We start from the raw sequence: 143,773 nt of genomic DNA, 5'->3' as shown, positions 1-143,773 counted from the left end.
CGCTTCAGCTGTAAATTTATTTATTTTCACATGACCAGTTTCGGACTGTTATAAGCCCATCCTCAGGTGTCGTAGCTGTGCTGTGGTCCCAGAGCGCCGCGTGTACCAGGCGCGGTGCGCTGCCTATGAGAGCAGAACAGGGAGTAGCGGATGCGAACGAGGAGGCAAATTGGTAAACCAGAGTGGTAAATGATGTGTCGGCAGCTGGGCCAACACCTTGTAGATCGAAGTGGCTTAATGCACGCTAAACTAACGCAGACGGGCTTGAAGTACTGGAACAGGATAAGTAATTAATGCTATGAAGAAAAGTACGTAGCTGGTATCATACTTAACTTTAATGTTTTCTGGTACATCTCATGGTGATACAATTGAATCTCTCTCCAGATATGGATTAACTGCGCCTTGCTAGGTCGTAGCTATGGACTAAGCTGAAGGCTATTCTATCTGTCTCTCGGCAATTGAGAGGAAGGCTTCGTACGTCTAGTCGCTAGCTAGGTCGTCCATACAACTGGGGCGAGTTCTCGTCAGTCTTTCGAGACCTGCCTTGTGGTGGCGCTAGGTTTGTGATCACACAGTGGCGACACGCGGGTCCGACATGTACTACAGGACCGCGGCCGATTTAAGCTACCACCTAGCAAGTGTGGTGTCTGGCTGTGACACCACATTCCTCCCCCGCAAATCGGCGAACGGTCGTGAGATAAGGCTTCCGCCCGCCGTGGGGAGGACCCCATGTTGACGTATGCGATGAGGTGGGGAGCCTAACAACAGGCGAGGCTGTGCCACCCGCACCCGGCCATTCGGTCCGAGGGGAGCTAGGAAACGCCTGAAAACCTAGTCCAGGGTGCACGTCAACATGCGGTGTATGCGCCCATAAAGAGACGGGAGGGGCCGAAGGCTCGACCTCCATGTGGTCGGAGCACCCGACCGGTGAACAACATCTGGTCCGGAGCTGGCAAGAGTTCCATGGCGGAGGACAGCTGGTCACGGGAAGCGATCGGCGGCGCGTGACCCAGGGAGGCGCGTGGCGGCTGCAGCGACGCGTCCACTGCGGGCGGCGCCGGAGGCGGCTGCGGCGGCTGCGGCGGCGGCGGCGCGACGCCATGAGGCAAAATGGAAGGCAGCGTCGGTAACACCTGGGGATGAGGCGAGCCAGTAGATGGGTCCCCAGGGCGCTGACCGGACGGCTCCGTCGCTGAAAGCAGACGGGGAGCGGCAGGACCCAGGCGACGACAGAGGCGCAGCTGATTGAGATGCCGACGCACCTCACCAGAGGCCCCCAAAACCAAATACATCGCGCGGCCGAGGCAGCGAAGAATGCGCCCTGCGAGCCAACGCCGTGAACCGCGATAGTTGCGATAGAAGACAACGTCGCCAGGAGCAAAAGCAGGAGTCTGCCGCTGCACAGGAACCTGATGCGGCGGATGCAGCAAAGACAGCAAGGTTCGATGAGAACGACCATGGAGCAACTCAGCCGGCGAGCGACCATCGCGGGGCTGAGAGTGATAAGAAGACAAAAAGAGCAACAATGCGTCCTCCCGAGAATGCGACTCTTTCAACTTAAACATCTGTGACGTGAGAGTCCGGACCAATCGTTCAGCGGCACCGTTTGACTGAGGCGAAAACGGCGCGGATGTCAGATGTTGAATACCATTGGCCTTGCAGAATGACTGAAATTCTGCAGACATGAATTGTGGGCCATTGTCGGAAACAATAGTCTGTGGAAGACCTTCAATGCAAAAGATAGCAGACAAGGCGTGGATTGTGGCAGAAGACGTCGTGGAAGACATCCGGACAACAAAAGGAAAGTTACTGAAAGAATCCACCACAACCAACCATCTAGCATTCCAGAACGGACCAGCAAACTCGATGTGTAAGCGTTGCCAAGGGGAAGTGGCTTTCGGCCATGCAAAGAATTTCCGCGGCGGTGCGGATTGTTGTTCGGCACACGCCACGCAAGAGGAGCACATTTTCGTAATCGCAGCATCGATTCCGAACCAAGTACAGTGCTGACGAGCAAGTTGTTTCGTACGCACTATACCCCAATGTCCTTGGTGAAGACGCCTTAAGACAGAGGACTGTAACGAACGTGGGACCACGACCCTAGACTGATCATTATCAGAACGCAACAACAAAACACCACGTCGTACAAAAAGTCTCTCCTTGTGAGCAAAAAACGGCGAACCAAAGGATCCGCGATCCGTGACTTTGACAAGGGCCATTGCGTAGCAACAAAACGCAAAACGGGAGCAAGGACAGGGTCAGCAGCTGTGGCTGTAGCGACACGACGAAAATCAATCGGAAACGATGCGACCACGTCATCGGTTTCCGCATCAATGAACATGCAAGCAAGTTCGGAAGAATCGAATGCTTTATCCTCGGCAACAGGCAAACGGGACAACGCATCAGCGTTTCCGTGCTTAGCAGTGGACCGATACAAGATATCGTAGCGGTACTGCGAGAGGAAAAGAGACCAGCGAACGAATTTCTGCGCCGTACGCGGAGGTACAGGCTTGTTCGGATGAAAAAGCGATGTCAAAGGTTTTTGGTCCGTGATGATGGTAAAGTGATGACCATACAAGAAATCGTGAAACTTCGTAACACCAAACACAAGAGCCAAAGCTTCTTTCTCTATTTGGGAATAATTTCTTTGCGCAGATGAGAGCAATTTTGACGCAAAGGCAATAGGGCGATCATGCGATCCATCGTTGTGCGCAAGCACAGCACCGATCCCGAAATCCGATGCATCTACCATCAACAAAAGGGGTTTTCGGGGATCGAATGGCGTAAGGCAAGTATTTGAAAGTAACGCCGATTTCAACTGGCGAAAGGCGCGTTCGCATTCCGTCGTCCAGACGAACGGAACACCTTTACGGCGTAAGCGAAGAAGCGGAGCTGAAATGGAAGAAGCGCGCGGCACAAACCTGTTTGTAAATATTGCGAAAACAATGCAGGTGCGGATGCACACCCGAACGGCAGTCTTTTGAAGCGGAACAATCCAAGATGAGTGTTAACCACCAATACGCGCTGGGATTCTTCGTCCACAGGTATTTGCAAGTACGCATCGGCTAGGTCAAACTGTGAAAAATATTTTCCCGGGCACAGTTTGTCAAAAAGATCTTCCGGGCGGGGCAAAGGAAAAGTAGCAGTCACTAGTTGTTGATTCACAGTTGCTTTGAAGTCCACACAAAGTCTCAATTTTCCGGAAGGTTTTGGCAAAATTACTAAGGGTGAGGCCCAGAGAGAAGCCTGCACACGTTCAATTACACCTTGAGATTCTAAATCGTGTAATGTTCTGGCGACCTCATCACGCAATGCGTGGGGAAATTGCGCGCTCTGAAAAATTTCGGTTGCGCGTTTTCTTTCAGTTCCAAATGCGCGTCATAGTTCTTAGCGCAACCAAGGCCCGGTGCAAAAATGTCTGCAAATTCTTCACAAAGACTAGAAACACTGGCGGAAGGCACAGTCTGATTCACTGATAGGACCTGATTTACTATAGACATTTTAAACAATTGAAACAAATCTAAACCAAACAAGTTCACTGCCGTAGAAGAACGAAGAACGTAAAATGACACAAGTTTTGTTTGTCCCTTGTATGTTGCAAGAAGGCTGCACTGTCCTAACACAGGTATATGCTGTCCTGAGTAACTATGTAACTTAACATTTGCGGCACGCAACGGCGGAGCGCCCAGTTGTTTGTACGTGGCGTGATTGAGCAATGAAACTGCAGCTCCGGTATCGAGCTGGCATGGGATCACTTTGCCTTCAAAGTCCAAGTCTACAAAAAGTTTATTGTCCTGCTGACGACAAGAGCGACTGTCACGTGCAATTTGAACTGAGACAGGTACAGAAGCACTTGCGACGTTACGGGATTTCCGGCGACGTCGACGCACACTGTTTGTGGGACGAACACAGTCACTGTTAGCTAAAGTGTCACTGGACGGGTTGGAATGAACGACATGAATGTCCATGGGCGAAGGTCCACGAGCCTGATTGTCCTTGGTTCGATTCCTGCGCGAAGCAAAGGGCCTGGAAGTATTGTGATTGTCTGATCTAAGCTTTTTCTGGCAAACACTTTGAACATGTCCTTTCTTTTGACAGTAGAAGCAAATAGCTTGGCGTGACGGGCAATTTTCACGCGAATGTCTAGTTGCACACCGCGGGCAAGATTTCACTGCAGTTGCTTGCTTACGCAGCGCACGTGTTTGCGAACTAGGCTGCCGCTGCGCTGACGGGCGCGAGGGCCGCTTAGCGTCCCGTGCAGCGGGCCCGGCGGGCCGTTTAATATGACACACTGCTGGCGAAGTTTCAAATGATTCCTGAGCAAAGTCAAGTGTGTCTTGCCTATCCAATATGTCTATCACTTGTTGAAGGGAGGGATTAACTAGTTTCAAAATCTGTTCCCGTATGCGAACATCAGAAACGTTCTGTGCTATTGCATCACGCACCATAGTATCTGAATAAGGAAGTCCACATTCGCATTCAAACGCACACTCCCTAGTAAGTCCTTGCAATGTTGCAACCCACTCCCGATTAGTCTGACCGGCCGTACGTTTTGTACGAAAGAACGTATACCTTTTTGCAACGACATTTACTGTTTCCTTGAAATAGGCATCTAAAGCAGACAAAATTTCTTCGTAGGACAGAGTCGCTACGTCGCGTCAGGGAAACAATTTCACTATCACACGGTAGGTAGACACACCGACACAAGAAAGCAAAAACGGCTGCCGCTCTTTATCTTGAATTCTGTAGGCTGCTAGATGAAAGTTGAACTGGCGAGACCACTCTTGCCAGGTCTCGTAAGTTGAATCAAAGGGTCTGAAGGGAGGTGCAACAGCATGTTGTGGCTGCGGTAGCGATGAAGCGGCGGCTGCCGCATCGTGTTGCAGCGCACTTTCACCCTGAACGAGCTGTCCAAGGGCTTCCAATAACGCCTGCGTCTGCTGATTCTGCAAGCGAAAAAATTCGGACAGTACATCTGGAGATTGTGGCGAAGCCATGACACAAGCAAATCAGTTCAAAGCAGAAAGAACACTTTTATCTCGTCGCCATGTGATGTGTCGGCTGCTGGGCCAACACCTTGTATATCGAAGTGGCTTAATGCACGCTAAACTAACGCAGACGGGCTTGAAGTACTGGAACAGGATAAGTAATTAATGCTATGAAGAAAAGTACGTAGCTGGTATCATACTTAACTTTAATGTTTTCTGGTACATCTCATGGTGATACAATTGAATCTCTCTCCAGATATGGATTAACTGCGCCTTGCTAGGTCGTAGCTATGGACTAAGCTGAAGGCTATTCTATCTGTCTCTCGGCAATTGAGAGGAAGGCTTCGTACGTCTAGTCGCTAGCTAGGTCGTCCGTACAACTGGGGCGAGTTCTCGTCAGTCTCTCGAGACCTGCCTTGTGGTGGCGCTAGGTTTGCGATCACACAGTGGCGACACGTGGGTCCGACATGTACTACAGGACTGCGGCCGATTTAAGCTACCACCTAGCAAGTGTGGTGTCTGGCTGTGACACCACAGTAAAAGTCCTGCCATCTATTGACGGAGAGAAGAACGCGGGGCCACTAGCCCGGACGTTCACAATTTGAATTTAGTGGTTTACATTTAAAATGAAGAAAAAACAAAAAAAATTAAATAAAAAGACACGAAACAAGTTAAAAGTGCATTATGCGTAGTAAAGGAGCATTTTGAACAGGTCGGTACTGAACTGTAGTAAAACTGAGTGGTAGGTGCGGTATAAAATCATTATATAAACCGTAAAGCGTAATGAAACTATCCTTTTACATGGGTGGCAAATTTAAAACTCCCAGTACCTATTGCAACTTACATCCTTCTGAATCTGCTTTGTCTATTCATCTCTTGGTCTCCCTCTACGATTTTTACCCTCCACACTACCCTCCAACACTAAATTGGTGATCCCTTGATACCTCAGAACATGTCCTACCGACCAATTCCTCCTTCTAGTCAAGTTGTGCCACAATTTTCTGTTCTCCCCAATTCTATTCAGTACCTCCTCATTAGTTACGTGATCTAACCATCTAATCTTGAGCATCCTTCTGTAGCACCACATTTCGGAAGCTTCTATTCTCTTCTTGTCGAAACTATTTATCGTCCATGTTTCACTTCCATACATTGCTACACTCCATACAAATACTTTCAGAAACGACTTCCTGACACTTAAATCTATACTCGATGTTAACAAATTTCTGTTCCTCAGAAACGCTTTCCTTTCCATTGTCAGTCTACATTTTATATCCTCTCTACTTCGACCATCATCAGTTGTACATAGAACTTCTCGTGCCACTTGGGACAGTCTAAGCTAAGTCGTTGACCTTGACTTGCACCGCTCTAGAAGTAACGGCCCCTCAACTGGAAGAGCAGGAGGAGATTAGTGTTTAACGTCCCGTCGACAACGAGGTCATAAGAGACGGAGCACAAGTTCGGAGTAGGGAAGGTTGAGGAAGGATGGCTGGACGCGGATTTGAGTCGCCGTCCTCCAGAATGCGAGTCCCCTCAACTGGTTTTCCTACCAAACATACACGGAAACTTCGAGGACAGTATCCTCCTCCACTATCCAAGATGCAAAGACACTGTTAGCACGGTTTGAAGGCGTCGATGCTGAGGCTTCGTCGTCTGTACAACATTCCGCAAATAATGTAAGGTGCCTGCATGGAGGACAAATGTGTTATATCGCGTAGCTGCTAATAAACTTGGTCCGGTCTTAACATTAATTTACCTCTTTTCACTATTGTACCATCAAACATTGAAGAAGACAATTATATTGATAAAATATTTACTTAGCGTGTCCAATTACCATCGCATACGTGATACGGTCTAGAAGAAAGCAGGTGTTGACAGATGTGAAAACTACCGAATTATCAGTTTAATAAGTCACGGCTGCAAAATACTAACGCGAATTCTTTACAGACGAATGGAAAAACTAGTAGAAGCCGACCTAGGGGAAGATCAGTTTGGATTCCGTAGAAATAATGGAACACGTGAGGCAATACTGACCCTTCGACTTATCTTAGAAGCTAGATTAAGGAAAGGTGGCAGGGGTAAAATACAGGGAGCGAAAGGCTATTTACAATTTGTATAGAAACCAAATGGCAGTTATAAGAGTTGAGGGGCATGAAAGGGAAGCAGTGGTTGGGAAGGGAGTGAGTTAGGGTTGTAGCCTCTCCTCGATGTTATTCAATGTGTATATTGAGCAAGCAGTGAAGGAAACAAAAGAAAAATTCGGACTAGGTATTAAAATCCTTGGAGAAGAAATAAAAACTTTGAGGTTCGCCGATGACATTGTAATTCTGTAAGAGACAGCAAAGGACTTGGGAGAGTAGTTGACCGGAATGGATAGTGTCTTGAAAGGAGGATATAAGATGAACATCAACAAAAGCAAAACGAGGATATTGGAATGTAGTCGAATTAAGTCGGGTGATGCTGAGGGAATTAGATTAGCAAATGAGACACTTAAAGTAGTCAAGGAGTTTTGCTATTTGGGGAGCAAAATAACTAATGATGGTCGAAGTAGAGAGGATATAAAATGTAGACTGGCAATGGCAAGGAAAGCGTTTCTGAAGAATAGAAATTTGTTAACATCGAGTATAGATTTAAGTGTAAGGAAGTTGTTTCTGAAAGTATTTGTATGGAGTGTAGCCATGTATGGAAGTGAAACATGGACGATAAATAGTTTAGACAAGAAGAGAATAGAACCTTTCGAAATGTGGTGCTACAGAAGAATGCTGATGATTAGATGGGTAGATCACTTAACTAATGAGGAGGTGTTGAATAGGATTGGGGAGAAGAGAATTTTGTGGTACAACTAGACTAGAAGAAGGGATCGGTTGGTAGGACATGTTCTGAGGTATCAAGGGATCACCAGTTTAGTATTGGAGGGCAGCGTAGAGGGTAAAAATCGTAGAGGGAGACCAAGAGATGAATACACTATGCAGATTCAGAAGGATGTAGGTTGCAGTAGGTACTGGGAGATGAAGAAACTTGCACAGGATAGAGTAGCATGGAGAGCTGCATCAAACCAGTCTCAGGACTGAAAACCACAACAACAAAAACGTGATACGGAACGTGCTACGGCATTAAAATCCTCTCTCTCACGTATTGAGAGTTACACTCCTGGAAATGGAAAAAAGAACACATTGACACCGGTGTGTCAGACCCACCATACTTGCTCCGGACACTGCGAGAGGGCTGTACAAACAATGATCACACGCACGGCACAGCGGACACACCAGGAACCGCGGTGTTGGCCGTCGAATGGCGCTAGCTGCGCAGCATTTGTGCACCGCCGCCGTCAGTGTCAGCCAGTTTGCCGTGGCATACGGAGCTCCATCGCAGTCTTTAACACTGGTAGCATGCCGCGACAGCGTGGACGTGAACCGTATGTGCAGTTGACGGACTTTGAGCGAGGGCGTATAGTGGGCACGCGGGAGGCCGGGTGGACGTACCGCCGAATTGCTCAACACGTGGGGCGTGAGGTCTCCACAGTACATCGATGTTGTCGCCAGTGGTCGGCGGAAGGTGCACGTGCCCGTCGACCTGGGACCGGACCGCAGCGACGCACGGATGCACGCCAAGACCGTAGGATCCTACGCAGTGCCGTAGGGGACCGCACCGCCACTTCCCAGCAAATTAGGGACACTGTTGCTCCTGGGGTATCGGCGAGGACCATTCACAACCGTCTCCATGAAGCTGGGCTACGGTCCCGCACACCGTTAGGCCGTCTTCCGCTCACGCCCCAACATCGTGCAGCCCGCCTCCAGTGGTGTCGCGACAGGCGTGAATGGAGGGACGAATGGAGACGTGTCGTCTTCAGCGATGAGAGTCGCTTCTGCCTTGGTGCCAATGATGGTCGTATGCGTGTTTGGCGCCGTGCAGGTGAGCGCCACAATCAGGACTGCATACGACCGAGGCACACAGGGCCAACACCCGGCATCATGGTGTGGGGAGCGATCTCCTACACTGGCCGTACACCACTGGTGATGGTCGAGGGGACACTGAATAGTGCACGGTACATCCAAACCGTCATCGAACCCATCGTTCTACCATTCCTAGACCGGCAAGGGAACTTGCTGTTCCAACAGGACAGTGCACGTCCGCATGTATCCCGTGCCACCCAACGGGCTCTAGAAGGTGTAAGTCAACTACCCTGGCCAGCAAGATCTCCGGATCTGTCCCCCATTGAGCATGTTTGGGACTGGATGAAGCGTCGTCTCACGCGGTCTGCACGTCCAGCACGAACGGTGGTCCAACTGAGGCGCCAGGTGGAAATGGCATGGCAAGCCGTTCCACAGGACTACATCCAGCATCTCTACGATCGTCTCCATGGGAGAATAGCAGCCTGCATTGCTGCGAAAGGTGGATATACACTGTACTAGTGCCGACATAGTGCATGCTCTGTTGCCTGTGTCTATGTGCCTGTGGTTCTGTCAGTGTGATCATGTGATGTATCTGACCCCAGGAATGTGTCAATAAAGTTTCCCCTTCCTGGGACAATGTATTCACGGTGTTCTTATTTCAATTTCCAGGAGTGTATTTTAGCTGAAGTGCCTGTGATACTAGAAATAATACGAGTAAATGCACTTGATTTTGCTTCCACTGTTTGCTCAAGAGATTTTGAGCTCTTACTTGCAGCAGTCCGCAGCTCGTGGTCGTACGGTAGCGTTCTCGCTTTCCGCGCCTGGGTTCACGGGTTCGATTCCCGGCGGGGTCAGGGATTTTCTCTGCCTCGTGACGACAGGGTGCTGTGTGCTGTCCTTAGGTTAGTTAGGTTTAAGTAGTTCTAAGTTCTAGGTGGCTGATGACCATAGATGTTAAATCACATAGTGCTCAGAACCATTTTGAACTTACTTTCAGCAATTTTGTTCTCTGCAAATGTTCGACAACGTTGAGGACCTCCGGCTTCTTGAAATATGATATCATATCCAGTTGTGATTGTTGATAAATTTTATTTGTTTCTAAAAGCGTCGTTTTACATTTGTTGGAGTGCTTAGTTGACTCCCGGGTGCATTCTCAGCACAGTGTTCCTGTGCGTGCTACACCTTTGGCACAGGCAACTGCAGCGTCGGACCACTGTCAGCTTCCATAGTTTTGATAGCCTCTCGAATTCTTCGAGAAACTGAATTAATTTGTCGGCTACCTAAAGAAGAGTATTTCCCCAAATCCACGTGAAATTTCAGCAATTTGTTCATGCTGTATAAAAACGGATTTTAGCACGACACTCAAAGTATTCCAGCAAGTCTACCGTATCGCTTTACGGAAACTACAACCGTGAGCCTTTCATATGGCCACTTATTTTTAAATAATTCACGGCATTTTTAGTTGATTCCGACGAAGGATGAACGTTAGGATATTATTCGTGCAGTCATTTATGCTCAAGGTTCAAAATGGCTCTGAGCACTATGGGACTCAACTTCTGAGGTCATCAGTCCCCTAGAACTTATAACTACTTTAACCTAACTAACCTAAGGACATCACACACATCCATGCCCAAGGCAGGATTCGAACCTGCGACCGTAGCGGTCACGCGGTTCCAGACTGTAGCGCCTAGAACCGCTTGGCCACTCCGGTCGGCTATGCTCAAGGGTGTGGCTCCTAGTGCTAGGAGAGTGATTGTTCCACAAGCTGCGTCATGGTCACGTATTGAACAGTGACCCGAAAATAGAATAAATTTTCATTACTTTAGGTCTGTGATAAATTTTTCGGTCTATAATCACCATCTTTAGATCTGTTTTACAAAAACATGTCCTAATATACTGAAGCGATAGTGGGAGTGATCGTTGTACGGGAGACGACAATAGTTCTCTAGTACCTTTTTAATATTTGCCTCCTAATCGGTAACAAACTTAAGACCAAAGACATGGCTTGTAAATATCCCTAACTTGCTTATGTTATTTTCAATTTCGTTCCGTAAATTTCTAGCACTCTTCTCCATTTAGTATTTTATCCATCTACAACAACTGCATTTCTATTTACTCAAATAATCACCAACCAGTTGCACAAAAGAAATCTTACTGCTTTTACCGGTTTCAGACATCTAGTGCCCTTCTTGTAAACATTATAATTATCACATTATTTGCGAGTGTCCACTATGAACTATGGCCCACAAGGCCACTGCAGAATCTTATTTTTGACGCCGGTAGAAAAAATGAAGTTCCGTTTGTGCAGGTGGATGCTGATTATTGCAGTAAACTTTTCTCCATATGAGATGGGAACTTTGCAACAAACAGGACCTGATTTTCGCATTGCAACTCTCGCGAGACTGAATGCGTTGTAAGAGTCAGATAACGTCTTTTAGTGTACGCGTCTGTCTACATGTCAGACGTACACGCGCACGCACCATCCTCCACATCCTGCAATACTTGGGGGGCCGTAGCCATAGGTATTCGTCTGCGACTTCTTTTCATGGCGAGACACTGTTGATCGGTGAGGAACCACGTCTCTTGCACTTGCAGTGGGGTAGTGTGCTCTTATTTCTGGTAGTGTCCGTACAAGATCTAGAATGTCTTCTTCTCCTGCTTCTTTGTTGAACGGCTGCAGATCTCTTGTGCTCATTGTTACACACTTCTCCAGGACAATGGATTTTGTTGACACCGGAATGTTGCCGCTCCTATTGATCTGACTATAAGGAGAAACTTTGCAGGTATTCAGTTGTCGCACAGATAACTGTTACTGTCATCACGGAAGGCTAATAACGTACGACAGCCACTACACTCTGAAAAACCTACAGACATATTTTGACAGTCCACAACTTGTGTAAAATTTTGCCATACCACGCTCACTCCTGATTTCTTCAGGCGATTATCGGTTCCCTCCTCCAGCTTCAGCGAAACTCTTTTTTCTCCAGAATACATTTTATGATCCGTGGACGTTGGAAGGGCCTTTGTTGTTCGATGTCTATTTCAGACGTAATAATGATAATAAGAACAATAATATACGCTAACGCAAAAGGGGCTGGTCACAGTGTCTTGCTCTCAACTGTCAGCACAGAGCTGCAATATAGCGGATGTTAGGGACGGTAAACGGATATTTCCGACACATTCTCGTCTGGACCTGCAGTATTCACCTGTGCATTAGTGGAGACACGATGCTGAGAGCGTCAGCTGCAATTCCCGGGACAGGCGATCCGGCCTCCTTAGGTTGCGGTCACAGTCGCTCCGATGTCGGTGGATCCCGCCAACGACCGACATCTTTTCAAATCAGTACGACACTACGTGCGCGGACGCAGATTTTAACTGTCCGCCACGTCCTGCCGGAATTCCCTTTTTTTAATCATTTACGTTCCAACTTGGATTTGCCGCCTGATTTATCTGCCGGCCGGCCGGAGTGGCCAAGCGGTTCTAGGCGCTACAGTCTGGAACCGCGCGACCGCTACAGTCACAGGTTCGAATCCTGCCTCGGGCATGGATGTGCGTGATGTCCTTAGGTTAGTTAGGTTTAAGTAGTTCTAAGTTCTAGTGGACTGATGATCTCAGAAGTTAAGTCCCATAGTGCTCAGAGCCATTTGAACCATTTTTTATCAGCCGTTTTAGTGAATGACGCGTGAGCTGTCGTCCAAGTTTTACTTTCTCCGCCGCAGAAATATGGCGAAGGCCATTTAATTTTTAGTTTTGGACCTCCATTACTGTATGGTGTTTTTTTAGCCCTTTTTCCGCTTGCTTGTTTTCAGCTGCCTCCTATTCTGTCCATTGGGACTGACGCATAGTCGTTTAACTACACTCTGTGTTCGTGTTCTCTAGTTTTCACTTGGGCGCGTATGACCCCAGGTGTTTTTTGTGCCGTAAAGCAGAAACAAACAAACAAACTGGCGTTTTATGCCAGTAGAACAGTTATTGTGTTAACATGAAGTGGTATACAAATGTAGTGCACGGTATGTATTTCCACTTTTAAGTGGTTTAGGTTTTAGCGTATCTTATGCTTCGCTTTAAGCTTGTCTTTCACTCGTGTGCTAAATGACAATCATTGAAGGTTAACTGACGCACGTCTGCACTACTTTGTAACAAATTCAGCAAAACACAGTGTTTATAACTTGCTTTTCAAGGTTGCCACGTATTACCTCGAGTATGTAACAGAACGTTTGTCCCGGCATCCCATATATTCGTAAAACTTGTCTGTTTACTCCGATAACTGAGCACAACGTGTGTTGTACTCGCCACGTTCTTTACGAGACAAGAAATGTCTTTCACTTGCCTTCGGCGTCTCTTTAATAGCAGCATGCGCTAGGCACCACTCGTACCCAAGCACAGAGGCGTCGTGGTGTGCACCCCACCCTAAGAGGATAAAATCTAACCTACTTCACTCATGGAATGGAGTCTAACCTAACCCAACCTCCTTGACCCTGACAAAGGAGATCGGACGCGCTACGTCCATTCTGTCGGCCGATGTTATCGGGCGGCCTTTGACGACAGTGTCTGACGACTTTTGTCGGTGTCAGTGTAAACGTAGCGTTAACTGGGCGAACATTGTGCATTTCTACAGCAGTGAGTGAGACCGGTTCACGAAGTCAATGAGTTTCCCGCGATTTTCATGTGACAGCGTGTTCAAGTTGCTTCCGGTATGCCGAAGGGCCGGCCACTGTGGCAGAGCGGTTCTAGGCACTTCAGTCTGGAACCGCGCTACCGCTACGGTCGCAGGTTCGAATCCTGCCTCGGGCATGGTTGTGTGTGATGTCCTTACGTTAGTTAGGTTTAAGTAGTTCTAATTTCTAGAGGACTGATGACCTCACAGCCATTTGAATTTTATGGGCTAAGGAGTTGACCACCGACACATTGAGAACTTATAAAAGTGTACCGCAAAAGACCGTGTTTGTCGAAAATGATCCAAGAACATTACACGAAGAAGAATTTAAAATTAGAATGTACAAAGAGGTTGTTGAAACATTTGTGGATGATATTCCTACTGTGGATGACAAAAATAATACCAACTTAGCTACAATATATGAGATGAAGTGTCATAAAAGGGATCAGGAAGACGGAAGGGAAAGCATGAATTGTATAAACCAATAAAAAGTTGCTTGTACTATGTTCATCACTGTATTACATGCTACTATGTTGTACCCATTATTTTGCATTACGAGTTATTTTTCTTTACAAAGGCTCAAGGACGCCATGTTCCTTGTATATCAATCCTTCACCGATTCTCAAAGGAGTACAAATGATTCAAAAAGCAACTCTGACCGCTTGTGGACAGTCATTCCCGCCTCCCAGAGCTGTTGACACCTGGGCTCGGTCGGGTACCAGACCGTGCTGCTGCCCTCGACGGCGCATCGCGGCTCACCTACTCTGCTCCTGGGAAAATTAAGCTCGATTACCCGCGGTGCTGGCAGCGGAACGGAGCAGTCGGCCGCACGCGGGCTCACGAGTGTAAGTGCGACGCGATGCACGTATTTACTCTCTGCCATTCGCTTCAAAGTGGTTCGAAGAGTATGGCTCTCAAGTTGGTGAAGAGTTTGTCGTACATTTATCCAACTCTGAGGTTTCAGGTGTTATTTATAGAGCATAGTGTACACTTTTATACACTGAAGCGGCAAAGAAACTAGTATAGGCATGCGTATTCAAATACAGAGATACGTAAACAGACAGAATACGGCGCTGCGGTCGGCAACGCCTTTATAAGACAAGCGTCTGGCGCACTTGTTAGATCGGTTACTGATGCTACCATGACTGGTTATCAAGATTTCAGTGAGTTTGAACGTGGTGTTTGTAGTCGGTGCACGAGCGATGGGACACAGCATCTCCGAGGTAGCAATGATTTGGGGATTTTCCCGTACGACCATTTCACGACTGTACCGTGAATATCACGAATCCGGTAAAACATCAAATCTCCGACATCGCTTCGGCCGGAAAAAGATCCTGCAAGAACGGGACCAACAACGAATGAAGAGAATTATTCAGCGTGGCAGAAATGCAACCCTTACGCAAACTGCTGCAGATTTCAGTGCTGGGCCATCAACAAGAGTCAGCGTGCGAACCGTTCAACGAAACGTCATCGATATGGGCTTCTGGAACCGAATACCCACTCGTGTACCTGACACGCGCCTTGGCATCTTAGCATTACACAGAAAACAACAGGGCCATAATACGAAATACACACAGCTTGTGTTAAATAATTTTATCTACCTTACAGAATTTAATACAACATGACAGCTTGGTGTTTAACAACCTCACCACAATTACAATACCGAGCGACCGCTACGGTCGCAGGTTCGAATCCTGCATCGAGCATGGGTGTGAGTGATGTCCATAGGTTAGTTAGGTTTAATTAGTTCTAAGTTCTAGGCGACTGGTGACCTCAGAAGTTAAGTCGCATAGTGCTCAGAGCCATTTGAACCATTTTTTGAACACAATTACAATAAAACCTTTCTCAAACCCCTATGAACATTTACTTAACCAGTGTATAAAGCATTAATTAAAGTTGCTCTGGTGCTTCAGTCCGGAACCACGCTGCTGCTACGGTTGCAGGTTCGATGGATGTGTGTGACGTCCTTAGGTTAGTTAGGTTTAAGTAGTTCTAAGTCTAGGGGACTGATGACCTCAGATGTTAAGTCCCATAGTGCTTCGAGCCATTTGAACCAATTTTTGATTGCTGCTCCTGGCACAAACATTTAATATAACCAAAACTTACCAAACTCAGAACGGCAAGACTATGTTATACAAGGTCTTAACATAAAAAGCCAATTAACCAAGCGGAGCCTTAATTAATTCGTTCGGACGCTGATGACAGATTGCCACTCAACATTACAAGATCGAAGTCATACTTCAAGCCTAAAGTACATTCGCCAGAGTGGCGGAGGAACGGGGTACCAAGCTTAACGAGCTGACGGAGCCAGAGACCTAGAGCGAAGCAATACTCAAAGAGGTAACCGAGGAAGAGGACCTCCACGTGGAGCCGGTCAAACGAATCACAGTTCCGCTGGCAACGGCCAAGTCGTCAAGCCCCGATGCCACGCCCCACCTTACCAGACGAAATGCACTGCACTCCAGGTAAATATATCCGCTGATCTTTTATCAAGTAGTAAGAAACCAAGGTGGTACGTCTAAGGCATTCACACTGCAGACAACATTGATTAACCATTAATAGATATAAATAGGCACACAATTGCATCAGCTTTAATCAAAAACACACCATATGACCAGGCAGAAGGTTAATCCAGGTGGCGCTCCGGCAAGCTCTTCACCTCAACGTGCACTGCGTGGTAAGCACAAAACCAAACACCACGCGTCGTGCCAGAACCCAACTTCGCCGCCGTCTCCGGCCGCAGCACCTCACTCGTATCACGCGCAATGATACTGCGCGCCAAGTAAGGGTCAACCTCCCGATCCCGTAGTAACTCGCGGCAGACAGACCACGCAATGCGCCGTTGCCTCGACGCTGCAGACTTAAATAGCCGAACCCGCAATGAACAACTGACTTGCGGCTGTCCAAAGGAAAAGCAAAGATGACACTAGCGGGACAGAAGTACTGGCGCCAGCCGCGCGACGTATCAATACCTTTGATCGCTGCACGACACAAAGCTTTACGCCTCGCCTGGGCCCAACAACACCAACATTTTTGATGACTGTAACATGTTGCCTGGTCGGACGAGTCTCGTTTGAAATTGTATCGAGCGGATGAACGTGTACGGTATGGAGACAACCTTACGAACCCGTGGAGGCTGCATGTCAGCAGGGAACAGTTCAAGCTGGTGGAGGCTCTACAACGGTGTGGGGCGCGTGCAGTTGGACTTACATGGGACTCCAGATACGTCTAGATACGACTCTGACAGGTGAAACGTACGCAACCATCCTGTCTGATCATTTGCATCCATTCATGTCCATTGTGCATTCCGACGAACGTAGACAATTCAATCAGGACAATGCGACACCCCCGAGCGGTTCTAGGCGCTTCAGTCTGGAACCGCGCGACCGCTACGGTCGCAGGTTCGAATCCTGCCTCGGGCATGGATGTGTGTGATGTTCTTAGGTTAGTTAGGTTTAAGTAGTTCTAAGTCTAGGGGACTGATGACCTCAGATGTTAAGTCCCCTAGTTCTCAGAGCCATTTGAACCAATGCGACGCCCCACACGTCCAGAATCGCTAAGGAGTGGCTCCAGGAACACTCTTCTGAGTTTAAACACTTCCGCTGACCACCAAACTCCCCAGACATGAACATTATTGAGCATATCTGGGATTCCTCGCAACGCGCTATTGAGAAGAGATGTCCACACCCTGGTACTCTTATGGATTTACGGTCAGCCCTGCAGGATTCATGGTGTCAGTTCCCTTCAGCACTACTTCAGACATTATTCGAGTCCATGCCACGTTGTGTTGCGGCAGTTCTTGTGTGCTCACGTGGATCCTACACGATACTAGGCAACTGTACCAGCTACTTTCGCTCTTCAATGTAGAAATGTGGCAAGTGCACATGACAAAATATAAAAATATGTATTATTGTGGCTTTACCTATTAGAAAGCGAAAAATTAACAAAGAAAAGTATCTAAGAAATGTTGGACTAACCTAAGTCACCAATCTGTGCATCTCATAGCTCTAGATTCGATGTTCTTGGGTGCACTTTAACTCTGGTGTAGTAGTTAATATGAGCTACGAGCTTATTAACAACGGACAAGCGACAATACGATAAACTGCACTGAAAAATCTACATAGCAGCAGGTGTAATCCCTTCTTTCCGTTTGACGATAAAAAGACAGCAACATCTGAGTTGTGACACTAGTTGCAAACAAGTGAAATGCCGTTGAATTTATCTCTTGAAAGTTGTAAGCAAAATTCATGCCTAATACTGAATGCAGATTTGTGAAATGCATGTACAAATCCCATGGTACTTTGTAACGCATTTGTGTCTGTACTTTTGAACTGGATCTGACCGTACTGGCTAAGTAATGACATTCAAAATCTGCAGAGCGCTGACAGCCAAACCTTACGTCATACCCAAAGCACGTGACCTGGGAGGCAATGTCCGTTGACGAAAAGAAATTTGATCTTCGCATCTTAATATTTACTCCATAGATATCGAACTCTGTGCATTTAGATCAACTTATTACAGATGTACTTCAAAGACAGCAGACTCAACCATACCAGTGCAATGAAACTACCATCAGGCAGTATTTAGTATCCAGTCGAGTGCAAAAGAGCAGTTTGTCTATTACTAAGAAAACGTAAAAAATTCCGTAGCTGCTACGAAATACGAATATTCCAAAAAACGTGTTAATTACGTAAACGCTCGAAACATTGTCCAGTTCTTTTACAATCGTGATTTTATAACTGACAGAGCGTAAGTTTACAGCTTTCCTAAGAATTGTTTTGATGAATATAAATTTTCCCCTTAGTTAGTGAGTTAGTTAGTTAGTTAGTTACTTGTTCCATACATCATATTCCCTACAAATGTTTTAATGTGGAATATGTCATTTATATCGCTACACACTGGACATTTACAGTTTTTTTGTGTAATACTGATCAGTCCTGCTAAAGAATTCCGCTATGGTATAAAAGGAGGTATTAAAGAGAAACATCATTAAGCTACATTTAAAAACACTTCTGGTATCTGGGAGACATCTTATTACCATGGGTAGACTGTAAAAGTGTCTCATAACTGCGTATTGCACCTCTTTCTGTGCTAAAATTTTATTCGTTAAAGGGTAATGGACTCCGTTTTTCCTTCTATTGTTGCGAATATCTCAGATACTCTCAAACTCAGGTGGATTTTTGATAACTTCATAAGGGAATAAATATCCTGCGAGGCTGTAGTTAATATTCCCAGATGCCTTCAAGCTGTACATGTGTGAACCCAACACACGCTTCTAACTACTTTGATTTGTGTAATGAATACTTTTGCCTAAGTGAGAAATTGTCGTTAAGACATTAGTGAATGACAATACGCAGAAAACTTTAAATTACTGACTTCCATATACCCAAAATTGTTTATTCCTCTGGCAAAAGTAGCCGAATCTCAATGTTTTACCCGGTCTTCTGTGTGATTTTAAAGTTCATGTTTTCATCAATGTGCACAATTAAGAACTTAGAACTTTCTTTCGCGTTTACTGTTTGTATACTAGATTAATAAGAAGGGGGATATTTTTGACAGTAAAAAAATTGGTTGTGCTGTGTGTCGTACAAGTTAAGTTTGTGCAAACTAGTCAGTTACTGCTATTTCACAAATGTCACTTGTAATGCAGGATGACGGTGTAAGTAGCAGAACATAGAGAACTTTATCAGAAAGGACATTGTATTCATTAGCATCAATATCGCGAACTATTGTTCAGGAACTGGAAGTACTCGTACATTTTCTCTGTAATTATGGCAGGAAGTACGCTGGGCTACATGCTGAGACCACAATGCGTACATCGCGTTGACCTACCACTGCCCTTGTCGCACTCATTCTGAAGCTATGTTTCTTATCTTACTTCTAATAGCTATCGTAGTAGTTACATTACTTAGCCTGGTACGAACATTCTTCGGACAGGTCGGCTCTAGTACGGTAACGCCTGACGGTTTAATTCTAACCGGCTGACACTTGCGGAACGAAAGAGTAAAAGACATCTGTAGCCGTTTCTTTACTCTGCGTATTTGCTCTGCAAGGTACGCTGTTTCTTTAAACCGTTCAGTTCTTTGCATTTGTGCTCCCGTTAATTTGAAAATGCTACTCTTTCGCCCGCAGAAAGTAGTGACGGGCAGAATAGACAACTTCAAGGAAGTTGCTCGAGAAAAAAAAAAAAAGGGAATTGAATACGCTTTCGAGAAGCGAGAACTTTTACTACAGCCTATCTTCATGGGTGATTGTACGCTTCAACTACGTAGCTGGCTATACTCGTAAAATTTAACGGTTCTCGAATGCGCAAGTAACATACCTGTGTCCATGATGTGGGATATAATTTCTATCTGCGGCACCTGTAAGGAACGTAGTTTTTAATTAACTGAATCAAAGCTCCAAAAGTTTCTGAATTTAGTTTTCTTCATAAAATTTTATTTTTTGAATAGAAATAAAAAATAATACTTTCCGGTCAGCATGTTTTCGTTGCTGTGCAGTCTTTCTCAGGCAAAATTAAGATAAAAATTTGGTTACGAAAGAGATTCTTACGCTTATTATAGTCTCACATGACGGCTTTTCTATTGAACTTACTAAATCTTTGTGGCTCGGTGGGTCAGTGGTTAAGTGTTCGACTCCGCATCCAGAGGTCTGTGGCTCGATGCCCGGTTAGTCACAGAAATTTTATCTGTCACTTACCGCAATGGCAGTGTTTGTTAATGGGAAAAATGCCTCCTCCGTCTATCTGAATCCACGTTAAATTGTAGGTCTGCATCTAAATCCATACTCCGAAAACCATGGCGAAGTGCATGGCAGAGAATACTTCCCATTGTGCCAGTTACTAGGGATTCTTCCACCGAGCGAGGTGGCTCAATGGCTAGCACACTGGACTTGCATTCGGAAGGACGGCGGTTCAACCCCGTGTCCGGCCATCCTGATTTCGTTTTTCCGTGATTTCCCTATATCGTTTCAGGCAAATGCCGGGATGGTTCCTTTGAAAGGGCACAGCCTACCTCCTTCCCCATCCTTCCCTAATCTGATGAGACGAAAGACCTCGCTGTCTGGTCTCCTTCCCCAAAAAACCTACCTAGGGCTTCTTCCCGTTCCATTTTCATATGGAGCGCGGGAGGAATGATTTGTTAAACATCTCTGTGCACGCTGTAGTTACTCCTGTCCCCCGCGATCTCTACTGATCTGGTACGTAGGAGATGTAGTAGCCGGCCATAGTGGCCGAGCGGTTCTAGGAGCTTCAGTCCGGAACCGCGCTGCTGCTACGGTCGCAGGTTCGAATCCTGCCTCGGGCTTGGATATGTATGATGTCCTTAGGTTAGTAGGTTTAAGTAGTTCTAAGTCTAGGGGACTGATGACCTCAGATGTTAAGTCCCACAGTGCTTAGAGCCATTTGAACGATTTGATTGTAGTAAATTGCAAAATCATGCTTGGTGCGAGTCCCACATAACAGTTTTCTAAGATGGGTCAGCCGAGTATGTTGTAAACAGAGTGACTGCATTACCCTCGTAGTCTAGCGATGAAGGGGAAGTCTGTCCCTGTTTTACTTGCGATGGGGCCTATATGGTCTTTCCGTTTCATATCCCTACAAACTGCCACAGCGAGCTATTTGTATGAGTCGATCAATTCTAACTTGACTCACTGGCACTGTAGTCATATTATGCTACATCTTCATCTACTTCATTACTCTCGAATTCAAAATTAAATGCCTGGCAGAGGGTTCATCGAACAGCGCGCAGTTAAGACGAAGACTTAAATTTTTCTGTGCGAGCTCTGGTATCTCTTATACGATTATGGTGATTACGTCTTACCGTGCACATGGACGCCAACAAAATATTTTCACACTCTGAAGAGAAAGTTGGTGACTGAAATTTCATGAGAAGTTCCAGCCGCAGCAAAAAAATCCCATTGTTTCAATAATTGCTCCCCAATCCGCGTATCATATTCGTGGCGCTCTCTCACCTATTTCATGATAATACAAAACGAGCTCCCCTTCTTTAAATATTTTCAATGTACTCCGTCAGTCCTATCTGGTGCATACCCACACAGCACAGCAATATTCCAGAAGAGGGCGGACAAGCGTAGTGTAAGCCGTCTCTCTAGTACATCTCTTACATTTTCTAAATTTTCTATCAATACAAAGCAGTCTTTGGCTTGATTTCCCCACAGCATTATCTACATGATCGTTCCAATTCAAGTTTTTCGTAATTGTAATCCACAAGTATTTAGTTGAGTTTACAACCTTTAGGTTTGTATAACCGGAATTTAGTACTAATGTGGATGACTTCAAACTTGTCATTATTTCGAGTCATTGCTACTTTTCACACCATACAGATATTTTGTCTGTACCATCCTGCAATTCGCTTTGATCATCTGATAACATTACAAGACGCTAAATGACAGTATCATCTGCAAACGCTTTGAGAGGGCTCCTCAGAACATCTCCTAAATCGTGTGCATAGGTCAGGAACAGTAGACGGCCTGTAACACGCCAGATATTACTTTTGTTTTACTCGATGACTTTCTGTTACTTACTATTAACTATGATCTTTCTGGCAGGGAATCACGAATCCATTCAAACAGCTGAGACGATATCCATAGGCACGCAAATTGATTAGAATTCGCATCTGGAAATCTCTATGTATGGAATCGGTTTGACGTGCCCTTTCGATATCATTCATTATATCGGATATGTTTGTGTTTCAAAAGAACGATATTTTCCGAATCCGTGTTGGATATTTGCCAATAATTCGTTTCCTCGAGGTAACTCGTAATGTTCGAGCACAATATGTGTTCCAAAATATTACTGAAAATACATGTTAGTGTTATGGGCCTGTAATTCAGCGGATTACTCCTATTTCCTTTCTTGGGTATTGGTGTGACCTGTGAAACTTTCCGGTTTTGGGTATGGATCTTTGTACGAGCGAACGGTTGTATATGATTGCTATGTATGAAGCTATTGTATCACCATATTTTTAAAGGAATCTGACAGGTATACAATCTGGACCAGAGGCCTTGCCTTTATTGTTTTAAGCTGCTTCGCTGCAGTAACTCTGTTTCAGTGGCTCCCATCAGTGACATCATCATTGTTATCGTGCAGTGAAGGGACTGTTTGCGTCTTGCCGCTGGTGCACTTTGCATGCGACCAGAATCTCTGCCAGATTTCGAGAGAGGTTTTGGTTGTGAAACTATTAAGAGCATCTCGCACTGAATTTTTTGCTAAATTTCGATCTTCTGTAAAGATATTTTACGTTCTTTAAATGTGGCATGTTTTTTTTCCGTTACTTCTGGAACAGTGTTACGACCTGTTTCTGTACCATGAAGGATCAGTACCGTCTCTCATTTATTTGGTGTATATATCCCTTGACTACCTTCGATACTATTTCTCTGAATTCAATATCTTAAGAAGGCGTCAAGCAAATTTTGATCTGATTTTTTAAATAGATGAATATTGCGTTAATTTTTGGTGGTTTGGATGCTACGGCGTTGTCTACCTACAAAAATCTTGTTGTCATTAATCCCTGTATGTGTCATGATGCTCCCTTTTTGTAAAGATTATTTTTTATGTCTCCATGTAATTGACAGAGTAAGTCAGTTCAAATTCTGGAGGAAGGCGGTTACAAAAAACCTCCAATAAGACTATTCATGGTAAAGCACTGTGGTGTTCAAACGAACCTGCGGGTTTGTGATGGGTATATTGGTGATGTTAATATACTCTGAAATTAAGTAAGTCACGGCACGGAAGTCAAGGAATATGCAATGAAAAATATTGTCACTGAGTATTTAGCCTTTAGTTCATCTTACGTCATACACAGCTGAGTCTGAAATGTATCTAACGTATCTAAATTGTTATTCATGCTGAAGGCAATGTATAGAAACCAATACAGATCCGAGTAATTTTTTCGAGAACAACCAATAGCTATTCTCGTTCTGGTCTCTAACACTTCTGACGCCACTCGAACCGCAACGTGAAACGGGAGGACTTGTTCTTTGACATGGAACTGGAATTCCCTGCGTTAGATCTCGGAAACACAGACAGCGTGTTCGAAACAGGAACTATGGAGTAATTGGTTCTTGGATTACCTAACAATAAAGGCCTATTAAATACACTTTAACTTCAAAACACCATTTCAAACGATCCCTGACTTCGATAATTTTAGTTTGAAATATAGCAATTCAACTCCACTCATCTCATTCCTCACGGATACCTTTTTCTGTGTCTTAACCTCCACACTGCTAAAGATATTACCTTCAGATTTAATACTCGTTCAGTTGAGCTCGTCGTATCTCTAGCAGATGCATTACAAGAAGTGTTCATTAATAAACCAGCGTAAAAATGCTCCTACCAGTGCACAAAATGTACGAATATGTTCCTGTTTATTTTAAATACTCTGAGGCGTAGCGCCATATGCCGATCCTGCCTTGGAGGCGGTTAAGTGGGAGATGTGTCTCAGAACTGGATAGTGACAGATGGTGACGCGAGACTGGACGCGCACGTAGTTTATGTATCAGCCGATAGAGGACAATATTGGATAGGGGGACTGTGATATTAGTTTCGATTGTGCCCACTAGAGTGCACTAAAGTAATAGAATATTTTTCATAAACTGTTCTAGTATTTTCATAAAGTGTTATTATGTCTTTTTGTGTATGTAAAATGTTATAAATGTGTTTTAGCAGTATGAATGATGCGTGAGTGTGGTTTTAGGTTAATATAAAGATAATTGTTTAACGAGTTATGTAGTAGGATTTAGTGTGGGAACATTTCGAAGAAGTATGGATATGGACAAAGGGGATTTTTGTAGAACAGATTTCTAAAATAAGTTTATGGTAAAGGGAAAGTTAATTCAGGTATAAATAACAATAGTAAATAACTCTATGCATAAAAAAACTTCAGCATATTAGATAATTACGTCGATAAAAAGTGCAGTCGTTAGGTTTACTATTTTGCGATTGGCTATTGATGAAAAGCGCAGACTGACGCGGGAGAATGTTGGTTTGCTATTGGCTGTTGAGTAAACTGACCAATGGTAAAGCAATATACTTCGCGCGCCTTTCTCTGCTGGTAGAGAAGACTTAAAGTATTCTAGAGAAGAGTCGGAGCCTAGCCATGAAACAGTTCGGACGTGTGAAGTAGTACTTCCGATGGAAATGATAAGCTGCCGGATCTAGCAGTCTTTCATACATCAAAAGTGTTGTAAAGTGACGGCATAATTATTCCGATGGGTGTGTAGAAATTTCGGAATTTTTAAGTGAACTTTGTGACGAGAAAAGACATAAATTCCGCGTGGAGTATTGGGCAGATCGGTGGCTAAAAACTGTGACTGCATTTGGTACTGACAGATTTAATATTTGGCGAGCATTCTCAATAAAAAACAATCAGTATATTTGTAGCTATTACGTTTTCGGGAAATGCAACACCATAAACTTGCTAACGTGAGCGAAAGGGATTGTGAGTGACTGTGTTAAGAGTAGCACGGGTTTGGCAGTGATACTTGTTCACCTAAGTTTCAGAATATATTGAGGACAAAATTTCCAACCTTTCATTTCATATGAAAACTATCTCCCGAAACGTAGATTAGTGACTTTAATTGCAGCCTGGTTCACGTCGAAGTACAGTAGATTTCACTCGACTTCCCTACTGATCTGCTGAGACAATGTTCACAGGTAGGTGCAGGCTCGTCGTAAACGGACGGAAAGAACCGCGCCGCCGCATCTCTGAATGAAATGTGAGGTGTCAGCTGTCTCATTCTATCTTCTTCAGCACATTTAATTGTTTTTTCCAAATATTTTAGCATGCGAAAATATTTGTGCTTTTTTGTACATGCAGCCCACATCAAACTCTCAGAAGCTCTCCTAATTGTAACTAACTGACATCTAGTACTCCATCGCTGAAAGTCGCTCATACTCTTCCACACCCTGTTACCCTTTCTCACTCATTCAGTCCGCCTCATTATCGTTATCTCATTGTGTCTCTCTGTCATTGTCTCCTGTGTCACAGCCACAGTCCCCTTCGATTTATCCTACTACTATACTCTCCTCTCAGTGTAACTCATTGCTTCCTTCCTACTGTTGCTGTCTCTTCTCGCTGTCACTATTTCTCTCTTCCTCGTCGTCATTGTCATAGCTGTCTCTCATTATCACTTGCTCTCATCTACTTCCACTTTCTCTTTACCCCTCTCCCCTCCCCTCACCCCCCCCCATCACACCCCCCCCCCCCAAACCCCTCAGCTGCGGTCTCTTTCACTCTTTTCCCAGCGCTGTTCTGTCCATTGTCAACTATGTATCACTGCCACTGTTTCCTTCTCTTTCTCTCACACTGCCATTTTCACCTTTCTATACCAGAACTACTGACCACTGTATTACACTATTTATTATTTTTCCGTCTCTTTGCCAGTGCCACTGTCTTCTTCTCTCTCAGCATAAAAATGTGTGACTATGTATGCATGCCAAAATTCTTGGGAAATATTTTAAATTTGCCGAGGAAGAGAGGACAAGGCAGATGGTGCCCTACTTTTCAGTCGGCGACTTTTAAATAAACAGGGGCATATTCGCTTTTTTTATTCTCCAGTAGGAACATTTTTCCACTGCTTCGTTCCTTTTCCCTGCTGCAGCAAGGTATGTAACTTACATAAAAAAATATTTGCCAATAAATTTAAATAGTTTACTTACGTGAAACAAAAATCATGCAAAAATAACTGTAAACCTCAGGCCGGATTATACATACAAGAAAAGGCATGTGCATAACATGGGATTCCCACATGATAACGGAGACGCTTTACAGCATATTTATCCATGCTACGTCACTTTATAAAATACATTTTCGTCTCACACTAGACTTAGCGTGCTTATTTTACGGGTACAAGTACGGTAACATTGTACATCTGTACCTCGGAAACGGATAAAGATATGAAGAAAATTTTCAATGTCGTTCGTGATCAGGTCTTGAACTGCTACCCCTGAAGAAACGTTATAACCGGCTAGTGATCAACAGAAGATCCCAAAGAGGATGGCAATATTTAATCACTTTAGAGTACAACATCAGGTCTGAGGAAAACCGCACACCACTTCTGAGCTGTGGTTGCCTGACTGACGTATCTGAAGATTCTGGTGAAGATATCAAGAGAAGATACTGACAGGGTATAACACCATAAATTGACATTACCCGACTAGCGTATCGAACAGATTTTCAAAGAATAGTGCCAATAGGCAATCAAAACATAATACAATCTACCTTCTTAGTTGTGGAATCAGTAGAAACGATTAGCGGTGTTAAAATATATTGATGTACAGTTGTGAACTCTCAAGATCAATATCGTAAGTCAATCCACAATATATAAGAAAACTTTTGAGTACACTACAGAGAATCTTTAGAGATGGATTCTCTAAACTAATGTATGTTCGTTGGGCTTATACTTTGGTAACAACAACTTCCTTCAGTAATGTAACACCACAGTTTTATTTAGGCCGTTAGTGTTGAAAAGAGTACGCAACCTGTACGCGTACGTTATACGCAACAAAATTAATCTGACACCGACACATTGGATAAATAGTTTTTTTTTTTTTTTTTTTTTTTTTCCAGAAGATGTCCAGCTCCGCCTCAATTCAACATCCAACTAAAAACTCACAACGTTGTAATTCCAAGTCGTCAAATCACAAATTCACAAATTATTGCCCTACTTATAACTTCCGCTCAAATAAATGCCAATATAGATACTAGTGGGACTTTCAGTGCATAGACGCACAAAGTATTACGTACCCGAGTATTGCAATCTGTAAGTCATGTTTCCTTACGATAAAACAATCCTATGTCTGTGCCCTGTATTTGAAGAGGATTAATACAAAAAGGTATTTCTTTAGATAATAAAAGGAATCGTTATTTCCATCAGATTGTTAAATCAACGTTAAAGAAAATTCACGACACAAAAACGCCTATTCGTGATCGGCTGATCTGATAGACAAATGACTACTGTTTGCGTATTGTTTCGATGTGATAAAATATATCTTTTCTACCAGAGGCACTTAACCTCTCTGACAGCTTAAACTTTATATCGTAACTGTCAAAATTCAATCTTATGCTTTATTTTCACTTTAGAGAAAAACGTTACTAAATATTTCTCTTCAGAAGTATTTGTATTATTATTTCTGCTTTTAAAATGCTCAGAGACATTGACACAAGAATATAAGTGGTATTAACTAACTACGCAATAGGTTCGGAGACCAGTGGAACTTTGATTTTAATTTAACGATGAACGTTAATTTATTGTCCTTGAGGACCGTTACACAATATTTCAGTCTTATATGTTTCAACAATTTCAGTTGTTATATAATCTTTTGCTGGTAAATATTTTTAAAAAATCCCTATTTTCGGTATTGAATAATAAATAAAAAAATAAAGAAAAACAAATCACTAAGCTACACCGTCACTTTTGTCTCTGTATGAAATAATGTACAAGACTCAACCTCTTCAGGCGTTGGACATTCGCGGTTACTAACCCTTTTTAAAATATCTTTTTCCAGCAATGTAGAATAAGAACTTTTTTTTTAGTATGTCCGGCAATTGTTCACTTTATTTACTACCCAATAGTAATGTCATTACCGTAAGTGCTCACAGCTATTGAACTCGCAATTGCTTATTTCAGTATGAAATGGGAAGAGCAACTATTACAATAGTATAAATTCTTTAGGTGAAATGACCAGGATTTAATCACACAATCGTTTACACTCTCCACAGGGGTTAGTAGTCACAACCACCAGCAAATATACCATACATATACCGACACCTATCATCAAAATAAATCAATATACGACAGAGGCTTCACTTACGCTTGTCGTCACATTCTCATCAATTGATAGGTTCGCGTGATTTACAATATAGAATTACTACCCCGAAGACAACGAAGATTCAACCAAAATCACCTGCGTCACTTTCAACCCAAACAAAATTTATTCTGAAATTAACTTCAGATACTACGCTGAACCTCCGTTCAACTTTCTAGGACAACTCAGTCATTACTTTATAAACCATTTGGAAGCATCTAGCTTCAAAACTTCCCATTTCAATCAACATAAGAACAATCTCCGACCCAGAATTATTCCCTTTTTTACAACGAACTTTATATGGTTGTTCACTTACCTTAAGTGAAAACAGACTTATCTTCTTCAGAATTAAACGAAAACATGAGCCTTACGTAAGTGATGACAAATTTCAAACTTTGTAGTCCGGATAGAATCCAATATTATCTGGCTAATTTTCCTTTCTTTACGTATCGATGTAAATACGTAAGTCAGATCATAAATTCTCCTACTGCAAGATATAATATTAATTAAGCGTCAAACGACGAACTAGTGTCCTAACCATGAACAAAGGACGAACTCTGTGTCTACTTCAGACCTACTTCGGACATACTACTAAAATTCTTATTCTTTTACATCATTGTTGTTTTAAATGATTAACTCTTCTTTGACGTTCTGTATTCTTTGCTCTTTAGACGCCATGATTTTAAGTGTTGAAGTGGAGTAAATTTGAACCTCTGTATGAGAAATGGATAAACATATCAAGGAAATTTTCTAAGTTTTCGAGATCGGGATTGTAGGAATATATCGTAAAAATTTCAGCCATTTGATGTTCATAGCCGTCTTGCAATCCTCGGCTGCGTTTTGGGTCACAGGTGAACGCGAAAATACAATAAAAAACCCTTTTGTGGGGTTTCTCAAGGAATCCCCCATGAACTAATGGTGCCCTCACAAGTTTCTTCTTTGTTTTTTGATTAGTTTTTTAAGTCATGAGTCATCTCTCTATTCTGATGTGGTCCACTATGAATTCCTATCGTGCACCAACATCCTCATTACAGAGCAGCACCTGTAGCCTACGTCCCCAGTTATTTGCTGAATGTATTGCAATCTGTGTCTTCCCCTTCAGTTTTTTCCATCTACAGTTCCCTCTAGTACCAGGGATGTCAATCCCTCATGCTTTAACGCACGTTCTGTCATCATTTCCTTTCTTCTTGTTAGTATTTTGGGATATTCCTTCGCCAACTCTGCGGAGAACCTCTACCTTCTTTATCATCCACCTGATTTTCAACGTTATTCTGTAGCACCAAATCTCAAACAATTCGACTCTCTTCTCTTCCGCTATTCCTGCCGTCTATGATTCACTACCATACAATTCTGTGGTCCAGTCGTACATTCTCAGAAATTTGTTCCGACAATCATGGTCTACGTTTGACGCCAGGTATGTCCTCTTTGGCTTTGGAAGTCTACCTTCAGCTCTTCCTTGCTTCGTCCATCATGGGTTATTTCGCTTCCGAGGTAGCAGAATTCCTTAATTTCATCAACTTCGCGACCACCAATTTGATGTTAAGTTTCTCGCTATTCACATTTCTGCTAGTTCTCATTACTTTCGTCTTCTTCCACTTTACTCTCAAATTTTATTCTTACTCATTAGACTGTTCATTCCATTCAACACATGGTGCAATGTCATCAGTGAACATTATCACTGATATCCTTTCACTCTGAATTGTAATCCCACTCATGAATCTTTCTTTTATTTCAGACCTTCCGCATTACTGAGATATTCATACCATCCTTCTTGGTGAGGACAGCTTCTGATGTATGAGCAATATTGATGAGTACTGCTGCAAGGTAACTGTTTGCACAGACTAGAAGCGCTGAAAAACTTGTCTGGCGTAATGGTAATGAATAATATACACAAATTGTCCTCGTAAAAACCATTTCGAAATTCCCACAATACTTTCTGCGAAAAATTAGGAAGGGTACTCTTTTTAATATTTCTACCGTTGTATCGTGTTCAGAATTGTTTAGTTTTACGACATGGTTCTTAAAGTATGACTTGCTTTACATACTTCTAACTCAACACTACATTTAAGAACGCAAAATAATTTTATATAGGCTCAAATTGAATGCGGGAATGAGTCCGGGAGTGAGGCAGGTTTACGCGCCTATAATTTGGCCTACACAGAAGTTTGAATGTTAATGAAGGGCCTGTCCATCACCACTGTCTGACTTGCAATTTATGCACACAAAGAATTGTGTTTGTTGCGGCACAACCACTTTTAGATACAAGGCACTGGATCCATTCTTGGTTCCTTTTTGCGTCGTTTACAGGAGTAAATAAAAAGGCAATTTTTATCTGTTTTATCAGACTGCTGCAGGTTAGACGAGAAACGAAGAAGAACTGGATGGGATATTCATTGAGATGGGAGTGCTTGCTAAGAGACCCTTTGAATGAATTACATTGTGAGAGGAAATGAAGACGCAGGAAGAAATTCAAGATGACAGACGGCATAAAAAGAAGCGGAAATTAGGCGGACACGATGAATATGGCACAAGAGAAGAAAGCATGGAGGCTTATCGTGTGAAAACCTGCCTTTGTCCAGAACAACTAATGATATCAGAAGTAGGCCTATTCACATTTTTCCTTGTTCTTGGTTTTAACAAATTCTTGTCTTATCAGGCCTTGTTCACACAGAATTAATTCTTTCTTCTTGAGATTTTTCAGGTTCAGACAGCTTTTCTAGCAATTTCTACCTTTTATTCTCCTGTCATTTTTACTGCATTTCCAAGTGCTGTTGTCTCGTATAGTTACCTCGACTGAAAATCAGGATGGCACAGCAAAATAGTGCGTAGACGTGCTCCTATAGAAGAACTTAAATGTGCCCAACCGTCAAGTTTAAATTAGTTGCGAAACTACAATAGTAAGTTTCAGGCTTTGAATTTATACAAGTGCACCTTGGAAGGTAGAACAATCTCCCATAACCGAATATACATGGAAGAGCCAAAGAAACTAGTACACCTGCCTAATATCGTGTAGGGCCCCTAGGAGCACGCAATAATGGAAATGAGCGTATGGCATCAGTGGCCGGAAGTTCCCAGTTGAGAATTTCGGCCGAAAAGTGCAGGTCTTACTGAGTACGTTGCCACATTGGGTGATCTGCACGTCGACAATAGTGATGAAATGATGACGAGGACAGAACAACACCCAGTCCCTGAGGGGAGAAAATCTCCTTCCCCAGCCGGGAATCGAACACTGGCCCCCGTGTATGGCAACCCAACGCGCTGACCATTCAGCTAATAGAGCGGACGGGAGCACGCAGAAGTGCCGCAACACGAATTGTCGTGGACTCGACTAATGTCTGAAGTAGTGCTGGAGGGAAATGACACCATGAATCCTGCAGGGCTGACCATAAATCCATAAGAGTACGAGGTGATGGAGATCTCTTCTGAACAGCACGTTGCAAGGCGTCTCAGACGTGCCCAATAATGTTCATGTCTGTGCAGTTCGGCGCCAGCGGAAGTGCTTAAACTCAGAAGAGTGTTCCTGGAGCCACTGTAGAGCAATTCTGGGCGTGTGGAGTGTCGCATTGTCCTGCTGGAATTTCCCAAGTCCGTCGGAAAGCACGATGGACATGAATGAACGCAGGTGATCAGACAGGATGGTTACGTACGTGTCACCTGTCAGAGACGTATGTAGACGTATCAGGGGTCCCATATCACTCCAACTGCACACGCCCCTCACTGTTACAGAGCATCCACAAGCTTGAACAGTCCCGTGCTGTCACGCAGGGTCCATGGACCCATACACATCCATCTGCTCGATACAATTTGAAACGAGACTCGTCGGACCAGGCAACATGTTTCCAGTCATCAACAGTCGAATGTCGGTGTTGTTGGGCCCAGGCGAGACGTAAAGCTTTGTGTCGTTGAGTTATCAAGTGGGCTTTCGGCTCCGAAAGCCCATACCGATGATGTTTCGTCGAATGGTTTGCAAGCTGACACTTGATGGCCCAGCATTGAAATCTGCAGCAATTTGCGAAATGGTTGCACTTCTGTCATGGTGAACGATTCTCTTTGGTCGTTGTTGGTCCCGTTCTTGCAGGACCTTTTTCAGGCCACAGCGACGTCGGAGATTGGATGTTTTACCGGATTCCTGATATTCACGGTACACCCATGAAATGGTCGTGCGGGAAAACCCCAGTTCATCGCTACGTCGGAAATGCTGTATCACTTCGCTCGTACTCCGATTATAACACCTCATTCAAACTGACTTAAATCTTGATAACCTGCCATTGTAGTAGCAGTAACCGATCTGACAACTGCGCCAGACACTTTTTGTCTTATATGGGCGCCGTAATTTGCCTTAGTTACATAGGTCTGTATTTGAATTCGCATGCTTATACCAGTTTCTTTGGCGCTTCAGTGTATGTATTTGAGCTTTCGGCCAAGAGGCCTTCTTCTAAAGCAGGAACACGCACACACAATCACACAACCGCAACCCACATGCATGCATGACCACAGTGTTTGGCGTCTGAAGCTGCAGCGGCCAGAGAGAGTGGTTACGTTGGTGTCGATTGTGCTCGTGTGAATGTGCAGAAGGAGTCTCTCATGAGTTCCAAAGCGCCGTAAAGTTTTTGTCTCACAGTCATAAGTATCGTATGACAGACTAGCTGTAAAGCTTATGTCAATACATTATACACTGAAGAGCGAAAGAAACTGGTACGTCTGCCTAATATCATGTGGGGCCCCCGCGAGCACGCAGAAGTGCCGCAACACGACGTGGCATGCACTCGACTAATGTCTGAAGGAGTACCGGAGGGAACTGACACCACGAACCGTGCAGGAATCCATAAATCCGTAAGAGTACGAGGGGGTGGAGATGTCTTCTGAACGGCACGTTGCAAGGCATTCCAGATATGGTCAATAATGTTCATGTCTGGGAAGTTTGATGGCCTGGAGCCTGGAACCTGGAGCCACTCCGTTGCAATTTTGGATTTGTGGGGTGTCGTATTGTCATGCTGGAAATGCCCAAATCGCAGTGCACAATGGGCATGAATGGATGCGGGCGATCATCAGACAGGATGCTTAAGTACGTGTAAACTGTCAGAGTCGTATCTAGACCTATCAGGGGTCCCATATCACTGCAACTACACACGCCCTACACATTACAGAGCCTCCACCAGATTAAACAGTCCCCTGCTGAAACGCAGGATCCGAGGATTCATAAGGTTGTCTCCCTATCCATACTCGTCCATTCGCCTGATACAGTTTGAAACGAGACTCGTCCGACCACGCAACATATTTCCAGTCATCTACAGTCGAATGTCGCTGTCGACGGGTCCAAGTGAGGCGTAAAGCTTTGTGTCGTGCAGTCATCAAAGGTACACGATTGGGCCTTCGGCTCCGAAAGCCCATATCGATGATGTTTCGTTGAATGCGCCAGACTCTTGTTGTCTTATATAGGCGTTGCCGACCGTAGCGCTGTATTATGCCTTTTTACGTATATCTGTATTTGAATACGGATGCCTATACCACTTTCTTTGCCGCTTCAGTGTATATACTAATTTAATTATTGATAAAGGTATTCTGATCATCGCAAAATCATCAGATACGCGGAGAAAAATATCCAGTGAAATGAAGTCATGACCAAAAATCGAATACAGGCGACTAGTTTAGTAGTCTAAGGCCTTCGCCACTCGATCGCCAACCTCGCTCTGCTAAAGATGTAAAATGACGGTTTCTCAAGCTGTGCTATTGCTGTAGAACGATGGGTTCCCTAGCTACAATAGAAAAACAGAAAAATGTTAATAACCCGAAAATTATTAATTTTGAACCCCAATTAGCAAAAAAATGTGTTTTTAGATGATCTTTCGAATTGTATGAGCCGCGTGGCAAGATCGATACCAGGTAACCGGCGAACTTGAGCACCATCTTATTACCTGGGGGAGCTAGCGATCTCTGCCAGAGAACAGGTGCAGGTGACGGTCGGTCCGAGGCTTTGGCTGGAGTCTTGAGAAGACGGCGCGAGAGGTGGAGACTACGGGGTGACAATTATTGAACTATACGGAAAAAAACGTAAATTAGCTGCAAAATACGGCGTGCACTCACTTCATTGAACATGTAAACGTCAGACATTGGGATTGAGGTTATGTCGTGCTCGATATGCCTGCCATCATTGGCGAATATGTGGCACAGACGACTAGCGAAATCCTTCATGAGCCACTGAAGTGTCGGAAAATCGACGCTGTCGATGACCTCCTGAGTGGCTATTTCCAGCTCAAAATGGTTTCGGGGTTACTGCTGTACCCCTTGTCTTCAATATAGCCCTACAAAAAGGAGACGCATATGTTCAAATCCGGAGAATATGGCGGAAAATCGAGGCCTTTGCCAGTGGCCTCTGGGTACCCCAGAGCCAGAATGCGGTCCCCAAAGTGCTCCTTCAGGACATCACACTCCTGCTTTGGTCGAGCTTACTGAAATCAGGGTCACTTTGGATGATGGGGATGAAATTGTGCTCCAAAACCTTCACATACTGTTCAGTGATCACCGTGCCATCAAGGAATACCACACCGATTATTCGGTGACTGGGCGTTGTACACTACACAGTACCCACTGCGCAATGTGGACTCACAGTCCCCCAAATGCGTCAGTTTTTCTTCTTGACGAACCCATTCAAATGAAACTGGGGCTCGCCACTAAACCAAACCAAGCATGCGCATACCAATCCCCTTCTTGCACCGCGACCAACCATGCAATTTGAACGCCCTTACCCAAACCTGTCCACAAGTTATGATGATTTTATTTCATATAGTTCAATAACTGTCACCCTTTATTTGTTTCGGGTCAGCGTGGCTATCTTTGCCAGTGTGTGCATGTTCCAGCAGCGGGCCCCATGTTTTGGCGCTGACTGTCTAGAGCTCTTCGGCAGTTACTGCAGCGTCCCAGCCATTACTAGTGTGTTACGGCCAAACCGTTTGATGAGTAGTTCGACAGGAGGTTTGCCAGATTTGGTTTCCATGTGTGGTAGAAAACAGAGCTTGGGATTTGCCACTACCTGTTGTAATGGTGAGTGTTCTTTGACACTCTTTCTGGCCGATGGCTCTTGTTTGTGCCGTTCCAGTTTAGTGATTATTGACTAATTGATGCGAACTCTCAGCCTGTTTCTGAACTTTCGTCACGTGTGCTCAACACTATGTAGGCAAACTAATGGACCTATTAAACACTAGCACCTGCTGTGTAAGAGCACAAGAGCACGCAAACACCCTAATTTTCGACACCTTGCGGATTTACTGGATATTTTTCTTTGAACGCTGTTAGACGTAACATAGATGCTGCAATCTGAAAGATACGGCACTTAAATCTACCGCGCTACTGCTCCTATAGACTCCATGGAACTTGGCAACAGGGTAGCGAGCACTGCTTCAGTTGTGCACGTTTTAAGGAGCTTTTGAGCATGCACAACTCTCGTGACGTAATTGCCTTATGGGCCAGATGCATAAGATTTGATAAACAACGCGCACGGTTCACCATGTGCACAGCTAGCCCTTACCACTCAACTAGAAGTTTACGTCAGTGCCACCAGGTGGCAGCACACTGTGGCTGACTCTTATCCCAGTTCGCTCGGTATGAATGCTGCTAGATGCTGGCACGCTTGTCAGATATGCTAATTTACTCTCTAAATACTGTAGTAAAATTATATCGGACGTCAGTGTATGTTAAAAAGGTGTACTGACAGTAAACCTATGTGGTACGTTTCTGAATGAGTTATTGTATATTAACTTAAGAATTTTTTTGTACGGTAATAAACCGCGCGCGGCAGTCGCATTGTCTTGGACGCCTTGGCACGGTTCGCCCGGAGGTTCGAGTCCTCCCTTGGGCACTGGTCCGTGTGTTGTCCTTAGCGTAAGTTAGTTTAAGTTAGATTAAGTGGTGTGTTCTCCTAGGGGCTGATGACTTAAGCAGTTTTGTCTCATAGCAACTTACCACCCCTATCATACAGCAAAAATTTTGAGGCGGCGAGAATATACAGGGTGTTTCAAAAATGACCGTTATATTTGAAACGGCAATAAAAACTAAACGAGCAGCGATAGAAATACACCGTTTGTTGCAATATGCTTGGGACAACAGTACATTTTCAGGCAGACAAACTTTCGAAATTACAGTAGTTACAATTTTCAACAACAGATGGCGCTGCGGTCTGGGAAACTCTATAGTACGATATTTTCCACATATCCACCATGCGTAGCAATAATATGGCGTAGTCTCTGCATGAAATTACCCGAAACCTTTGACAACGTGTCTGGCGGAATGGCTTCCCCATATGCGCCAGTTCTGTTTATTGACGAAGCCGTCCAAGTAAAAATAAGCTTCGTCAGTAAACCAAATGCTGCCCACATGCATATCGCCGTCATCAATCCTGTGCACTATATCGTTAGCGAATGTCTCTCGTGCAGCAATGGTAGCGGCGCTGAGGGGTTGCCGCGTTTGAATTTTGTATGGATAGAGGTGTAAACTCTGGCGCATGAGACGATACGTGGACGTTGGCGTCATTTGGACCGCAGCTGCAACACGGCGAACGGAAACCCGAGGCCGCTGTTGGATCACCTGCTGCACTAGCTGCGCGTTGCCCTCTGTGGTTGCCGTACGCGGTCGCCCTACCTTTCCAGCACGTTCATCCGTCACGTTCCCAGTTCGTTGAAATTTTTCAAACAGATCCTTTATTGTATCGCTTTTCGGTCCTTTGGTTACATTAAACCTCCGTTGAAAACTTTGTCTTGTTGCAACAACACTGTGTTCTAGGCGGTGGAATTCCAACACCAGAAAAATCCTCTGTTCTAAGGAATAAACCATGTTGTCTACAGCACACTTGCACGTTGTGAACAGCACACGCTTACAGCAGAAAGACGACGTACAGAATGGCGCACCCACAGACTGCGTTGTCTTCTATATCTTTCACATCACTTGCAGCGCCATCTGTTGTTGAAAATTGTAACTACTGTAATTTCGAAAGTTTGTCCACCTGAAAATGTACTGTTGTCCCAAGCATATTGCAACAAACGGTGTATTTCTATCGCTGCTCGTTTAGTTTTTATTGCCGTTTCAAATATAACGGTCATTTTTGAAACACCCTGTAAGTGCCTAAAGCACATCGCCGTCGGGTGCGAGATTGTACCATTTATTCATGCTTCTGAAATCTGTTGTTGTATTTGTGAGTCACGTTATCTGTGCAGTAGGCCCACGCTGCGTTTATGAAAATTCACGAAAAACTGTATCACTGGACTCGTTGATATTCACTTAAATGTTGGATTAACAGCGGTGTGCTTTAGGTCCTTATGGATCTCAGTGCCTGATTTGTATTCTAGTCAAGTGACCACCTTGGTAGACATTACTACTTGAATTCAATCGTTTACACAAACGGAACTTTGTGTTTGAAGTCGATTGTTTACATTGCTGGTATCGGCTTTCGTGTGCGGTGTAAACACGAACTATGTTGAATTAGTCTTAAATGCTAACAGAAAAGTAAAGCTATGTAGCTCAGTCGATAGAGCACTTGCCGCGAAAGGCAAAGGTCCCGAGTTCCAGTCTCGGCCCGGCACGCAGCTGTACTCTGCCGGGAAGTTTCATATCAGCACACATTCCGCTGCCGAGCGAAAATCTCATTCTGGGAACAGAAAAGTTAACCGCAAAGTAATTAGGGCTTCCGAGAACAGATCCTTTGATTGATAGTTTGTGACGAAATCAAATAAGCGTAACTACAAGCGAACATTTAAGAAGGAAGTGTATAGTAAACACAAGTTGTTGCGTGGATGCAGCGTAAGAATATCTGATTTTCAGCCCCTAAGTAAACACATGAACTAACACGTCTCTTAGGAATCTTGGACATTTGTCCGAAAACATGGAAAGGCACGAAAACTACCACTTACACAAAAATGCGAAATGGTGAGTTCCGAAAGCTTACGCGTGATTTCGTTCTTGCCCAAACTTGTACATACTTATGTACAAAGCAACAGAATTCCACAAAAACAATTCTTTTGTTAGACAAGCTGTGCATATTATTATTATTAATGTTGTTATTGTTATTGGCAGTGGCTGTAGTTGTAAATTTGTTGATAATCATAACCGTTATACAGCAGTCGCTATTAATTTCACATTCTCAGATTTACCTGAATTTAAAAATTTGTGAACACACAGAATGTATATTCAAGAGTCGCTACTGCTATTAAGGCTAATTCCTCTTAATCTAAAAACGCGAATGCCTCAGGGAGATCATTTTAGATTAAGTCTTGTTAGTGTTATTGGTGTTTAATTCCTTTTAAAGGGTCTTGCGACGTGTATGTGTTGTTTTATACTTCAACTGCTCAGCTTTCGTTAGTAAAGAAGGGAGCTCCCCTTCTTAGTAGTAACAAATGTTGTGAGGAAGCATTAGTAATTTCTCGTCAAGCTTGAGTTAATAGTTGCCTGAGTAATCCTTCGAACATACTGAAGTGCTTGTTACTTGTTAGCGTGCTTAACTTAAATTTTCTAGCCGAGCGTTTATTCGTAACTGGGGTAACGCGTATTGGTGCGTTGCTCCCCCTGAAAAGATACACTGCATTTTTTGACACACTTGATCAACTTTAATATGAAGTATTTTGATATAAATGCTTGTGTTGTGATGTTGTTAGGTTTCTCGCGTACGCTCCTGCTCTAGCCTGAATTACAATATCTTTTGAGATGGGCCAATGAACTGTTGTTCTTTCCCCTGGTTTATTTAAGAGAGGTTTTTTGTATGTTGTAGTTGAGCTGGTGTTAACTTCACCATTTGTCGCCGGGAGTCCGGTGGAAGACGGGTTTGCACCCTGATCTCACACCTGGCCGTTTCATCATAATTTATTGAGTCTGGTCTCAGAAACCTACTTGAGTCAATTCTATGTATATCGTGCTTTAATTAAATTTTGTAGTCGAGCGTTTATTCACGACTGAGGCAACCGGTAGCCGGTGCGTTGCACTCTGGAAAGATACATTATACATATTACTGTTTTATGTATATATTACTGCTTTCATATAGCACGAATTCAGATAGGCTACTTTAATTACCCGTCGGCCTTACACGATGATGGTGACTGCTGTAGCTGAGGTCTCAAACTGGGGCAGAGCTCTTGCGTACTTAGCACTTCATTTCTTTCACCGATAGCTGAATGGTCAGCGTGAAGGCGCCCGGGTTCGATTCCCGGCTGGGTCGGGGACTTTTTCCTCTCAGCGACTGGGTGTTGTGTTGTCTTCATCACCATTTCATCCCCATCCGGCGCGAAGGTCGCCCAATGTGGCGTCGAATGTAGAAAGACCTGCACCAAGGCGGCCGGACCTGCCCCATAAGGAGCCTCCCGGCCAATGACGTCAAACGCTAATTTCCACCGTGGCGCTGCTATACGGAGAAGCACACATGCTCTTCAGAAGCGCCTCCTGTACGGTGTTGCGGATTGCAGGGATCCCTGTGGTACAGATGTGTGATGGTTACTTACAAGGGAACCTCCCCATCGCATCCCCCTCAGATTTAGTTATAAGTTGGCACAGTGAATAGGCCTTGAGAAACTGAACACAGATCAATCTAGAAAACAGGAAGAAGTTGTATGGAAGGACGAAAAAAATAAGCAAAATATACAAACTGAATAGTCCGTGCGTAATATACGCAACACATAATAGAAAGAATGGAGGGGCGCCGTGGTCTCAGGGTTAGCGTGCGCAGCTGCGGAATGAAAGGGCCCTGGTTCAAGTCTTCCCTGAAGTGAAAAATTTTAATTTTTTATTTTCAGTTTATGTGACAAAGTCTTATATTTTCATCACTTTTTTGGGAGTGATTATCACATCCACAAGAAAACCTAAATCTGGCAAGGTAGAAGAATCTTTTTACCCATTCGCCAAGTGTACAAGTTACGTGGGTCGACAACATATTCCTGTCATGTGACGCACATGCCGTCACCAGTGTCGTATAGAATATATCAGACGTGTTTTCCTGTGGAGAAATCGGTTGACCTATGACCTTGCGATCAAATGTTTTCGGTTCCCATTGGAGAGGCACGTCCTTTCGTCTACTAAACGCATGGTTTTGCGGTGCGGTCGCAAACCACAGACACTAAACTTATTACAGTGAACAGAGACGTCAATGAACGAACGGACAGATCATAACTTTGCTAAAATAAAATTATTACTCCACGGAAAATTTGAACCCAGGACCCCGCGTTCCGCAGCTGCTTACGCTAACCACGGGACCACGGCGCTCGTGTACTCACACTATCCTCGATTTTGCTTATCTTGCACATGGACTACTCAGTTTGTATATTTTGATTATTTTCTTCATAGTTCCACACAACTTCTTCCTGTTTTATAGATTGACCTGTGTTCAGTTTTTCAAGGCCTATCCACTGTGCCAACTTAGAACTAAATGTGAGGGGGGTGCGATGGGTAGGTTCCCTTGTTAGGTGTGGCACCGCAGTATTTAGACGATACCACAAAAATGCCTTAGGGGAGGGTGAGGAGTACATACAAGGCGCCAATGAAACCACCCTTCTCCTTGGAGCGTTAATCCCCACACAACTCGCGGTCGGAAACACGAGAGTTCCCAGTGCTGTGAGGAACAGGACGATGTTTCTTGACAACCTTCCACACTGCTGACACCACCGGAGTCAAGCCTACTCTAAGGAGATCGTGGGGCAGCAAACCCAATAAATGTGATCTCATCCCTTTGAAGTGCAGTGTGATCCATAATTTTTGCTCCTGTGTAAAGGGCGGAACCACTAGGTACTGTTCAAAACAAATCGACGAAAGCTGAACGTGATCAAAGCAGGAAAGGTGCTTATGCTTTTTCAGCCCTCCTGTTTTGTGCCCTCTTGTGGCATGATCACAGAGGGGTGTGACAAATGGCTCTAAGCACTTTGGGACTTAACATCAGGGGTCATCAGTCCTCTAGGTTTAGAACTACTAAAACCTAACTAACCTAAGGACATCACACACATCCATACCCGAGGCAGGATTCGAACCTGCGACCGTAGCAGCAGCGCGGTTCCGGACTGAAGCGCCTAGAACCGCTCGGGCACGGCATCCGGTTGGGGTGCGACATTGACAAATGCGTGAATAAAAGGGCAAATGGTCCCTCTAAGACCATCCAGTTCTGCAGCACCGTCGGTGCCCACCTTTGTTGACTGTCTAAAAACGTACAGGTACGGACTAGAGTTCTAGGCACATTCAAGCAGCCGACGCTGCAGCTCTTGCGCCTGCTAGTAGGCCATCCTGATTCGGAAGGGTATCGAAGGGGTTGCCTGCGTGCGAGCACGTAATACTTCGTCACAGAGTGTCTCTATTCAGGCAGATTTTTTGAAGCGCTCAGTAAATGCGAGTGGATGGCAGTGAGGTGTTGCCGACCTGGGTAGCCTTGGAAGGACCATTTGCCGTTTTATTCACGCATGTGTCAACGCTGCACCGCTCCAGGACCACGCCACAGTAAGGCATAAAACGGGAGAGTTGGAAAAGCGTAAGCACCATTTGCAGCTTCCAGTCACGTTCAGTAGGGTTAGGGGCCCACGAAGTCCTTAGAGTAGGTCTGAATCGTCCGAGGGTGTCACCAGTGTCGAGGGTTGTGAAGAATGCCTTCCTGTTGCTCATCGCACTGCGAACTGTCGTTTTCAACCGGGATTTGTGTGGGAATCAACGTTGCAAGGAAAGGATTGACTTCACTGACACCGTTTTTGTGACCACCTAAAGCTTTTTCGTGGTCATTCTGAGCGGTTTGTGCCTAAAAAATTTTCCTTGGCTGCCCAAAATTCATAAAATAGATTTATCTTCGAGACCAATAGTTAGTACCATCAATTCTCCCACGTACGAAACAGCGTTTACAACGATATATTCGTAAAACATAAATAAAAGACTCGCGTCATTTTATTGAGAAACTTGAAGGACTAATTCTAGCTCCTGAAGATATTCTTGTAAGTTTTGACATAGTGTCCTTATTCAGTGAGGTTCCAGTTAATGAAGTTATGATTTCCATAACGGATATTTTTCCAGCAGATCTGACTGCTCATTTTAGACATTGCCTTACATCGAGTCAGATCCAGTGGGACGATGAATTTTATGAGCAACTTGACGGTGTAGCAGTGGGTAACACATTAGGTCCTGAGATCGCTGATTTCTATGTTGAGAAATTCGAACAATGGCTTTAGACAAAGTAAATTAGAAACTATCTCGCTGGTATCGGCTTGTAGATGACACATTTGTGGTTTGGTCCCATGGTAGAAAGGCTTTGGACGAATTCTTTGATCACCTAAATAAATTAATCCGAAAAATCCATTTCACCATGGGAATGGAAAATTATAATAAAATATCTTTCTTGCATTTTTTTAGTTATGAGACGATCCGAAGGAAGTTTGGAACATAAATAACATATACCGACAGATATTTGTATAAAAACTCCAATCACAATCCACAACAAAAGAGAGGTGTCATTAAAAGTCTTGTCGATAGAGTCGAGCGGAGATGCACATCGTAACACCTGGACACTGAAATAAAACATTTGAAGCAAGCCTTCGAGAAACATTGCTACTCAGGGATAGAAGTAAAGAGAATTTTACGACCAAGGAACAGGAGACCGAAGGACAAGGATGAACCACAACGGCGGAAAAACTCAGTTTCTCTCCCTTTTATTAAAAAAGTATCGGATCAGATCGGTAGGATTTTACAGAAACATGATATCAGACCGGTCCTTAGACCAAGAAAGAAATTAAGTCCAGTACTCCGATCTGTGAAGGATAAACGCCCTCCTCTGTCGACATGTGGTGTATACAAAATTCCGTGTACGCGTGGTAAAATTTATATTGGAACTACCAAGAGGAGCGTAAATAAACGGCTAAAAGAGCACAAAAGTCTTTGCCGATTAGGAAAAATAGAGAAATCACCTGGAGCTGAGGATGCTCTTCAGTCAGGAAACCACGAAGTGAAGTTTTATGAAACAGAAATTTTATCTACAACGTCAAATTATTATCCACTACTATGTAGAGAATCCATTGAAATTTGTAAGCATCAGGATAATTTTAATATAAAAAGAGGAGACAATGACAGTTAGTGAAATGTGAACAGTAGCTCTGCAGAATCGCTAGACAATTTTATTTTTGACAAGACGACAATCGGTAGTTAAGTTTTATCTTTGACAAGAATTATCTCAGCTTATCACGTGTTACTTCGACCACGCCACTTTCCTACAGTATATATGTCGCTCTCGGACGTCCGACCAGTCAGTCGGCAAGACTCAGCGGAGGAGCGCCTCTGAAGATGTCCAGCGCAGTCCTGGACGAAACGTCAGGAACGGAAGAGTTTCTTGGATCACGACCTCACATCCCGCAAGGTTTACCAGTCATCCGGTTATGAAAGCCTTCATGCTATGATACGAGGTTAATCCCAAAAGTAAGGTCTATTTTTTTTAAAGTGCGTAGACCTGTTTATATCTACAATGGTTTACATCAGTTTACAGCTTGAACATTTAGCTATTTTTCGACATAATCACCATTTCTGTCGATGCATTTTTGTAGACGCTGTGGCTGTTTTTGTATTTACATGTCATACTAGCTCGCCGCCATGGTGTTCAGAAATTTATGAGCCTCTTCTTTCACCTCGTCGTCGGAGCTGGCCAAATGTTTTTTAACTTAGGGAACAGGTGATAGTCACTGGGCACCAAGTCAGGACTACATGGTGGGTGGGTGCTTACGTTCCACTGAAACTGCTGCAGGAGAGTAACGGTTTGCCGAGCGATGTGTGGGTGAGCGTTGTCATGGAGAATGTGTACGCCCTTGCTCAACGTTCCTCTTCTCCGGTTCTGAACTGCCCGTTTGAGTTTTTTCAGAGTCTCACAGTACCTGTCAGCGTTAATTGTGGTCCCAGTGGGCATAAAGTTGACCAACAATACCCCTTTAGATCCCAAAAAACGGTTGTCATGACTTTACCGGCAGACAGTGTTTGTTTGAATTTCCGCGGCTTTGGCTAAGAAGGATGCCGCCTCTGGCGTGATTATTGCTTGGTCTCAGGTGTAAAGTGGAATGCCCAGGTTTCGTCACCCGTGACAATTGAGTCCAGGAAGTTGTCCTGTTCGGCTGCAAGGCGGTGAAGAACTGCGCGGGAAGCATCAACTCGTTGCCGCATTGGTCCTCAGTCAGCATGCGTGTCACCCATCTTGCGCACACCTTCCGGTAGTTCAATGTTTCCGTTAACATTCTGTGAGCGGTGCTTCGGGAAACCTCAGGAACCAACGTGCAGAGATCATCCAGGGTGATCCTCCGATCTTCACGCATGCTTTGCTCAACCTTCACACCGTCTCCTCAGAAACTGACGGTCTCCCACTCCTTTGTTCGTCGTAAATTTCGCTCCGACCAGCTGCAAACTCTCTAGACCACTGACGAATATTTTTGACATCCGTGCACGGCTCACCGTACACTTCCGTCAATTGGCGATGGATGGCAATCGGCGCAGTGCCCTTTGCGTTCAAAAACCGATTAACTGCGCGTAATTGCACTTGGCGGTAACATCCAACGGGAGCTCCATTCTCAACGGCTGCCAAGCCAAGACAGACCGCCTCAGCGCGGCGTGCGCATGTTTACACATAGTGTGTGAAGCGCTCTTCATAACAGTGTGACCAACTGCCACACAAATAGAGTTCTGTACTTATAAAAAATAGGAGACTTTACTTTTGGGATTACCCTCGTACCAAGAAGAAATCCGTGTGGTTTCAACGCTGGGCTTCTCTGTTCTGAGCTCCAAAACACAGGCACCAAAAGAACTTCTGACCTTTGTCCCTAGTTCAAATGGCTCTGAGCACTATGGGACTTAACATCTATGGTCATCAGTCCCCTAGAACTTAGAACTACTTAAACCTAACTAACCTAAGGACATCACACAACACCCAGCCATCACGAGGCAGAGAAAATCCCTGACCCCGCCGGGAATCGAACCCGGGAACCCGGGCGTGGGAAGCGAGAACGCTACCGCACGACCACGAGATGCGGGCGTCCTTAGTTCCGTGCGTGTCGACACCCCTGTTGTTTGAAGCGTCGCTGAACTCGAGGGCGACGTGGAAAGGCGCCACGCAGTTTCACCGTAAGAGAGACAGGTTGTAGGCACGTTTGAGCCATATTTGCAAATTCTGTATGGTAATGGGAAACAATAATGGCGTTTCGAAAAGAATGATCCTTTAATTGTGTTGTTTAGTGCAGCTAAAGTCTGCGTCTGCTAAACCAGACTTAGAGTCGTCAGCGACGAGCACTTCAAGTGAAAGTGAGCTGTGTGTTTCGATTGCAAGTTCTTGGGTTTCATTCTTTGTTACTGGCGTTGGGGTTTTGCGCAGTTCGACCGCCACGTGTGCACAAAGGGAAGACGCCAGATGTAGATCGCTTATTAATGATTGGGACAAATAGTTCCATGCAGCATGAACCACAATCCAAATAATATTTTTAAGCTATCGCGGCAGATTAAACTTAGAAAATTTGGTTGGATAGCTATGACTTACGTCGCTTCGTGTGACTAAATCACGATAGAGGAAATTTTATCCCTTTATGTCACTATGTTGCGTTGTCTGTTAATATTATTTTTGCGTAAGTTCCCAGCTTTTGCGACATTACTTTTTCCATCGCTTGCTCTGCTGTTTCCTTACTGTTATATTTAACCCTGGTTTCTCCAAATGAGAGTCTATATTGATTATACTGTTAATCTGACGTTAGGTCTTGTATTCCAGTCAAAGTAATAGATTCACAGTTTTAATCAGAGTTGTCAATCAAATGTCTCTCCTCGCCATGTTGAAACACGTATGTTGTGTGGCGGCGATGGCGAGGCATTGCAGAGTCTCTGACCAGAGAGCTATTTGTCGTTCCTAGTCTGCGCTTGACCGCGCGACAGTTCAGTTGCAGTCGAGTTACGAGAGAGTTCAGTCGCGAGTTAGCAGTTGGAGAGTAGTAGCGCGTCCGAGATGACGCAGTTGCGGTCTAGTTGCGAGAGAGTTTAGTTGTGTGTGAGGGGTCGGCGGGCGTCGACATGGGACTCTGGTCAAGATTCAGGACGAGGTATATTTCTTAAATAAGGTAATGAAGCAGCATTGCTCTCAGCTAATAATGTATTGTAATTGTAGCTAATTTGTTCAAGAATCGCCCCAATAATAATTTTGTTTTCAAACCAAGCACTTTAACAAACAAACATTTTCATTGAAAGAATATTTGCCTTCCATTTCGTTTAAAGAAAAATTTACTTAAATTCAAAATTTTTGCAATGCATTTCCTTCGAGCTATGGCGAAAAATAAGAGCAGATGCAGTTTTACTAAGGTAAGAATTTGAGCTTAATCAGGGCCTAAGATCGACATTTCGGTCCATTTGCGTTTTCATTATCATTGAATTGTCTTACATTTTTGTGGGCAGCTTACATTTAGGTCAGATTGCTAATTTTATTTAATTGTCATTGTCATTAAATTTAATTGCTGGGAGGTTACATTTAGCTCTATGTCTATTCTCATTTAAAGTAATATTTTCAAAATTCTCCGGGGAGGTTACACTTGGCGACATCCGGTCCAGGATCGTATTTCGTTGAGAATCTTCTGAAACGTAGCCAGATATCTGCTCTTATTTGCTTGAATATAATTAGGATTTGGCGCAACGCTTTTACTAATCTTGTGAATTTCTTTCCTCAGATCATCGGCAATTCTTTGCTCTGTTGTATTTGTGTTTGTTGCTTTTTGCATTGTGCTTATTTCATGTGTGAATAATAGTGACTATAGTAAAAATGCCGCGAAAGACTATGAATAGTGTATCGCGAGGTATAATGAATGAATTTACTGACTTAAGCAACTTCACCGATAGTGCTTGTGACGCGCAATGTAATGATGACAAGATTGCGTTCACTGACAATCAGTGCGTTCCAACCACTAATGATGATTTTTGTCTTACTGATGAACATACGAACTCAATTGTCTCCTCTGTTAATTTGACGACAGTTGATGACGCGGGGAGCTCTATTGTAATGAGCGCTGCCCAGCTTAACACACCCGGTTTGGAAAATTCAAATAACGTACAGACAAATTTTTCTAATGAAAATGGACAGTGTACTGAAAGTACGACGGATCCATTTAATTCCGAAATGGTGACCGACAGTGTACATTCGACTGGTAAACCTTTTTGTAAATCTCAGAATAACCAAATGGTTACAGAAAGCGAGACAATTCCAGATCCACCATTAAACAGCACAGAGAATAGAAATGCTAATTTTGTATCGGATCCAATTATGGCATTTTTGCTACAAAATTTTAAACAACTTAGTGAGAAAATAGACAACAAGTCCAAACAACTTAGTGAACAGAACCGACAGTTAAATGAAAAATTAGACAACAATTCCAGACAGCTTAGCGAGCAGATTGCAGCCGTTGCCGCGCAGTGTCATGATACTAAGGAACAGTTACGCGAGGAAATTGAGGCTTGTTCAAAGAAAAGTAGCGATGAAATTAGATCTGTTGCGCAAGAATTAAGGGAAATGCAAACAGCTACAACAGAAACACTTATAAACGAAATTAGCGGAGTCGCTAAAAAATGCTCTGAAAAGGCTACACAATTACGCGACGAGTTTAAAGCAATGACAGCAGAACTTTCGCGCACAATGGATGAAAAGATTGACGCGAAATTCGACCAACAGAACTCTCAAATTAACGAACGTCTTAGTGTTCGCATACAAAACAGTGATACACGTTTCCGAAAATTCATACAGGATCAAAATCAAGTAAAACGACAAGTAATGGAAACAATCACAGCACAGACACAGGAAGACAAACGTAAAATGTTTGCGAAGGCAAAAACATATGTAGACAACAATACTGCTACGGTATCGGACAAAATTAATACCATCGAACAGTTGAACGCGGAATTACGTGATGAAATTTCTGATCTTACATCAGAAACAGATACACACACAGCAGATATTCAGACAGTGACCGACAGATTAGAACAATTAGAACTAACACAGGATTGCGATGTCATCAAAGCTGACGTTAAAAAACTGAACGAAACTACACGTAAATTGCAAAAACAGATGAATGCCACTGACAGTAAAAACGATGATCAGGTACAAAATACTGACTGAAAAATGTGATGAATTGGCCAGTCGTATTGATGTTATTGAAAGTAATAATGAGAGCAAATCAGACGATACTGCACCGATTTCATTTAATCAAACACCTGAATTTCAGAATCTACAACAGACTATTAATGAGATTGATTCATCTAATAACACCTTACGTAGAAATATGTCAAATTTACAGCAAGAAGTAACAGAGATAAAAAATATTTCAGTTAATAACACATCACAGCAGACGCCACTTTGCGAACATTTGTCAGACTCGCGCGGCGCGTGTAGTTTGGGTGATCTACGGAGAGTACGGGACTTAGATTCCGAACAACCACAGTTCAACAGATTTTCTTACAATCCTGATCCTGTTCCATCATACAGAGACGATAATTTCGATTACAAACATTTTCTGTCAGTGAGAAAGTTTAAAGTGTTTAAAAATGACAGAACACAGATTCATCCGCTAGATTGGATACAACAGTTTAGCTTTGCTTTTCCACCGAATTGGCCTGTAACGCACAAACTTGAATTTATTTGCAGCTTTTTGGAAGGCGAACCGGCAACTCGTATGAGGCCGATCGCGAGACAATGTTATTCAGTAGAAGAGTTTCAGAATGCCTTTCTATCAGCGTACTGGTCGAAGACGACACAGCGTGGAATTAAAGATCAATTAATTAGTTTACCAAATTACGAGAACTCCAATTTTTTCACTGCCTCGCAATTTTTTGAGCACATGGTCCAACAAAACCAGTACCTAAGTGAACCATACAGTGAATCTGCACTGATACAATTATGCATTTCTAAATTACCGAGGTCATTAAGAGTGTCACTTCTAACGGGTCAACAAAAAGAAAACATTTCGGCATTCAGAGATCTGTTACAGCTCTTGGAAGTACAACAATCAGATTATTCTTTCGTAAACAAAAATTTTTCGTATAACATCCAAGGGCAACAAACGTACAGCAATTATGATCACATACGTAATTTCAATAGGAGAGGTAACAGGCGCTTTAGGACCGACAACCACCAAAACTTTAATAACAGACAAGATTCTAATTATCAATATCGTCAGAATTTTCAGCAACAGGAGCCATATTTTAGTAACAACAGAGGTTTTTCACAACAACAGCAACAAAACCAGCCGATTAGCATACCTAACCAACAATGTAATGCACAAGGTCAACCAGGCTTTAATGTTTCGCCGCGTGCACATATAGTCCCAGGTACAACAAATAGTAACGCACGGCAGCAAAGGAATAACTATGTGCAGAAAACACAGTATTTCAATTCCTATCGCAATGCACCGTATAGGAATGACTATTACGACAGACGTAAAAATAATGACGACAATTTTCAGCGTACATCTAACAACAGTCGGTCATACCAACAGCAGAATTATCCGCAAGAACATATTCTCATGAATGAACCCGACAGTAGGTATCATCCAGAGCGTAACACGTCTGGAAGAAGTAATAGAACAGTTCAAATAGTAGAAATGCCACAACATCCTCCTGATAATAATAACACGTCAGATAGAATTTGACTAGATACAGTACAGGTCGCATCTTCCAATAACACAAGCACTACTTTTGACACGCAAAATGTTGTTCACGAAAATGTAATTACTTTTGACGATATCAGAGACATTCTTTTGCAGGAAAGACCAGTTGTTCAGAAAATTATTTCACATCCTGTTATCGAAATTAAAATAGGTTCATCGAAACTTTCTGCAGTAATCGATTTCGGATCACCTATGTCAGTAATAAATGAAGAAACTTTTAACGAGTGTAACAAAGAGAATACCTATCCCACATTACCTTTAGGCAAAACGAAAGTAAAAGGAGCAGTATCGAGTAAAGGAGTAGACGTTAAATTACAGACGCATTTATCATTTTGTATTGCAGGTCACACATTTCACTCAAATTTTTGGATTGTTCCTTTATTGACAACAGACGTTATTTTAGGCACGAACTTTCTCGTACAACACGACGCAGTGGTTGATTTTCAGAATTCCTATTTAATGTTGAAGGATGAAAATGTGCAATTGGCTTTAGAATTTCAGCACTCATTATCGGCAGAAGAGGAAACAATTAATTGTACACAGGTCATTTCCGTGTTACGTAACATAGACTGTAATTCCACATTGTTCACTGATACGTACGTACATAACTATAACACTCCAGACGAAGCTGACTACGACGTAATGCAAATGATTTCTGACAAAGTTAAACAAAGCAGTGTAAATACAGACGACGAACGCACGCAACTACACAAAATTCTTTTACAGCAAGCTCCAGTTTTCGACAACATTCCTGGTACTATGTCCGGATTTATGTATGAATTTCAAGTCAAACAGCACGATACATTTAAAGCTAAGCATTATCCTATTCCGTATATTCATAGAGAACAAGTTAAAAAAGAATTGCAGGATATGCTCGACCAAGGAATTATAGAACCAGCAGTTAGTCCGTACATAAACCCACTACATATTGTTAAGAAAAAATATGGCACACTTCGCCTCGTACTTGATTCACGTCACATTAATGACATTATTATTAATGAAACAGATCGACCACAGACTTTAGAGGAACTTCTACAAAAATTTCATGGTACTGCTATTTATTCCATATTAGATTTGAAATCGGGATTTTGGCAAATTCAACTTCATCCGAATTGCAGAAAGTACACAGCTTTTCTCTGTTTTGGTGACTGTTATCAGTTTTGCAAATTACCATTCGGCTGAACCATTTCTTCTGCAGCTTTTATTCGCGGTTTGAACACTATACTTCCGACAGAACTTAAAGACAGAATTACGACGTACGTAGGCGACATTCTTATCGCAGAAGCTAACTGGTCTGAACACAATATGATTCTTGAACGTCTGTTACAAACTTTTCATGCACAAGGACTCACAGTTAACCTCAGTAAATCGCACTCTGGCAAAACTTCTATAAAATTTCTTGGACACGTAATTTCAGCAGAAGGCATTGCGCCTGATCCGGAAAAACTTCAAGCTCTACGTGACATTACTGTTCCTACAACGAAGAAACAATTACGTAGTTTTTTGGGCTTAATTAACTTTTTTCGTAAATTTATTCATCACTCTGCTTTAGACACACCTAGATTATGCCAATTAACAGATAAAAACACTATTTGGTCATGGGATAAGCAAGCACATTCTGAGTTTGTGAACCTGAAACACGCTTTGTTGAATGCTCCACTTTTATCGCACCCAGATCTTACCAGAAATTTTTCCATTGCCACCGACAGCTCTAACACCGCTTTAGGCGTACACATTTTTCAGGAAATTGAAGAAGATGGCTCAACAGTAATTAAAAACATCGCATTTGCAAGCCGCATTCTGTCACCTGCTGAACGAAATTACTCCGTTACAGAATTGGAAACATTATGTGTTGTATGGGCTTTTACGAGATTTCGGCATTTTCTTTATGGGAGACACAGACCATAGAGCTATACAATTTTTACTTTCAGCTAAATTTACACACGACAGACTAAGTAGATGGAAACTATATTTACAGGAATTTAATTTTACGATTGTTCACATTCCCGGCACACAGAATGTTATAGCAGACGCACTATCGCGTTCTCACAGCAGCAATCAGCAAGACGTAGCAACCAACTTCTGCAAAGCAAATTTCAGTGTCATGTACATTCATCAAGTTGCATTTGAAAATTTTATTTCATCGTCATTACATGACATAGCACAAGAGGAAAGTAAAGACAATGTGTGGAAAGAAATTAAACACTTTTGGCAAAATAAGAATAATGTTACGATTAGAAACCACTACACTGTACGCAATGACATTCTGTTTCGCCGCTCTCATCCTGACAGCAACAATTGGTTATTATGCATTCCCGACGAACTGGTTAACAAATTAATCTGGTACACCCATTTAAGTTATGCACATTACGGAGCCAGAAAATGTTTTCTTATACTGAGACAGAACTGTTATTTTGCCAACATGGAAAAACGTATACGACGAGTTTTAGCGTCATGTAAAATTTGCCAGAAAGCTAAGTCAGACACAACTTCACATATTCCTCCATTATATCCCATTATACCTGTTAAATTAAGACATATGGCCGCAGTAGACATTTTTGGTCCGATTCCCAGAACTAATGGAGGTTTTTGCTACATTTTTGTCGCTGTTGAACTCACTTCAAAATTTGTTACTTTCACTCCGTTACGCAAAGCTACTGCTAAAACTGTTTCGAAAGCATTTGTAAATCATTTTCTATTTCATGTAGGGCATGTGATGAAACTAATTTCTGACAATGGATCACAATTTCGATCTGCTATATGGACACGCATGTTACGAGCTAGAAACATTTCTCCGATCTATATATCCAAGTACCATGCTTCTTCGAACCCTTGTGAACGATTAATGAAAGAAATTGGTAAACTGTGTAGAATATACTGCCACAAAAGACACATTAATTGGGACACACACATATTCTCATTCCAAGATGTAATTAATTCCATTCCAAATAAATCCACTGTGCTATCTCCGTATGTTATACTGAAAAACGTTGAACCACCAAACAAAATTACAGAATTGTTAAATTTTCCTACATCTCGTCGATTATGACACCACGAAATAACTGACATTGCGCTGAACAACATCAAACGTGCCGCAGAGCGCCGAAGAAGACAGCAAAAACAGGTTTGTACACGCCGAGACTTTCACGTGGGACAGAAGATATTAGTACGTACACACTATTTATCCAACAAAATAAAAGGTAAATGCAGTAAATTTGAACTTCTATACGCAGGTCCATATCGGATTCGCAGCATTCCTCACCCCAATGTTGTACACGTCGAAACTCTGAGAACCAGAAAATCGAAAGGAAACCAACACTTATCCAATATTAAACCCTTTATTGAATGAAACCACTTTATGATGTAACATGCTATGAGGCCATTTACTAATTTTTATGACCACTTATGCAATTATATTCACATGACTAATTATTGATGATTATCGTATTTTTATCTTGGCAAGTGCCCGGCAAGGAAAGGTTAGCAGGTCACTCTTCTTGTCGTTACATATCAGACCGTGCATATTTTCCAGATGAACTTACGCATTTTATGAATAATTATGCAATTCTATGTAGTGACGTATTAATTTTATCAAATTCTCTCTCCATTAAAGTCTTTAATTCTCGCCTCTATTAACTACACTACATACAAGCTGAACAGAACGAACGTCACATTTTGTCTTTTTTATGTATGTACGATTGTTTTCATGTTTTGTTTATGTTGTTGTTGTGGTCTTCAGTCCTGAGACTGGTTTGATGCAGCTCTCCATGCTACTCTATCCTGTGCAAGCTTCTTCATCTCCCAGTACCTACTGCAACCTACATCCTTCTGAATCTGCTTAGTGTTTTCATCTCTTGGTCTCCCTCTACGATTTTTACCCTCCACGCTGCCCTCCAATGCTAAATTTGTGATCCCTTGATGCCTCAAAACATGTCCTACCAACCGATCCCTTCTTCTAGTCAAGTTGTGCCACAAACTTCTGTTCTCCCCAATCCTATTCAATACCACCACATTAGTTACGTGATCTACCCACCTTATCTTCAGCATTCTTTTGTAGCACCACATTTCGAAAGTTTCTATTCTCTTCTTGTCCAAACTGGTTATCGTCCATGTTTCACTTCCATACATGGCTACACTCCATTCAAATACTTTCAGAAACGACTTCCTGACACTTAAATCTATACTCGATGTTAACAAATTTCTCTTCTTCAGAAACGATTTCCTTGCCATTGCCAGTCTACATTTTATATCCTCTCTACTTCGACCATCATCAGTTATTTTACTCCCTAAATAGCAAAACTCCTTTACTACTTTAAGTGTCTCATTTCCTAAACTAATCCCCTCAGCATCACCCGATTTAATTTGACTATATTCCATTATCCTCGTTTTGCTTTTGTTGATGTTCATCTTATATCCTCCTTTCAAGACACTGTCCATTCCGTTCAACTGCTCTTCCAAGTCCTTTGCTGTCTCTGACAGAATTACAATGTCATCGGCGAACCTCAAAGTTTTTACTTCTTCTCCATGGATTTTAATACCTACTCCGAATTTTTCTTTTGTTTCCTTCACTGCTTGCTCAATATACAGATTGAATAACATCGGGGACAGGCTACAACCCTGTCTCACTCCTTTCCCAACCACTGCTTCCCTTTCATGCCCCTCGACTCTTATAACTGCCATCTGGTTTCTGTACAAATTGTAAATAGCCTGCCGCTCCCTGTATTTTACCCCTGCCACCTTCAGAATTTGAAAGAGAGTATTCCAGTTAATGTTGTCAAAAGCTTTCTCTAAGTCTACAAATGCTAGAAACGTAGGCTTGCCTTTTCTTAATCTTTCTTCTAAGATAAGTCGTAAGGTTAGTAGTGCCTCACGTGTTCCAACATTTCTACGGAATCCAAACTGATCTTCCCCGAGGTCCCATTCTACCAGTTTTTCCATTCGTCTGTAAAGAATTCGCGTTAGTATTTTGCAGCTGTGACTTATTAAACTGATAGTTCGGTAATATTCACATCTGTCAACACTTGCTTTCTTTGGGATTGTAATTATTATATTCTTCTTGAAGTCTGAGGGTATTTCGCATGTCTCATACATCTTGCTCACCAGATGGTAGAGTTTTGTCAGGACTGGCTCTCCCAAGGCCATCAGTAGTTCTAATGGAATGTTGTCTACTCCCGGGGCCTTGTTTCGACTCAGGTCTTTCAGTGCTCTGTCAAACTCTTCACGCAGTATCTTATCTCCCATTTCATCTTCATCTACATCCATTTCCGTAATATTGTCCTCAAGTACATCGCCCTTGTATAAACCCTCTATATACTCCTTCCACCTTTCTGCCTTCCTTTCTTTGCTTAGAACTGGGTTGCCATCTGAGCTCTTGATATTCATACAAGTGGTTCTCTTCTCTCCAAAGGTCTCTTTAAATTTCCTGTAGGCAGTATCTATCTTACCCCTAGTGAGACAAGCCTCTATATCCTTACATTTGTCCTCTAGCCATCCCTGCTTAGCCATTTTGCACTTCCTGTCGATCTCATTTTTGAGACGTTTGTATTCCTTTTTGCCTGCTTCATTTACTGCATTTTTATATTTTCTCCTTTCATCAATTAAATTCAATATTTCTTCTGTTACCCAAGGATTTCTATTAGCCCTCGTCTGTTTACCTACTTGATCCTTTGCTGCCTTCACTACTTCATCCCTCAGAGCTACCCATTCTTCTTCTACTGTATTTCTTTCCCCCATTCCTGTTAATTGTTCCCTTATGCTCTCCCTCAAATTCTCTACAACCTCTGGTTCTTTCAGTTTATCCAGGTCCCATCTCCTTAAATTCCCACCTTTTTGCAGTTTCTTCAGTTTCAATCTGCAGTTCATAACCAATAGATTGTGGTCAGAATCCACATCTGCCCCTGGAAATGTCTTACAATTTAAAACCTGGTTCCTAAATCTCGGTCTTACCATTATATAATCTATCTGATACCTTTTAGTATCTCCAGGATTCTTCCAGGTATACAACCTTCTTTTATGATTCTTGAACCAAGTGTTAGCTATGATTAAGTTATGCTCTGTGCAAAATTCTACAAGGCGGCTTCCTCTTTCATTTCTTCCCCCCAATCCATATTCACCTACTATGTTTCCTTCTCTCCCTTTTCCTACTGACGAATTCCAGTCACCCATGACTATTAAATTTTCGTCTCCCTTCACTACCTGAATAATTTCTTTTATCTCGTCATACATTTCATCAATTTCTTCATCATCTGCAGAGCTAGTTGGCATATAAACTTGTACTACTGTAGTAGGCATGGGCTTTGTGTCTATCTTGGCCACAATAATGCGTTCACTATGCTGTTTGTAGTAGCTTACCCGCACTCCTATTTTTTTATTCATTATTATATGCACTGTAAAATAGTTAAGATATAACACACACCAGTTGACTTTGACATTTTTTGCCCTATGATATCTCAACATCGTGACTGTTTTACATTTTTCTTTTTTTGCTGCTGCATTGTGATATTCTCTGTACATTTTTGCCTTTGAACACTGTCTATGCTTTTGACATATTACGTTTTCTGTCATGTTATGCTGTATGCTTATTTATGTCACTATAAACCAGTCATTATTTAGTGGGTATATGATGTAAATGCAAGACATTAATCGTTGTCCATCAATTTAAGAAAGAAATGATGCGTAAAGGAAATAAATTAAACAAAAATGGGAATTTCAACTACGGAATAGACGAAAGAAGATACAAAAACCTTATGAGGAAGAGTAAATGGATCAGAATTAAAAAACATTAATAAGAATATACAATACACATCGCAGAATAGCAGTCTTAACTAATTTTTTTTCTTTCAGAATACAAGACGATTGATGCAGGCTGTCAGACAGAACTAAACATCTTAGTTTTAGTGATGAAATATGCTAGAGATAAGGAATAGTTGTGTAATGAGTAATGAAGTGATTTTTTTTTGCAGATGATAATGAATGCTGATGAAGAGTAATGAAGAATATGCTACTATGAATGATGAAATTTTTCTTTACAGGTGATGATAATAATGAAGTTATGATAATATGGATAATGAAGTTTTTCTTTACAGATGAGGATGATGTTGAAGTTTATGTATTTATGCTATGTAGTTATTTAAGTATTTGTTGCAGTTTGTTTTGACAGTATGTTTTATATCGTATGGTATGATGACTGAAGGTTTTGGAAAGGACAGCTATGGAACACATTTTTTATACACATTTCACTACCTGTTAATTCGAAGTTCACTACTTTTCAGCATAGTCTGCGTTTCTTCTTTCAGCTCAATAATCCATTTTGTATTTTTTTTTAAGGAGAAGCCTTTCATGATACTTACTAAAGTTGTTACTTATTAAACCTATACTAGTACTTGCATTTTTTTTTTACACAGTTGTTTTACAACCTTGCTACAGCTGACTCATGACGAATGACGTTACACATTTTTCATTTACAGGAACAACCTAGAAGCAAATTTTTTTTTCTTTTTCTCTTCTTGCTTTCCCTTATAATTGCCCAAAGCAATGCATTGCTAATAAACAATCACCAGTTCCAAATAATGCTACCCATTTAAGAGAGTTCTGAATAATACTGAATGATGAACAATGTTTTATACTATTCAATACTTGCTGGCCACTGAGTGCCAATAATTAATGTAACTAAATGAATTATGTTATTAATTATTCCATTAATTAACTCTTGTTTTCAATGATGACTTTTCATGTTTTGGTAACTGGCCACTGAGTGCCAATAATTAATGTAACTAAATGAATTATGTTATTAATTATGCCATTAATTAGCTCCTGTTTTCAATGATGACTTTTCATGTTTTGGTAACTGGCCACTGAGTGCCAATAATTAATGTAACTAAATGAATTATGTTATTAATTATGCCATTAATTAGCTCCTGTTTTCAATGATGACTTTTCATGTTTTGGTAACTGGCCACTGAGTGCCAATAATTAATGTAACTAAATTAATTATGTTATTAATTATGTCATTAATTAGCTCCTGTTTTCAATGATGACTTTTGATGTTTTGGTAACTGGCCAATGAGTGCCAATAATTTGTATAACTCAATGAATTATGTTAATGCTATGCCAATAATTGACTCTCCTTTTCAATGATGACTTCTGATCAACATTATTCTGTCATACTAAATATGCTTTGTAACTGGTCAAGGACTGCCACTGTTTATTGTAATACGATTACCCATGATGCCAATAATTTAATTTTATGAACATTATTCTGTAATACTAAATACTTGGTACAGAAATGTTCAACAACTGGGCTATGAATGCCGCAAACTACTAATGTAATTCCTAATCAAGACTAGTCTGTGACTTAATGCCCTTCACCTTCTGACCTAACTACCTGGAATCACTGTAATATCCATTTGTCCTGTCCATCCTCATGATCATGGAGCACTACATTTGGTTTTTGCACTAATTCTACGTTGGTGTGCCTTGTAAGAACGTGGTGTTGACACGACATGCTGTCCACCACCGTGAGCGATGAAGACGTTATTATGGTCCCACTATTTGGTGTACCTGATGTACTGCCAAAATGATAACAGGGAATATTACTACGATATTTCAGTGTCTTGGATACGCTGATAAATACTTCTGGGAAAAGAACTGCAAATTGTCTCACTTGGTGTTGTACTTCTGTGGAAAGATATGGACTTTCAGTGCAGCTGCGTGCAACCTAAGTGCTACAACCATGATGCAATCCTTCCTATTCCTTCCCTAATTCTTGTAAAATGAAAAAGTCATATACAGTGCGTGTGCACTTCCTTTCTTTTGTTAATAAGATCAGTTATCCTGAAATTACTAAAGACTTCTATAGTGCATGTACACTTTATTACACTCCTTGATTTGTTTGTTTGTTGTAGAAAAATACTAGAGAGTACTACATTTTTCAGTGCATGTGCACTTATGTGTTAATATGTTTTCTACTGAACTTCAGTGCCTATGCATTTTTCTCATTTTTCAATATGATTTGTACTCATTCTGTATACCTTTTATGATATGTTCAATACTTCAGTGCGTATGCACTTGTGTCATTTGTTACTCATTGTATATACATTTCGTCATTTGCTGATATGTTCTGAACTGCAGTGCATGTGCACTCATGTCACTTGTCAACATGATTTTTTGCCATTCTGAAAATGCTAAAGAATTTTTCAGTGCGTGTGCACTTTGTTATCTATCAAATAATTTGTATATACATTTTTCTGATTTGCTAATATGTTTTGTACTCACATTTTGTCTTTGTCTGAAATGTTTTGTACTCGCTGCATGTGCACCACATTTAATTCATGTACTACATCTGAATATTCTGTAAATTGTAAAAGTTGATTAATTAACGAAAAAATTTTGCCGCGCTTGGCAAGTCCAAATGACTCACCATCGCTTTCAAATTTTTGCCCCCCCAGTGGAGGGTTATGAAACACGTATGTTGTGTGGCGGCGATGGCGAGGCATTGCAGAGTCTCTGACCAGAGAGCTATTTGTCGTTCCTAGTCTGCACTTGACCGCGCGACAGTTCAGTTGCAGTCGAGTTACGAGAGAGTTCAGTCGCGAGTTAGCAGTTGGAGAGTAGTAGCGCGTCCGAGATGACGCAGTTGCGGTCTAGTTGCGAGAGAGTTTAGTTGTGTGTGAGGAGTCGGCGGGCGTCGACATGGGACTCTGGTCAAGATTCAGGACGAGGTATATTTTTTAAATAAGGTAATGAAGCAGCATTGCGCTCAGCTAATAATGTATTGTAATTGTAACTAATTTGTTCAAGAATCGCCCCAATAATAATTTTGTTTTCAAACCAAGCACTTTAACAAACAAACATTTTCATTGAAAGAATATTTGCCTTCCATTTCCTTTAAAGAAAAATTTACTTAAATTCAAAATTTTTGCAATGCATTTCCTTCGAGCTATGGCGAGAAATAAGAGCAGATGCAGTTTTACTAAGGTAAGAATTTGAGCTTAATCAGGGCCTAAGATCGACATTTCGGTCCATTTGCGTTTTCATTATCATTGAATTGTCTTACATTTTTGTGGGCAGCTTACATTTAGGTCAGATTGCTAATTTTATTTAATTGTCATTGTCATTAAATTTAATTGCTGGGAGGTTACATTTAGCTCTATGTCTATTCTCATTTAAAGTAATATTTTCAAAATTCTCCAGGGAAGTTACAATGTGTACCACACATCCTCTAAATGTTCCCCCTAAAGCAACAGCTGAACCGTATGACCACGGTTTAACAACGACGCTATTTAATATTAGGGTCTTGATAGAGTCTGAAAAGTTTCCAGACTGTCGACATTGCACGCCTGTTGTCTATGAGTAACACTTGAATTACACTTATTACCTGGTTCCTAATTTCGATAAGCCAGGACAAGTAACAAAAGTGCGTGATATACAGCCGCTTGCGTTACTACACACTCATACTAACAGGCAGTCCCCCCAGGTTACTTGCATTATGTAGAGTGACATCAGTTAAGCCTGATTTTCATCTATCATGCCGTATTACAGAGCGGCAACCTTGCCCTCTGAGGTTCCTGACAAGTTTTTAACAAAAGATTCTGGGAGGAGTAGTGACCTGGAAGTTTACCTAAATATCGTCGCCACGACACACATCAAATGCGTGAGACAGCAAGTAATTAATAAAACGTAAGTTGGATTTCCCATTTTAAATTAATGTACCAAATTTATGACTAGAATCATTTCCTAGATCGATTGTGACGGAACATGCGTCAGTTCACTGCATCCTTATTTTCCATGAATGAGCAAATCAAGGTTTATAAGTGTTGTAAGAAGGTAGCTGCGAGGAAACCATGGGTAACAGAAGAAATACTTCAGTTGATTGATGAAAGGAGGAAGCACAAACATGTTCCGGGAAAATCAGGAATACAGAAATACAAGTCGCTGAGGAATGAAATAAATAGGAAGTGCAGCGAAGCTAAGACGAAATAGCTGCAGGAAAAATGTGAAGACATGGAAAAAGATATGATTGTCGGAATGACAGACTCAGCATACAGGAAAGTCAAAACAACCTTTGGTGACATTAAAAGCAACGGTGGTAACATTAAGAGTGCAACGGGAATTCCACTGTTAAATGCAGAGGAGAGAGCAGATAGGTGGAAAGAATACATTGAAAGCCTCTATGAGGGTGAAGATTTGTCTGATGTGATAGAAAAAGAAACAGGAGTCGATTTAGAAGAGATAGGGGATCCAGTATTAGAATCGGAATTTAAAAGAGCTTTGGAGGACTTACGGTCAAATAAGGCAGAAGGGATAGATAACATTCCATCAGAATTTCTAAAATCATTGGGGGAAGTGGCAACAAAACGACTATTCACGTTGGTGTGTAGAATATATGAGTCTGGCGACATACCATCTGACTTTCGGAAAAGCATCATCCACACAATTCCGAAGACGGCAAGAGCTGTCAAGTGCGAGAATTATCGCACAATCAGCTTAACAGCTCATGCATCGAAGCTGCTTACAAGAATAATATACAGAAGAATGGAAAAGAAAATTGAGAATGCGCTAGGTGACGATCTGTTTGGCTTTAGGAAAAGTAAAGGGACGAGAGAGGCAATTCTGACGTTACGGCTAATAATGGAAGCAAGGCTAAAGAAAAATCAAGACACGTTCATAGGATTTGTCGACCTGGAAAAAGCGTTCGACAATGTAAAATGGTGCAAGCTGTTCGAGATTCTGAAAAAAGTATGGGTAAGCTATAGGGAGAGACGGGTCATATACAATATGTACAGCAACCAAGAGGGAATAATAAGAGTGGACGATCAGGAACGAAGTGCTCGTATTAAGAAGGGTGTAAGACATGGCTGTAGCCTTTCGCCCCTACTCTTCAATCTGTACATCGAGGAAGCAGTGATGGAAATAAAAGAAAGGTTCAGGAGTGGAATTAAAATACAAGGTGAAAGGATATCAATGATACGATTCGCTGATGACATTGCTATCCTGAGTGAAAGTGAAGAAGAATTAAATGATCTGCTGAATGGTTCAAAATGGTTCAAATGGCTCTGAGCACTATGGGACTTAACATCTCTGGTCATCAGTCCCCTAGAACTTAGAACTACTTAAACCTAACTAACCTAAGGACATCACACACATCCATGCCCGAGGCAGGATTCGAACCTGCGACCGTAGCGGTCACGCGGTTCCAGACTGAAGCGCCTAGAACCGCACGGCCACACCGACCGGATCTGCCGAATGGAATGAACAGTCTAATGAGTACACAGTATGGTTTGAGAGTAAATGTGAGAAAGACGAAGGTAATGAGAAGTAGTAGAAATGAGAACAGCGAGAAACTTAAAATCAGGATTGATGGTCACGAAGTCAATGAAGTTAAGGAATTCTGCTACCTAGGCAGTAAAATAACCAATGACGGACGGAGCAAGGAGGATATCAAAAGCAGACTCGCTATGGCAAAAAAGGCATTTCTGGCCAAGAGAAGTCTACTAATATCAAATACCGGCCTTAATTTGAGGAAGAAATTTCTGAGGATGTACGCCTGGAGTACAGCATTGTATGGTAGTGAAACATGGACTGTGGGAAAACCGGAACAGAAGAGAATCGAAGCATTTGAGATGTGGTGCTATAGACGAATGTTGAAAATTAGGTGGACTGATAAGGTAAGGAATGAGGAGGTTCTACGCAGAATCGGAGAAGAAAGGAATATGTGGAAAAGACTGATAACGAGAAGGGACAAGATGATAGGACATCTGTTAAGAGATGAGGGAATGACTTCCATGGCACTAGAGGGAGCTGTAGAGGGCAAAAACTGCAGAGGAAGACAGAGATTGGAATACGTCAAGCAAATAATTGAGGACGTAGGTTGCAAGTGCTTCTCTGAGATGAAGAGATTAGCACAGGAAAGGAATTCGTGGCGGGCCGCATCAAACCAGTCAGTAGACTGACGAGAAAAAAAAAGAAATAAATAAAAAAATAATATGTTGTTAATTAAAGCATTATTTTGTTTTTTGTTTTGCCCTGTCTGGTATGAATACTTAATATTTCCACTGAAATTGTTAGCATTTTTTGTAGCTGCATCTATATGAATATTTCAGTTGGTCATTTTTTTATTCATGTATTCATTACCAGTACACGTACAATTTCTCATCGTTCTATAACTAATCTCACATCAAGAGTAAAATAGCAGGAGCGTGCGATATTGAGACAGGAGTGAACCGAACAATATCCTCGGTACTAGTGGCGAACCTTTGTTCAACACTTGAAAAATGTTCCAGAGATAACTCTTCACTGATTTCTATTCGCCATTCCATCATGGTTGGCATTTCTTTCGATTCTTAGATTTCACATGCTGCTAGCAGATGTTAGATCAGTGACGTAGCTTCTCACAACTCACAAGGGAACCTCCCCATCGCACCCCCCTCAGATTTAGTTATAAGGTTGCACAGTGGATAGACCTTGAAAAACTGAACACAGATCAATCGAGAAAACAGGAAGAAGTTGTGTGGAACTATGAAAAAAATTAGTAAAATATTCAAACTGAGTAGTCCATGCGAAGATAGGCAACATCAGGGACACTGGAAAGTAAGCTGCTCCGTGGTCCCGTGGTTAGCGAGAGCAGCTACTGAACGAGAGGTCCTAGGTTCAAATCTTCCTTCAATTGAAAATTTTAATTTTTTATTTTCAGTTTATGTGACAAACTCTTACGTTTTCATCACTATTTTGGGAGTGATTATCACATCTACAAGAAAACCAAAATCGGGCAAGGTAGAAGAATCGTTTTACCCATTCGCTAAGTGTACAAGTTAGGTGGGTCGACAACATATTCCTGTCATGTGACGCACATGCCGTCACCTGTGTCGCGTAGCATGTATCAGACGTGTTTTCCCGTGGAGGAATCGGTTGACCTATGACTTTGCGATCAAATGTTTTCGGTTTCCATTGGAGAGGCACGTCCTTTCGTCTACTAATCGCACGGTTTTGCGGAGCGGTCGCAAAACACAGACACTAAACTTATTGCAGTGAACAGAAACGCCAATGAACGAACGGACAGATCATAACTTTGCGAAAATAAAGCAAGTAAAATTTTGAGTCGAATGCAGACTTGAACCAAGGACCTCTCGTTCCGCAGCTACTCACGCTAACCACGGGTCCACGGCGCTGCTGAACTTGCTCTTTCTTGATGTTGCTTATCTTGCGTATGGATTACTCAGTTTGTGTATTTTACTAATTTTTTTCACGGTTCCACATAACTTCTTCCTGTTTTCTCGATTGATCTGTGTTCAGTTTTTCAAGGCCTATCCACTGTGCCAACTTATAACTAAATCTGAGGGGGGTGCCATGGGGAGGTTCCCTTGTCAGTGGTGTCGAAATGGTTGCCTGTCACACTGGGGCGTCGGAGTCTACGACTGACTACCTCTGTACAGGTACATTTCTAAAGTGCCCAACAAAAGTTCCTTGGTGGCACCGAAGATGTTGTCGAATTGGGAGGTCTTTTACAGACCATTTTTCGTTTTATTCACGCATGTTTCGAGGTCTCAAACCCCCATGATGACGCCGCAGGACTGCGCAAAATAGGAGGGCTGAAAAAGCTTAAACACTACTTGCTGCTGCAGATCACATTTAAATTTCGTCGAGTGGTTTTCAGCAGTACTTTGCGGTACTAACCTGTACACCAGAGTGAAAACTGTGGTGGCTCCACACTTCGTAGGGGTGCGATCACATTCAATTGGACTGCAAGCCCACGATGTTCTTAGAGAAGGATTAAATTGTCTTGGAGAAGGGTTCAGAAGTGTGAAAGGCTGTCAAGAACGTCATTATACTACTCATCGCCCTTCGAACTGTCGTTTTCGAGCATGAAATGTTTGAGAATCAGCGCCCCAAGGGGGCGGATGACTTCATTGATGCCTTCTATCTCGGCCCACGAGGGCTTTTCGTGTCCATACCGAGCGACGGTTGGGTCTGGAATGTTATCCTCAACCACCCATAGGAAAACCGCGTGATTTCAAAGCTGGGCGTCGTGGTTCTGACCGTAGCACAGGTGTCAAAAGTAGGGGTTACAGGTGGATAAGAAAGGATGTGACAATCTTCCCATCGTGTGATACATTCATGGTGGCGTTACGTAGAATTTTGGCGAAATTTCATGCCAATGTGTCATCATTAACCCACCTTACTCCTCACATGAACATTTCAGCTCTGGCTCTTTTTTCGCGTGCGTCAACACCTGGCAGGGCGCTGCACCTTCGCACCGTTACAGGAGAAGGTTTTAGGCAACTTTTAGCCTTATTTCAAATTCCTTTGCGGCGATGGGAGACAATTTCGTGGCTTCGAAAAGTGAAACTTAAGTTGTGTTGTATGTATGATGTATGTAATGAGGCCAAGAAAAAATAAGTTTTTTGTTGGTATCGTAGGCCTAATTTCTTGCTGCATAAATGACGGAGCTCGGAGTGAGAGCTCCACTTGGCTACGGCAATAGTCTATTCAAATCACTTTGTCTTTCAATTTCAGCTCATTTCTTGGATGATAAAGTGAAAAGTTTTATCGCCAATATTAAGGAGCCTTATATAGCTGTACTTGCGTTTCGCGAGTTTCCGAAATCCGTTACAAACATATGACAGTTCTCATATGCACAAAACAACGATGATTGGAGCATGGATCAAAAAACATAAGGGAGATATGTTGAAGTGACTTCGCCACAGGTCGTTCAGAGCCTCACAGAACTTCCTTGCCATTAAGTTCGTTTCAAAATCTGACAACATTCAACGAGCTGAAACAAACGCCACTTTGTTTGAGGCAACTCGTCAGAAAAGTTTATCCAAAATTGAAACACTGTAAAGGCAGAGCAGAACGACGTCATAATAGCTGTTAGCTGCATCGGTGACGTCTTTCGCTCAAACGAGTACTTTTTGAGTGAAGAGTTTTGCTCGTTTATTACTGGTATCGAAGGCTAGGCGGCCCCTTTCGGTAGAAGTTCAGTTTTCTGTTTTTTTGTATGTCCACATGTAATACAAATGACTCACAAAACGGCATTACGGCATTACGGATTTAAAAAGAACTTTTGGTTTCCTGAAGAACATTACTCTTCAACTACATTCAGTCTTTATTTCATTAGTATACATTTGAGAAGAAGAAGATGCAATTTCATTCAATAAAAAGTGCTGTCGTCAGACAGATAAGAAATATTATGTAGTTTGATCTGATACCCCCCCCCCCCCTTCCACCGAATGTGTGGTCACCCACGGCTAGTGCTTTTCATGTAAGCTCTTTCTCTCGTGACACAACTGTCACTCTACACAATTCTTTATGCTAATATATATTGATGACTTTGTTAATTTGACCCTGATGTAGTATTCCAAGTTGCAGCGAAACAGTCTTATTAAAGTAATATACGTAGGTTTTTGAACAGAAAAGAAGAAAATGGCTAGATACTACAGCAGAGGAAATGTAATCACTGTATGAATACATGACTGCTTTCATTTGTACATAAGTAATACATTCCGTACTGCATCTAAAGTGATTGCTATTATCCTTCAGAAGCTCAATTTCTTACTCTGAAGTATTTGAACCTAAACAATATACATCATACCACCACATAAATACTAGTAGTCTAATTTAACTGGGTGTTAGATATTTTGAGGTAACAATGTCAGCCGGCCGCTGTGGCCTAGCGGTTCTAGGCGCTTTAGCCCGGAACCGCGCTGCTGCTACGGTCACAGGTTCGAATCCTGCCTCGGGCATGGCTGTGTGTGATGTCCTTGGGTGAGTTAGGTTTAAGTAGTTCTAAGTCTAGCTGCCTGATGACCTCAGATATTGAGTCCCGTAGCGCTTGGAGCCATTTGAGCCATTTCTGAGCAATGTCAGTCAGCCTTTGACTGGGTGCTTTAGGAAGTGCACGCCATTTCCTTTGGGTGATGTATCGTAGCTAACCGATTTGAGGCTTCCGTCCTACATATGTGACGTGACAGGCAGTGTTATTTACATATAGCTGCAAACCACCACTGGACTAGGCGCTTAGCAGTAACAACTCTGGCTGATTATCAAAGCACTGAGTGAAATTCGCAAAAGTGTGTCTCCCATAATGAAAGCAAGTGTCTTACAGTGTGACTTTCATCAAGGTTCCTGTCTGCACCGTCATTCTGAAACGTTCACCCTTGATGTGTCCCTATGTTTTGTATACCGTCTCAGACTCTTCGGCCCTCCTATAGAATTATTTGTTAGCAACTGATTTCTCTCTTCTGTACGCACTGAAGACCATACACCTGACAAAAAGCATTTCCTGTGTAAACATTCCACAGTTATACTTAGTTTGGCAAAGTTTCTCCTAGAACCTATAAACTCAGTTTTCTGTTGGGTAGTAATAATTATTTCACTTCAGTCAGATGTGTGGCTCGTATATCGCACTCGATCAACGCTGAAAAGCCGACCAAACAAGCGATATCTCTGTACTGTAACTTTAGAAATAGTCATGTACCCTTGCCTTGGGTACCTCTGTTCGACCAGATAAATTTTTCCACTGTGTGGACCATACCCTGTATAGGCAGATAAAAATATTATTAATATATTTCGTACAGCTTATAATAAGTAACTGTAAAAATGTGACGTACAGCTCCACAAAACTTGCAACGAAAACAGTTACAATATGCTGGCAATACAATTGATTCTGGTGTGACAGCCATTTGTAACTCTAGCGTGTCGTGATAAAAGCGTACAGGCTGACACTTATTGAACTATATGAAATGAAATCGTCATAACTTCTGAACCGTTTGTGTTAGTACATTCAAACTGCTCTGTCGGCCGCGGTGCTTAATGAGAATTGGTATGCGCATCCGCATTAGCGACAAAGCCCACTTTCATTCGGCTGGATTGGTGGTGGGTGTGAAATCTTAATGGACCACACTGCTGAGGTTGTCGGTCCCTAGACTTACACACTGCTGAAATTAACTTAAACTAACTTACGCTAAGAACGACACAAACACCCGTGCCCGAGGGAGGACTCGAACCTCCGACGGGAGGGACTGCGCAGTCCGTGACATGGCGCTTTAAACCACGCTGCCACTCCGCGTGGCCGGATGGGTTGGTAGCAAAATTGGCTCATTTGGAGGACTGAGAATCCGCATTTCGCTATCGAGAAGTCTGTTAAAACTCAACGGATGACAGTGTGGTGTGTAATGTCACGAGATAATCAGAGCGATATCCCTTGATGGCACACTGACTACCGAACATTACGTGAAGGTTTTGGAAGATGTTTTTATCTCCATTATCTAAAGGGACCGTGATCTCTACCAGATATGGTTCATGAAAGACGGAGCTCGATCCCATAGAAGTAGGAGAGTGCTTGATGTCCGGAGGAGTACTTTCGGGACTGCATTCCGGCTCTGGGTTACTCAGAGGCCACTGGCATGGGCCTCGACTGGCCGCCCTGTTCTGCGGATCTGAACACATGCGATTCCTTTTTGTGGGGCTGTATTAAAGGCAGGATATACAGCAACAGCCGCAAAACCATTGCTGAGCTGAAAACAGCCATTGAAGTCATCGACAGCATAGATGTTCCGACACTTCAGTGGGTCATGCAGTACTTCACTATTCGTCTGCGCCACATCATCGCCAATGATGGCAGGCATATCGAACACGCCATAACCTAAATCCGAATGTCTGTAGTGACGTTCACACCTTGAATAAAGTGTGTGCACGCCGTAGTTTGCAGCTAATTTTCATTTCTTTCATACAGTTCAATAATTGTCACCCTGTATGTCTACGCTAACATTAAGAACAATGTGGATTAGCATATACACTCAGAAATACAGTTAAAGGACAACCCTTTTGATACCTCGAAATTATTTCCCAATTCGACGTATAAGTCTCAAAGGTGCATACAACCCTCCTCTGTAATGCTCCGAAAGCGTGGTATTATGGGACGTCATCCAAGATCTCGACACGTGCAAGGTGTAAAGAGAGTTCACGATATCACATTGTACAAAAATTTCGCCACAATTCTGTCCAAAGATTCCACGATGGAGATCAGAAGCGCCACACTCAGCGCTGAAATCATGCGGTTCTCTCGTGCCTGGTCGAGGAAGGCGTTTCAGATGCACAGCCTCTCAGAATCGACAAGAAAAGGCCTCAGGGGATGACGTGAAGAGCGTCTATGAAGACACCCCTTCTCTTGAGGAGCTGATTCGCACACATTTTGTGACCTAAAACGGCAGTTCGAAGTGCGATAAGCAACAGGACAACGTTCTTGACAATATTTGACGCTGTAGACACCCCGTGGACGCTTCAACTCTTCTCTGAGGACATCGTGGGCTAGAAACCCAACTGAACATGATCGCACCCCTCCGGAGCGCAGTGGTTGGTTGGTTGGTTTGGGGAAGGAGACCAGACAGCGAGGTCATCGGTCTCATCGGATTAGGGAAGGACGGGGAAGGAAGTCGGCTGTGCCCTTTGAAAGGAACCATCGGAGCGCAGTGTGACAACAACTTTTGCTCTCGTGTACAGTGAGGAACCACAAGAGACCGTTTAAAACCATTCGACGAAACCTGAACGGAGTCCGAAGCAGTCAAGCGTGCTAATGATTAGGTCTGAATATTTTCCGTGGCCATATATAAGAAATCAGCATGATTTCAACGCTGGGCGTCGGTATTCTAACCTCAATCGCAGAGACATCAAAGAAGGAGTAAAATATTGATAACAGGGACTGCGACGACCTTCCCATAGTATGATACGTCTACGATGGCGTTGGGCAGAATTGTGATGAATCTGGTGCCAATATGACAGCATTAACTCACCTTGCACCTCACACGAACTTCTGTCCTCTGGATTCCTTCTCGGACGTGTCGACACCTTGCGATCTGAAGCACCAGCGAGCCCGAGGATGGCGCCAGAGGAAGGTTGTAGGCACATTCAAGCTAATTTTCAAACTTATTCACAATGGGATATAATTAGGTGGTTTCGAAAAAATGATAATTTAATTCTGTTGCACAGTGTGGATTGATCGATGAAATATGTTACTTTTACTACAGTTCTTGATATTTGTATTTCTGTACTGTGTTGTTTGTTTGCAATGTGATGCTAATCCACCTGACAGAGATACAAAGAGAAATGCCTCCCCCTAGAAACACCTTCTCCCCAGTTGACAAACTGTACATCACTTAAATTTATCAATGAATGTTTTTTGAGAGGACTAGTTTTTAGAGTATGTGTGTATCTTAGAACTGATCACTGTTTTCTGAATGTCTCTCATATGAAACAGCATTAATGGCTTAATGAAGTGTGAAGAGATAAAAGTATACAGTAACTTCCATAAATAATTGTACCATTTAAAAGTCTTAGTTACATTTAATTATAGGTTAGCACATCAGATGGGCAAACTGTTTCAAAATTTCGTTAATTTCTACGCTAACTGTACCGCAAAGTGCAAAGAGTAACCTTGCAGCATTACGGTAATACCACAAACGATTCACCCAAAAAAGTTAGAATCTTTGGAATAGCCTGTCATCAGTTCCCATATGATAGCCATTCCTGTCTGGTTCAGTAGACGATTCATGTGTTAACTAGTTAATAGAAAAAAAAAAATGTAAAAAAGTTAAAATTTAAAGAATAGTTATTTGATTGTAAGTCGTGAGAGCGCTCAACATCATGCAGAAACACACTCAAGAGTCAAAGAAATTTTGTATAGGTGTGCGTATTCAATAAACAGGCAGAAAACGGTGCTGCGACAACGCCTATATTAGACAACAAGTGTCTAGCGCTGTTGTTAGATCGGTTACCGCTTCTACAATGGCAGGTTGAGTGAGTTTGAATGTGGTGTACCGTGAATATCAGGAATCCAGTAAAACATCAAATCCCCGACATCGCTCCGGCCGCAAAAAGATTCTGCAAGAACGGCACAAACCGTGACTGAAGAGAACCTTTCAACGTGACAGAAGTGCAACCCTTCCGAAAATTGCTCCAGATTTCAATACTGGGCAATCAACAAGTGTCATGGTGAGAACCATTCAACGAAACATCATCGTTATGGGCTTTCAGAGCCGAAGGCTCACTCGTGTACCTTGATGACTGCACGACACAAAGCTTTACGCCTCGCCTTGGCCCGTTAACACTGATATTGGTCTGTTGGTGACTGGAAACATGTTGTCTGGTCGGACGAGTCTCGTTTCAAGTTGTATGGAGCGGATGGTCGTGTATGGGTATGGAGACAACCGCATGAATCCATGGACCCTGCTTGTCAGCAGAAGACTGTTTAAGCTGGTGGAGGCTCTGTTAATGGTGTGGGGCGTGTGCAGTTGGAGTGATATGGGACCCCTGATATGATTCTGACAGTTGACACGTACGTAAGCAACCTGTCTGATCACCTGCATCCATTCATGTCCATTCCAACGAGCTTGGCCAATTCCAGCAGGACAATGCGACACCCCACACGTCGAGAATTGCTATAGAGTGGCTCCACGAACATTCTTTTGAGTTTAAACACTTTCGATTTCGAGCAAACTCCCCAGACTGTATATCTGGGATGCCTTGCAATGTGCTGTTCAAGAGAGATCTCCAGCCGCTGTACTCTTACAGATTTATGGACAGCCCTGCAGGATTCATGATGTCTGTTGCCTCCAGCACTACTTCAGACATTCGTGGAGTCCATGTCAGGTCGTGTTGCGGTACTTATGCATGCTTGCGGGGGCCCTACACGATATTAAGCAGGTGTACCAGTTTCTTTGGCTCTTCAATGAATAAACTTCATTACTGTTGTTCTTAGCACATTTATGAGGCTCACAAATCTGTATCTTTTAACTTGCTTCCGACATTTATTTCCTTGTAATTTTGTGTTGTCGATAAAATATTTGTCAAAAATTTTCCAGTGAGTCTCACATGTAAAGTAGTGATAATAGTTGAGAAAACCTCAAAGAAGGAAAAGGATTGAGGTAAGTTTTGTGAAAAATAACAGCTTTTGAATGCGAAAGTTCTTTGTTGTACACGTGCAGATATACGAAGAGAGGGTGGTACGGAAGTCATAAAAAAGTTTCACCAAATATTCTGTGGAAATTACAAAAATGAGCATTCTAATACATTGCCACAGACAGCTGCAATGAATGTGACGTTTCACAATGCTCCAAAATAATGAAGCATCCATATTTGATCCTTCTGCAGCAGGTCTTTATGAGTGAACCAATGACAAATATTTTTGTTTTGGCAGCGGTAACTGTATTCTAGTTTAGCGTAAAAAAGGAGGATATCTAGTTACGTGATAACAGCTCCTGTTAGCGCTGTGGAATCTGGTCGATAGAAAAATATAAAATTAATTGCCTTGTGCGCTCCTCAGATTTATACAATCTATATTTCCGAATGTCTTAAGGCACCTTTACACTATACGAAACTGCTCGCGAAATAAACGTGCGAGGGTATTTCGAGAGACAGCTGTTTAACCGTTTTCATTTACGGATGGCGAAACGATATGCGAAAGAGGCACATAAACGGTAAAATGTCCATTTGGGCGACACAGCCATTTCCACGTGGTCTTTTGTAATCTCAGAAGTTGCATCCCCATGCGCCCTCACAGATTCAGCATTCGTTTTACTTATTTATTTTTTAATTTTAGATTCCAGCGTTGGTACAGTGCAATTGGCATATATGCTTAAGCGCCCCAAACACAAACAACAAAAGAGGTAACACGGGATGCTGAAGAATCATCGTTCCATTCCCGCATCGTCCCTTCTTGCCTGATTGTGTTCTGCTCTTTCTTTGCTGTCCAACATATGCGAGTCGGTTTTATGAACTCGGAGGGTTTCCCCGAGGTGGCTGTCTCGGGGGCAACAAGTAATGGCTTTGATACTATGCAAAATGAGAGAAGCAAGGCATTCTGATACGGACCCATCGACCGAATGGGGTTTGTATGGCCGAGTAGTAGGCTCTCGTAGCACAGTGGGGAAGACTTTAATGCTGCACGAAATGTGCCTCTCTAAACTGTTCGCGAGGCTGTTTCGCTGAATGAAAACGTTCCTTTACGTATTTCGTACTTTGTTTTCTTAGAGTTAATAGTTTTCAGTAGATCCGATTTTGTACTTGTAGTGTTTTATTTGGTGGAACTTTATTTCAGTTTACCTGTAGATGCAAGATATTATTCTTAGTGTAGGGATTGGCGTCTGGTGAGTACGCTCCTGCTGGTAATGCTGAGGATCCCGGAGCAGCTGTTTGCAGCAGGCACCGAAGGCGGGCGACTAGTGCTGTCGGCGACGGGCTGCGCCGTGATGCTTGGAGGCGCCGTGCTTGCTATCGCGACCAGCCTTTGTTGCCTGGTGACGAGTGCCGGCGCGACGCCGCGCTGACTTGCTGCGCGTCTCGCACTCTCCGAGGCACGTGGAACTTTTGTTGCTCCGGATCACCTTGCGGCCGTTGAGCGGCTGCGTGTGGCGGAAGTTGTTCACCAAGGGGCCGTCTGTCGACTGGAGAGTCCGGAACACCTCCAGCTGTGGACACGTAAGACACCGGTTATCACCACACTCAATATTAAGCACGAACTGCCCGGATTGCACTGCTGGATCTTGAGTTTGTAACACCATGGAAGGCAGTACATAACGTAATTTTACGTATTGTGCGTCTAGTTCGAAGAATGCATGATTTACCCTAGTTTTTATACCGTTGGTCCATTGGACGCAGAGACAGCTTTAACTTTTCAACTGCTGTTCGAAAGACATAAATCTGAGCTCCCACTCCATCAGGTATGCTCTCATCCAAAATTCGATGACACATCAGAGACACTATTAGAAATTAGTTTTATACTTTCAAGTGTTACTTTTACACTTATGTGACAGAAGTCGTGGAATAGCGGTATGCACATATACAGATGACGGTAGAGTCACGTACAAAAGGTATAAAAGAGCAATGCACTAGCGGATCAGTCATTTGTCACGAGCGGTTCTAGGCGCTTCAGTCCGGAACCGCAGGACTGCTACGGTCACAGGTTCGAATCCTGCCTCGGGCATGGATGTGTGTGATGTCCTTAGGTTAGTTAGCTTTAAGTAGTTCTAAATTCTAGGGGACTGATGACCTCAGATGTTAAGTCCCATAGTGCTCAGAGCCATTTGAAGAGTCATTTGTACTCAGGTGATCCATGTGAAAAGGTTTACGGCGTGATTATGGCCGCACGATGGGAACTGACAGACTTTCAACGCGGAATGGTAGTTGGTGCTAGACGCATGGGACAGTCCACTTCGGGAATTTTTAAGGATTCTAATGCTCCTGTATCCACAGTGTCGAGAGCATCCCGGGAATACCATGTTTCAGGCATTACCTCTCATCGCCGATGGCTTTCATTTAACGATCAAGAACAGCGGCATTTGTATAGGATTGTCAGTGCTTACAGACCAGCAACACTGCGTGAAATAACTACAGAAACCATTGAGGGACGCACTACGAACCTATTCAGTAGGACAGTGCATGATAGTTGGTGCTAGACGCATGGGACAGTCCACTTCGGGAATTTTTAATGATTCTAATATTCTTGTACCCACAGTGTCAAGAGCATCCCGGGAATACCATGTTTCAGGCATTACCTCTCATCGCCGATGGCTTTCATTTAACGATCAAGAACAGCGGCATTTGTACAGGATTGTCAGTGCTTACAGACCAGCAACACTACGTGAAATAACTACAGAAATCATTGAGGGACGTACTACGAACGTATTCGCTAGGACAGTGCTACGAAATTTGGTGTTAATTGGCTGTGGCAGCAGACGACCATGGCGTGTGTCTTTGCTAACAGTACGACGTCATCTGCAGCGGCTCTCCTGGGACTGTGACCATATCAGATGGACCGTGGCCTGATAAAATGAGTCCCGGCATAAGTTGTTAAGAGTTGATGGAAAAGTTCGAATGGGGCGCACACCTCACGGAGTCATGGACCTTAGTTGTCAACAAGGCACTGTGCAAGCTGGTTATGACTCCATAATGGTATGGGCTGCGTTTACATGAAATGGACTGGGTTCTGGTCATGTTAGGCCATCTCATTTTCAGCCATCCATGGACTTTATGTTCCCAAGAAAATATGGAATTTTTGGTTGAGAATGGCCAAGCCATGGGCCACAATTGTTTGGGATTGGTTTGAAGAACATTCTGGACAGTTCGAGTGAATGATTTGCCCACCGAGATAGCCCGACATGAATCCCATCGGAAATTTATGGGACATAATCGAGAGGTCAGTTCATGCACAAAATCCTGCACCGGCAGCGCATACTTATTTACGGACGAGTATACATGGTGGAGAAAAATTGTGTCACGAAATTTTAACCCTGGATAGCTGATGTCAGTACGAACCAGAGTTACTAATGTCGCATAGGTCGACAACGGACCATTTTTAAACTAAGGAAACTTGGCACCACGCGCTCCGATTGTCCATGGGATCACCCTATTGCCGTTTGCCGGTTGAGGGGCAGCGCTATTGTTGTCGGTTCCCACATACAAACGTCCCTCGCTCTGTTACTGCCGCCACGTGATACGCACACGTGTCGAATAAGTCTTGCTGTTAGTCCCCGCCTCAAGCCAGAGGCATTCACACATAAGTTTCGTTTCGGAGCACAAATACGTCACCTGTGATTTACTCATACAGTAAGCATGGCGGAACAGTATATTCGTTTGAAGAACAACGAGATATGGTTTTTGTTTATGGACCAGCCGACGGTAATGCGCATGAAGCTCGACGGTTGTATGAGGAACGGTACCCAATAAGACGCCACCCACACCCGTAAACGTTTACAGCAATTCACCGGCGACTTGGCGAAAAAGGATCGTTAGCGGGATGTCATGGTGATGCTGGAAGACCTCGAACACGACGGCATGCTACATTTGAAGAGACGTCGAGCACTACGAGGAAGCACCTACGACAAGTATTCAAGAGCTCATCGGTTAGTCTGGGAGGTTTTCAAGGACGACGGGCAACATCTATTCAATTTCCACCCTGCCCGAGGCCTAAATCTTGTGGTGGACTATGAACACAGGCTAAGGTTTTGCCAGTGGTTTCTGCTACGTGTTGCGCGAGATCCGACTTCCCCGCCATTGTGATGTTTACCGACAAGTGCACCTTCCATCGAGATGGCCTTCACAACACTCGAAACGTTCATTACTCGGCAAGATGAAAACATCACGTCACATACGTTCACGGACACCAGGAACGATTTTCGTTTAACATTTGGGCAGGCGTTGTGCGTGACCATCTGATTGGAGCGGTCCGTCTACCTCCTCGACTTATCGGAGCAAATTACCTTCACTTTTTGCAAGAAACTCTACCTGGCCTGCTGGAAGATGTTCCCCTGGACATATGGCTACGCTTGCGGTTGCAGCATGATGGTGCTCCCGCACGTAACAGTCGTGTTGTGCCCAGATATTAACTGAACTCTTAGACGGCCGGCTAGTTGGCAGAGGTGCTCGTAGAACGATCACGGACCTAACGCCACCAGACTTTTTCCTGTGGCGATTCTTCAAGGTTCTAGTCCACCCACCCGGACGTGAACCACCAAGGAACGAAGAGGAATTAATGGATCGCATCCAACATGTGTCAATCACATCAGTTCAATGCCAGGAATCTCTGAAAGAGTTCGGCAAAACACCGTTTGACGTTACCAAGCTTGTGTCGCGGCAGAGGGTCGCCAGTTCGAGCACCTGCTTTAAGTAAACATTATTCTAGCTTCACAAAACGCCCTTTTCAGGGCGGACAAAATTTGTAAAAGAGGAGTTGACTGGTTTGTTCCCGGCACGTCTTATCATGGAACTACAATGGATGTGTCGGGACCCGGGCAGATTCGCTCCCAGGCCCCTAGAGTGGAAGGCTGGAGCGCTACGATTGAGCGTGCGGTCCTCCTTGGATACATCGTGATCTCCGGCAGGCAGAGCATTTGCGGCCATGCGTTGTCCAGAGCATCGGGCAACAGGACAATCCCGCGGCTAATCAGGGCGCTTGATGCCAAGTTTCCGTAGTTTAAAAATTATGCGTTGTAGACCTAATTTTGATTCCTACTGGCATCCGCTACCCAGGGTTAAAATTTCACCACACAATGTTTCTCCACCCTGTAGAGACAGAATGGCTATATTTATGCTGGGGACTTGTTGAGCCCATACCACGTCGAGATGCGGCCTGGGCTGTGCCAAAGGAGATCTGACACTATATTAGCAGGTACGCCATGACCTTTGTCACCTCAGTGTATTTTCTGAGCTCACATATAACAACACTTTTACTTAACCTGTGTCCGATGGACCCACTGGTTCACGTTGTGGTGTCGTTAAATCAGATTGGGCTGTAATCAATTACATTTCGTTGGAATTCAGAGAATATTTTATTGGAACACATACTCATTTTTGTGACTGCAGAAAAAACATTGTTATAACTTGCAGCTTAATTAACTGTCAGACAGCTTACTACTCTGTTGTGTAAGAGAGCAAAATATTGAGCTAGGTAGTTTCCAGTGTGTGAAGCAGTGTAGAAATGTGATTGACATTCGATACTCACTCATTTGAAACACGAAAGAAAACATCAACAGCAGTTATATTCCTACAGTCCATAGGAGAAGAGGCATTATTTATTCATATTATTCTTATTCAGATAGAATGCCTGAATCTACATCTAAAAAACCAAGCAGGAGAGAAGACAGCATATGTTTTTGAAGCCCAAATCTTAAGTCAGTTGTTACTCGGTGTAGAGCTAAGGATGACGATTTCCTTCCAGATTTAAGTACTGCTTCGGATGAAATCCGTGAAGTTCTTTGTCAGGCAGCGGCATGCAACTCTTTAGATGAAGAGCAAAATAGTGGTGGTGGTGGAGGTGATGGAGATGGTGATGAACATAATAGTGCCTTTAGAAAAATAATCTGTGAAACTACCAACATACTTGTTGTTCCAAATGGAGTAAAAGCCCTCTAGTGCAACATAAAATGTCTGCACGCAATCTAGTGAAATTTATACCAGGACCAGCGAAGGGTATAGTCGCTCACACACTCAAAGATATTTAGGATCCTTTAGGCACTGTGGATAAAATTGTGAGCTGCACAAACTTAGAGGCAAGAATAGTGTGTGTACCAAAATGATAAACTGGTATGACTTAACTGGAGAAGAAGTGTAATCCTTCTGGGAAATTTTGTGTCGTAGTCGAGAAGGTAAGGCCTGACATTTTACAATCAGGGAACTTTTTTGAGAAAGTTTTGCAATTCGTCATATAGGGCTACCATGTCCATGAGTCGGTTAGAGGCATTAAGAGGATTCATTAGTTTTCGTAGGTACAAGAGATGCTAAGTTACAAACCGATAAGCTTGCTGCTGTATTGTATGAATGGGAATTAATTATGGGACAGTGCAGGAATGAAATGAGACTCAAAATTAATTTTACAGTCGGAAGACAACTAGTTCCATTTACGAGCTGTTGTGGATTTGTACAATATAATATGTCAAATGAGCGTGGAAAGTTGTACCATTGATGGGACTGTATATGAAGGAGGACAACCAGACGAGTCACCTCTGCAATATTTAGACCTTACCACAGTGAAGAACCTTCGAAGCAATATTACTGGTGCAGCCGGAAATGTTACTAAAGATAATTATTTTATAGGCGTACCATTGGCAGAACAACTCTTGAGTAGGATCCTAGCTCTTATGATGACATTGAGGATGAATAAAAGAAAAATTCCAAAAGAGATGACGCTAAATAGTCTAAGATAAAGTCTATTTCCATTCACAACAACAGATATTCAAGTGCACAGAGGATAATAGGGTACGAGCGTAACTAGATGTATATGTAACATTATCTGTCAGACTACCAGAGATGTAAATTTGTTCCAATAGACTGTTGTTCTGTGACATTTTCAGATTAAATATGACAACTGTGTTCTTCGCATGCCACTCTTAAAACCTTCTTCTCCCTGGCCCCTCTTCCCTCTTCTTTCCCCTCCCCTCCCCCCACCATTCATCTGGAGCTGTCAGCAATATATATGTAGTTGGAACACGAAATTTCGTGCATCGGAAGAGCAGGTGTACGGATTGGGCAGTGTCTTGAAAGGAGGATATAAGATGAACATCAACAAAAGCAAAACGAGGATAATGGAATGTAGTCGAATTAAACGGGGTGATGCTGAGAGAATTAGATTAGGAAATGAGCTTTGCTATTTGGGAAGCAAAATAACTCATGGTGGTCGAAGTAGAGAGGCTGTAAAAAGTAGATGGCAATGGCAAGAAAGGCGTTCCTGAGCAAGAGAGGTTTGTTAACATCGACTATAGATTTAAGTGTGACAATGAGAGAATAGAAGCTTTTGAGATGTGGTGCTGCAGAAGAATACTGAAGACTAAATGGGTAGATCATGTAACTAATGAGGAGGGGATAAAATTTTCTCGGGCTTCCAGCCGCGTCCAGTGGTTTAAAATACACGAGCTTTCGGCCAATTTCTCCTCGGCCATTGTCAATGGTGAGGAGAATTCCGCTGGAAGCCCGAGAAATTTTATCAGTAAATATCGCCACGAAACAATGCATTCGTATGATGAGGAGGTACTGAACAAAATTGGGGAGAAGAGAAATTTGTGGTTCAGCATGAGTAGAAGAAGGCATCGATTGGTAGTACACATTCTGAGGCATCAAGGGTCACCGATTTAGTACTGACGGAAGCGTGGGAAATGAAAATCGTAAAGGGAGACCAGGAGATGAATACAGTAAGCAGATTCAGAAGGACGCAGGTTGCAGTAATTAGTCGGAGACGAAGACGCCTGCACAGGATAGAGTAGCATTGAGAGCTGCATCACGCCAGTCTTTGGACTCAAGACCACAACAACAGCAATGCATTGGAGCTTCAAAGAAGTCATACAGCTATTGATAAATGACTTTATCACTCAAATAGCTCACTTGACACGTTTCGGATTTATTTCCATCATCACATATCCTAGTGCACTAGATGTAATTGTAATAAAAGGTGACACAGTGCTCATGTCGGTCATCTTAAGTTCCATATAGAGACCACCAAAGCCTGTCGTATCCTGCGACATTCTGTGTAATTGGATATCTGATGATGGAAATAAATTCTAATAGCGTCAATTGATCAATTTGAGTAACAAAGTCATATTTCACCGATTGTATGACTTTTTTGAAGAGACCTATTCGGCCCCAATACAGTACTACACCATAGTATAAAAAATGTTGTTTTATGGGCCAGGATCTCCTTGTCCACCTTCTTCTGAGCTGGGGACAGCGACCAGTCCCACATGACACATTTCCGAGACCATCCCGGAACTATCTGAAGCGTGCTTGTCTCCCTCCACTGTCCCCGCGATGGAAGGTTCCATGAAACTTTTGATGTAAACAACATCAACGATTGTCTCTTTCACGGCGTTTGGTGTGAGCGAGGCTGAACGTTGTTATTTCTCCCTTGCTGTAGTGGTGATTACCTGTTTGAATACTGTTGACAAGCCTGGAAAGTGCTGGGTAATGAGGTAGCACAAGTGGAAGTTAGCAACCTTGTGTCTACAGCGGGCCTGATGCAACACTGTTTCTGGAAAACTCGATGTCAACAACATGGGCCCATCGCTTAAATGAAGACTCCACCCTGAAACTTCAGTTTTTTTCAAAGCAATTCTAATGGCTATTTCACTTCTTTGGAGTGTTTACTCTTACATCCCAAAATTGGGAATTGCATGTACGTCTAAGAAAAATATGAACTGCGCGAAAGGGCCATGCCACAATGGCAGCTACCAAAGTGGCCAAGACAGTACCTGCCCATCAGAGACTTGCGTCTGATGCACTACTGGCAAGATGCACTGCTGGCAAGACACAAAATCGAAATGCAAGTTTGTACAGTGTCATCTTGGGTCTTAAAACTGTTTCGTAGTTCAATATGCACTTTATCACTTCCCTGAAGAAGATCTCCTTATCTAAAGACCGACTGAACAAGCAGTCCTCAATATGCTGCATGTAGAAGAAAGGATACAAGAAAAAGTCTACCTTGGTCTTGGAATTACAACAAGAAGAAGCCTTACGTGAGAAGGAAGGGAAAACGTGTGGTGCTGGTCAATTGTAATGGGTATGAAGTGTCTTGAAAGCAGGGTATAAGATGAACATCAACAAAAGCAAAACGAGGATAATGGAATGTAGTCGAGTTAAGTCGAGTGATGCTGAGGGAATTAGATTACGAAATGAGACACTTAAAGTAGTAAAGGAGTTTTGCTATTTGGGGAGCAAAATAACTGATGATGGTCGAAGTAGAGAGGATATAAAATGTAGACTGGCAATGGCAAGGAAAGCGTTTCTAAAGAAGAAAAATTTGTTAACTTCGAGTACAGATTTAAATGTCAGGAAGTCGTTTCTGAAAGTATTTGTATGGAGTGTAGCCTTGTATCGAAGTGAAACGTGGACGATAAATAGTTTAGACAAGAAGAGAAATAGAAGCTTTCGAAATGTGGTGCTACACAAGAATACTGAAGATTAGATGGGTAGATCACATAACTAATGAGTAGGTATTGAATAGAATTGGGGAGAAGAGGAGCTTGTGGCACAACTTGACTAGAAGAAGGGATCGGTTGGTAGGACATGTTCCGAGACATCGAGGGATCACCAATTTAGTATTGGAGGACAGCGTGGAGGGTAAAAATCCTAGAGGGAGACAAAGAGATGAATACACTATGCAGATTCAGAAGGATGTAGGCTGCAGTAGGTACTGGGAGATGAAGAAGCTTGCACAGGATAGAGTAGCATGGAGAGCTACATCAAGCCAGTCTCAGGACTGAAGACCACAACAACAACAACATGTGTCTTCTACTAGCATTCATGTTTTAGTAAAATTTAGAATCCATTGTGCCATAAGTTTGTTTTTCTACGTTCAGTGCCAACTTTTTAAACATAAATATTAACCAATCTCAACGATATTTTTGTAGGAAGTGGTCTTGAGGTATTTGTATGCTTCTATGCATTAGTATTAGCGACACTATAGTTTGCCAGTTTCATTATCACATTTACGGACTGATAATTAAAGAAAATTTAAGTTTGAAATTTAGGAAAAATGCTGAATTTTTTCTCGTAAGATGAATGCATAGAATTGCTGAACAATGTGTGGTGAATGTACCTAAAGAAACTAAAATGTAAAAATTGAAGACTGAATACAAAAATTTGACTTTCAAACAAAGCGTTAAAAGTCACATTAAAAATTGGGAACTAAAAAACCAATGAAGCCTGGAATTCTAAGCTTGGGAATTGCTACATCTTTATATGATATACACGATTTTAAAGAGCGGTTCAATTGGCAAAGTAGAAGGAAAGTTAAATTATTGGGTAGAGTCTCTCCTTAAGATGTCTCCTGGTTTTGTGCGTGCCGAGCCAGAGGTGCAGTTTTTGGGATGGAATCGCAATCGGAAGGACCCTCAAAACGAGCGTTCAGATCTCTGTTGTCTGTTCATCTGTATCAATTGGCGCTTCTCGCTTCGCTGGTTACTGGCACAATGAGACCAGCGACTGTAGAAGCAGATCACATTTCCATTGTGTTAACTACTGTGTTATGTCGCTCGTTCCCGCGTGTAATAATGTCCAGTGTACGGCGAAATCTGATAGCGGAGCAGCAACATAAACCAAACAGGTCTCATTTGAATCAGTAATGCTAGAGCGCTGAATGGCCAGTGTTACCTGCGATTCGGAGACGCCATTCAGAGGGGGATAGACGAACCACATGACGGTCTCCGTGCAGGGCGGAGTGGTGAAGCTGCCGTTGTAATAGTAGTAGTCGTCGACGGGGTAGCCGGAGAAGATCTCGTCGTAGGTGAGTTCCTCGTCCGGCTGTGTGGTCTGTCCAGGATTCACAACTTGGGGCAGGGCTCGCACGATCGGAGCCAGCGACGGGTTGTCTTCCTCTTGTACCTGCAACAACGTAGCACACAATGCTATATGTACAGGGAATACTGATTTTCCTGTTCTTGCTCGTGTAACAACGTGATACATAAGTTACGTCTTCCTGTCCCTGTAACAAAATGGCACAAGAATAAAGCACAATATTCTTCATTAATGCGGTCATGGTGTCCGTAATTGCTGTGTTACTACTTTAGGTATTTCGAATCCGTCTTTGCAGTTACTAAAAATGCTTATACGTTCTATGCAAAAGAAAAAAAAAGGACCGTACCACGAAGGAATTATCCGAATGGGATCAAATTCGGTGAATGTGTTGTAGTTGTAAAGACAAATTATTACAGTTTCAGAAAAATTCGACGATTCATTCAGGAGAAAGAGCTCCACAAACTGAGCAAGTCGATAACGCTTTAGGCCACCTCGGACTCATATGAAAGTAATTATTCGGCTTGGGATTGCTTGACAGAGTGGTTGGATTTCCTCCTGAGGGATACCGAACCAAGTTCAGCTCAATTGGCGTGTTAGATCGTCAAAACCCCGAGATGGCTAGACGTCCCTACCCATAACGCTACAGACGTTCTGAACTGGGGAGAGATATGGCGATTTTGTTAGCCCAAGTTTGGAAGCACAAACACAAGCAGCAGAACGCTCCTGGTGTCCAGCGAGGGGTGGTGCGGTGGGCGGGGATTTGGGAGGGAGGGGGGGAGTGTTATCTTGCTGAAATGTAAGCCCAGGGTAGCTTGCCATGAATGGCAACAGAACGAGGCACAGAATATTTTGTCGACGAACCTCTGTGCTGTAAGGGTGCCGCTGATGACAAACAGACGGGTCCTGCTATGAAAAGAAGAGGCGCCCCAGACCAACCTTCCTGGTTGTCGGACCATATGGCGGGTGACAGTCACAATGGTATCCTACGGCAGTCCAGGGCGTCTCCAGACCTGTAATCTCATTGACCGGAGCATAAGTGTCTTCGGTCATGAGTCTCACTCCGAATTGAGCACCGCTGACCAGCGAAGCCTTATCTTGGACGACCTGGACAGCGGCGGGATAACAATGTGACGTCACCCACCGTCCGGCCCGACCACCAGAGGTAATGGTCTGGGGTCCCATTCCATTTCTGGTTGTAAGCCGCGGCACCCTTTCATCACAGCGGTAATTCGACTATCTCACACAGCCCGTTTTATTGCCCTTCACGGCAAGACACCCTGGTCTTACATTTCAGCAATGCGGCACCCGCCCGCACACGGCGAGTATTTCTGCTACTTGTCTTTGTGCTTACCGAACTGTACGTTGGCCAGCAAGGTAGCCGGATCTCTTTCCAATTGAGAAGGTTTGTAGCATAATGGGCAGGGCCCTCCAATCAGCTCAGGATTTTTACAATCCAACTAGCTAACTGTGCAGAATTTGGCCCAATATTTCTCAGGAGGACATCGAGCAACTCCGTCAATCAGTGCCAAGCGGAATAATTGCTTGCGTTAGGACCAGAAGTTGGCCAACACGTTATTGACTTGCTCAGTTTGTTAAGCTCTTTCTCGTAAATAAATCATCCTATTTTGTCTGTATTTTATCTATCCAAAAGCTGTTTCTAAATGTAGGGAAAGTTGCGTGTTATATTTATATATTTGCCAGCTTTCATAAGTCAGTTTATTTCGTATCGATTATCTGCTAGCAACCTTTACTTAAGCCGCCAGCACTCCATAGCGGAGAAACGAGGAAACTGTTCCCGAATTGAAGACTGCCATTTGCAGGGACGAATATGAATACTGGGGTATTATTTAAAGGGTATGAGAGAAAACGAAAGGAAAAGCACTAAACAAAATGAAAGGCTGTTTACTTAACAATCCCCGCTGAGTCTGTCTTAAATGAATGAAATTTGCCAGTTTTCTGTATTATATCTCCATGGAAAGACGGGAAGCAGTTAATATATACTGAAGAATGTAGGGCTCATTCTTACAAGTAGGGGCGAAAATGCATCAAATTACCGATTCAGGATTGTTGCGTGAAACTTCTGAAGTCTCAGACAGTGAGACTATTGTATCATTCATTTAGTTTTGCAGTTTCGGTTCTTGTTTCATATTTCGTGGCACTCATAACACTTCTGTCTTTTGAGATTATTTTTCAAATTCACTTTTGTATATCATAATTTTATCTACCTTCCTTTCCACAATTTTATCGTATTTTCCTTCGAATTATTTGTACGTCAATGATTGCAATCTCCAACATGACTTGAGCTAGCGACTTCATTTTCACACTTTTTCCTAACAGTAGGCTCCCAGAGTCGTTATGGACGTCAAGTGCATCGCCCTGCAAATGGCGCCTTCAATATGGTAGAGATACACTAGCGCCAGTGCGTCGTGTAGTTACTTTTAGTACGTCTGTGCTTTGGGCCCTTAACTCTGAGCCCACTGATCAACTACTGCTCCACTAATATCTCTGCTGTCTAAGCCAAGAGGATATGAAGGCGGACAGACGGTGGGCATGCTTCGCAAGTTTCTAAGGAGAACAAAGCTATCGCTTCTTCCTACTCTCTTCGTACCTGCAGGAGAGAACAACTTTATGACGTTATGGTGTGAAATCGTGTGCTACTGAAACTGGTTGCATTTATACGTGCTGAGGAAGAGAGAGAGAGAGAGACACAGCTATATGTATGTGCAAGCAGAAATGGTTTGTATGTGTCAGGTATTTTATTGAAATAAATCTCCACTAACGTAACTATTCTGGATAAAAGGTAACACTTTTGCTTAACCGAATGCGGGGCGAGCCAATTCGGTTTCTGAAGATTTGTCCAGCTCAATTGCTGAATTTGCGGCAGAGTGGCTCTCGCGAATGCGATTCAGTGCGACATTCCCATTCTGTTCCTGAACTGCAAGTATTTCGCGATCGGGTTTAGTAAGTCGTGTTTTCATTCGCCAAACAGATTCTGCTTCTTACATGATTTTCAAATGTATGTTGCACAACTGTTCTTCATTTGGCTGTGGCAGCAGGCAGTACGTGTCTCATCTAAAATTAATCAGTGCGGTCTGTGTAAAACGTCTGTATTTCTGAGGCACAATAACAACTGCAAGGTTAATAAAATGTTATACCTTTACTCCAAATTCATACCATTCATAAATTCACTTAAATTAAATAATAGTTCCGTAGTGTAATAGATGTGTACAACGATAAGGCCTTGCAAAAATGCATTATCTGGAAGTAACTAAACTGAATACTTGTTCCCTTTTTCCTTTTTTTCTTTTTTCGGGATAAATTTGTCAGTCATCAGTTGCTGAAAATTACAGTCAAGACTAAAACTATGAATATTTGCAGTAACTAACACTCAGAGGTAAGCCGCTCTTTGCATTAATAAGTGACTTTCAGAACACGGAAGGTAAGTTCTCCTCGAGATCTTCGAGAACGCAGCTGCTCCACGACCTGATTAAGTGTTTTGTGACACTATGGTGTTGTGTGGCTCACCACGACGTAGTATAACCACTTTATACACTGAAGCGCCAAAGAAACTGGTATAGCCATCCGTATTCAAATGCAAAGCTATGCAAATAGGCAGAATACGGCGCTGCGGTCGGCAACGCCTATATGACAACAAGTGTCTGGCACACTTGTTAGATCGGTTACTGCTGCTACAATGGCGGGTTATCAAAATTTAAATGAATTTTAAAGTGGTGTTATAGTAGCCCCTCGAGCGATGGGACACAGCAACTCCGAGGTAGCGATAAGTGGGGATTTTCCCGTACGATCATTTCACGAGTGTACCGTGAGTATCAGGAATCAGCTAAAACATCAGACCTCCGACATCGCTGCGTCTGGAAACAGATCCTGCAAGAATGGAACCAATGACGACTGAAGAGAATCGTTCAACGTGACAGAAGTGCAAACCTTCCGCAAACTGCTGCAGATTTCAGTGCTGGAACATCAACAAGTGTCAGCGTGTTAACATTCAATGAAACCAGAAGGCCGACTCATGTACACTTGATGACAGCCCGACACAAAGCTTTACGCCTCGCCTGGACCCGTCAACGCCGACATTTGACTGTTGATGACTGGAAATATGTTGCCTGGTTGGACGCTTCGTTTCAAATTATAGCGAGCGGATGGGTGTGTTCAGGTGTGGAGACAACATCATGAATCCATGGACTCTGCATGTCAGCAGGGGATTGTTGAAGCTGGTGGAGGCTCCGTAATGGTGTGGGGCGTGTGCAGTTGGAATGATATGGGACTCTAGATAAGACTCTGACAGGTGACACGTACATAAGCATCCTGTCCTATCACCTGCATCCATTCATGTCCATTGTGCATTCCGACTAACTTGGCAATTCCAGCAGGATTATGCGACACCCTACACGTCCAGAATTGCTACAGAGTGGCTCTAGGAACCCTCTTTTAAGTTTAAATATTTCCACTGGCCACCAAACACACCAGACATGGAAATTATTGAGGATATCTGTGATGTTTCTTTAAAGTAAGTACCGCCATTAGACTGATGTTTATTTACAGTGTTACATTTACACTTACACAATCATGATTTCGGCTTCAAAGTGCCATTATCAAGGGTTTTCTGAAAGCAGGTTAGACAATAACAGTGAAATACATAACAAGTGATATAACCGTATAACAATCCATATTTGTAATGCGGATGGATATCCCTACTTTTATATTACGTTAAATTTAAATGTGCTGTTTAAGATGAAATCTTTTTATACTTTTATTTACTTAAATGCTTTTATGTACATGACCTGTTTCATATACCTGTATTATTTGCACGTATTCCTAAGTAATGTTCCAACACATATAACAGGATTTACATGCCTGATGATACGTACATCATAAATATCGCTTCAAACTTCATTGGTTAATTAATGAGTGAGTAGAATAAGTAATTGCTCTGTATTGTGTTAATTCTGAATTCAGGCAAAATTACACAATTTAGAATTGGCTATGTGTTAATTTCACGTATAAATCTGTATATTTACCTACTGAAATGTACTTTAAAGAACGTCAATGCCTAGTTGGGCTTCTATATTTATGATGCAGTGAATATCATTGAGAGATTTGTTACTGTTTATGTTTATGAGCAGGCAACTTCATCGTATACTAAGATAAACAGGTACTGCAAAGATGTAACAACTACCAAAGAAAATAAATTGCTCCTAACCTTTCCTATCCTACCGGACACTGACTCCAAAGATTAAGAAAGGTTGCGTGCTTGTAACAGGAATTTTTTTGACCAAGACAATTTGACACTTAGCCAACTGTCATTCAGTCAAGATGGTGCACACAGTAATGGAACAAAGCAGTAGGCTATGCCAGAAATATCGACTCTTAGACAATGTTTCTAATAGCGTATTTTAATACTACAGTATGCCATCCCAGGTAATTTATAATACTTGTAAGGAAGCATTACAAATATGGATTGTTTTACGGCTATATCACGTGTTATGTACTTTACTGTTATTGCCTAACCTTCTTTCAGAAAACATTTGATAATGGCACTTTGAAGCCGAAATCATGATTGTGTAAGTGTATATGTAACATTGTAAATAAACAACAGTCTAATGGTGGTACTGACTTGGCAGAATTATACTATGACTGTCGCCCCGCATTGTGAAAATATTATTAAATATCTGTGATGCCTTGCAACGTGCTGTTCAGAAGAGATCTGCGCCCCCGCGCACTCTTACGGATTTATGGAGAGCTCTGCAGGATTCATGATGTCTGTTGCCTCCAGTACTACTTCAGACATTATTCCAGTCCATGTTACTTCGTGATGCATCGCCTCCTAGTGCTCGCTGGGGACCTACACGATATTAGGCAGGTGTACCAATTTCTTTGGCTCTTCAGTGTATATGACTTGATCTGAATCTACGTGACATTTGGCTCTGGGGACATGTAAACGGCCGGCTGGTGTGGCCGAGTGGTTCTAGGCGCTTCAGTCTGGAACCGCGCAATCGCTACGGTCGCCGGTTCAAATCCTGCCTCGGGCATGGATGTATGTGCTGTCCTTAGATTAGTTAGGTTAAAGAAGTTCTAAGTTCTAGGGTACTGATGACCTCAAATGTTAAGTCCCATGGTGCTCAGAGCCATTTGAACATGTAAACGAACGCTTTTACCAGCGACACTTTCGGTGTCTACGTTATCTATAGGTCAGTATGTAGGAACACGTTGCTTATATTCCACCTAAACTGCTGCAAGCAACTGTTGATCAGTTTCACAGATGCACAATCTCGTCAACGTCTCCGGTGCTCATAATGAACAATCTCTGTAAGCAGCCGTTCGTAAGAGAATCAACGTTATGCCTTTCTCATTTTTTTTACCTTTTCTGCGCACGCCCAGTTCCTAATCCATTACATGTGGAAACATCCTTTCTTGCATTCACAACGCTAGATATGCACTCGTTGGCCAAAATTGGAACTAATATTTTGCTGTGTAAATCAGTGTCGTATCAACGCATTAGAACATCTACCAAGATTCGCTCTAATTAAAGCTGACACTGGATCTCAGTGAGTAGTTGCACTTTATTTATAACCACCAGGTACTAATTAAAAACGTGAGAATTACTGAACTATATGACATAAAATCGTCATAACTTCTGAACGGTTTCCGTTTGGACGTCCAAACTGCACGGTTGGCCATTTGGAGTAATGGGAATTAGTATGCGCATGCGCATGCGCCTTGTTGATGTCAGCAATTTTCATTTGGATGGGTTCGCAAATAAGCAGAATTGGCGCATTTGGGGGTTTGAGAATACCAATTTCGCGATCGGGAAGTCTCTGCACTCTCAACGTGTAACTGTGTGGTGTGCAGTATCCAGTCACGTGATAATCAGTGTTGTGGGTTGGCAGGAGAGCCAACACCGGGTACTAGAGGAAGCCGAAAGGCACGCATTTTAACCCACGCAAGCTGGCGTGAGGTCTGGAACAGGACAAGAAAATTAGACTTTAGAAAAACGGACGTAGCTGGTGGAATACTTAACTTTAATCCATAAATGGTGAACGTCGCTCTTGACGGTACATTATTCATAATCTCAATAGTAACTGGTAATGGCGCCTTGCTAGGTCGTAGCAAATGACGTAGCTGAAGGCTATGCTAACTATCGTCTCGGCAAATGAGAGCGTATTTTGTCAGTGAACCATCGTTAGCAAGTCGGTTGTACAACTGGGGCGAGTGCTAGGAAGGCTCTCTAGACCTGCCGTGTGGCAGCGCTCGGTCTGCAATCACTGATAGTGGCGACATGCGGGTCCGACGTATACTAACGGACTGCGGCCGATTTAAAGGCTACCACCTAGCAAGTGTGGTGTCTGGCGGTGACACCACAATCAGTGCGTTATTCCTTGATGGCACGGTGGCTACCGAACGGTACGTGAAAGGTTTTGTAAGATGATTTCATCCCCATTGTCCAAAGTGACCCTGATTTCGACAATATGTGGTTCATGCAAGACGGAGCTCGATCCCATTGAAGCAGGAGAGTGTTTGATGTCATGGAGGAGCACTTTGGGGACCGCATTCTGGCTCTGGGATATAAGAGGCCACTGGAATGGGCCTCGATTGGCCGGCATATTCTCCGGATCTGAACACACGCGACTCCTTTTTCTGGGCTATTTTAAAGGCAAGGTGTACAGAAATAACCCCAAAACCATTACTGAGATGAAAACAGCCTTTCGGGAGGTTGTCGACAGCATCGATGTTCCGGCATTTCAGCAGAATTTCGCTAACCCATCTGCGCCACATCATCGCCAATGATGGCAAACATATCGAACACGTTATAACCTAAATCCGAATATCCGTATCGACGTTTGGGTGTTGAATAAAGTGTGTGCATGCCATAGTTTGTAACTAATTTTAGGTTTTTGTTTTCATATACTTCAATAAATGTCACCCTGTTGTGGGCGTTCCTAATTTTCAAAAGAGAAATCTTGTATGGGACGTAATAACTGCTGGGTGTTGCAGTATAAACTGCAACAGGATAAAACAAGTGCTTTAAATTTGTGTTTCCCATTTTAACACATCTCTTAGGATAAATCATAGGGTTATAACTGCCTCATGTCGTACTACATTTCTTCAGAACCCAAACTGATCTTCTGGCATATGTTACATTCTTCCGTAGTTAATTGGTCTTAGTATTTTGCAACCATAATTTGTTAATCTGAGAATCTGCTGAGAATTACAGTTGTCAGCATCTGCCTACTTTAGTACTGGGAATTTTACATTCTTCTTGGTGACTGTGGGTATTTTACTGGTCTCATGGGAATTAATTTTCATGCCAGGAGGGACAGCTATGTCATAGTTGGTTCTCCAAATGATCTTAACAATTCTAAGGGATTGTTATCGACTCTCTGTGGGTTGTTTCGATTTAGATCTTTCAGTGATCTGTCAAATTCATCTCGCTGTATCAAATTGTCCACCCTTTCCATAACTTCGCATAAAGTTTCTCTCCTTCTGTGTATCCCTTCCACTTTTCAGTCTCCCATTCCGACTTGGTACTGCTTGGAATGTGAACTGTTGAAGCCATACTCACAGGGTACAGCTGGGAAATCCTCAAGACCCCGCCTGGGTACTTGGACGCTTCCTCGTAGCTTGAGTATTTCTCGGAGTACAGTGCCCACTGACCTTCCAATGGATATCTGAAACAGTTAGAAATTACAGATCAGCTGTATCTGCGTTCACTGTCACACTCAAACACAAAAAGTTAAAAATTATGGAACAGGTGGACGTGGATCTATGCACAGCTTCAGGGTTACACACACACACACACACACAAACAATCGCACACTACTGACAGTATATACGTAGCACAAAAACGTCTAACAAAATTTCGTCCAATGAATATTTTTCGTAGAAAAGATACTTGTGTACATCAAAGAAAGGCAATTTGCCAACGCTGTAATTACATGTATACAATAGTGTGAAATTGTGCTCCACACTAGATGTGGTGCGTTGAATTTTGCGTTGGAATGCTGGAGTTTTAAAGTTTGATTTCACATCTAGTTGCATTTTTCTTTTAATTTCGTAACCTTGGCTGGGAGTGACAAGGTGTCTGTCTTCTTAGGTGCTATACACCAGTTGCAGCAGTTCTTGCGCAAAACGTGTGATTATTTGAGAACAACAGTGACATGACAGAACAATCGTTGCATTATTCCGTTTTTAGAAACGGCTGTTAAATGTTACACATTATAATTAGCAGAAACTTACTTACTACCGTAATGTGCAGCTGTGGTATTATGATGGACTCCTGACACAGAATGTCTCATTAAACAAACAACTGACGACCTGAGATGTCAGTAACTCATAGCAAAACTGATTGTGTGAGTTCGCAAAAACATAAGTGAAGAAGTTTCATATTTATTTTCCAGACACTGGATTGTCTTTTCACTAGATGTCAATGCATCCTAAAACATTATAGTACTGCATTGAAAAAAAGGAAAAGAAAACTGTATCTACTGCTGTATTACCACAGAGAAGAAAATTTCGTGTATTAACTATATGGCCAATGCCATAATTTCGCAAACCTGATTTTGGTATCTCGAACCTTTTAGGAGATACAGTAGACGTTATGAATATCCCATTCTCATTGTATCATTAGCGCACACAAGTGCACTACATAAAATCATTTTTATTGACTTTAGAGATGCATGTAGATCTCCTCCCTACTTTAAAGAAAAATTTCATAAACAGAAACGTATAATCTAATGTCCACCAAGCACAGAATCTTAGAGACCCCTATTTTTCACTGAAAACTTCTAGAATTTTGCGCATTGTGTTGGTTAAATGCGAAATATAACAAAAAAATGGTTCAAATGGCTCTGAGCACTATGGGACTCAACTACTGTGGTCATCAGTCCCCTAGAACTTAGAACTACTTAAACCTAACTAACCTAAGGACATCACACACATCCATGCCCGAGGCAGGATTCGAACCTGCGACCGTAACAGCAGCGCGGCTCCGGACTGGAGCGCCTAGAACCGCACGGCCACCGCGGCCGCCGAAATATAACAATAACTATGACCAATATGCACTCAGCATTACTCTGAGATGTAAAGGTACATGTAACGAAAATATATTTTTTTATTGTGTGGTTTCTGTAAAATCGTTTGAGGCCTCGTGCCTCGATTTTGACAGAGCAACGTGCCGTCGACCGCTGACGTGACGTCGACTCTCACAAATAATTTCTCGCGCCTTCCAGTTTCCACGCAGGCACTGCCACTGTGCTGTGCCAGTAGATAAAAAGGGAATCTTGTTGGCGGAGGCTCAAGCCGCCTGTCGCTGGCTTCTGTTCCGCAGATAAGTTTTTTTCTTCGTGTGCACACCCTGAGGGAACAAGCTTCCAATACGCATGTTCTGTAATGAGACGGGGACGTCCAACATGTTGACACCTAATCGTGGTTTAACGTCCTTCAGTCATACGCCATAAATGTGCTCAGTAACACTGGGTAACAGTCGACAGCTTCGATCCATGTGCTGGGCCATAATCATCTACCCTTTATCACCCTGATCTAACGATAAACGTGATTCGTCGAGTTAGATGGCACGTCTCCATTGATCCACCATCCAGTCCCGATGATCCTGCCCATTGCAGTCGAAACTGACGATATCCTTGGCTCAAAGGAAACATGCAGATATCGGCTGCTACGGAACCCCACGTTCTATAATATGTGTTGAGCGATGTGCTCCGAAATATTTGTGCCTCCTATATCCACGGTATTAGATAAGGAGTGCATGTCCAACATCTTGACGTCCACTAGTGACTTCATCTTCCTTCACAGCGTTGCTGCCCCTCGATCACGGGGTCCCGGGTTCGATTCCCGCCCGGAATGGGAATTGTCTCCGCCCATGGACTCCGTGTTTGTGTTGTCCTCATCATTTCATCACCATTAATGAAAGCGGCGAGACTGGACTGAGTAAAGATTGGGAATTTGTACAGGTGCTGATAACCGCGCAGTTGAGCGCCCTACAAACCAATCATCATCACCTTTCTTCAGATACTTTCCATAGATGCTCACAACAACAGCACGTTAACAGCCGATCACCTCCACTCCTTCCGACATGTTCGTTCCCAGGCGCTGAGCTGTTATAATCTCGCTTGTGTCAAAGTCGATGATGTCAGTGCATATCCCCACTTACAGACTGTATCGCAGCTAGAATGATTTCCGATACGTCTCTGGTTCACTTCTATATTTTTCTTACACCATCGCTTGCCTGCTGTGCTAAGAGTCAGATTTCAATCTCGTGGTAGCTAGTGTTCGTATTGTTTAGGCTTATCAGTGCATTGTACAGTTTTTCTTGGGAAACTACACATTGTATCCCATTTCGTTAGGACTGTGTAACTGCGCTTTTAATTGAGAACGAATAATGTCAGGCTTATTCCCATATAGGGGAGAGGTGATCGATAATATCGGTAATAATTAATAGCACTGAAAAAGTTTTTAATTAAATTATCGATATATAATCTCACATCAGAATAACGTCCGCAGCAAAGTAGATCCTCAGGGAAATCAAAGAGAGTTCAGCCTGGATACTTTTGTTTCCAAATTCGACTACATAAACTATGCGCGGGTATTGTTAATTCTATAGTTTTCTGCGCTCTGAGTAAGTCTAGGTAGCTGCGGCGTGCGATATAGCTGGTATTTCCGTGTGATATTCCACGGAAGGGATCAGGGAACTTCTGTTAAACTGCAAAAACGTGACTATAGTTAATTTATACGAGACAGACTTATGACGAAACTTATACTGAGGTCTACAAAGACCTTTGCGGTAAGGTCAAGGAATAAGAATATCCGAGGAATTGTGTGCGCGAGAGAAAGCAGTGCTCTGCATTAAACACAATTACATATTGGGACTTATTGGATCTGTGGACTATATGAAGGGACGCTAAATTGAATATAAGAACGGAACTGGACACTTAGCTTTGTGAAGGTAAAAGCGTACGAAGTTTGAATAACTATATCGAAGTATATTAATGGACCACAGTCCTTGCTATAACATCTTTGAGTGACGAACGATAAAAATCACGGACATTTTAGTTGCCGTAATTGCTGAGAGTAATTGTAGAATCAACTCTCCTTTTCTCAATGTACAAAACGCATTCATTCATGATCATTTAATTTTTATTAAATGTTGTTAATAAAAAAATTAAAGTGATTTCCACAGTAGCGTACGTATTAGTCAACGATAATCAAAGGAAAGCTGCAAACTGTATCTCTCGATGACGGAAGGTTAGATTACGAAACATTACGAAGTGTAAATTTTTACTTAAAAGCTATTTAACATTTCATTTCCATTCGGATAGAAACAGTGCGGATAAGTAGTAACGTCGGAAATAGGAAGCTTAAATAATAACTAACATCCAAAGACGTTATTAATTATCTTGTTTTCGGTAACGCAGCAACTGCGCAAAAAGTCAACATTAAGTATTATTATGAAAACCCGAAGTTTAGTCGCCGTTACAGTGAAGGCGTTTGTGGCTGCTCCATCTGATGTTTAGATATAATTAAATTTCGGACATATACAGTAGATTACAACATCAATAGCTAACGTTAGAGAAGCCGACGACAGCACATCGGCGAAGGGCGGCTACAAGTGCTTGTGTGAAATTCCAAAATACAATACTATTTCGTGGCGAGCTGTCGCGTCAATTTCCTTGAGCTTTCAACAACAGCCGTGTAGGACGTCAAAGAATATAGCAATATGTATCGACTCTTCTCGGAAAATGACTGTGGAGCAGAGAGGTAACAAGTATTTTAAGTGCTCTATCGTCTGCAGACGAGAATTCATCGAATTCGACCCAAAAATCTAGAGGCAGTTTCCAGGTCGCTACTCCATGACAACGTCCCAGCCCCCACACCGAAGACTGTGAGCGAATTTTTGGCCAGTAAATCGATAGCAGTCCTGCATCATCACAGTCCTGGATCGCCGTATTGGTCAGTTTTGACCCCAGATGACCCCTGGTTGATCCCGAGTTGAAGTTGGCAATTAAAGGACACAATTGCGACGCAACTCAGGACATTCAAGAAAATTTTACTGCGGTACTAAATGCTATTCCGATAAAGGACTACAACGTCTGTTTGAAAACGCTTTTAAAATGATTGTAACTGAGTGCTGATTCAGGGGGAAACTGTTTCGAATAAATACAGTGAATTTGTGAACATAATCCATGATTTTTATTTTTCATAGCGATAGTCCTAACGAAACTGGGACACTATGTAAGTAACGTATGTTTGATTTGTCAATTATAAACATTAAAATAGGTTGCAGTATTTGCAAGCAATAAAAATAAATTAATTAGATAAATGCAGTTTCAGAAATGTAGGTAATGTACGCAATAATTGTTTTTATCTGTACAAAACTGATACCTCTTTAGGCCCCACGTTAATTAATGGTTGCTATAATTCAGTGTTTTAAGACCTTACTCTGAAGTGTTTGAACCGAAACAGTTGACAATAATATAATCATTCTATTAATATCACTCCCGCGATCATTCCCTTCGCCGTTAGGTGTTACTTTGTGTGAAGCAGACCCACTACTCTGAAATATTAGTGCCTTTGCTTACTACACAGTCTGTGGCCAATGAGCTTCACGCCGCATCCATCAGCCAGCCAGCAGTGACCGCTTGAATCGATCGGTGTTTCAGCAGTGGCTCTGCATCTCGATCCCCAGCCCTTGCGGTCCCGACCAGAGCCTTGGGCCATTTTGCAGCAGACGCTTCTCTGTCTCAGATGCGGCTTAGCAGAAGCGTGTTCAACAGAAAGGCTTGACGTTCTGCGAAACTCGTTCCGGGTTTGACTGGCCAAACAGATTCTTCTTCCCCCAATGGAATTATTTGATAGCAAGTACTGATTTTAGATTGCCAGTATGTAACCTGCTATGGCCTGTGTCCTGTCATGTCATAAAACTTCATCTACATCTACACCTACATTTATACTCCGCAAGCCAACCAACGGTGTGTGGCGGAGGGCACTTTACGTGCCACTGTCATTACCTCCCTTTTCTGTTCCAGTCGCGTATGGTTCGCGGGAATAACGACTGTCTGAAAGACTCCGTGCGCGCTCGAATCTCTCTAATTTTACATTCGTGATCTCCTCGGGAGGTATAAGTGGGGGAAGCAATATATTCGATACCTCATCCAGAAACGCACCCTCTCGAAACCTGGCGAGCAAGCTACACCGCGATGCAGAGCGCCTCTCTTAGAGAGTCTGCCACTTGAGTTTGCTAAACATCTCCTTAACGCTATCACGGTTACCAAATAACCCTGTGACGAAACGCGCCGCTCTTCTTTGGATGTTCTCTATCTCCTCCGTCAACCCGATCTGGTACGGATCCCGCACTGATGAGCTATACTCAAATATAGATCGAACGAGTGTTTTGTAAGCCACCTCCTTTGTTGATGGACTACATTTTCTAAGGACTCTCCTAATGAATCTCAACCTGGCACCCACCTTACCAACAATTAATTTTATATGATCATTCCACTTCAAATCGTTCCGCACGCATACTCCCAGATATTTTACAGAAGTAACTGATACCAGTGTTTGTTCCGTTATCATATAATCATACAATAAAGGATCCTTGTTTCTATGTATTCGCAATACATTTGTCTATGTTAAGGGTCAGTTGCCACTCCCTGCACCAAGTGCCCATCCGCTGCAGATCTTCCTGCATTTCGCTACAATTTTCTAATGCTGCAACTTCTCTGTATATATCATCCGCGAAAAGCCGCATGGAACTTCCGACACTATCTACTAGGTCAAATATATATTGTGAAAAGCAATGGTCCCAAAACACTCCCCTGTGGCACGCAAAGGTTACTTTAACGTCTGTAGACGTCTCTCCATTGATAACAACATGCTGTGTTCTGTTTGCTAAAAACTCTTCAATCCAGCCACAGAGCTGGTCTGATATTCCGTAGGCTCTTACTTTGTTTATCAGGCGACAGTGCGGAACTGTATCGAACGCCTTCCGGAAGTCAAGGAAAATAGCATCTACCTGGGAGCCCTGTTGTCCTAGAAGGACTTTTAGTCCTTAGATTGGGTACGCTACTGCGGGTTGTCTCCATGACCTATAGACAAAAGCAAGGTCCAACTACATAGGCGCTCAGAATGGCTAGCTTGCTGCGATGTCGAGATGTGCCGCTCCTGTCTTTTGGTCCGCCCACGTATCGTGGACACACCAGAACCAACTCCAGTGGCACTCGACTATTAGCTACAACAGCAGAAGAGAATATGGTCAAAGGCTCACCTCTGATCGATGAAGGTGTGGTCGCTGCCCAGGGAGTCGTCTGATCCCCAGCAGAACTGCAAGTTGTGCAGGAAGTAGCGAGAGTATAGGGGACCTCCCTCCAGGTACAGGTAGTCGGCGTCCAACAGCTCCACCGTCACTATGGACAAGAGGCAGGGTGTAGGCAGGTCTGTGTGGAGTACTGGGTTTAACGAATGAAAATGAGTTTGTAAATTAAGAACTACTTGAAACTTCCTTGCAGATTAAAACTGTGTGCCGGACCGAGACTCGAACTCGGGACCTTTGCCTTTCGCGGCCAAGTGCTCTTCCAACTGAGCTACCCAAGCACGACTCACGGCCCGTCCTTACAGCTTTACTTCCGCCAGTACCTCGTCTCCTACCTTCCAAACTTCACTGAAGCTCTCCTGCGAACCTTGCAGAACTAGCACTCCTGGAAGGAAGGATCTTGAGGAGACAAGGCTTAGCCACAGCCTGGGGGATGTTTCTTGAATGAAATTTTCACTCTGCAGCGGAGTGTGCGCTGATAGTTCGGAAGGTAGGAGTCGACGTACTGGCGGAATTAAAGTTGTGAGGACGGGGCGTGAGTCGTGCTTGGGTAGCTCAGTTGGAAGAGCACTTGCCCGCGAAAGGCAAAGGTCCCGAGTTCGAGTCTCGCTCCGGCACACAGTTTTGATCTGCCAGGAAGTTTCATATCAGCGCACACTCCGCTGTAGAGTGAAAATTTCAGTCTAAGAACTACTTGCTACCATCAACAAAATATTATATTTAAAAGCATATAAATCTTGCCAAATTTCACTAACATCACAGTAACGCTGTATTTTTAGTTTCTACGGTGTGTTATTCGCAAAGGAAAAGTAAATTTGGTTGTGTGACTGCACAGTTACTATTCAATTGAAAGTGGTGCTCTTTGTTACCTGGAAGTCGGAGCGTGAGAAGTAATCATGAACAGAAGTTACGATTACTTATTAATGCCAGTGGATTTAGTCAAGGAGAAACCACTTTCACAACGGAAAAAGCCACAGAGAACAGCACGAATGTATTCATCTCGAGGAGTCATGATTATTTCTTAATGCCAGTGGATTTATTTAAGGATAAAGCACTGTCAGTCACGATGGATAAGGCCACAGAGAATACCAGGAATATAGTAAAGTTGTCAAGTGACTGGTGTGCAAATTATATAAGAAAGCAAATGATGTGGGTTGCAAGCAGATTCTAGTACAAGAAACGAAATTTTTGCTGTAAACATTTAACAGGCAACGTGAATTTCTCACGAGGCAGCAATTTATGCAGTATTATGAGCAACAACAAGAGTATTTAGAATGGAATGAGGAGCAAACGATATAACGAAATGCACACATCGTAATTATAGCACAGCTTGTTTTACGACTGATGCTATCGCTGTAAAAACTTCATTTTTCCTGAACAATAAAGCCCCTGACCGTCACTTAATACAGACACAAATTTACAGTATCATTCTCGCAATATCCATTGTCCAATGTTCAACGTCTGGGGAAAATTCCCCGCTCTATTCACCTGTGTAGTTGTCGTTGCTGAGGTTGAAGTGGAACGGAATGCTGCGGTCTTGGTAGAAGGACCCGTTGACGTTGGACAGGTCTTCCGTAATGGCGTTGTTGGGCTCGACGTCTATGGGGCTCTGATTGTCGCCGTTACACGCTGGCGAGCACTCTCCCCACTCTTTTTCTTCTGTGGACACAGACATAAATAGCTAAAGACAACGCAGGTTCGAGAAAACACTCCCCGTGTTACGATCCTCTTGTCCTGTGACTCCACAAGAGGGGGAGCTTCTTATATGCGTGTATGTTCAAAACTGAAAGTCAGTTGGTTAAATTGGTTTCTTAGATCATACATTATCAATTAATCAGTGCTAACATTCACTTAAGAATTGTACAGGTAATGTGTTGAACCCTGGAACATTTTTTAACTTGTACGCAGCCCTGTCATATAACTTCAGTATATTTTCTTGTTCCATTTTTAAAACATAGCATTCACATTTTGTACTTAACACTCTTTTTGTGAAATTACAAAAATTACTTCGAAAAGTTATGTTTTTCCATTTGTGAATAAATGTTGCAAGGCAGAACACAATCATGTAGGCTACCTAGGAACAAATATTTTACTGAAATTTAAAAGTGTTGCAATTCAGTAAATCTTGTCAATACTGTACTGAAAAGTCTAACTGTTGAATTATTATTCTGCTACGCACGTGTAAACTCTAAATGGAATCAAATTAGGTACAAGTGTTATCGAAACCTAGTGACAGATTAAACAGATTTTGATATAGATGCTACTGGAAACTAACACAAATTTCCGATTTCAGAACGCGCAAAGTTCTTGCCACATTGAAGAAACTCAGTTCAGTTGCAAATAGCACATGCTCCATGACAGAACACCTCCTACCGTTACAAGACACGAAATATAGCTTAACCACCCCCAAGTCATATAACTAAACTCAAAAGTAAGGATGATTCACAGAGATATGCAAATATTTTAATATTTTATTCTACAAGTAAAACTAAAGAAAAAAGTTCATGTAAACAAAGGTCCACAAATAGTTACGGAGGTATGGCTAATAAAAGATTTTGCCTGAAATTTAACAACTTCGCCAATATGAAGCCATCGCAAAACTGTAAATGGTTAAAGTAAAGCACGATTTCTATTTGTTTAATTGTTATTGATCTGGTGAATCTAATAAAACAGGTCCTAGCTGTGTATCTGCAGTAGTTCTCCACAACATCCAGAGAAGCAAAGATTATTGTACAAGTAAATTTGTTTACTTTCCATTAAGAATGTAGAAACTATACGTCATTGTTGGCAACTGTCAGTGACTTTTTTCAGTCGTTTCAGTCATCAGTAAATAAAATATATTTGTGTAACCGTCGATTAGTATTTAACAAGTTTCACATCTCCAAGCCAAGGGCAGGACCTCCCACATGTAAATGATGCACTTTTTGTTTATGTTAAGGACACAGATTATTGTACTTCAGTGTACGCCATACCTTAGATCGTGAAATGCGTAATCATTGAGAGATTCGTCGTGTACTGGTACCCAGGCTATGTTGAACAGCATCCACAATATCCTCATTATCGTCTTCACGTATCGAGCGCTCGTACTGATTATGAACGCTAGGGAGAGAACCTGTCTCGCGTAACATTTGAAATACTGCGCTAATGGTTCGTGCATTCGGACTCCCAAGTTGGATAACGTACGCGATTTTCGTTAACTGCAGCCGTAGCTTTACCATCACATTTGCCATAAATAAACACCATATCGTCGTATTCCTCTGTCGTAAATTTGAAAGGCATCCATATTTCATAAATAACCTACAAACTGCAACAGTTACTATGTAGTTTCACTGAAATACACTGTTGTTACAGAAAACTAACTCGTTTCAAGGTTGGGAAACGACTGAAACAACACAGTAATGGTTGCCAACAGTGACATAAACGTTTCTAAATTCTTAATGGAAAGTAAACAAATTTACTTGTATAATAATCTTCGCTTCTCTGGATGTTCCGGAAAACTACTGCAGATACACATCTGGGACCTGTTTTATTAGATTCACAGACCACTAACAACAAAATAAATGAAAATCGTGCTTTACTTTAACCAAGTACAACTTTGCGATGGCTTCATATTAGCAAAGTTGCTAAATTTCAGGCAAAATCTTTTTTAGCAGTAACTCCGTAACTAAACATTTGCAGACCTAAGTTTATATGAACTTTTTCTTCAGTTTTACTTGTAGAATAACATATTAAAATATTTGCATATCTTCGTGAACCACCCTGTGTATAGCAGTTAACCCACCATAAATTTCTGCATCTGAAGAATTAACCATACCTCCCAAATAGGTGTAACACACGACCCAGCACATAAATGTGTTGAAGGCAAAATATCTACAAATGCTGTTCAGAATATTACCTCATATCTCACAACAACAAAAACTGTAGAAAATAGCAGAAACTTCCTATCGCGGTCTCAAGTGCGCATTCTTTCATGTGCTGTAACCGGTCAATGGGTTTGAAAGATCGACTAGGAAATATCATGTATTCCTAGGTACACTAACCTCGATGTAGTTTGTTCACTCAGATGGAAATATATAGTAAAAGCGTGAAGTAAATCATTACAGTTACGTAGTTAGTCAAAATATAACTTTAAAATGCCTAGCGCACATCTCCTGTTCCTATTCCTACTGCAGTGCAGCTTGATTATCTGTATTTCGTTTCATATCAGTATTAGTAAAATGCTAAACTTGTTTTAGTTTCAAGTCGCCTATCTAACGGTTTACAGAGACAAAAAAAGTTGATGTTCAGTATTTCATATCGTTATTTACTTACTACACAGTAACAAATCAAAGCTCACATGGGTCACTGTAACTGGCAAATAAGTGAAAGATAGCGTAATAGACAACAGAATTCCTTTTAGAGGGGCAACACAAAATGCAGGATTTCACGACAGAAAAAGATCTGCAAAGGGAAAAAAGTAGACCTGTGAATAAAAGGAACGATAATCCTGAAGGATGAAGGAAAACTGGGAGCAACGACAATTAAACACCAAGATGCAAAACAAAACTTGATTTATCGTACCCTCCAAAACGGTTATTCGAATAAATAAATAAATATTAACTGAATTAAAAAATTTAAAATGCGGTCATAATTCATTAAGTTATAAACGTATGCTAAAGAATTAACACAGTAAGTACTAAACTTAGAAAGTGTGTATATATCTTGAGACATTGCAACTCAAGGCGCGCAAATCATCCACACTATGTTTACCCCTTATTCAAGAATAAGCGCATTTAGCGAATTCAACAAACATCACACATCATTTCACAGCTTTTCTCGCTGACACGCACCACGAAAAAAAGAGGAAAAAAAGTTTATCTGTTACTACATTTTGGCTATTCATGCAGTAAATCTTCACCATCAGGCATGACGTTTAAGCTTCTTTTTAGTAAGTAAGGTTCTAGTATCACTCCTTAAAACATTATTACGAAAGGTGTTTTGGAATATTTCCATTTTGAATTACGTCTACGTTATCCTGACGTATATACAACATCTAATGTGACTGCATCTGGTTCTTGTTATATTCCACATGAAGTTCTAAAATATCGATTCCTCGAGGATTTTGTGCTGTTTTATACCGCATGGCGTAATATTTTGGTACAATATTGTAGAGACTTATATTTTGACAGTTCACACCATAGATGTTTTTTATTTTTTCCCAACACTAATTCTTATCGCAACACTTTTGCAAACATTATCCACATATACCACTGAATTTATCTGCTAAACACCACTTCACAACTGGAAAAATGAAGCACCGAGAACGGGAAGAGGAAACGAAATGAAACTTCGCGGATTTCCAAGGTATGTGATGTTATTTCAGAGATTACATTATCGAGTCAGACTTATATACAACCTTACAATATGAACCACATTTGCCAGTATGACACTGCACCGCAATGTCGCTTGGATACATGCTCTGATTTGTTTGGGAAGGGTGTCACGAATATGTTGTATCTTTTCCTGGGGCAAGCAGGCTCACAGCTGTTGTAACTCATCCTTGATGGCCTGAGTTATTGGTATTGGGACTGAGTTGGCGACCGATTTGGTGCCACACGTGGTCTAACATAGACAGATCTTGCTGGCCACCGGAGTACCCCAGCTTCACACAGACGCTTCAGAGAGATATACGTCACATGTAGACAAGCATTGCCTTGTTGAAAAATGGTATCATGGTACTGTCGCATGAGAAGTAACACATAAGAACACAGGCGTCTGTGATGTCCTCAGAGTCATACCCGATTGCTCACCACCGTACAAAGCCATAAGTAGCACCGCGGTGCCTCTTCAAATTCAAATGGCTGTAAGCACTATAGGAATTAACATCTGAGGTCATCAGTCCACTAGACTTAGAACTACTTAAATCTAACTAACCTAAGGACATCACACACATCCATGCCCGAGTCAGGATTCGAACCTGCGACCGTAGCAGCAGTGCGATTCCTGACTAAAGCGCCTACAATCGCTCGGTCAGAGGCCGGCACTCTGTGTCTCTCCAAACCAGTGGAAGAATGGGACATGTCCAAACATCACCGGCACAATGGCCGGCGACAGTCATCCATGATAGTGCAGAACCGCGATTCGTTGCGAAAGACAATGCGGCGCCATTCTCATACACATGAGACGTTGCTAGCCTGCAACGAATGCTCCACGATAACACAGTATGTTGCTAGGAATACATTACTTGTTCCCAAAGCACAGGCGCAGATGTGAAGGGATCAGGATGTGCTTGTCGAATAATACGGTGACCCTTCCTTGTCATGCTCAGACATGGTCGACTGGTACTGTAACCACGAGTATGCCTTCCTGACAGTCCCATGCAGCCGAACACTGGGCCGCTGTCACGTTTGTGTGACCCTTATTGTACGTGTCCACCAATGATTCAAATGCAGACAAAAAATGTGGCCCCAAAGAAACACTGTCAGGTGTTATTTTCAGCCATAATGACTATGTTTGTGAATCGTGACTGTGTGGGGTAATTATTTATTTCAAGCCTTTCACACTATTTTCCTAACACATAACTGATGCAAATTTATGTGCATCCTATAAAGGCTGTGATGTACATAGTCAACCATAAAGATGAAAACCAGCAGAAGACATCACCGATTTCGATTTCTAGCCATATACTGCCCCCCTCGTTCCTCCAAAACGCCACACCAGCAGCTACAGTAAAAAACAATGGACAAAATGTTCTAGATTAATCTAGTTTAAGACTGTTTATTTTTAAGTAACGTCTCTCTATGTATGTATAAACACCTGAAGATGAACAGAACATGTTCGAAACGCGTTGAATTATGTTAAATTAAGCACAAAATAAAAACTGACTGGTAGCAGAAACTTGAAATGAATATTTCTGTCAGGTGTGGTTAACCCTGTCTCACGTGAGTGTGCAGCATCTCTGTGGCCTTCACAGTAAACACCAAACCTCTAACACTGTTCACACCCCTTGTGTTCTCTGCTAGGCCTGCTGTCAACATTAATGCATGCTGATGGCTGTTCTGTCAGAGAGAATTGAAATTGTAGTTGCGCTGACGTAAACTGTCGCCAGTGCAGCGGTCAGCAAATAGGTTGCAAGAAGATCGATAATAGGCGCTGAATCAAGTGCGAATATCAGGAGAACGGCCAAAGACAGACCCGCAAGCAATGCGCCGCCAACGACCTCTGACTGCCAGGACTTAGATCACCGCCGCACACTGGAGGGCCACATCAGTCACAGACAGTCAGCCCAGTGTCAGAGAGGCAGTCCCAGTCAACGCAGTTAGTAGTTCAGTTACTATTCTAGTGGCATCTGTCAGTTCACATCACTGGCTATGTGAGTGTAGTGTTTATAGCAGGACTAGTACTTCACCAACAGTGATGCTAATGTGGACTATTATGGAATAACTTGTACCACAACACATGGACTAGCTTAAAGATAAGTAGCTTTCTGTTCTGGTTAGTAAAGAACCGTGTTAACACCTGTGAGCAGCTTGCATTGTAAAAAGGGGATACCAGCCACCAAACAACATCCTCTCCTTGCTTTGCATGATACAAGATTCGACAGTGGCAACGATGTGACACAAAACTAGTCATGTACATACCCGCCTAATGTGTGTACATTGTTGTGGCAGCAGACACAGTTGAGACTTTGCAGCCTGTGGTGAGATGTGTAAGAAAGCTGCCTGCGAAATCCTATGCCATGTGCCAAAATACTGCTGGCACAGCACCCTGCAACGAAGGGAGTCTGCCTCAGCAGCCCGGGTTTCCACATGCTGTAGCACAACTCTATGCTTCAGTGGTGATTTATGTCACTTGCGGCAGAGCAACTATAAATATTGACCGCTCAGCCGTTAGCAGTACTTGTGTTCGTACTACGACTGGACCCACGTCTTTCGACTGTGATACAGTAGCGGACTCCACACCAGTTGACTCTCCCATGTGGTCCAAGTAGTTTAGACCACCTAGCAGTGTCATTAGCCTCGTAGCTAGCCTACAAGCCACCGCTAGCCCTGATGATTTGGGTCCTGATACGGTGCTGCCAAAGGAAGGTCCCTTCTAAGTGTTTTCTTTCGCCACTCTAGGACACTCCAACGGGTCTTAACTTTAGCACTGGGTACCAGCACCCAAGGGCTGCTGTTCACGGCCACTGTGAAGTGAGCCTGCTGGCCTTCATTCTGAAGTATTACCCATAAAACAAGTTGAAACATCGTACAGGACAATTATAATTTCTTATCATTGAGACACATTTGTTAGCTCTAAACTCTTGATCTACTTTAAAATCGGACACCATTAACTCGTTCTGACCATATTTTCGTCTGTGTTCCTTTTTAGTAGTTTTCCTCTAATCGTTTTTCCCTGCTTACCATAGCCTACATTAATTTCGTAAAACCATTCGCTCCAATTGTCCAGAATATTCTTCAAACTAATCGCGAAAAATTGTGGCCCAGTGACGTGTCGCATCCGTAATACTTCCATCGTTTGGCTGAAAATGGTCTCGCAGTAGCCGAACATAACCATTTCTACTAAGTGATCGGTCCAGGTGGACCAGAGGACGAAATCAATTCCTTGTAAAGACAGCCGACACCGCTGTGGAACCCCCACCATCTTGCTCAGTGCCTTGTTGACAACTTGCGTCCATGACTTCGTGGGGTCTGCGCCATACTCGAATCCTACTATCAGCTCTTAACCACTGAAACCGGGATTCACGTGATCAAGCCACAGTTTTACAGTCGTATGGGGTCCAACCGATGTGGTCACAAACCCAGGAGAGGCGCTGCAGGCGGTGTCTTGCTGTTAACAAACGGACTCGCTTCGGTCGTCTGATCTGCCATACCCCTTTACACCAAAATTCACCCCACTGTCCTAACCTATATGCTTGTCGTACGTCCCACATTGATTTCCGTGGTTACTTCAAGCAGAGTTGCTTGTCTGTAAGCACTGACAACACTTCACAAACGCTGCTGCTCTCGATCGTTAAGTGAAGGCCATCGCCCGCTGTGAAGATCAGGAAACAAGATCACTGTTTAACGTCTCGTCAACAACGAGGTTATTTGAGACGGAGCACAAGCTCGGATTCTGGAAGGATGGAGAAGGAAAGCGGCATTTGTCTTAAGCGATTTAGAGAAATCGCGGAAAACCTAAATCAGGATGGCCGGACGCCCGTGGTGAGAGGCAATGCCTGAAATAAGGTATTCTCGGAATGCTCTTGACACTTGGGAGATTGGAATATTGAATCTCCTAACGATTCCCGAAAAGGAATGTTCCATGCCTCAAGCTCTAACCATTATTCCGCGTTCAAAGTCATTTAATTTCCGTCGTACGCCTACAATCATGTCGGAAAACTTTTCATATGAATCACCTTATTACAGCTGACAACTCCACATGCGCACTGTAGTTTTATACTTCTATGTGCGCCATCTGCATACATGCACACCGCTATCCCATATCTTGTCACCTCAGTACACACTGTAATGTTTGGCATTAGCGAAGTGTAAATTATCTTCACAATTTACAGAATCGAAATGTGAATCGCCGGCACGGATCCACGCTTCGAGATGATGCCGTCTATGCCCTTGCTATCATCGAGTCACGTTCCACCGTTGGTCATCTTGAATCGCAACCATCGCTCTCGTCCTTTACTTCTAGTAGTGTTTGAAAAACAAAACACTCTTCTAGTTTGACGTCTCGTCAACATTTGAAACCTTATGGTCAAATGTAGTGAACTACTTTCCTTTGATCTTTGTTCAAAAACCTTAAACCTTTGGTGCACAACTTATTTCATCGGCCGGCGAGTGTTTACAAAACCGTTCACATTTTCTTCTACTGCGATGTATCCTGCTGCTGTCGTCTTGAAAAATAGGGGTATCAGTAACATACACATCATGCAGATGTTGGCCGGCCGGTGTGGCCGTGCGGTTCTAGGCGCTTCAGTCTGGAACAGCGCGACCGCTACGGTCGCAGGTTCAAATCCTGCCTCGGGTATGGCTGTGTGTGATGTCCTTAGGTTAGTTAGGTTTAAGCAGTTCTAAATTCTAGGGGACTGATGACCTCAGATGTTAAGTCCCATAGTGCTCAGAGCCATTTGAACCATTTGAACCACAACTTATTTCATTTTTCAGATCGTATTTGGGCACATCCCAGCGTTGTAACTTGCTGCTCACCTATTGCTCCATCATCAACCTTGATTAATAATTGTAATTATTCGTTGTTTGATTCCCACCCGTAAGTACAGGCCAGTACTATGCATATGAGGCGATTCAGAAGCGAACTGTGATTCCTTTGGTATCTGTTGATACAGGACTTGGTAGAAAAATTTGGTGTACTTAAGTTTCCCAGTGGCGGCTCCCGAACTGACTGCTTCATACACTGAAGAGCCAAAGAAACTGGTCCACCTTCCTAATATCGTGTAGGGCCCCAGCGATCACACAGAAGTGCCGCAACACGACCTGGCATGGACTCGATTAATGTCTGAAGTAGTGCCGGAGGGATCTGACACCATGAATCCTGCAGGGCTGTCCATCAATCCGTAAGAGTACGAGGGAGGGGGGAATCTCTTCTGAGCAGTACGTTGCGTAGCATCCTATATATACTCAATAATGAGATGTTTGGGGAGTTTTGTGACCAGCAGATGTATTTAGAAGTGTGTTCCTGGAGCCACTCTATAGAAATTCTGGACGTGTGGGATGACGTATTGTCCTGCTGGAATTGCCCAAGTCCGTCGGAATGCACAATGGACATGAGTGGATGCAGGTGATCAAACAGGATTCTTACGTACGTGTCACTTATCAAGACGTGTCAGGGGTCCCATATCACTCCAACTGCGCGCGCCTCGCACCATTACAGAAACTCCACCAGCTTCAACAGTCCCCTGCTGACAAGCAGTGTCCATGGATTCATGAGGTTTTCTCCATACCCATACACGTCCATCCACTCGATACAATTTGAAACTAGACTCGTCCGTTCAGGCAACACGTTTCCAGTCATCAACAGTCGAATGTCGGTGTTGACGGGCCCAGGCGAGGTGTAAAGCTTTGTGTCGTGCAGTCATCAAGAGTTTACGAGTGGGCTTTCAGCTCCGAAAGCGCATATCGCTGATGTTTTGTTGAATGGTTCGCACGCTGACATTTGTTGATGGCCCTGCATTGAACTCTACAGCCATTTGCGGAAGTGTTGCGCTTATTTCTCGTTGAACGACTCTCCACGGTACACTCGTGAAATGGTCGTATGGGAAAATATCCACTTCATCGCTACCTCGGAGATGCTGTGTCCCATCGCTCGTGCGCCGACTATAACACCACGCTAAAACTCACTTAAATCTTGATAACCCGCCTTTGTAGCAGCAGTAACCGATTTAACAGATGCGTCATACACTTGTCTTATATAGGCGTTGCTGACCGAAGCGCCGTATTGTGCCTGTTTACATATCTCTGTATTGGAATAAGAGTGCCTATACCAGTCTCTTTGGCGCTTCAGTGTATAATGACCTTCATCAGACTGAACTGAAAAGGGAAAGAATTTGACTTCCCTAAATATTACTTCCGTATATATGTATTTTTGAAGGGCGCTCATATTGAGGGACACACATAAATCCAGGACATTTACTGAAGTTGTTCCTGGAAGCGCTTCACGGTTATCTAAAGTAAATGATGCGAACGTTACTAATTTTTGACCGAGCTCGTCACATTCCTGACAGAAGTGAAATTTTCTCGAAAGGTGTCTTCTGCATTTCGTTATATCGTAATCTAAACAAAGAAGTAATATCTTTCAGCCAGCAACAGCAGACACAAGTCTTATTTGTAAGGGACATCGCCACGACAGCCAGTTCTGAAAGAAGAGGCTGTATATTGAGAGCTCTGCTACATGTTATTCAGAGATTTTAGTTCCTTCTGGGACATATCTTACGTCACAGGAGTCATTTTTGAACAGTTACCTTGCGTAGCATGTTCTGATTGGACGGTTATTATGGCCTTCCTGTTTACCGATGGCATTTGTCCTTGAGCACGTTGTGAGCGCTATAGGGATTTGTGTGATATTAACGGCATTTAAATGCACAGCGTACTTAGCAAACGGACCCCCACCCTTTTTTTTAAACAAATGGTATCTCCATGGGGTAGTTTTAAGTAAAGAGATCTTGCAGCGTAGTTTGTAACCTATCATGCTATGTGCAGATTTAGCTGATAAGTCCATAGTGGTTAGTGCTTTGCGTTAATACTTATTCATTTTAAGATTGCCATTTAAATGTTAAGTTGCTTTGCCTTTGTTAGATGTGAGTAGAGGAACTGAATGCTATTGAAGATTTCCCAGTACACCATATGTAGCATTTGCCAGAAATTGTTAATATTTGTTGATGTGGAGGCAACAGTGGAAATGTCTGTAAGGTACCCATTATTTGTAGATAAAAACGCATTTTACTTTATCTCCGGATTTGCTATTTCATACACGTATGTGAAGTGAATGTGTCAGCGGCGCTGCAGTACGTACTGAGTAAGGAGAGAGCGGTAGGATCCCACGCTGGTTGGCAGAGGCGGTTGGCTATCTGCAGCTTTCAGAGCCAGTGGGATGAGGTACCGATGCAGAAATCGCTCGTGAAGTCAGCAAAGAGAGTTACGTAAGGAAAGTACATTTACTCTCAAGAAATTGTTATGAACAAATAAGTGCTAGCAAAAGTTGCCTTTTACCACTCAGACATTAGGAGTGTACGGGTCATAACTACTATCTTTTAGTAATTTTAGAAGCCCAGGAAATGTTTCCTAATAAATGGATGAGTAACTTTGTTATAACCGCTGATGCACGATCTTATATCGATTGTATGCTCAGTTTACAGACGCCAGTCGCCGAAAGGACGCATTTCGATCTAGTAATTCGGTAATTTCTGCGACCATCCATTTGCAACAAAATGTCTCGGAAGCACTACATTATTTATAAATAAATTGTTTGATGAACGAGACAACCTACGGTAAGTCAGCGATGACTGCTAATTACATCCAGACCTGTGAGGTAGTCGCCTTTGGATTCGAGCTGATGCCTCTCAAGGATATATTGTAGACTTAGCTCTCGTGCCATCGGTAGTTAGCTTGTAATTAGTGTGAACAACTTCATTTTACGGTGTTTCTCAAATAAACGCACCATAATGATCTGTCACATAAAATTATTTGCAAAAAAAAAAAAGTTTTCCGTTTTCCCGCTACATTACGTAAAATATAGACATCCGACAGCGCTGCTACGGATGTGCAGTTATACATAAATCTATGAGATCAGAATCACATAACAGGTAGGAAGAATTCCTCTCCGGCGAATCACTAAGTCAGTTCAAGTACGGACTGGATTGTGCGACTGCTACGGTCGCAGGTTCGAATCCTGCCTCGGGCATGGATGTGTGTGATGTCCTTAGGTTAGTTAGGTTTAAGTAGTTCTAAGTTCTAGGGGACTGATGACCAGAGATGTTAAGTCCCATAGTGCTCAGAGCCATTTGAACCATTTGAACGGACTGGATTAAGTATCTCAAAAAGACAGTATTTTCATCACTGTGTTGACTGTTTCATACTTTTATATGTTGGCTGAGATTCTTGGTTACCATTTTGTATTTTGATGTTAACAGAGCAAAAATTCATCAACCAAAATCGTCTTCGTGTCATTTGTGTATCTGAAAACAAATGTCTAATGAAAAGTGCAATTGACCAGTAATTTAGCTCGACCCACCACGACATTTCTCCTTTTGAAGTTTTGGATATGTTGATATTGTATTTTGTTCTCCAGCAACAAGGGATGAAGTGATAGGTGGGGCTGAGTTCGGAAATGGCCTAATGAAAAAGCCGAAATCGGCAGTGAACTCAATGCTCTGTAGCAACTAGAGCGATTTTCGGATTCAGCACACAGTCCGAAACAGCAGAAACTAGTAATTATGTAAACGGTCAGCATGTTGCCATATTTTCCCCCGTGAAAGTGCACCACATATTTAAAACTGACTCGTCCCACAGCGTAGCGATAGACCGCGGTTACGATCCGTGGACCACGTAAACAACTAAAGTAACCTTAGCCAATGCACATACTCGCTCGAGCCTTGTTCTGCCACCTGACGTTTTACAAACTGACTCATTCCAGCGAGCTAAGTCGCCCTACACTTCTTCCACCATTCCGTGGAACTAACGTGCGTGAAAAGGAGGATGTAGAGCAAACTGGACAATACCACATCAATGGATGGACCCTACAACGAAGTTTTAACAGTGAAGAAGTTACAGTGATGTCGACCCAGTCGTCACTGAACACAGGTGACCTGCAACTGCGCCATCAGCTCGAATCCAAAGGCGACTACCTCACTGGTCTGGATGTAATTAGCAGTCATCGCTGACTTACCGTAGGTTGTCTCGTTCATCAAACAATTTATTTATAAATAATGTAATGCTTCCGAGACATTTTGTTGCAAATGGATGGTCGCAGAAATTTATAGACAAGAGATATTCTCTCCCCCACAATATTAACGTGGACGAGCTGTTCGAAAGCAAAATACAGTTTAAAATACAGTACTGTGGTGGCATGCAAGGTGACCACTAACTCCATCGTCAAAATTTCGGAGGTTGAACAGGGATGTTTTCTGAGTATTTTGGTACTAGATTCCATGGTGAGTGATGGCTGGTTACAGTAATAGCATTTAGTTTCATCACTTACACTCATTTATCTTTTTCTCCGTTTTGCACTGAAAATATTTACACGACAGTGCAGATATTGAGCTGTCCGGTGTCCGTTGTTCGGAAATAAACTTGTATTCACTTATGGTACAACAGCAGTGCCCAGTTTACCCTTCACCTTCGAGCTTCTTTTCAGAAACCATAACTTCTATCTGTGACATTCTGTCAGTGGAGTTCGCTCTCACCCTATACAGTGTACCGAAAGCTGTACACGTAAAGTTAACGTGACCAAGACATGCATGCACACCGCTTCGTGATTTCTTTTTAACGTAAAAACCAGTTTTGGTACTTACGCTCTTCCCCGAACCCGAAACTTGAACAGGATCCTGAAAGAGAAAGAACAGTTTGGTTGAAATGTAAGTATATTTAAGGCACTATAAAGTGTTCTAAACTTAGAGAGGTAGCGCGTGTTGAACAAGTCCGTCACAGTTTCCATTCCTTACATTATGTGAGATACATGTTCACCTTGAACACATATGCTTTATACTGTTGTCATGTTTACGGGTGAGCAAAACAAGAAATAGGCGTATGTCTCTCTCCATACAGACGTTTCTAGACTACCGAGCATCTATCGTCATGCCCTTAGAAGAAGCGCCATGTCCATAGCTGGCTGGCTACAGTAGAAAGAGGCGTCTCTGGACTTCAAGTATATTCAAGATTTGGTTTTTCTTTATTGCCATTTCGTTCCATTTGTAGCAGCTTCCCTCGAGCAATAAGCATTTATTACAGAAGAACAAGTTGAAACGGACCATTAAAAGCCGAGCAAAATGCAGACTTACTAAAGAAGGTGTGTTCTTTATGTGGTAAAGTTGATTTAGATTGTGATGTCCATGACTCCTATCAGATTTTGATGATGATAGTGTTGAGGCTCGATGATCAGTTCCAGTTTTGATGACTGCTGGTAAGAGGATCGGCTGGAGGGAAATACAATTAGGATGTTATTAAGGCGCGGTTTAGGGATGTGAACTGGAGGAAGGTGTTGGCTAGGGGGGTATTAAAAGGGTTGGAGTAAAGAGTAAAGAACTGCCCATGCTGCGCAGGGTGGGATGGAAATATGCTAAGTCTACAATATATCCTTGAGAAAATGATTTAGCAGTGGTTTTGGAATTTAGATGGAATGCAGTGTGGCATCCACTGTGACTCGTTGAATGATATTTGCAGTATTCAAGTAGAGGAATAGATAACTTCCATAATAGAAGAAAGAACATGGTACTGTCTGAGGATTATCAATTAAGTTTTGTTGCGAGGTGGCTTTCTCTCGCTTTGATATGAGTGGGTGGGGTAGGGTGGGTTTCAGATGTCAAATAATAGTCGGCATTGCGGGTTGGGATGCAGTGTGGTCTTCTTGGGTGGTTATTACACTCGTGGGTATATAGTCATCGTAGATCAGACGTTTATAGCAGCTGCATTCGACAATTCGGGGTGGGATGATTCTGGACAGCATGTACATTGATAAATGACGGCAGATTACTTGATCAGATGATAAATGATTTTGATTCACACAAGGTGTGGATGAGGCATGTGGGTAAGGTATGTAAAGCTTTGCATATCTTACGCCCCATTCTAGCTCCTCCTCTGTGCTCAACCCCTTTGACCAAGACATTTGTTTCGTTTTTTGTTTGTGTTTCATACCCTGGCCAAATGATTAGAAAAGTTTATTTAAAATCCAGTCATTCATAGAGCTCAGAGTTTTTGAGTCACAGGTTGCAGTAGGTACTGGGAGATGAAGAAGCTTGCACAGGATAGAGTAGCATGGAGAGCTGAATCAAACCAGTCTCAGGACTGAAGACCACAACAACATCCTATAGGAATGGAAGGAGGCTTTTCTTTCTTCTTATATGCGTGTCGTTCTTTCTTTTCTTTCTTTCTTTCTTCTGCTACCGCCTCTATCCCACATAGTGCGCAGAGTCGGTAGGGTTAAGTACGGAATTGGCATGGTTAATTTTAATGGGTGGCCGGATGCCCTTCCTGCCGCCACCCCATACCCCCCAGGACGGAAGCAGTGTACCCCAGCTGTCTGCGTCTAGTGTAAATCGTGAAATAGTGTGAATGAGTTTCAGATGTCTGCGAGTCGTGTAACTGAGGCGGGACGTGGGGACCAGTTCGGTATTCGCCTAGTAGGATGTGGAAAACCGCTAAAAACCACATCCACGCTGGCCGGCACACCGGCCGTCGTCGTTAATCCGCCGGGCGGATTCGATCCGGGGCCGGCGCGTCTCCCCGCGTCCAGGAAGCAGCGCGTGAAAAGTACCCTTAGAAAAATTATACACGACTGTGCTTAAACTGACACACAATATTTTTTAGCGCAATCTGACGCAATCTGACTTTCAAAAATCCCTACAAAAGAATGGCGCTGACTAACATTAACCTATACCTTTCATGAATCACTTACCTGACAAAAATCTTCACTACTCGAACTACTGCAATACAGCGAGCGCCACTAATGCCAGCTAAATGAAAGATTCAAACTACTGAAGGCACTAACTACTGATAGGCATAGTTAGCAAATGAAAGATTTTGATAGAGAACAAACAATGTATTTACCTTAATAGTGTTCAAAACTCAATAAACACTCCTGGAAATGGAAAAAAGAACACATTGACACCGGTGTGTCAGACCCACCATACTTGCTCCGGACACTGCGAGAGGGCTGTACAAGCAATGATCACACGCACGGCACAGCGGACACACCAGGAACCGCGGTGCTGGCCGTCGAATGGCGCTAGCTGCGCAGCATTTGTGCACCGCCGCCGTCAGTGTCAGCCAGTTTGCCGTGGCATACGGAGCTCCATCGCAGTCTTTAACACTGGTAGCATGCCGCGACAGCGTGGACGTGAACCGTATGTGCAGTTGACGGACTTTGAGCGAGGGCGTATAGTGGGCATGCGGGAGGCCGGGTGGACGTACCGCCGAATTGCTCAACACGTGGGGCGTGAGGTCTCCACAGTACATCGATGTTGTCGCCAGTGGTCGGCGGAAGGTGCACGTGCCCGTCGACCTGGGACCGGACCACAGTGACGCACGGATGCACGCCAAGACCGTAGGATCCTACGCAGTGCCGTAGGGGACCGCACCGCCACTTCCCAGCAAATTAGGGACACTGTTGCTCCTGGGGTATCGGCGAGGACCATTCGCAACCGTCTCCATGAAGCTGGGCTACGGTCCCGCACACCGTTAGGCCGTCTTCCGCTCACGCCCCAACATCGTGCAGCCCGCCTCCAGTGGTGTCGCGACAGGCGTGAATGGAGGGACGAATGGAGACGTGTCGTCTTCAGCGAGGAGAGTCGCTTCTGCCTTGGTGCCAATGATGGTCGTATGCGTGTTTGGCGCCGTGCAGGTGAGCGCCACAATCAGGACTCCATACGACCGAGGCACACAGGGCCAACACCCGGCATCATGGTGTGGGGAGCGATCTCCTACACTGGCCGTACACCACTGGTGATCGTCGAGGGGACACTGAACAGTGCACGGTACATCCAAACCGTCATCGAACCCATCGTTCTACCATTCCTAGACCGGCAAGGGAACTTGCTGTTCCAACAGGACAATGCACGTCCGCATGTATCCCGTGCCACCCAACGTGCTCTAGAAGGTGTAAGTCAACTACCCTGGCCAGCAAGATCTCCGGATCTGTCCCCCATTGAGCATGTTTGGGACTGGATGAAGCGTCGTCTCACGCGGTCTGCACGTCCAGCACGAACGCTGCTCCAACTGAGGCGCCAGGTGGAAATGGCATGGCAAGCTGTTCCACAGAACTACATCCAGCATCTCTACGATCGTCTCCATGGGAGAATAGCAGCCTGCATTGCTGCGAATGGTGGATATACACTGTACTAGTGCCGACATTGTGCATGCTCTGTTGCCTGTGTCTATGTGCCTGTAGTTCTGTCAGTGTGATCATGTGATGTATCTGACCCCAGGAATGTGTCAATAAAGTTTCCCCTTCCTGGGACAATGAATTCACGGTGTTCTTATTTCAATTTCCAGGAGTGTATATATACCAGTCCATGATATCCAATATTACAAATTTACTCTTTCTGATGGACACACGTCCAGATCGTCCGCTCTCAAAATTCCGCCATCTCTCTCCCCACATCCACCACTGCTGGCGGCTCACCTCCAACTGCGCAACGCTACGCGCTGTTAACATCCAGCTGCCCAACACTACAATAGCCAACAACAATGCAAACCAGCCACAGACTGCACACAGCACAGCCAGTTCATACAGAGCGCTACGTGGCTTTACCAATAAAGACACCTGAACAGCCTACTTACACACGTTAGCGCTCTCGGCTATCCTGGCGGGTATATGCGTGTCATTCTCTGTCCCTAAATATCAAGTCATGATTCATTTTAGAGTCAGAGTCTGCGTATCCAAATACCAGGCGAATTGAGATCGCCGGCCAAAAAATTAATCACAGCTAGAGAAATCATTACAAGTAATTACAAGTATCAGCTGATACTGTGTAAGCCCGCCCCTGGAACTGGTAACCGTCCGGATAAGGTTAACAAATGGGACCAAAAGGTTGTGCAGGTGTGTTGTATCCAGGTTAAGCCATTCTCAGTTGCGCCAAATTACGATACTGATGTCGACGTTATACCAGCTGTTCCAACATGTCCCACAAATTTTCTATCGGGTCCCAATCAGGTGATTTTGGAGATCAATCGAGATGCAATAGGGTCGGCGAGTGTCCACAAAACCGTTAAATTTTTTTTCCACGCGGATGAATCCTGCTGCTATAGTTTCGAAAAATAGGGGTATCAGTAACTGAAAGGCGACACCTGATCATTCATAATGCTGGTTCTTGTTAGTGGTCAGCTCAGAGCGAACCGAATTCATGGTAAGAAATGCACATCCAAAACATGATTGACCCATCTGTTGCTTGAACCTGACCTTCCACAGACTGAGGATGAAATGCTCCACTTGGCTTTCCGTGCACTCGACGACGTGCGTCTACATCTACATGATTACTCTGCAATTCACACTTAAGTACCTGGCAGATGGTTCATCGAACCATTTTCATACTACTTCTCTACCATTCCACACTCCAATGGTGCGTGGGAGAAAGGAACACCTAAATCTTTCCGTTCGAACTCTGATTTCTCTTATTTTATTATGATGATCATTTCTCCCTACGTAGGTGGGTGTCAACAAAATATTTTCGCATTCGGAAGAGAAAGTTGTTGTTTGAAATTTAGTAAATAGATCTCGCCGCAAAGAAAACCGCCTTTGTTTCAGTGACTGCCACCCCAACTCGCGTATCATATCAGTGACACTCTCACCCCTACTGCGCGATAGCATGAAACGAACTGCCCTCCTTTATACGTTTTTGATGTCCTCCGTAAATCCTACCTGGTAAGGATCCCACACCGGCCGAGATGGCCGAGCCGTTCTAGGCGATACAGTCTGGAACTGCGCGACCGCTACGGTCGCAGGTTCGAATCCTGCCTCGGGAATGGATGTGTGTGATGTCCTTAGGTTAGTTAGGTTTAAGTAGTTCTAAGTTATAGGGGACTGATGACCTCAGAAGTTAAGTCCCATAGTACTCGGAGCCATTTGAACCATTTGTTTAATGGTTTTAGAAAATATGTTCCTTCTATTTGCTAAAATTAGCGTGGAGGAGATGGATCGTTCCGGCTCCCCATAAGTGATTTGAGTTGTTTCGCAACACCTAAGATATCTACTATTTGAGTACAGGCAAAAATTTGACTCGTCAGATCACATACATTCCTCCAGTCACCTACTGTACACGTTATATGTCTAGCCCACTGCAGACGCGCAGCCTTATGTGCCTTTGTGAGAAATAGCCTCTTAAGACTCTGACTCTAAATGTTCGCTGCATACAGCTCACATCGCAATGTTCTCTCGCTAACTGGCGGGGATGGTCCTTCATACAAAGCCTGCAGCTGTTCCTGTCGGGTTTGGAAGCGATTTTTATTCAACAGCCGTGAAATCCTTCCACGGTATCACTAATGTTCTTTTCCCGACCACAGTTCTGACGTCTGTTTCCTGGTCACCATCGCTTGTAGACAAGCTGAACAGTCCGCCGCGAAACGCCAATAAATTCAGTAACTTCACACGTCCAATGACCATGGGCAAGGCCTTACATTTACCAATATTTATGTAGAGTGTCCGGTTGAAACGTAAATGTCTTACTGATCGTTACTTCCTTATGCTCACACAGGGGCAGTGTGCGCACAATTGAGTATGCTGCCAGATAGCTACACCGTCCGTAAATGTTTAACGATTCATCTGTGTGTGAGCACTGGGGTGACTAATTTTTTTCTCCTATGATCTTATTAGTGAAGCAGAAGGAATCTCATTTGCCTACAAAGCAATGTAAACCTCCTGAAAACATTGAACAGTATTGAAAGATGGGAACTACTTTTAATTCAGTTTCATATGAATCTTCTGACTGGTTTGATGCGGTCCGCCAAGCATTCCTCTCCTGCGCCAACCTCTTCATCTCAGAGTAGCACTTGCACCCTACGTCTCCCATTATTTGCTGAATGTATTCCAATCTCTATCTTCCTCTGCAGTTTTTACCATGGAAGTTATCCGCTGATGCCTTAACAGATGTTCCTTCTCCTTGTAACCTTGTAAGTGTTTTCCTTTTTCTCGTCGATTCTGCGGAGAACCAGGTCATCCCTTACCTTATCGGTCCACCCAGTTGTCAACATTCGTCTGTCGCACCACATCTCAAAGGCTTCGATTCTCTTCTAGTTTTCCCACAGTCCGTGTCTCACTACTACACAATGCTGCGCTACAAGCGTACAATCTCAGAGATTTCGTCCTCAAGTTAAGAACGTATGTTTGATACTAGCACACTACTCTTTTCTAGGAATGTCCTTTTGACCAGTGCTGGTCTGCTTTTTATGTCCTCCACACTCCGTCTGTCGAAGGTTATTTTCCTGCCTAGGTAGTAGAATTCCGTAACTTCAGCTTCTTCGGGGTCCCAATCCTCAAGTTAAGTTTCTCGCTGTTCTCATCTCTGCTACTCCTTATTACTTTCGCCTTTCTTCAGTTTACTCTCAATCCATATTTCGTACTCATTGGACTGCTCATTACATTCAACACATACTGCAGTTCTTCTCCACTTTCACTGAGGATAACAATGCCATCAGCGAATGTTATCATTGTCCTTTCACCCTTAATTTTAATCCCACTCTTGAAGCTTTCTTTTGTTTCCCTCATTGCTTCTTCTACACATGCAGGGTGAGTCACTAACTACTGCCACCAAGAAAAACTCCGAAAGTATGACAGGAGCTGGAAATTTTGTGGGACAAAAGTTGCATGGAAAAACGGGGACCATAATATGATATTGGATTTTTGTTGCTAGGTGGGGTCGCTTCAGAGATATGAAGGTCAACTTTGTGTTTTTTAAATGGGATGCTATAGCTTGGTACTTATTTCCTGATAGCGGCTATCGAGACGAATCCAGTGATTTGTAACAGGAAGGTATTTGAAGTCCACCGAAGGTCACAAAGGTGGCATGAAGGTCCATTTACAGAAGGTGTTTCGAAGTGATGATCATTGGTATCAATGTAGTGCTGCAATCTCCTTATCATGGATTGAATGGTATTCCTGATCACAACTCTCACATATCTTCAGGTGTAGTTGGAACATTTTTATAAACAATGTCTTTTACGAATTCCCACAAGAAAAAATCCAGAGGCGTCAAGTCAGGCGAACGAGCCGACCACGACACATCTCCTCCGCGTCCAATTCAACGACTTGGATATTGTCCCTGAATCTCATTTCTAGCCATCAGTAAAATATGTGCCGGACATCTATCGTGTTAATACCACCTTCTGTTCCTTGTTCCTAAAGGTATTTCTTCCAATAAGAGACATAATGTTTCTTGCAGGAATGTGGTGTACTTCCTACCATTAAGATTTCCTTCGACGAAATAGGAGTCTATAAATTTGTTCTCCAGAATCCCACATCATACATTCAACGACCAGAGTCTCTGGTGTGCAACTTGCCGCAACCAACATGGATTTTCAGTTGCCCAGTAATGCACGTTATGCAAATTAACATTTTCATGGTTCGAGAAAATAGCCTCGTCAGTAAATAAAATCAAATTAATAAATGTGTCATCACTCTGAATCTGAAGTTGACCCCATCGGCAGAATTCAATGCGACGCATACAATCCGTACCAATTAATTCTTGGTGGAGACTGATATGGTAAGGATGATATTTATGGCGATGCAGAACACGAACAAAACTTCTCTGGCTCATGCCAGATTCCCTTGCGACTTGACGCGAACTAACACAAGGATCTCGAAACACAGCGGCAAGAGTACCAATTTCCGTTTCCTCGTTAGTAATTTTCTTTACTGGATATGTTTCCGATGCGTTAAAGATCCAGTTGTTTTCAATTTATCATGTTGTTGTTGTTGTTGTGGTCTTCAGTCCTGAGACTGGTTTGATGCAGCTTTCCATGCTACTCTATACTGTGCAAACTTCTTCATCTCCGAGTACTTACTGCAACCTACATCCTTCTAAATCTGCATAGTGTATTCATCTCTTGGTCTCCCTCTACGATTTTTACCCTCCACGCTACCCCCCAATGCTAAATTTGTGATCCCTTGATGCCTCAGAACATGTCCTACCACCCGGTCCCTGCTTCTTGTCAAGTTGTGCCACAAACTCATCTTCTCCCCAATTGTATTCAATACCTCCTCATTAGTTATGTGATCTACCCATCTAATCTTCAGCATTCTTCTGTAGCACCACATTTCGAAAGGTTCTATTCTCTTCTTGTCCAAACTAGTTATCGTCCATGTTTCACTTCCATACATGGCTACACTCCATACAAATACTTTCAGAAATGACTTCCTGACACTTAAATCTATACTCGATGTTAACAAATTTCTCTTCTTCAGAAACGCTTTCCTTGCCATTGCCAGTCTACATTTTATATCCTCTCTACTTCGACCATCATCAGTTATTTTGCTTCCCAAATAGCAAAACTCCTTTACTACTTTAAATGTCTCATTTGCTAATCTAATTCCCTCAGCATCACCCGACTTAATTCGACTACATTCCAATATCCTCGTTTTGCTTTTGTTGATGTTCATCTTATATCCTCCTTTCAAGACACTGTCCATTCCGTTCAACTGCTCTTTCAAGTCCTTTGCTGTCTCTGACAGAATTACAATGTCATCGGCGAAACCTCAAAGTTTTTATTTCTTCTCCACGGATTTTAATAGCTACTCCCAATTTTTCTTTTGTTTCCTTTTCTGCTTGCTCAATATACAGATTGAATAACATCGGGGAGAGGCTGCAACCCTGTCTCACTCCCTTTGCAACCGCTGCTTCCATTTCATGCCCCTCGACTCTTATAACTGCCATCTGGTTTCTGTACAAATTGTAAATAGCCTTTCGCTCCCTGTATTTTACCACTGCCACCTTTAGAATTTGAAAGAGAGTATTCCAGTCAACATTGTCAAAAGCTTTCTCTAAGACTACAAATGATAGAAACGTAGGTTTGCCTTTCCTTAATCTAGCTTCTAAGATAGGTCGTAGGGTCAATATTGCCTCACGTGTTCCAACATTTCTACTGAAACCAAACTGATCTTCCCCGAGGTAGGCTTCTACCAGTTTTTCCATTAGTTTGTAACGAATTCGTGTTAGTATTTTGCAGCTGTGACTTATTAAACTGATTATTCGGTAATTTTCACATCTGTCAACACCTGCTTCTTGAAGTCTGAGTGTGTTTCGCCTGTCTCATACATCTTGCTCACCAGATGGTAGAGGTTTGTCAGGACTGGCTCTCCCAAGGCAGTCAGCAGTTCCAGTGGAATGTTGTCCACTCCCGGGGCCTTGTTTCGACTCAGGTCTTTCAGTGTTCTGTCAAACTCTTCACGCAGTATCGTATATCCCATTTCATCTTCATCTACATTCTCTTCCATTTCCATAATGTTGTCCTCAAGTACATACCCCTTGTATAGACCCCCTATACACTCCTTCCACCTTTCTGCTTTCCCTTCTTTGCTTAGAACTGGGTTTCCATCTGAGCTCTTGATATTCATACAAGTGGCTCTCTTTTCTCCAAAGTTCTCTTTAATTTTCCTGTAGGCAGTATCTATCTTACCCCTAGTGAGATAAGCCTTACATCCTTACATTTGTCCTCTAGCCATCCCTGCTTAGCCGTTTTGCACTTCCTGTCGATCTCTTTTTTGAGACGTTTGTATTCCTTTTTGCCTACTTCATTTAATGCGTTTTTGTATTTTCTCCTTTCATCAATTAAATTCAATATTTCTTCTGTTACCCAAGGATTTCTACTAGTCCCCGTTTTTTTTATCTACTTGATCCTCTGCTGCCTTCACTACTTCATCCCTCAGAACTACCCATTCTTCTTCTACTGTATTTCTTTCCCCCCATTCCTGTCAAATGTTCCCTTATGTTCTCCCTGAAACTCAGTACAACCTCTGGTTTAGTCGGTTTATCCAGGTCCCATATCTTTAAATTCCCACCTTTTTGCAGTTTCTTCAGTTTTAATCTACAGTTCATAACCAATAGATTGTGGTCAGAGTCCACATCTGGCCCTGGAAATGTCTTACAATTTAAAACCTGTTTCCTAAATCTCTGTCTTACCATTATATAATCTATCTGATACCTTCTAGTATCTCCAGGATTCTTCCATGTATACAACCTTCTTTTATGATTCTTGAACCAAGTGTTAGATATGATTAAGTTATGCTCTGTGCAAAATTCTACCAGACGGCTTCCTCTTTCATTTCTTACCCCCAATCCATATTCACCCATGATTATTAAATTTTCGTCTCCCTTCACTACCTGAATAATTTCTTTTATCTCATCATACATTTCATCAATTTCTTCATCATCTGCAGAGCTAGTTGGCATATAAACTTGTACTACTGTAGTAGGCACGGGCTTCGTGTCTATCTTGGTCACAATAATGTGTTCACTATGCTGTCTGTAGTAGCTTACCCGCACTCCTATTTTTTCATTCATTATTAAACCTACTCCTGCATTACCCCTATTTGATTTTTTGTTTATAACCCTGTATTCACCTGACCAAAAGTCTTGTTCCTCCTGCCACCGAACTTCACTAATTCCCACTATATCTAACTTTAACCTATCCATTTCCCTTTTTAAATTTTCTAACTTACCTGCCCGATTAAGGGATCTGACCTTCCACGCTCCCATCCGTAGAACGCCAATTTTCTTTCTCCTGATAACGACGTCCTCTTGAGTAGTCCCCGCCCGGAGATCCGTATGGGGGATTATTTTACCTCCGGAATATTTTACCCAAGAGGACGCCATCATTATTTAACCATACAGTAAAGTTGCATGCCGTTGGGAAAAATTATGGCTGTAGTTTCATCTTGCTTTCAGCCGTTCGCAGTACCAGCACAGCAAGGCCGTTTTGGTTAGTGTTACAAGGCCAGATCAGTTAATCATCCAGACTGTTGCCCCTGCAACTACTGAAATGGCTGCTGCCCCTCTTCAGGAACCACACGTTTGTCTGGCCTCTCAACATATACCCCTCCGTTGTGGTTGCACCTACGGTACGGCCATCTGTATCTCTGAGGCCCGCAAGCCTCCCCACCAATGGCAAGGTCCATAGTTCATGTGGGGCAATTTATCATATACACATTTAAATGTACGTCGTGCAGGGTGAGTACGTTGAGGATATCTTACAGTGTATAAGTCTCTAGCCCTCAGTGAATTTCGTTGGCATTCTGTTTTACTTTTCATTTTCTCCAATCTGCAGAGCGGGCTGTTTGAGCTAAGAGCCAGCTTAAGGGTCTCGATTCTTATCATTCAAACACCAGGCGAGCTAGCAGTAGGAAAGAGGGATTCCTAGTTGAGAATAAATGTGAGTGCTTCAGTTCTTCCGATATTACCTGACGAAGGAAAACCTTGGTCAGAATTGGGGGATTTGGATTATTCTATTTCATTCCTGCGACAATGTCAATCATTATAGCCAACAAAAATTAAGGTTTCATGAATAAATTTTGTGTATATATCTATTTATGTGCTTATCGTTTACATTGTATGTGTTTATTTGATCAGATATGTTGGAATTACTGCATTATATTTGCTCATATGAAACTAAATATCTGAGTATCAAAATTGCGGAATGTACCAATACTTCCTTTTTGTAATTTATATTACACCATGAATCAATACTGAGCTAAATGTTGTAAGCGTATTGACGAGTAAGTATCGTAGTGACAATGCGTTGCTGGACACAATAGGCAGGCGAGACCAAAGGATGAGTAATGGTAGCCCCATCGGTCGACTAAATGTATATTTGTCACTTGTCCGTTGGTGAAAAGATAATGGCGTTGCAGAAAGATTTTGATACAATAAGCGTGGGATTGGGAAACTGATGAATAATATACTGATCGTAAGAAAGGAGAACTTTCCTAGCGTGGCATGTGTAAGTATTGCCCGTGCATTTTAATGAAGAACTTTGCATAAGATCTCTGGATGACAAGGCGTGCACAATAAGACAGTAGGATATCGGCTGAGAACACTAACGTAAGTAGAGGCTTCATTAAAATATTTTGGATCAGGTCCCGTATAAAAAATAATCTGGTGGTCCCACTTAATAACTATCCAAAGGAAGTTCACAATAGGCTGAAACTGCTAATCGGCCTCACGTGGGCTTACATCATTCCACCATTTTCCACAACTATAAAAGTCACATTAAACTCTTTCCCCTCCTAGATCGATAAATCCTTAGCCCTCCTAATCCTGATTACAAAATCCCTGTTGTCTCTTCAATGATTTCGAACCCTGGGTCCCTCCCACTCTACTTATTACCCCAATGGACCTCTACCAGGATCTGCCTTTCCTACCCAAAACTACAACTATCCTATTAACAACAGTCTCCTCTACTTACATCAAGGTGTCATTATCCCACAAATACTATTACCACAGGCCAGAACTTCTCACTTAAATCTTCGACCTACTGCACACTCACTTCCCTCCACACCACTTCAATACGCACGAAGTAGACACTTTGTCTAATCAGTATTGTTACTTATCCCTCCACTCCTTAAGTGTACCGAGGTGACGGGCATGCACAAATATCCTTCGCCTGCTCGACAGACGCAACAGCTACACCTCACCAACAGTCGCGACATCGTCATCTGTATTTCTTGTACATCTATCATCAGTACAAATCGGCTTTTATTATTTGTAATACTTAAATTGTAGACCAGCAATATTGCTGCTACGAGTCCCCTACCCCGCCCCCCACCCTCCCCCGGTTACTTTCCGTTCGTTACGTCAAAGGAAACGAAATATGGTAGAAAGGAAAAACGTTATATCTATTTATATGTCAGCTGGTTCTTAGACAGTTTTAGCAACAATTCGGTGAAAGTATTTAAGTGTACTTTAATCTACAAAGCAAGTACATTGCCACATTTTTAATATAGTCCAATACAGGGTAAATTTGCGTTTGTGTGTTGGTGGGAGGGGGAGTGTTACTCATTCTTTTTACCTGTAGTGGCAGTTTGGAAAATGAGAGTAAGGGTAGGTGGGAAACTGATATGTATTAACTCGTGTCTGTCTTTGTGTTGGAAGATAAAAAAGACAATGCAGATTAGTATACATACGTAAGCATGTCTTATTTTGTGTAACAATACAGCGCAATTTTCAGTAGACTTGCCAATTACTCGTGTGAAATAATTCATCCTGATAAATGTGAGTTGTTTTTGGGCCATGGCTTGCTCAATTAGAAAACTCTTGCTAGTTGCCACCTATCCCTTCGTAGCGATCGGCGTCGTCAGTGATCAAAGAACTGGCGACGGCGTGCTGCTCTCTGTGACAAACGTCATCGTATGGAATCGACGTGAGTGCCCATTGGAATTTTGCGACGCGTGGCTGATTCACTGATATGTACACACCACCTGATCTGTGTCCAGTGAGTGGACATTAACAAGCGGTGCGCCCACCCTTAGACATAAGGCGGCTAGAGCTCTACTGGAGACCCTATCAATGAGGTGTCTCAATTCCAGTGTATTAGTCCCCAAGAGCCGAAACCAGAGTATGTAGTGATGTTGGACCTGGGGTCTGGAGCGAAGTCGTCGTTCTAACTCATCCTAAGGGTATTTCTTTGGGTTCAGATCTATACCCTGAGCCGGCCAGTCCCTTTCAGGGCTGTTATTGTCCACAAAACATTGGCTCACAAATGGCGCTTTATGGCTGGGTGCATTGTCAATCCGATACAATCAGTCATTGTGTCCCAACTGTTCCTCTACTGTACACATTACATAGTGCTTCCGCATTTGATGTTCCCTTAAGCGCGTTAAGGGAACCACACGGTGACCACGAAAAATACCCCCATACCGTAACACCAACTTCTCCACAATTGACTGCTGAGACTACACATGATGGCAGATAACGTTCTCCAGTATTCCTCAAACCCAAATCTTGCCATCGGATTGTCACAGGGTGTAGCCTCGTTCCCAGTCATTCGCTGTCCACCCCTTAGCTATGACTATGGAAATGTGCAACTGACGAGGAGCTCTTCGATCATTGTCCACGATTACTTTTAACTCCCAACACACAGTCATTGTGCAAGCTGGACTGATGGTATCACTGCAGAATTTACGAGTGATTCCATCTGCTGATTTCATGCAACTGTTTGCAACCACTCTCCGCAGTGCTCGACGGTCCCTGACCATCAATACATTAGGTACGCCTGGCCTTAACTTAGCAGTGGTCTTACCTTCTCGTTTCCATTTCACAGTCACTTCATCAACAGTCGACTTGTGGACCTACGGAAGGGTTGAAATATCCCTGATAGATTTATTTCTCAGGTAACACTGAATGACTAGTTCGCATTCGAGGTGACTGAGCTCTCGTGAACGACCGTGTCTACCGACACGACAATGGTCCTAAACTCATTTTACACTGGCGAGCCCGTGTCTCGTGGCATCTTGTGGTCGTTGGCTTACTAAATAGGGGCGTTTGCATATTTTTCGTCAGACTGTGTACGAGCAGCTCCACCACCTACATTGGCTGTTCAACTGTCAAATTAAGATGCAGTTTCACTTCGTTGGTACTAGTGTCTTACGCTCCCACCCCTCCCCATCCCTCGCCCCCTTAAAGTATTTACCATTGTATTGAAGAATGTAGAAATGTAGAATGATACTCACCATCGTCAGAGTCAGACGCGCTGGCACCTGAAACAGAAACGTCAATGTTAATAGACAGATTTCCAAATGGCTGTTTGCTACAGACATAAACAGCAAGAAAGAGCCACCTCAGGAAAAATGAAACTGGATCTTTATAGCTCACTCACCTCTTTGAAAACAAAAGTGTAATCGTACGTCACGGAGTGAACCCTTGTGAAAGTGAATTATTATAACTGTATGATTAAGCTGTTTTAATTTACTTAAAACAATCCTGTCACAAATCCACAGTTCTAGTACAAATTATTTCCTGTTTCTGAATGTTGTTAGGCATTTAATACGCAAATTATTAGAAATTCAAAAAACCCTTTGACAATACAACAAATCAGGATGATCAAAGTTGTAACTTAGTTCTACTGTTTATGCAACTACAAATATGTGAGTTTTTTCTTATACCGGGAGATTCTCTGAACATGTTACAGACTTTCAGGTCATCATCATATTGGACAGTTTCCAACCTCTGGCCGGGTCTGTATGGAACATTGGCCTCTCCATCGTCTTCTGTCTTGCCACCATCTCTCACTCTTCACCTCGGTCCAGTCTTCTCCTTTCTTCTGGACGCATTCTTCTACTCCTTTCAGCCATCTGTCTCTCGGTCTTCCTCTTGTTTCATCTCGTGTACCCTCCTAGGTATATTCTTCTCCTCTATTCTCCTAACGTGTTCATACCATCTCAGCCTTGATTTCTCTATCTTCTCCTGTAATGTTTCCACCTTCATTAACTCTCTCATCCTCTCATTTCTTAACCTGTCTATCTTTGTCACTCCAGTACTGTTTATCAAGAATTTTATCTCACTAGCTTGTACTTTGCTTTTCTCTGTTCCTTTCATAAACCAGGTTTCTGATGCATATGTGAGAATCGGGACATAGTATGACCGGTATATAACCTTTTTACTGATTTAGGGTACATCCTTACTCCATCTCAGGCTTCTGACACTCATCCGAAATGCGTCTGCTTTTCTACCCCGCTCGTTTATTTCTCTGTCGCTTTCTGCTTTAAGGCTTTCAGGTATTATGGAAAAATTAAGGAACTCAGGTCCAAAAACGACCGAGTCGAAAGTTGTAAGTGAAAGTAATTCTGATTCCTACAACAGTGGCTTACATGTAACGGCACTATTTTTGCTAAGATTGTAGGGTACGCAGCTCTCAGAAGTGGTAGTGTGGACCTAAACAAGAAAAAGAAGTCCAGTAAATAAGTGCTCTAGAATGGGTGCCTCAAGAGCTGTGGGCACTTGTTCAGTACGAGAGGTGTGTTTCACAGTAGCGGAGATGATCAAATGGTCGTAGCTCTTAACGTATACATTTTACAGCCCATGTCTAGACACTTTTTCTTGTTTCGTCTATCGTGATAGACAATATAAGATTAAACTCCTAAGGACTGATGTGATACCAGAAAAAGGGTACCATGTAAAACACTACTTTCGAATGTTTGGAGTAGTTTCAACCAAATGTGGTTGACATGAGAGCGTACTGTCTAAAAAAATACTTTAGGCTTAAGTCACCCCTAACAGCCTTATTTGTAGTGGTGCGGGAAGGAAGAGCTGACAGCTCGCAGCGTAATTTCAACCAAACTTTCTACGTCGGCCATGGAACAAAGTATTAGTGAATCCTTAAAACAGCAGACTGTCGTTTTGGAACGCTTTAGCTGGAGTAGAATAGCTACGTGGAGATCAATTCACCCTTCATCACTGATGTAATAAAATGGAACAACTGCAGCCGTCCTTTCGATGTTATTTGATTAAGATGATGTATTTGTTAGTGAATGCAGGTCCATTTCGACTAGTATCCTAGCGGACTTTGCAAAGTGTACAGCTTGCAATGAGCACCTGGAGTCAGGTACCTCCCACAAGACGACTGCTGACAGCGGCACATAAAGACTCTGCAGTTCTTCAGTAGGTCAGACATCTCAGAAACTAGGCAGCAGTTAACGAAGGGAGACATCTCAGAAACTAGGCAGCAGTTGACGAAGGGGGTAGTGTCGTCCGATGAGTGAAGCTTCCGCCGCTTTCCGAATTAGCCATAGCGTCCAGTGCATCTACGAGCTAACGGGGCTTTTAACCAGGAATGCTTGGAGGGAATAATCCAGGCCACAGTTGATTCTTTGACTTTTGTGGTGTTTTTCGTGCCGTGACTTGTGTACCACTCGTTCAGATTACAAGGGAGCGCCCTAAAGAAACCAAACAAATTATCTGGTGGGTAGGGCTTTTTTAATACTGCGTTCTGTCGCTAGGAGCACATAGAAGGAACATTCCAAAGTGAGTAAGCCGAGTGCCGTCGCTGTAGAAGCTCAGGTCTAGTTTCGACATAGTGACAACTCTTTTGTGTCATTGTCGCGTTTGCAATGGCTAATTTTCGTGAACACAGTGCTGTGGTGAAATTCTGCTTTTGCTCGGAAACCGTGGAATAGAAACTCTTCAAATGTTAAAAACGGTATGCAAGGACGATGATATGGGAAAAACTCAAGTGTTCGAGTGGTTTTCCGTTTTCAATAATGGTGAAATGTTAGTTGATAAGAAACATCATTCTCGTCGTTTTCCACTGCCCAATCACATGAAAATGTTGAAAACATTTGTGCAGTTATCAAAAAGATCGAAGACGAACCACTGAAGAAATTGTGGAGCTGTCTGGAGTGGCTTGGAGTTCACTGCAGTGAATTGTGAAAGATTTGGGAATGAAAAGGATGGGTTGCCATGGAAGCTTGCTGTGCCTTGAAAGAAGAGTCCAGAAATAACCCAAATTCAAAAATAAACAAAGCAACAATCAAGCCAGTGAAGAACTTCGCCTCGCCTCAAGAAAGCCCTGTCTGTACGACGATTCTTGACCAAAAATTGTACGGCTCCTGTTGCTCGTTGCCCCTCCCCCTACCCCCAACCCCCCAACCACAGCCTCACGCACACGGCCTTGCCCAGTGCGACTCTTTTTTGTTTCCTAGAGTGGAAACGGACACAAAAGGAAAGCGTTTTGATGTCGTTGCTGAGGTGAAGATAAAAACGATGGGGGCACTGTCAAGCATCACAAAAGATGAATCTAAACAATGTATTGAAAAATAAAATAAAAGATTAGACAAAGGTGTTAATTAACTAGAGAATACTTTGGAGGGGACTGAAGGTTTGTGCTTAAAATGTGAATAAATAAGTTCAAAACAATGAGTTCGGTTTCTTTTGGGTAACCCTCGTACTTCACCATGAACCACGATGTTTATTTCAGCATTCCAGATGACGACTTGTTGTCCATTCTTCTACATCTAAATGATGTGTATGCTGTGGACATTCCCATCTTCCAAGATAACAGCAGGCCTGCTCAGAGGGCTGCACGCATTCACCCTGGTTGAAGTTCCCCATTGCACGAAGACTGGCCCGTTGGATTGCTAGATCTAGATGTCTAGATGTCTAGAACTATTTGGAGCAGTCGGTGAAAAGCAGCAACTAGCATTGCTGCATTTGGTAGCTCTACTTGGTCTAACCATAAATGAGTGTTTTCTGCTGCAATTGGAATACCTGAGGAAACTTGTGAACTATCTTTCTCGCCGAATTCAGGTCCACGTCAAGTCTAGAGGTGGTTTCCTGCAACAGTAGCGTGATATCTACAGAGACAACAAAGATGTTTTTTGGTGTGCTGGCATGACTTACTGTATGGAAAAAAAATCCGTTTTTTGGGTGAAACCCCATCACCCCTAGGGATGGACTGTGGGTATGAAGCGTAAAAATAATCGAAACGAAGGGTATTAGGGTTGAATACTTCATATTTTTGGTCGCCAATCCAATTGCTGACAGTTCTGATATTTAAGCTATAGTGTGGGAATTGAGTTAGGGTGTGCTGACTTATTACATGCGAAAAAATTACTGTCGATTTAGGACAATCACAGCACTCGTAGGGATGGGGGCGTAGGCAGGAGAAAGGAGTGAGAGGCATGTAAGAGAGAGATGGGATATACCTGAAGAGTGGAGGTGGAAAACTTTCGGGATATATCTGAAGAGTGGAGGTGGAAAACTTTCTAGGTGCCAAATTTCGCCTTCGTCAGGAGAATAAAAAAAAAAGGATTGTAGCCTATCCCCGATGTTATTCAATCTGTATATTGAGCAAGCAGTGAAGGAAACAAAAGAAAAATTCGGAGTAGGTATTAAAATCCATGGAGAAGAAATAAAAACTTTGAGGTTCGCCGATGACCTTGTAATTTTGTCAGAGACAGCAAAGGACTTGGAAGAGCAGTTGATCGGAATGGATAGTGTCTTGAACATCAACATAAGCAAAACGAGGATAATGGAATGTAGTCGAATTAAGTCGCGTGATGCTGAGGGAATTAGATTAGCAAATGACGCACTCAAAGTAGTAAAGGAGTTTTGCTATTTGTGGAGCAAAATACCTGATGATGGTCGAAGTAGAGAAGATGTAAAATGTAGACTGGCAATGGCAAGGAAAACGTTTCTGAGGAAGAGAAATTTGTTAACATCGAGTATAGATTTAAGTGTCAGGAAGTCATTTCTGAAAGTATTTGTATGGAGTGTAGCCATGTATGGAAGTGAAACATGGACGATAACTAGTTTGGACAAGAAGAGAATAGAAGCTATCGAAATGTGGTGCTCCAGAAGAATGCTGAAGATTAGATGGGTAGATCACATAACTAATGGGGAGGTATTGAATAGGATTGGGGAGAAGAGGAGTTTGTGGCACAACTTGACTAGGAGAAGGGATCGGTTGGTAGGACATGTTCTGAGGCATCAAGGGATCACCAATTTAGTATTGGAGGGCAGCGTGGAGGATAAAAATCGTAGAGGGAGACCAAGAGATGAATACACTAAGCAGATTCAGAAGGATGTAGGTTGCAGTAGATACTGGGAGATGAAGAAGCTTGCACAGGATAGAGTAGCATGGAGAGCTGCATCAAACCAGTCTCAGGACTGAAGACCACAACAACAACAACCTCTTCTTATGCACAATTTATTTGTCTCGAAAAACTTCGGATAAGTACCAGTAGAACACGTCCACCGAGGGTTCCGTACAAATTTCACTATGTGTATAGACAGTTCATCCATCCTGGGAATCGAGAATTTCTATGATTATTGCCTGTTATTGTTACTGGTATCACATCGATCCCGGGAATTATATCTTTTTTCGTTTAATATAATTACAAATTAACAGTTTTCGGATTTTTTTCCTTTATTTGTAGAGAGACGCTTGATTCTCGCCAAACTTCATGTTTCTGGCTCAACAGGAATTGCCTACACGACAGTAACATCCCTGTAATGGACTGGCCTGCACAGAGTCCTGATCCTATAGACACCTTTGGGATATTTTGGAACGCCGACATCGTGCCTCGCCTCACCGACCGACATCGATAACTCTCCTCAGTGCAGCACTCCGTGAAGAATGGACTGCCATTCCCCAAGAAACCTTCCAGCACGTGATTGAACGTGTCCCTGCGAGAGTGGCTGAGGGTGGGACAACACCATACTGAATTCCAGCATTACCGATGAAGGGTGCCATGAACTTGTAAGTCATTTTCAGCCAGGTGTCCGGATACTTTTGATCACATAGTGTATGTCTTGAAGTATATGCCGTATGCTGATATATATATATATATATTATATATATATATATTATATATATATATATATATATATATATATATATATTAAGCGGCATATGTCGACACCGTCTGTGAAATATGTTGCGAATAGATTCAGCAGCAAAGAAGGAGTTAGTTTAAACGTAATGCATGTTGTGGCAGTTTTTCATACATCTCAGTGTGTGTGGCGTCTTAGCTTCTGATCTCTCATGCTATGGCATAATATTGTAGCAACATTCAGTGGTATTTGTGGATAGTGTCTGCAAAATGCGTTGGCATCGAGTTAACAGCAAAGAAGTGATAAATTTAAATCTCATGGAAAATGCAGCAGTTTCACGCATCTCATTGTTTACAACATCATATCCCCTGATGTATGATACACAGGAGGTGTTTACATCGAGAGCGATTGTCACCTGACAATAAGGGATATGTGTACCATGTTTGGTTGAAATCGATCCAGTGGTTTAGGAGTAGATGTTGAACACGCACGCAGGCAAACACACACACACGCACACACACACGCTCATGTGGCTGAATAAACTCTCGAGGTTCCAGCTACGTCAACTGGTTATAGACCCACATGCTTTCAGCCAGGCGTTTCTTGGCCTCTGTCAAATGATGACTGACTGCAGCGTGTTATTTTCTTTTGTATACGTTTCATTCTATGGGTGTCCTCAGGGCAGACCACATTAACGAAGCACTGTCCTTGTGGGTGAAGTCGTTTGCGTGTTTGCAACTGAAAGTTAAACTGATGTTAGCATTTCTACTGGATGGGTCACCAATGCTGGACGGGTCTTCTCTGAGCAGCCAAATAACGTTTGTTCTGTATTTTCTTATCCAATTCCTCTCCTATAATAATCCTTTCCTACCCACAGGAACCAATGGGTGAGTATAGCAACTCCGAAGCTTCTGAACCAGTCCTTTCATTATTTTATTTTTGTTTACTTTCCCTGCCATAGTAACCAGGACAGAAGGGTTTCTCATTTTCCAGGTTGGGAGTTGCGGAAAGACTGGTATCATATCCATATAAAACTCTACATTACTCATTAACTTTAGAATAGAAGCCAGGCGAAGTTTGTGATGACGTCAAAGGTAAGGAAGAAGGATAAACAATTTGGAATCAAAGATTAGTTGAAAAGAGGAATTTGTGGCGCAAGAGGTACAAAAAACAGAGATGAAGAATTGGATAGGCACCCGTCTACAAAAAAAAAAAAAAAAAAAAAAAAAATTATGTTCGTGTAATTACGGAGACATAAACTGAAGTGCAAGGAACTAAAGCAGTTGATAAAGAAGCACAGCAAGCAAGAGCTGATACTTTCACAGAACGATCACACGGGGAAAATCAGGAAAATTAGATTTCATGGGAAGACATAGGGACGCAACACGAAAACGGGGGCGTAATAGAGTCATCATAGGTACCCTTCAACATACATTGCGAGGCAGCTTGTGGTGTTTAGAGACGTAGATTAACTAAAGATATAGAACGCCAAAAGTGTCGTTGTAAGGAGCGCAACGAACTTCTAAACTACTTCCAAAAGTAAGTAGAGCTCCCATGTGTGAATAACCATAGAGCATAAACGATTTTCTGTGCTGGGCTCTGAGTGATATTAGTGGAGAAGTTACGTGACACCAGCGGGCGTGCAAGCACTCAGCTCGCCTCAGATTCCTCTGAAAATTTACTGAGAAGACTGAAAAACCTAGCACTGTAAGGCACACCGTCAACCACATGTCCTAGTTCTCACCATCATCACGTGCAGACCTAAAACTTTACTAGATTTAACAAAAACACAAAAGATTTTTCTGTAATCATTTCACTAGTCCAAGAAGAGTGATAGTAGCAGTAGAAGCACCCTCTGCCATCTACCCTGAGGTAGTTATGGGAGTACATTTACTGGGATTGTTCCTGCATGAAAAGCAAGTAGAATGCTTTCCTTGGTAAACTGTGCCAAAAAGCCTCTCTTATCGACGGACGTAGCTAATTAACTGGAGGGACAAGGAAAACGACTTACTATCTCCTTCACGACCTTATCATGTTGAGGACGGATAATAAGGCAAAAGAAGGAAGAAAGATTCCCGCTATATCCCAAGGACGTTATCCAAATGTGTCAGACAGAGCGAGGTGGCGCAGTGGTTGGTACGCTGGACTCGCATTCGGGAGGACGACGGTTCAAACCCACGTTCGGCCATCCTGATTTAGGATTTCCGCAGTTTCCCGAAATCGTTTAAGGCAAACGCCGGGATGGTTCCTTTGAAAGGGCACGGCCGATTTCATTCCCCATCAATTCCTAATCTGAACTTGTGCCCTGTCTCTAATTATCTCGTTGTCGACGGTACACTACTTCGACTTTTGCTACTACGTGTGATATTACATTTTCCTAGGAATTCTTGGCTGCACTGCGGTGCTGGAGTCGGCAGTTAGTTTGCTTAAAGCACGTCCGAAAACAACTCACGCTCTCTCTCTCTCTCTCTCTCTCTCTCTGCTCACAGGTAAGTGCTTGTTAGACGTGTTTTTGGCGAAGGATTTATGTTACCGCGTACTCCATACCTGTCACTTTTTAAAATTTTGGTTTACACTGTCCGTTGTTATTGAATTTGTGTCGACCGGGTTTTTGTTTGATGTTGCTGGAAACAATCGCTACTGCGACGTCCACAATGGTCGGAGCTCAAGTCCTGAGCAACGAGTTTTTGAACCGCTTCCCTTCTGAATACCATTCCAGTGTCTTACTTCGCTGCATTATATTACAACCTACCAGTGATATGTTTAACAGCCCTGCAGTTATTTTCTGTAAGCTGTGCTACAAACTGTAATGCGTATTTACTCACGAACAAACAGTGTCGATCAAGAGACCATCTTCAAGTCACGGATGAACATTACATCAGGTTTCTTGGCATCTATCAACAACTCTTATCTGTTCCAGGATCTCCCACCTGTACATGAATCCACCATCTTATACATGGCTCATGGATAAATGTTTAAGATAACTGCTGCATTGACAAGTGACTACCAACAATAATTATGTTTATGACGACAAGGAACCATTTCTCAATCTGATTTTACATTCACCCGTGGCCTGAAGATGGTCCCTTGACCGAAAATTTCTGTCCGTCCACAAATACACATTATTATAGGAGTTGTTGGTGATTTCCGTGATATCACTTTATTCAGTACCTAACATATTTTCATATTTAAACATACTAAACAAGGAGAAAAAATTACAGTGTTTGAAGTCAAATATGGCAACCATGATTCATTTCTTGGTCTCCTTAATTTACCTATAGCTACGAAAACAGCAAAACTAACAGAAACTACTGCACATCTTCCATAGTGTTTCCACAGTTATAGTTTCATTCAATAATTTTTAGTATTTGACTCAAGGAAGTTGGATTAGGTACCTGATTTCATTAACGAAATATAGGAAACAGGTTTTAAATTGCAAGACATTTCCTGGGGCAGATGTGGATTCTGACCACAATCTATTGGTTATGAACTGCAGATTGAAACTGAAGAAACTGCAAAAAGGTGGGAATTTAAGGAGATGGGACCTGGATAAACTGAAAGAACCAGAGGTTGTAGAGAGTTTCAGGGAGAGCATAAGGGAACAATTGACAGGAATGGGGGAAAGAAATACAGTAGAAGAAGAATGGGTAGCTCTGAGGGATGAAGTAGTGAAGGCAGCAGACGATCAAGTAGGTAAAAAGACGAGGGCTAATAGAAATCCTTGGGTAACAGAAGAAATATTGAATTTAATTGATGAAAGGAGAAAATATAAAAATGCAGTAAATGAAGCAGGCAAAAAGGAATACAAACGTCTCAAAAATGACATCGACAGGAAGTGCAAAATGGCTAAGCAGGGATGGCTAGAGGACAAATGTAAGGATGTAGAGGCTTGTCTCACTAGGGGTAAGATAGATACTGCCTACAGGAAAATTAAAGAGACCTTTGGAGATAAGAGAACCACTTGTATGAATATCAAGAGCTCAGATGGCAAGCCAGTTCTAAGCAAAAATGGGAAGGCAGAAAGGTGGAAGGAGTATATAGAGGGTTTATACAAGGGCGATGTACTTGAGGACAATATTATGGAAATGGAAGAGGATGTAGATGAAGACGAAATGGGAGATAAGATACTGCGTAAAGAGTTTGACAGAGCACTGAAAGACCTAAGTCGAAACAAGGCCCCGGGAGTAGACACCATTCCATTAGAACTACTGATGGCCTCGGGAGAGCCAGTCATGACCAAACTCTACCATCTGGTGAGCACGATGTATGAGACAGGCGAAATACCCTCAGACTTCAAGAAGAATATAATAATTCCAATCCCAAAGAAAGCAGGTGTTGACAGATGTGAAAATTACCGAACAATCAGTTTAATAAGTCACAGCTGCAAAATACTAACGCGAATTCTTTACAGACGAATGGAAAAACTGGTAGAAGCCGACCTCGGGGAAGATCAGTTTGGATTCCGTAGAAATGTTGGAACACGTGAGGCAATACTGACCTTACGACTAATCTTAGAAGAAAGATTAAGAAAAGGCAAACCTACGTTTCTAGCATTTGTAGACTTAGAGTAAGCTTTTGACAATGTTAACTGGAATACTCTCTTTCAAATTCTGAAGGTGGCAGGGGTAAAATACAGGGAGCGAAAGGCTATTTACAATTTGTACAGAAACCAGACGGCAGTTATAAGAGTCGAGGGACATGAAAGGGAAGCAGTGGTTGGGAAGGGAGTAAGACAGGGTTGTAGCCTCTCCCCGATGTTATTCAATCTGTATATTGAGCAAGCAGTAAAGGAAACAAAAGAAAAATTCGGAGTAGGTATTAAAATTCATGGACAAGAAGTAAAAACTTTGAGGTTCGCCGATGACATTGTAATTCTGTCAGAGACAGCAAAGGACTTGGAAGAGCAGTTGAACGGAATGGACAGTGTCTTGAAAGGAGGATATAAGATGAACATCAACAAAAGCAAAACAAGGATAATGGAATGTAGTCGAATTAAGTCGGGTGATGCTGAGGGAATTAGATTAGGAAATGAGACACTTAAAATAGTTAAGGAGTTTTGCTATTTAGGGAGTATAATAACTGATGATGGTCGAAGTAGAGAGGATATAAAATGTAGTCTGGCAATGGCAAGGAAAGCGTTTCTGAAGAAGAGAAATTTGTTAACATCGAGTATAGATTTAAGTGTCAGGAAGTCGTTTCTGAAAGTATTTGTATGGAGTGTAGCCATGTATGGAAGTGAAACATGGACGATAACTAGTTTGGACAAGAAGAGAATAGAAGCTTTCGAAATGTGGTGCTACAGAAGAATGCTGAAGATAAGGTGGGTAGATCACGTAACTAATGAGGAGGTATTGAATAGGATTGGGGAGAAGAGAAGTTTGTGGCACAACTTGACTAGAAGAAGGGATCGGTTGGTAGGACATGCTTTGAGGCATCAAGGAATCACAAATTTAGCATTGGAGGGCAGCGTGGAGGGTAAAAATCGTAGAGGGAGACCAAGAGATGCATACACTATGCAGATTCAGAAGGATGTAGGTTGCAGTAGGTACTGGGAGATGAAGAAGCTTGCACAGGATAGAGTAGCATGGAGAGCTGCGTCAAACCAGTCTCAGGACTGAAGACCACAACAACAACAACAAGAACTGACTCCGGTGGGAGAGGGCCTTATTATAGAGTAATCTACAGATGGGCTACAGTCGTAAATATATGAAGTATTGCAAATTTTTTCGTCTTTACTTATCTATTATTCTACTGCTATTAAAAGAGTTTTCTGTGTTAATGTGCACGAAAAATAAATACAGAGTAGACAAAAATGTCGGGTGTATTTTTTAGAAACTACTGTCGTAAACGCGCCTGTTACTGAAATACGAGATCAAATTCCCAGCTAACTTCTTTTAAACTTTCTTTATAATACTTTCCTCTGACGATTTCGCTGTGAGCACTTGCTAAAAAATTATTGTCTCGAAAACATTATTTACCACTAATTATTTATATTCGCGACATAATTAACAAAACAAGTAGAAAATAGGCGTCTATTTTAATTGATGTAATGCCTTTCTACGAATCACCATCAATTAGTCCTATTGTTTTTATTTCTGTGATGTTATCAGGCATTATACGTACTTCGAAACGCGTTGCGGAAATGAAATTGACGAAAAGTACCAACAGATAGTGAATAGTTACTGTCACTATAAACGTATTTATAAATACAAACAAAACTAAATAGAAACTGAGTTGTCGAGAGTGGATGGCAGTAAGTCTATTGTTGAATTGTAGCGGTCTATACAGTAAAAACTTCCAGGAAATATTGAGAAAGAAATATGTATTTACGTACCTGACCAGGCGCAGTATAACACAGCAAATACGATTACACTTGATACGCACTTCATCCTGCAGTTCTCCTGTTTGGAAAGCGCAGCTAAAGCGCTATATATGCTGCTAACTTCCCCTCTGCCCCTCCTGCCTCCCCCCTTCGGTACAGATAGCCAATACGAGGCAGATAGGAAACCAGTCCGAATACTTAGCAAAAGCTGTCTTCAAAGATATGGCGCTATCTCTTCGTTTTTAAGTGGCAACTAACGCACTACACTAAATTTCTATTAAGCAGTGGAAAATTTGCTTGTATGGTGTGAGTATTGGTGAGTATGTTTCTTGTAATAGTTTGATTCAATCTTTGAAACTGATATAATTTTAATGGCTTGATAGTAACTATCCTATAAGACCAGAGCCAGGGGGTCCGTGTGCAAGGGGAAGCCACGGCCACACCTGATTCTCAGGTAAACAGGGTCGGACTGCAACATACTTACAAGCCGCCCCTCCCCTACAACCTATCATGTGAGCACTCTTGGTCAGAACTACGTATTTCGTTAGGTAAAGGCGTACATCGTAATATGAAAAAGCGGCCCAAGAATTTACAACTCCCCTTCATGCAGTAACTTGTCTACGTTGCGGCCAGGGATTCAGTTCATGAGATAGGTAACCTTTCTACCCTCATTACCGATTTCTCCTGTACTGACCTTCTCCTTCTCCATGGCCAATTCTTGTCTTGGCCAGTACGGCCATGGCCTGAGATCGTGATGGCCTGCACCCATCGTGGTCTAAGCCTGGCACGCATAACCTTCTCATGGCGTGTGCTTGTCATGGCATGTTCTTGTCATGCACATCCTGTACTTTTCATGGTCTTTTCCAATCATGTCTTTGTTTCGAGTCATCATTATTCTGACTGGTTTGATGGAGTGTGCCACGATTTCCTGTCCTGTGCCAGCCTCTTCATCTCATAGTAGCACTTGCAACATTTGTCCTCTTTTATTTGCCGGATGTATCCCAATCTCTGTCTTCCTCTACAGTTTTTGTCCTCTACAGCTCCCTGTAGTTTGTGAAAGTTATTCACTGATGTCTTAACAGAGGTCATACCATCCTCTTCTTCTTGTCAGTATTTTCCATATATACCTTTCCTCACCGATTATCCGGAAAACCTCCTTACTCTTTACTTTATTAGTCCACCTAATTGTCAACATTCGTCAGTAACACCACATCTCAATGCCAGTGTCTGTCATGGCCTGTGACTGTCGCGTCCTACGCTAGTCACGCATGGCCTGTTTGTCATAGCCTGTGCTGGGAATGGTCTCTGATTTCCATGACCGACACCCATGATGGCCTGCGCCTCTCATAGCCTGAATCTTTCATGACATGTGCATACTGTACTCTGTGCCCATCACAGCATGCATAACTACTGCATCCTACATGACCTGAATCTGTAATGGTCTCTGCCAGTAATGACCAGTGCTTCTTATGGTTTGTGCTATTCGTGGGAAGTGTTAGTCGTGGATCATGATTTTCATGACTTGGACCGACAATGGCCAGTACCTTTCATGCATAGCCTACACTTGCTATGTCCTGCGCTTGTCATAGTCTGCACTTATCATTGACTGTCCTTGTCACGGGCTGTCATCCACCGTATTTGCTTGTTAAGCGTGAAATGCGGTTCTTATGGTCCGCGCCAGTCATGGCCTGCACTTGTCACCACCATTACTGGTCATGGCCGTGCCTGTCATGCAATGCTTGTAATTGTCGTGGCCTGTGCTAGTAAATGTGAAACCTCCATTTAGAAAAATTTATGAATTACTGTGCTGATAAACATCTTACGTTATTTGATTTTCAAACAGCTGAGCGGAACTGAACTACTCAGACGTTTCTCTCTTTACTTATTCTGATCAACACTAAACTGACACAAAATATTTTTAGCGCGACGCAATCTGACTTTCAATAATCCCTACAAAAGAATGGCCCTGACTAACAATAACCTATACCTTTCATGAATCACTTACCTCAGAAAAATCTTCGTTACTCGAACTACTGCAATTCAGCGGGCACCAATACTGCCAGCTAAATAAAAGATTCTAACTACTGTAGGCACTAACTACTGATAGGCATAGTTAGCAAATGAAAGATTTTGATAGAGAACAAACAATGTATTTACTTTAATAATATTCAAAAGTCATCATATATATATATATATATATATATATATATATATAAGTTCATGACACCAATCTTACAAATTTACTCTTTTCCGCTCTCAAAATTCTGCCATCCCTCTCCCCGCATCCACCACTACTGGCGGCTCACCTCCAACTGCGCAACGCTACGCGGTGTTCACATCCAACTGCCCAACACTACAATAGCGAATATTCCAACAATGCCAACCAACCACAGACTGCACGCAGCACAGCCACTGATTTTCGTACAGAGCGCTACGTGACGTTACCAACATAAAAACCTACACAGACTACTTACAAATGATCCATGATTGTCAAAGCCTGTACTTTTAAGGACCAGTTCACGTCATGTACCCCTCATACGCTGTATATGTTATTGTCTGTGCGAATGACAGCCAGAATGCTTCGTGACTTCCCTGCTATCCGTCATCCACTATGACAGCCTGCGTCTGTAATGACTTGGATCATTCATGACATGTACCAGTCATAACCTGTGATAGTCATGGCATGTACTTGTCATGGTCTGTGTTTGTCATGCATGACGTGTACATTCCACAGGCTGTGCTCGTCATGTACCTGAGTTACGTGTCCATTTGGATTTCGCACGGTGGGACAGACATTAGAGGATCTATTATTCCGATGGCGGGACAGAGATTTGTACCTCTGTTATGTTTTTACGATCTGATGACGTTCCACACATGTTATGTGACTGAAATCCTCTGCGAAGGCTTACAGCAGAAATGAGTAGTCTATTAAAAAGGGTTGGTCTCATATTCCAGTAGCACAAACGTTAAAAATTATGTCTCTACATAAGAAAATTTGTGACACTGTCCGCTACACCTTAGCGAAAACCGCAACTCGATATATTTAGTAGTTCGTCATATATCTAGGGTGCCCTGCCTCAGCTGTCTCGCCTTGTACACAACAATTTCATTAGTAGTTTTCAAAATCTTCCTATTTCTCCGCTTTCGAAAGTTAGTGTTATTGATTTTAATACTAAGTTCAAACCTAGAACCAACGATTATAGTAGCGGTGCCCACCGCACACCGGCTACTTCCAATGTACAGCAAAGCCGCTACTCTAGCGACCTTCAGTTGTCTCCATTTGCCCCAACGATACAGCACTCCATCCTGGCAACCAACTACGTACCACACTCACTGCTGAATGTTGTGCACATTACATTACTACCCTCTTACAGAGTATAAACCTATTTGTACGCCTCCATAATCTCAAAAAAAAAATACATTGGCCACCTGTTCCGAGTAAATGGTACTGTCGTCTACTACAAGATTCACTAATTTTTTTTCCGTGTAAGTTGCTTTGTATAGCCTAACTTCATTCTAACCCTCTTCCGCAGACTCCATCCATATGCCCCCAGCCATCTCACAAGAGCGGCAAGATTGTTCCCCTTTATACCGAGCCTCAAAATGCTTCCTCAACTATCTGTCTTATCCAGTTCGCGCCCATAAAGTCATGACTATATGCAAATATCACTGTCGTATCGTGTGTCACTTTATAAAACCGCCCTGGATTTCTAGTTTTTCAATATGTCCCTCAAGATCGTTTCTGTTTGACCATCTGCAGAGAAACACAATCAAGCTACAATCAAATCAACACCGTCATCTGAGTATCACATACATTTCTTCATCTTTTGATGTGTTTGCAACTATTTTATTTTAAATGTATGTTTATTGTTAAGATCAGA

The 143,773-nt window shown here is 42.7% G+C and overlaps 1 protein-coding gene across 1 annotated transcript; it reads right to left on the bottom strand.

Moving 5' to 3' along the window:
- Window positions 1-71,966: 71,966 nt before the first annotated feature.
- On the bottom strand, window positions 71,967-139,967 carry LOC126230333 (carbonic anhydrase-like). The gene is made up of 8 exons (XM_049942391.1): window positions 139,905-139,967; window positions 127,972-127,998; window positions 113,117-113,149; window positions 99,610-99,780; window positions 98,077-98,215; window positions 91,363-91,468; window positions 82,638-82,868; window positions 71,967-73,471 (listed from the first exon to the last, which is right to left on the bottom strand). The coding sequence occupies exons 1-8, from the start codon at window positions 139,957-139,959 to the stop codon at window positions 73,223-73,225; spliced, it is 1,011 nt and encodes a 336-aa protein (XP_049798348.1). The 5' UTR covers window positions 139,960-139,967; the 3' UTR covers window positions 71,967-73,222.
- Between the last annotated feature and the right edge of the window lie 3,806 nt (window positions 139,968-143,773).

Source organism: Schistocerca nitens, unplaced genomic scaffold, assembly GCF_023898315.1.
Source record: "Schistocerca nitens isolate TAMUIC-IGC-003100 unplaced genomic scaffold, iqSchNite1.1 HiC_scaffold_380, whole genome shotgun sequence".
NCBI classification, from domain to species: domain Eukaryota; kingdom Metazoa; phylum Arthropoda; class Insecta; order Orthoptera; family Acrididae; genus Schistocerca; species Schistocerca nitens.
Note: the sequence above shows the minus strand (reverse complement) of the source record. Positions and strands in the feature narration are given on the sequence as shown.

What these genes read in the sequence shown, in the direction of transcription:
- LOC126230333 (XM_049942391.1), bottom strand. Translation starts at nt 139,959, where the DNA reads ATGAAGTGCGTATCAAGTGTAATCGTATTTGCTGTGTTATACTGCGCC. An exon ending in CACACCTTCATCGATCAGAG is followed by an intron (nt 91,469 to 98,076) that starts GTGAGCCTTTGA and finishes TAACTGTTTCAG; the next exon opens with ATATCCATTGGAAGGTCAGT. An exon ending in ATGGCGTCTCCGAATCGCAG is followed by an intron (nt 73,472 to 82,637) that starts GTAACACTGGCC and finishes ACGTGTCCACAG; the next exon opens with CTGGAGGTGTTCCGGACTCT.